Genomic DNA, 139,182 nt, shown 5'->3' with positions numbered 1-139,182 from the left:
AGTTGAGCATCGACCTAGGATCCAGGAGATCGAGGTTCGATTCCCGGTCAGGGCACATGCCCGGGCTGCAGGCTCGATCCCCAATGACTCTCTCATCATTGATGTTTCTGTCTGTCTGTCTCTCCCTCTCCTTTCCTCTCTCTGAGATCAATAAAGATATATTTAAAATAAAATAAAAAAAAAAACAACCAATAAATATGTAAATAAGTGGAACCACAAATTAGTGTTTCTCTCTTTCCCTGCCATCTCTCCCTAAAATCAATTTAAAAAATTTAAACCAGGAGAAAGGCAAATGCAGTTCCAAAGATGACATCTAAAGGGATGTCCCAGAGAGAAGGAAAATGGGTATCTCAAGGAGGGATGCGGCAGAGAAGAAGAGAAAAAGGAGGTGATATATTTTCTAATGGGATTGACCTTGTGGAAAATTAGAAAGTCTGGGTAGATACAAAAGAAATGGACAACAAAGGCAATTATTAACTTCAGTAAAAAATTAAGAAAGAGGCACTGGCCTGTGTGGTTCAGTGGGTTGAGTCTCACCCTGTGCACTGGCAGTTCCCGGTCAGGGCACATGTCTGAGTTTGCTTCCTGCCCTGGGCGGGGAGTGGCAGGTGTGTGGGGAGGCCTCGGACTGAAGGGTCCTGGGTTTGATTCCAGCCAAGGGCATGTGCCTCAGTTGCAGGCTTGATCCCCAGCCTTCGTAGGGGCCCGTGTGGGAGGCAACCAATTGATGTGTCTGTCTCACATCTAAGTCTGTCTGTCTGTCTGTCTCTCTCCCTTCCACTCTCTCTGAAAAGCAATGGAAAAAATATCCTCAGGTGAGGATTAAAAAAAAAGAAAGAATTAAGCCCAGTCAGCGTGACTCAGCGGTTGAGCGTCGACCTAGGATCCAGGAGATCGAGGTTTGATTGCCAATCAGGGCACATGCCCGGGTTGTGGGTTTGATCCCCAGTAGGGGGGGTGCAGGAGGCAGCTGCTCAGTGACTCATCATTGTTGTTTCTATCTCTCTCTCTCCCTCTCCCTTCCTCTCTCTGAAATTTATACAGATATTTTTTAAAAAAGAAAAAAAAAAAGAATGGAAGCCAGAAGACAATGGAACATCTTTAAAGTGCTGAAATGATGATACCTGTTAAACCATAATTCTATACCCAATGAAAATATTCTTCAAGAATTGGGGAGAAATAAGCAATTTCAGATCAATGAAAACTAAGAATTTATTGCCAGTAGGCCTGTAGTACAAGAGAAGCTCATGGAAGGTTTCAGGCTAAAGGTAGATGATCTCAGATGAAATTGCAGATTTCCAGAAAGGAATAAGAAATACTGGAAATGGAAAATATATAGGTAAATATAAAATATTATTTTCCCCTCCTACGTTCTTTTTAAAAAATATATCTTTATTGATTTCAGAGAGAGGAAGAGAGAGGGAGAGAGATAGAAACATCAATGATGAGAGAGAGTCATTGGGTTTGGTTTAAATACATGGGCTGCCTCCTGCATGTCCCCGGCTGGGGATCGAGCCCACAACCTGGGCATGGGCCCTGACTGGGAATTGAACTGTAACTGTGATCTCCTGGATCATACGTTGATGCTCAACCTCTGAGCCATGCTGGCCCGGCTCTTCTTACTTTCTTTAAAATACATGAGCATTTAAAGCCAAACTTATATTGTGGGGTCTTTAACATATGTAGAACCCCTGTGGGGTGGCTCAGTTAGTTGGATCTCTTCCCATACACCAAAAAGGTTTCAGGTTCAATTCCTGGTCAGGGCACATACGTAGGTGGCGGGTTTGGGGTTCAATCCCCGGTATGGGAGCCAGCTAATCCATGTTCTTCTCTCACATCGATGTTTCTCTCTCTCTCTTTCTCTCTCTCTTTCTCTTTCTCTCCCTCTTTCTTCCTCTGTCTCTAAAACCAGTGTACATATTCTTAGGTGAAGATTTAAAAACCTCACAAAAACATATGTAGATATAATATGACAAATAGTAATATAATTGCAAATGTCATACATTTTACATGAATTGATACATTAACTTTAAGTAGATGTGGAAAGTTAATAAATTCCACTTTTTACATTTGTTATTGAGGCAGCGCATGTATTCAAACCAAACTCCCAGTAATCGATATCTTATAAGGAGTCTGATATATTAACTTTTCAGAAGACACCAAACACTCTAGATTTCACTGGTTTGTACACAAATTTTCACCCTGGCTAAAAATTACTTAAAAACTATGTGCCTGCAATTTATCTCAGACTCTGACCCAAGTAAGAGATAAAAGTCCATCAATTTTTAAAAGCTTCTTGATAAGTTAAAGTTGGCCAAGCTGATCCTTGACACTTACTCTCCTAATCAGGGGTGGGTTGGTTAAAAAATTGAGTACAAGGTCCCAGCAAGGCGTGGCTCGGCAGTTGAGCATGGACCTGGGATCCAGGAGATTGTGGTTTGATTCCAGGTCAGGGCACATGCCCGGGGTGTGGGCTGGATCCCCAGTGGGGAGCGCGCAGGAGGCAGCCGATCAATGACCCTTTCATTGTTGATGTTTCTCTCTCTCTCTCCCTCTCCCTTCCTCTCTCTGAAATCAATAAAGATATATTTTTTTAAAAATTGAATGCAAGATATGTTCTGCCTATTTTTCACAGTACTTGTGGTGGTTCTCAGACCATTCTGCCCTTCACCACTGTTTGATATTCAGGTGCTTAAACACTGCCTCAGAACCATTATTCTGAACTGGTATCCAATTAACCACACTGTGTCTAAAAGAAAAAGACCAAAGCCTCATGGTCAGATGTGGTCCCTTAGAGCTTGTTTTGAGGGGGGTGATCAAGAAATTCTAACGAGGAAAGTGATGCACACCTGGATGAACTGAGGAGGTGCTGATGGAAGAGAGGGTTTAGTTCCAGACCACCACAATAAAGGGAGTATAGCAATAAAGAGAGACATAATCTTTCTTCTGGTGGAGGATCCTGACTTCAGCTTGTAAAAAACACAACATCTGCGGGGGGTCTGGTCAAGATGGTGGAGAAAGTAAATGCTGTACTCCCCTCCTCCCACGACCACATCAAAATTATAATTAAACTACTGAATAATTATTGTTGAGGGCTACCTGAAGTCTAGCTAAACAGAAGTCTTATTACTAAGGATATACAGATGAAGCCATGTCAAGGTTGGTAGGAGGGGCAGAGCCAAGGAACGGGCTGGTCCTACACCCACATGTGGTGGTTAAAAATTGGGAGGGATGGCCAGCCGGGCGTGGCTCAGCGGTTGAGCATCGACCTGGGATCCAGGTGATTGGGGTTCGATTCCCGGTCAGGGCACATACCCTGGTTGCGGGCTCGATCAATGACTCTCTCATCATTGATGTTTCTGTCTCTCTCCCTCTCCTTTCCTCTCTCTGAAATCAATAAAGATATATTAAAAAAAAAAAAAAAGTAAAATGAAAGGTGCATTCACATGCTTTAAAAAAAAAAAAAAAATTGGGAGGGATGTCTTGACTGTAGAGGTCCCCCCTGAGGAGCGAGGAGTCCCAGCCCCACACCAGGCTACCCAGCCCAGGGTTCCAGTGCCGGGAAGAGAAGTCCACATTACTTTTAGCTGTAAAAACCAGCCAAGATTGTAGCTGAGTGAGACAGAGGGCTGTTGGAGTTTCAGGCATTCCTTTTAAAGGGCCTGCACACAAACTTTCTGTCTGATGGACTCACTTGCTCTGAACTTTAGCATTGGGACAGCAGCTCGAAAACTGCCAGGGACATATGGGGAGGAACTGAATTGTCTGGCTTGAAGGTGAGGGCCGAAGGGGCAGCTTTCTCCCAGACAGAAGTGTGGGCAGAGGTCACTGTTCCTTTGCTGAGCCCTCCTCCTGCAGTTTGCAGGTGGGCTCCATATCTGAGTCTCCATCAACTTGGCTAACACTGTTAGCTCTGCCCTGGTGACTCCCTGAGAGCCCCACCTATCAAAGTTGTGGGTCCAAGCCATTTCCAGTGGATTTTCCATACAAATGACCTGTCGTGACTCATGCTGCAGAATTTCCTAAAATCTCTCAAAGATTCACAGACCCCAAACAAGCAGCATCTGGCCTCTGCATGACTCATACTTCTTTTTTTTTTTTTTAATGTTTTTATTGATTTTTAGAGAGAGAGAAATGTAGAGGGAGAGAGAGAAACATTGATGTAAGAGAGAAACATCGGTTGGTTGCCTCCTGTATGCACCCTGACCAGGGAACAAACCTGAAATCTGGGTATGTGACATGAAGGGAATCAAGCAAGCAACCTTCCAGTGCATGGGAGGACGCTTGGGCCAGGGCATGCCCCACACTTCTTGCTAAGCAGCTCCAGGCCCAGTACTAGCAGCAGCCAGCCTCAGTTTTCAGCTTGTCCTTTTCCAGGCATCTCCAAGCCCAGCACAAGTAGAATCATCTGCAGATCACTTTGTAGCTCATGCTGAGTGGACTTGGGCAGGTCACAGGTGGCAGCTGACTTTGGCCTGCATCTCCTGGGAGACGCAGAGCCAGCTCATTTGGTGGATATCTTCAGACCATGCTGGAGCACCACCCAACCACCTCCGTGGACAACACACTTAAGGGGTGGACCTGACAGATGCCAGAGACCCACTGGAGCAAGTCCTGCTCTGTGGGGTTAGCTCCCTAGACAGCAGCTTCTCTGCTGTAATCACAGCCGGTCCTCATAGCCAATCGGTCTGGGGGTCAATCCCTTTCACTGATGTGCCAACAGCAATCAAGGCTCAACTACAATAGGAAGGCACACAGCCCACATGAAGGGCACATCTGGAGTGCTCCACTTAGGTGACCAGGGAGGCTATGCCACTGGGACCCACTGGACACTTACTACATAAGGCCACTCTACCAAGGCTAGGAGATGTAGCAGCTCTACTTAATACTTAAATACGAACATGGGGGTGGAGCAACCAAAGTAAGGGACAAAGAAACATGTCTCAAATGAAATAATAGAACAAAACTCCAGAAAAAAGAACTGAACAAAATGGACACAAGCAATCTACCAGATGCAGAGTTCAAAATGCTGGTTATAAAGATGCTCAATAATTTTAGTGAGAACTTCAAGAAAGAGTTAGGAAACTTAAAAATGGAGATAGAAAACATAAAAAAGAACCAGTCAGAAATAAAGAATACAATAACTGAAATAAAGAATACATTAGAGGGAATTAACAGTAGATTAGATAGTAGATGAAGCAGAAGATCAAATCAGCAATTTGGAAGATAAGGTTACAGAAAACACCCAATCACAACAGGGAAAAAAAAAAAAAAAAGAATTAAAAGATGAGAATAGTTTAGGGGCCTCTGAGACAACATCAAATGGAGTTACCAGAAAGAGAAGAGAAAGAACAAGGAATTGAAAACCTTTTTGAAAAAATAATGATGGAAATTTTCCTAACCTGATGAGGGAAATAGACATATAAGCCCAGGAAGCTCAGAGAGTCCCAAACAAGATGAACCTAAAAAGGCCCACACCAAGAAACATAATTAAAATGCCAGAGGTTAAAGACAAAGAAAGAGTCTTAAAAGCAGCAAGAGAAGCCCTGGATGGGTTGCTCAGTGGTTGGAGTATCATCCCATACACCAAAAGGTCATGGGTTTGATTCTCGGTCAGGGTACATACCTAGGTTGTGGGTTTGACCCCTGGTCAGGGCACATACAGGAGGCAACCAATTGCTGTTTCTCTCTCACATTGATGCCCCTCCCACTCTCTCTGTCTCTCCCCCTTCCTCTCTCTCTCAAAACAAATCAATAAAAATATATCCTCAGGCGAGGATTAAAAATATTGAAAAGCAGCAAGAGAAAAGCAGTTAGTTACCTATAAGGGAGCTCCCATTAAACTATCAGCTGACTTCCCCACAGAAACTTAGCAAACCAGAAGGGATTGGCACCAAATATTCAAAGTGATGAAATCAAAGACCTACAACCAAGATTATTCTATTCAGCAAAACTATCATTTAGGCTCGGCTGGTGTCGCTCAGTGGTTGAGCATTGACCTATGAACCAAGATGTCACCAGTTCATATTCCCTATCAGGACACCATCCCAGGTTTCAGGCTTGATCCTCAGTAGGGGGCGTGCAGGGAGCAGCAGATAGGTGGTTCTCTCTCATCGATGTTTCTATTTATCTCTCTCCCTTCCTCTCTCTCTAAAGTCAATAAAAACATATTTAAAACAGAAACAAAAAACCTATAATTTAGAATAGAAGGACAGATAAAGAGCTTCCCAGACAAGAAAAGCTAAAGGAATTTATCACCACCAAACCTATATTACAAGATATGTTAAAGGGACTTTAGGAAGAAGGAAAAAAAGAATAATAAATTGGCAAAAACTACATATCTATCAACCGTTATTTTAAATATAAAAAGTTAAATACTCCAATCAAAAAACATATGGTAGCTAAATGGATAGTATAACAATACCCTTACATATACTGCCTATAAGAGACTCACTTCAGGCAGAAAGACAGACACAGACTGAATGTAAAGGGATGGAAAAATATATTTTATGAAAATAGAAATGAAAAAAAAAAACACCCCAAAACGGGTAGCATTACTTATACCAGACAAAATACACTGTAACACAAAGGCTGTAGCCCTGGCTGGGTAGCTCAGCTGGTTAGAGTGTTGTCCCAATACACCAAGGTTGCAGGCTTGATCCCTGATCAGGGCAAGTACAAGAATCAACCAATTAATGCATAAAAAAGTGAACAACAAATTGATGTTTCTCTCTCTTTCTTCCTCTCTGTAAAAATAGATTAAAAAAAAAAAAAGCTAGGCCTGGCTGGTATTGCTCAGTGGTTAGAGTGTCAGCCCATGCACTGAAGGATCATAGGTTTCATTCCCAGTCAAGGGGACATACCTGGGTTGCAAGTTAGATCACCAGCCCCAGTTGGAGCCCATGCAGAAGGCAACCAATCAATATGTCTCTCACACATAGATGTTTCTCTCTCCCCCCCCCTTCCTTCTACTCTCTCTAGAAATCAATGGAAAAAATATCCTCCAGTGAGGATTAACTAAAAAAATTAAATTAAAATAAAATAAAATAATAAAAAGCTATAACAAGAGACAAAGACGGGCCCAGCAATTTCACTTCTGGGTATTTATCTGAAGAAATCCAAAACACTAATTCAAAAAGACATATGCATCAAGATTACAGTATGGCAGCCAATTAAGTGGAAGCTACACTGACACCTTCCCTTGATCAAACTGGGATTACAACTAAAATGTAGGAAAACCATCCTGAATAATCAACTGAAGACTAGCTGGAGAGAACCCTCATAGCCAAGGACATAAAGCAGAGACCACATAGAGGCTGGTTGGAAGTGGGGAGGTGTGAGAGGGATGGCTGGGCTCCCACTGGCAGTAGCTGAAGTTCTGAAGGGGTACCTCAGCTGTGGGGGATCTCACTGAGAACTCTGGGGTCTAAATCCCAAGCTGGGCTCCCCAGCCCAGAGTATCAGAATTGAGAAAGGTGCCCATATAACATCTGATGGGGTTTCTGTCTGCCACGGAGAGACAGCTGGAAATGCAGGCACTCTCTTAAAGGGCGAAGGAACAAAATTTTCATGTGCAGCCACTAACCTTGGGCTCCAGCAGAGGGAGGGCAGAGTGAATAGTGCTGTGTTAGGAGAATCCAGGGTTGGGGGATCTGGGAGTAGAGCTCAGATTCCTGTGCTGAGTCATTCCCCCAGACAACAGCAGGCAAAGGCAGATCTCTGGGTGCTTTGAGCCTTTGCTTGATCTGCTTATGGACCCAGGGCTAGGGAAAGCAGACCTTGGTGTGCATCTTGGTCCTTTCCAAATGCACCCAGCCTCAGCAGAGGGAGCCACAAGCAGTGGACCACTGAAAACTCCAAACAAGGTATTCAAGGCCAGTCACAAACAGCATCTGATATTGGCCTGCACCAGAGACCATCCAAAAAACCCCCTCAAATTGGGAGTCCTAGAAGATCTATCTAATACATAGAAACAAATCCAAACAGTCAGTCAAAATGAGGAGACAAAAAACAAACTCCAAATGAAAGAACAAGAGAATTTGCCAGAAGAAGATATAAATGAAATGGAGGTAAGTAATCTATCAGATGTAGAGTTCAGAATACTGATCATAAGGATGCTCAGCAGCAGGAGAAAAGATATGGAAACTATGAAGGAAATTAAGAGTGACATAGAAATAAAGAATACATTGGAAGAAACAAACAGCAGATTACAGGAAGCTGAGGATCGGATCAGTGAATTAGAAGACAGAGTACAAAAAAAGTCACTCAATTAGAAAACCAAAAAGAAAAAACAATTAAAAAACAGGACAGTTTAAGGGAGCTGTGGGACAATATGAGATGTAGCAATATTCACATCATAGGAGTACTAGAAAGTGAAGAAAGTGAACAATGGATAGAGAACCTATTTGAAGAAATAATGGCAGAAAACTTCCCTAACCTGGTGAAGGAAAAAGCTACACAAGTTCAGGAGTCACAGAGAGTCCCAAGCAAGAAGAACCCAAAGAGTCCCACACCCAAACACATCAAATTAAAAGGCCAAAAATTGAAGACAATGAGAGAATCTTAAGGGTAGTAAGAGAAAAGCAATTTGTTACCTACGGAGGAGCTCCCATGAGGTTGTCAGCTGATTTCTCATCAGAAACTCTACAGGCCAGAAGGAAATGGCATGAAGTATTCAAGATAATGAAAAGCAAGGATCTGAAACCAAGACTACTCTATCCAGAAAGGCTATCATTCGAAATAGATGGTGAAACAAAGAGCTTCCCAAACAAAACAAAAAAGGCTAAAGGAATTTGTCACCATCAAACCAGCATTGCAAGAAATGCTAAAGGGACTATTGTAATAAGAAGAATGTTTGATAACACTCCCCTATGAAGCTGTCCTGACCAGAGCTTTCCTTTGCTGGGAGATTTTTTATTGCTACTTTGATTCCATCAGTGACTGTTGGCCTATTCAGGTTGTCTAATTCTTCCTGATTTAGTTTTACATGATCTTACTCATATGTGGAATCTAAGGAACAAAATAAACTGATGAACAAAATAGATCCAAAGACACAGAAGCGTGGAACAGACTGATGAATTTCAAAGGGAAGGCAGGGATGGAAGTGTGGATGGGGAGAGATTAATCAAAGAACTTACATGCATATATGCATAACCCATGGTCACAGACAATAGTGTGGTGAAGGCTTGGTGGGAGGGGGGGTTGTGGATGCGAGGTGGAGGGGATCAATGGAGGGAAAAAGGAAACATCTGTAATACTTTCAACAATAAAGATAAAATTAAAAAAAAAGACATATGCCTCCTTATGCTCATTTCGGCATTATTTATAGTAGTCAAGATATGGAAACAACCTAAATGTCCATCAATAGATGAATAGATAAAGAAGAAGTGGTGCATATATACAATAGAATATGACTTGGCATTAAAAAAAAGAATGAAACCTTGCCATCTGCAACAACATGGATGGACCTAGAACTTATTGTGCTGAGTGAAATAAGTCAGACAGAGAAAGACAATTGCCATATGATTTCACTTATATGTGGAATCTAAAACACAAAATAAATGAACAAACAAAATAGAAACAAACTCACAGATACAGAGAACATTTTGATGGTTGCCAGATGGGAGGGGGATGGATGAAAAAGAAGAAAGGATTAAGAAGTACAAATTGGGCCCATGCCAGGTGGCTCAGTTGTTTGGAGCATTGTCCTGTACATCAAAAAATTGCAGATTTGCTTCCTGGTCAGGGCACATACCTAGGTTGTGGGTTTGATTCTGAGTCTGGGTGCATACAGGAGGCAGCCAATAGATGTTTCTTTCTCACATCGATGTTTCTTTCTCTTTCTCTCTCCCTTCCTGTCTCTCTATATCTTTATTGATTTCAAAGAGAGGAAAGGAGAGGGAGAGAGAGAGATAGAAACATCAGTGATGAGAGAGTCATTGATTGGCTAGCCCCCAACCTGGGCATGTGCCCTGACAGGGAATTGAACCCCAATCGCCTGGATCCTAGGTCGACACTCAACCACTGAACCACGCCTGGCCCGGCTCTAAAAATCAATAATAAAAAAAGTACAAATTGGTAGTTAAAAATAATCATAGGGATGTAAAGTATATCACAGGGAATATAAATAATATTGTAATAATTATTCATGGTGTCAGATGGGTACTAGGTTTATCCTGGTGATCACTTCACAAGCTATATAAAAGTCTATATAAAAGTCACTATGTTATACACCTGAAACTAATATAATGTTGTATGTCAACTGTAACTGAAAAATAAAAAAATATTTTATAAAACCTCACATCTGTGAAGCACAATAAAGTGAAGCACAATAAAATGAGGTATGCCTGTATATCATGTCATCTGCATATAGAGACAGTTTTACTTCTTCCTTTCTGATTTGGAGAACTTTTATTTCCTTTTCTTGCCTAATTGCTCTGGCTAGTACTTACAGTACTATGTTCAACAGAAGTGGGCACATTTGTCTTGTTCCTGATCTTAGAGGAACAGCTTTCAGCTTTTTACTGTTGAATACGATGTTAGGTGTGGGCTTATCATGTTGAGAGTTTTTATTATGAAAGAATTTTAAATTATATCAATTGCCTTTTCTGTATCTATTGAGATAATCATATAATTCTTATCCTTCATTCTGTTAATGTGGTGTATCATGTTTATTTATTTGCATATGTTTAATCATCCTTGTATCCCAGGGATAAATTTCACTTGGTCATAGTGTATGACCCTTTCAGTACCCTTGAATTCAGTTTACTAGTATTTTGTTGAGGGTTTTTGCATTTATGTTCATCAGGGAGATTAGCCTGTAATTTTCTTTTCTTATAATGTCCTTATCTGGCTTTGGTTGAGGGTAATGCTAGCCTTGTAAAATGAGTTTGGAAGTGTTGCCTCCTCTTCAATTTTTTGGAAGAGTTTCAGACAGATTCATGTTAATTCTCCTTTAAATGTTTGGTAGAATTTCCCCACGATGCCTTCTGGCACTGGGCTTTTCTTTGTTGGGAGTTATGGGTTTATTTATTACCGCTTCACTCTTCTTGCTAGTCATTCAGATTTTCTATTTCTTTATGATTCAGTCTTGGTATGTTGTTTGTTTCTAGGAATTTACCCATTTCTTCTAGATTATACAATTTGTTGGCATAGTATCTCTTATGATTCTTTGTATTTCAATGGCATCAGTTGTAATGTCTCCCCTTATATTTATAATTTAATTTTTCAAGTACTTTCTCTTTTTGTCTTGGTTAGTCTATCAAAAGGTTTGTAAATTTTATCTTTTCAAAGATAAAAATCTTTGAAATGAAATATTTTATTTGAAATGAGAAAATGATTATCTTTTCTACTGTCTTTCTAGTCTCTACTTAATTTATTTCTAGTCTAACCTATTTATTTCCTTCTGCTAACTTTGGACTTGTTTTTTTCTTCTTTTACCTAATTCCTTGAGGTGTAAAGTTAGAGAAAAGCCTTATTTGTTTGAGATCTTTCTTTTTTCTTAATATTTATTACTCTCAACTTTCCCGTTGGAACTATTTTTACTGCATTCCATAAGTTTTGGTGTGTGTGTTTCCATTTTCATTTGTCTCAAGATACTTTTTGGGTTCCCTCTTGTTCTTCGACTCATTGGTTGTTCAGGAGTTTAATGTTTAGTTTCTACATATTTATAAAATTTTCTCTTATTGTCGATTTCTAATTTCATACCATTGTGGACAGAGAAGATACTTGATATGATTTCAAGCTTGTTAAATTTGTTAAGATTTGTTTTGTGGTCTAACATATTGTCTATCCTGGAGAATGTTCCATGTGCATTGAAAAGAATGTCTTTTCTATTGTTTTTGGATGGAATGCCTTGTATATGTGCGTTAGGTTCCTTTGGTCTAAGGTGTTATTCAAGTCCATTGTTTCCTTACTAATTTTCTGTCTGGATGATCTATTCATTGTTGAAGTTGGAATATTGAAGTCCTGCACTGTAATTGTATTGCTGTCTATTTCTCTCTTTCAGTTTGTTAATATTAACTTTATATATTTAGGTGCTCCAATATTGGGTTCATATACATTTACAGTTGCTATATCGTCTTTATGCATTGACCCCTTTCTCATAATATAGTGACCTGTGTCATGACAGATTTCGACAGAAAGTCTATTCTCTCCTTCTGTACATGACCCTGGAAATGCAGAAACAAAATGCAAACATCATAAAAACTGAAAATTTTACATTTAAAAGTTGTTAAAGGCAGCTTTATTTTTTAAATTTGTCCTATGGATTTTTTTAAAAGAATCTCACAGGACTGATTTTGAATCAAGGCATCCAGCTAGATGAGAAAGTTGGGTAAAATTTCCAAGAGTGAGAGAAAGAAAGAATCTGTGTGTTTGAAGAGAGCTTTGGGCATAAGAGCGGTGTCAACCAGGTATGGAGTCAGGATCTCTCAGCCACACTGGGGAACGGTATTTCTTTCTGGTTGGATCACAGAAAGAAGGTAAGAGATATAGCTGAAAAGTTGAATGTTGCTGCAAACATGGAGCTCACAACTGGAGAATCATAAAGATCATCCTTTGCCCGGCTGGGCGTGGCTCAGCGGTTGAGCATCGACCTAGGATCCACGTGATCGGGGTTCAATTCCTGGTCAGGGCACATGCCCGGGTTGTGGGCTAGGCAGCCGATCAATGACTCTCTCATCATTGATGTCTCTCTCTCTCTCTCTCCCTCTCCCTTCCTCTCTCTGAAATCAATAAAGATATATATACATATATATATATATATATATATATATATATATATATATATATTTTTTTTTTTTTTAAAAAGAACATCCCTCAACCCATTCTGTCAGGACTCAGCCCTCACAGCTGACTATTCCAGCCCAGCCTCAGCAGTGAGAACACCGACCCTTTTCCAGATCCCCCTCCCACCTCCCTCCCTTTAGCCCTTCCATTCCAACCCAGCCTCCTAGGCCCTCCACAAGTCTAGGCCTTTGCCCAGGCAGTGCTCTCAGCCTGGGATCTCCACCATTCTTCTTTTGACAACTTCCTCTGCCTATAAGCCCCACTTGTCTGGGCTGGGTCACAGCCTTGCCTCCTCCATAAAGAATGACTCAGCTTTTACACTTTGACCTGCCTTTTTCAATCCACTTATCACATTCATAGTAATTGTTTACTACCTCTTGCCCCATAAAATTTAACTCCCTGGAGCCATGGACTGTGGCTTACATTAATCTCTGCAGCCCCATCCCTACACAGGTCTGAGGCGCAGTGAGTGCTGAACAGTCTTGAATGGACCGTCTTGAATAGTCTCCTGTTTCTCCTGTTCCTTCCTCTCCTCAGCCTGTCCTGCATACGAGTCTGATTCGCTTCCCAAAGCCAAGTGTGGATTATATCACCCCCAACTCAAACTCCTTCTCTGGCTGACCCTCACCAGGGAAACTTTTAATTGTTGGCATTCAAGGCCTTGCAATGAGGGCTGTTAGGAGAGTTAGAGAGAAGAGGTCAGATGAAAGTCACAGTCAGGGTCAGGGTTAGGCAAGCTGATCTTAAGTAAACTGACAGAGAGCCCTGTTTACACATAATTTCCTCCCTCCCTCCCTTCCTCAAGTGTTTATTGAGCATCATGGTCAGGACCTGTGCAGACGGGAGGGGTGCTTAATAAAGAGGAAACTGATTATATTTTTGTGCTGGCCCATAAAAGATATTGATCTTATTCTCTTATCAGCCCACCCTGACCATGGTCTGACTCAAGCAGTGTGCTGGTGAATGTTTAGCAACCGAGTTTGTGGCAGTGGGGGAGTGATTTCTAGAGTTTGCCAATTTTTATGGCACAAATATTCCCATCGTGGCCCAATGTCAAGCTACAAACATGGTCACTGAATGTGGATTGGAAATAAATACAATAGCAAACCATTATATAGCATTTCCACCATTTAGATATAACAGATACAAACATCTCAAGAATGTAGATAATAGTAAAATGTAGCAAAACAATGAGGAAGTGATGAATTTTGAGTATCTGCTACCTTTGCTTTGAATATAATTTATTTAATTGCAGGCTTACATAATTCGATTTTTAACAATGAATTTAAAAAGCTAGTGCTGGCCAGGCTGTGGAGAAAAGGGACCCTCGTGCCCTGCTGGTGGGAATGCAGGCTGTGCAGCCACTGGGGAAAACAGTATGGAGGTTCCTCAAAAAATTTTAAATGGAGCTGCCTTCTGACCCAGCAATCCCACTTCTGGGAATACATCCTGAGAAACCCGAAACACTTATTTGGAAGAACATATGCACTCCTATGTTCAATGCAGAGTTATTAACAATAGCCAAGATCTGGAAACAGCCCAAGTGCCCATCAGAAGGTGAGTGGATAAAAAAGCTGTGGGACATTTACAAAGTACAACACTTCATAACAAAGGAGGAAGTCTCACCTTTTGCAACAGCATGGATGGACCTGGAGATTATTATGTTAAGTGAGATAAACCAGCCAGAGAAAGATAAATACCGTATGATCTCACTTACATGTGGAATCTAATGAACAAAATAAACTGAAGAACAAAATAGAAACAGAGGCAGAATACATAGAACAGACTGAGGGCTCTCAGAGGGGAGTGGGGTTGGGGGACTGGATGAAAGAATGTGAAGGGATTAACCAAAAAACACATATAGCCTGACTCAAGTGGCTCAGCGGTTGATCCAGGAGATCGTGGTTTGATTCCCAGTCAGGGCACATGCCCAGGTTGTGGCCCGATCCCTAGTCGGGCGTGCAGGAGGCAGCCAATCAATGACTCTCTCATCATTAATGTTTCTGTCTGTCTCTCTCTCCTTCTCCCTTTCTCTCTCTGTAATCAATAAAGATATATATTTTTAAAAACCATATACATAACAGATACAGACAACAGTGTGGTGATAGCCAGAGGGAAGGGGAGTAGGTGGAGGTGGGCAAAAGATTGGGCAATGGGCACGGAAAGAGAGTTTGCTTGGAGTGATGGGCGCATGATGCAGAATGCAGATGTTTTATTGATTGGTACATTTGAAACCTATATGGTTTTGCGAACCAGTGTCACCCCCAATAAATTCAATACAATAAATATAAAAAGATTATGAATGTATTTAACATCCAGCTTGCAAAATTCTGAAAATTTAACCGAGTTCCAGCGACCCGGTACAAGCCCGTCCCAGCGCACTGTTTTCTCCTTGCACGGTTCAGACTTTGCTTCTTGGGAGGGGGCTTTAAGTGCTGCGAAACTCCTGGCCAGGGGGGGAACGGGCCCGGGAGAGCCAAGGCCGGCTCTAGTTCCTCACAACGGCCACGGGGCGGCGACAGACACAGGCTAATGCGCAGCCGGGCCGCAGGCGGCAGCCCCTGGGCTCTGCGGCTCCTCCTTCGCTCTTGCAGACGCCTTTCCTCTCCCCCATTTCGGGGACTGTCGGCCCAGGGGGCGGGGGGCAGGAGTCTCGGGGCGCGGAGGGGCCGTCCCCACGGCGAGTACCGCCCCGGGGACAAGGCTCTGGTCTGGAAAGCCAGGCGCTCAGGCCGCCGGTCCCTCGTGGCGCGCAGCCGGCGGCGCCGAGGCTCAGCCCCCACCCGGCGGCCTCCGGCGGGACCCGGCTGGTCCCTCCGCCTCCCTGGCATCCCTCGCGCGGTGACCACGCTTCCGCTGGCTGGGGATCCAGAGCGAGTCTAGGCCATTAATTGGCTGGAGTTAATTAATCACCGGCAATTAGCTTATGTTTTCCCTGGTCCGGAGCCCGGCTGGATGAGCGCAGGAGGGACGAGGCCCGGGCGGTTCCTCCTGAGTCACCCCGAGGCCGCAGCGCGGGGAGAGCGGGCGGGAGGCTCCGCGGGCCCAGCTGCCGGCGGGCGAGGGCGCACCGCAGGGAAGCCGGGGTTGGGTCCGGAAACCTGCAGCCTCCCCACAGGCCCCTGCCGACTGCTTGCGTGACCTCGGGCGAGGCATTTAACCCTGATGGCCCTTGGTTTCTGCAGCAGACACTGCGTACCCCTTGCTTCCTTGTTGGCGCCCCTCCAGGGACGTCTACCCCGGCCCTGGGCTCAGCCGATGGACTCTGCCCACCGTGTTGGTCCTGGTCCCCTTGCCGAATGCTGGCTCCCTGAGACTGCCATCGGAACAGCCGGTTGCTAAGGCAAAGCTGAGTTGGTTGCTTCTCTTGTTCAGGGAGAGCACCGTCTTGAAAGGGCAGAGCTGAGGTCCTGAGGTTTGGGGACCTGGTTTAAGGTGAGCCTTTTAGATGCAGGAGTTAATTCGGACTGTGAAAGGATCTCGTTATATAGTTTAGGATTGTGGGTCACGGCGGTTTAGGAGTTGTCCTCATGGTGAGGTGAGGATTTCAGAGTCTTGGAGCTTGGACAGTTATTTGATGCTACCTGCTGAAAAGTTGTGTGGTTTTAAATGGATGTTTCTGGAGTGACAGAGTAAGGTTATATGCACATTTCGTCTTCCTGGGCAGGTGTTTCCCACAATGATAAAGTCACACTAACACAGTCACATTATTTTGCTTCAGCAAGTGTGAGTCACAGTCCTTTTTTATTTGCACCCAGAGGAAGCCTGCATGGGGTTTTCTAGTGTGTAGAATGGAGACCAGGTTGAAGGGGAAAGGGGAGGTCGTACTGAGAGCATGCCAGGGCTTCAGCCTATTGTAGCCTTTCAGTACAACACCACAGCAAGGCTTACAAAAGTGACCGAGTCCTGAAAAAGTATTCTTACTCTCAAAGGGGAAGAGGGAGCTGCCCAACTGAAATGAATAGATGTGTATTAAACGTCTCCAAAACATAACTATGTCCACCAACCCACTGCAACTCAGAGCACATGGTTACTGGCCCACTGCATTTACTCTGTAGAGACGGGTGCATGTTCAGGTTTGATGGCAGGTTGTGGGAGTTCCAAAACTAAGAATATTCTAGGCTTATCAAGATCTTGAAATGGCCCTGGGGCATTTGACTCCTGCCCTTCCCACTTGCCCTGTGAACTGGGGTGAGTTCCCTTTGTCTGAGGTCCTGATGATTCTGGAACAGTGTTAGCCTTTACCAGTGTGGGCTGCTCTACAAATTGTAGATCTAGGAAAACAAACTATGAGAGAGTGTGGGCCCACTGGAAGTAAGTCGGGGAGGATTCAAGGTTAATCAGGTTGGGAGAAGGCAGGAGAAATGAAGTTGCTATTAACCACCATCCCAGCTTAGGGAGTCTGGGACTTGTTCAGGTCGGTTCCTGCACTGCTCCCTACCCCTGCCCACCTCCACCCCACCCCCAGGACAAGTGCAGGGACAATATTAAAAAGATTTAACCAGTTCTTTACAGGCAAGAAATAATCAGAACAGGCTTGCTGGAACCCTTGGAGACCCCCTGTTTCAACAGGCATTAATTCTTTAATTGCTAGATTTTGGGGGCAGTCAAGGGGAGGGCTGGGGTCGCTGGTCATTAAGGGGCAATCGGGGGCTTTGGAAAGTGGCTGTTTACCAACCTGTAGTTGTCATTTAGTTTGGCTCTATCAGAGCATCCTGGCTGAAAATCTGGTTGCTTAGGGGAGTGTGGGAGTTTGAGTTCCAGGTGTGGGACAAGTGGACGTTGGCAGTAGAGCTCTGTGCAGGGCAGGCATGGGTAGGGAGCAGATTCTGATCAGGTGAGTCTCTTCTGAGCACTTCCAGGCTCTGGCACTGGAAGGCTGGAGCCTCCCAGTGAAGCCTCAGCTCCCTGCAGCTCCTGAACATTTGAGCAGCACCCTCACATGGAACTTCGCTAGGTTTTCAGATCCTCCTATCTTTCAGATGTGGGAAATCCTCCCCCCTCCTGTGCCTAGCTGAGGCATTTCTTGTCTCCTCTCTCTTCAAACCTGTGCTCTACTCTTTCACAAGATCTTGTTGGCAAATTAAGCCTTGAGGTCGACTCATTAGCAAAAGGAAAGATAGTTTTCCTTTCCTCAAGGGCAAGAAAGACTGAGTCTTCATATCCTGTCAGGATATGAGGGGAAAATGTTTTGCATTTTATTTTTCTATGGTAAACAAAGGGAAGAAATAGAAATCATTATACACCTTTAGAAAAGCTGTTGTTTGTTTTTTTAAGAAAAGAGAGTAGTTTTATAATATATATCAAAAGCTGTAAATACATTTATAACCTTTGACCTAGAATTTCCTGACTAGGAGTGCAACTTGATGAAATGATCAGAGAGAGATGTTTTTCAAAAATTTATGGGCAAGGTTGTTTATTGAAGCATTAGGTACAACAGTAAAAAGAACAGGTGTCCAGTATCAGGGGGCATGGCCTTGAATAAATTATACAACAGCATACTATGATATGATTATAATGTGGTATGATTAATATAATAATTAATAATATTATATGATTAATAATCATGTTATGAGTGAATAGTTCACTGACATAGGAAGATACTAAAATATATTACACGGAATAAACAAAAAATGTAGTACTCTGATTCCTGACAAAGGCCAGCCATCACTTTAAGCAAACAATCAATCAGGAGGGTCTACGGAAGGAGTTAAGGTTTATGGAGGTTCTCCCACTCTACATAGCAGCAAGAACCCTACACATAAGAATACTACAGAAAGAACTCTATAATACAGCTGTATGGTTCTAACTTCCCCTTTCCTTAACTTCCTTTTCCCTTCAATAAATACCCCTTTGTCTTGGCACACAGGCCAGAGTGTGCACGTGGCTTGCCATGTCTGCACGTACTAGGTTGCAACCCTTTCTTTTTTCTGAATAAATCCTTTTTTATGATGATACATCTAGTCATTATTATTGTTCAGTCAACATTCCGATATTATAAAAAGGAAAATATATATAATTTGTAGCGTGTTTCATTAAGTAAAACTTTGTAAGCGGTTTTATTTAATTAATCAATTGATCCAACAAAACTGGGGAAAGGGGGCATTATATGCCAAGCACTGGAGATATAATGGTAAGCTGTTAAAAGTGTAATTTCCAAGTGGGAATTACTATATATTTTTTCAGCATGAAAAAACGGTACCAGAAGGAGAGGAACCTGAGCAAGGAATAGAGAACCTGTTTGAAGAGATAATGACAGAAAACTTCTCTAACCTGGTGAAGGAAGAAGTCACACAAGTTCAGGAAACACAGAGAATCCCAATCAAGATGAAACCAAAAAGATCCATACTAGACACATCATAATTAAAATGGCAAACATTAAAGGCAAAGAAAGAATCTTAAAGGCAGCAAGAGAGAGTTGGAAAGTTACCTACAAGGGAGCTCCCATTAGACTGTCAGCTGATTTCTCAATAGAAACACTTAAAGCCAGAAGAGAATGGCATGAAATACACAAAGTGATGAAAAACAAGGGACTGAATCCAAGACTACTCTATCCAGCATTCAAAATTGAAGGCGAAATAAAGAGCTTCCCAGACAAAAAAAGGCTAAAGGAATTTATCACCACCAAACCAGGATTCCAATAAATGCTAAAGGGACTGCCTTAAGAAGAAAAAAAAGAGAGAGAGAGGAACAAAGGTATAAGGGGGAAAATGGCAACAAATAAGTACCTATCAATACTAGTCTTAAATATAAATGGACTAAATGTTTCAATCAAAGGACATAGGGTAGCTGAATGGATTAGAAAACATGACCCATATATATGCTGTCTACAAAAGACTCATCTTAGAACAAGAGATTCACACAGACTGAAAGCGAAGAAGGGCAAAAATATTCCATGCAAATGAAAACAAAAAACAAACAAACAAAAACCTGGGGTAGCAACACTCATATCTGACAAAATAGACTTCAAAATAAAGGCCACAGCCCTAGCTAGTTTGGCTCAGTGATTAGAGCGTTGGCCCACGGACTGCAGGGTCCTGGGTTCTATTCCAGCCAAGGGCACGTACCTCGGTTACAGGCTTAATCCTCGGCCCAGTCGGAGCACCTGCGGGAGGCAACCAATCAATGTGTCTCTCTCATATATCTCATATAGATGTTTCTCTCTCTCTCCCTCCCTTCCACTCTCTCTGAAAAGCAACGGAAAAAATATCCTCATGTGAGGATTAAATAAAGGCCATAAGAAGAGACAAAGAAGACTACATAATACTAAAGACTACATAATACTAAAGGGATTAATCCAACAAGAAAATATAATCCTTGTTAACATATATGCACCCAATACAGCAGCACCTAAATATATTTTAAAAACTCTTGGTGGACATTAAGGGAGAGGTAGATAGCAATACAGTCATACTCAGGGACTTTAACACCCCACTGACATCACTGGATAGATCTTCCAGACAAAACATCAACAAGGAAACAGCAGCCTTAAATGACACACTAGATCAGAATAGGCATTCTTCTCAAGTGTACATGGATCATCCTCAAGGATAGACCACATGTTAGAACACAAAATAAGCCTCAACAAATTCAAGAGGAGTGAAGTCATATCAAGTATCTTCTCAGATCACAATGGCATGAAACTAGAAATCAACTACAATTAAAAAAATCTTCAAAAATATTCCAGCACATGGAGGCTAAATAGCATGTTATTAAACAATGAATGGATTACCAATGAGATCAAGGAAGAAATAAAAAATTTCCTGGAAACAAATAAAAATGAACACACAACAATCTAAAATTTATGGGGCACAGTGAAAGCAGTTCTAAGAGGGAAGTTCATAGCATTACAGGCCTACCTCAAGAAACAAGAGAAAGCTCAAATAAACAATATAACCTCACAACTGAAAGAATTAGAGAACAAGAAAAGCTCAGAGTAAGTAGAAAGAAGGAAATAATAAAGATTAGAGCAAAAATAAATGACATAGAGACTAAAAAAAAATACAAAAGATTAATGAAACCAAGAGCTGATTCTTTGAAAAGATAAACACGGTTAATGAACCTTTAGCCAGACTCATCATGAAACAAAGAGAGGGGACCCAAATAAATAAAATCAGAAATGAAAGAGTCAAAGTAATGACTGACACCTTAGAAATACAAAGGATTGTAAGAAAATACTATGAACAACTATATGCCAACAAACTGGAGGAAATGGACAAATTCCTGAAAAACATAATCTTCCAACATTTAATCAGGAAGAATCAGAAAATTTGAATAAAGCAATAACAATTGATGAAATTGAAGCAGTAATCAAAAACTCCCAGCACACAAAAGTCCTGGACTAGATGGCTTCACAGGCAAGTTTTACCAAACATTCAAAGAAGAAATAATACCTACCCTCCTCAAACTATTCCCAAAAAATCCAAGAGGAAGGAACACTTCCAAGCTTTTTTTTACGAGGTCAACATCATCCTAATCCCAAAACCAGATAGACACTACAGAGAAAGAAAACTACAGGCCAATATCCCTGATGAACATAGATGCTAAAATTCTCAACAAAATTGGATCCAGCAATACATTAAAAAAATCATACACCACAAACAAGTAGGATTTATTCCAGGGATACAAAGCTGGTACAGTATTTGCAAATCAATAAATGTGATAAATTGCATAAACTGAAGGAGGAAAATCACATGATCATATCAATAGACACAGACAAAGCATTCCACAAAATCCAGCACCCATTTATGACAAAAACTCTCAGTAAAGCAGGAAGAGAGGGATCGTACCTCAACATAATACAGGCCATATATGACAAACCTACAGCCAACATCATACTCAATGGGCAAAAACCAAAAATGTTTTTTCTTAAGAACAGGAATAAGGCAAGGATGCCCTCTTTCACATAGTACTGGATCAGACAAGAAGAGAAAATCGAATGCACTCAAATGGGAAAGGAGGAAGTAAAATTGTCATTTTCGCAGATAACATGATATTGTACATAAAAAACCCTAATGACTCCACCAAAAAACAACTAGATTTAACAAATGAATTCAACAAGGTAACAGGATACAAAATCAACATCCAGGAATCAAAACATTTTTACACACCAATATGAACTCTCAGGAAGAGAAACTAAAATAGCAATCCCATTTACCATTGTAACAAACAAAATAAGATACCTTGGAATAAACTAAACCAAAGAGGTAAAAGACCTGTACTCAGAAAACTATAGGACATTGAAAAAAGAGAAAGAGGAAGATATAAACAAGTGGAAGCATATATTGTGTTCGTGGATTGGAAGAATCAACATCATTAAAATGTCTATACTATCCAAAGCAATCTGTACATTCAATGTAATTTCTATTAAAATATCAATGGCATATTTCACAGATATACTTTTTTTTTTTTTAAATATATCTTTATTGATTTCAGAGAGAGGAAAGGTGAGGGAGAGAGAGACAGAAACATCAATGATGAGAGAGCCATTGATTGAGCCCGCAACCCGGGCATGTGCCCTGACCGGGAATCGAACCCCCATCGCCTGGATCCTAGGTCAACACTCAACCGCTGAGCCATGCCTGGCCGGGCCATATTTCACAAATTTAGAACAAATATTCCCCAAACTTCTATGTAGCCAAAAAAGACCCAGAATAGCTGCAGCAATCTTGAGAATGAAGAACAAAGTTGGAGGGATCAGAATACTGGACATCAAACTATACTACAAAGCCATCATAATAAAAACAGCCTGGTACTGGCACAAGAACAGGCATATAGGTAAATGGAACAGAACAGATACCCCAGAAATCAACCCACATCGTTATGGGGGCAAGAATACACAATGGAGTAAAGACAGTCTCTTCAAGAAATATTGTTGGAAAAATTGGACAGGTACATGAAAAAAAAAAAAAGAAAGAAAGAAACTAGATCACCAACTTACACCATACACAAGAAAAACTCCAAATAGATAAAAGGCTTAAATGTAATTCTTGAAACCATAAAAATTCTACAAGAAAACACAGGCAGCAGAATCTCAGACATCTTATGCAGCAGAATTTTCACCAATACATCTCCTAGAGCAGGAGAAACAAAGGAAAAAATAAGCAAGTGGGACTACATCACACTAAAAAGCTTCCGCACAGCAAAAGAATCCATATCAAAATGAAAAGGGAGCCCACTGTCTAAGAGAACATATTGGCCAATAATACATCTGATAAGGGGGGAGAGATGGCGCGTAGGTCACAGCTGCACCCGCCGCCCCCGCAACCGCATCAAAATTACAACTAAAATACAGAACCACCATCACTCAGAGCCTCCCGAAATCTGGCTGCACAGAAGCCCCACAACCAGGGAGCTGAAGAAGCATCGAGACCGGGAGGAGGGGCGGAGACGCGTCGGATCGGGGCTGAATCGCAGAGACGCGGCGGCCAGCCCACACCCGGTCCCCGGTTTAAACCCGGGAGGGAATCTCGGCGGTGGGGGTTTCCCGGAGGAGCGAGGGGTCCCAGCCTCACAGCAGCCCCCAGCCCAGGGCTCCAGGGCCGGGAAGAGACGTCCCCACAACTCTGGGCTGTGAAACCAGCGGGGACTGTCCCTGAGGGTCGCAGAGGCTGCGGGAGCCCCAGCAGCTCCTCTAAAGGGCCCGGCACAGACTCACTCGGACGCTCCCTCTGAGCCCAGCGCCGGGCAGCGGCCTGAAAGGACCCGGGACACTCGGGGGGGAACTAACCTGCCTGAGATCCGGGCGAGAGCTGGAGGGGCGGCTTCCTCCCAGGCAGAAGGGCTGGCGGAGGCCATGGCTCCTTTGGCGAGTCCTCCCCGCACAGCCGGCAGGCAGGCGCCATGTTTGAATCGCCAGCACCTGACTCACGCCTTTGGCCCCGCCCCGTGATTCCCGGAGGCCCCGCCCCTCCCCACCTGCAGCTCATCCAGGCCATTTCCAGGGGCTTTTCTGTGCAAGCGGCCTCTCGAGCCTCATGCTTAGGACTTTCCTAAAATCTCTCAAACAAGCAGCAGCTGCCCCATACGGCTTGATAAGTGGCCCCAGGCCTGGCACTAGCTGCAGCCTGCATTGGCTCATAGCTTGACCTCTCCTGGACACCTCTAAGCCCAGCACAAGTAGCAGCCAACTACGGTTTGCTGAGTAGCTCATGCTGGGTGGCCCTGGGCAAGGCACTGGCAGAGGCTGACTTTGCACCTCCCGGGAGGCCCCAGAGACAGTGCACCTGGATTACAACCCTACCACATCCACGAGTGACACACTCAAGGGGCACACTTGGTGAACACGAAAGCTCCACTGAAGTAAATCCTGCTCCATAGGGGTGTCTCCAGCACAGCACAGCAGCTCTCTGGCTGTAGTTGCAGCTGGTCCTCACAGCTGATTGGCCTGGGGGTCAGTTCCTCCCAGGGACACCAACAGCAACCAAGGCTCAGCTACAACAGGATAGTGCACACAGCCCACACAGGGGAGCACCTAGAAGGCCCAGCTCAGGTGACTGGGGAGGCTGAGCCACTGGACCCTGCAGGACACCTACTACACAAAGCCACTACAAATTCCAGGAGGCATAGCAGCTCTATCTAATACATAGAAACAGACACCTGGAAGCAGCCAAAATGTGGAGGCAAAGAAACATGTCACAAAGGAAAGAACAGAAGAAATCTCTAGAAGAGGAACTAAATGAAATAGACCAAAGCAAGCTAACAGATACAGAGTTCAGAATTTTGTTTATAAGGATGTTTAAGCAGACTATTAGGGAAATAACTGAGAAAATAGATAACATAATAAAGTACCAATTTGAAATGAGGGCTACAGGAACTGAAATGAAGAATAATTTACATGGAATTAACAGTAGAGTAGAGGATGCTGAGAATCAAATCAGCAATTTAGAACATGAGGAAACAAAAACACCCAACAAGAAGAACAAAAGGAAAAAAGAATCCAGAAATATGAAAATAGTATAAGGAGCCTCTGGGACAACTTCAAGAGGCCCAACATTTGTATTATTGGGGTGCCAGAAGGGGAAGAAAGAGCCCAAGAAATTGAGAACCTATTTGAAAAAATAATTACAGAAAACTTCCCCTATCTAGGGAAAGAAATAGACTTACAAGTCCAGGAAGCACAGAGGGTCCCAAACAAGAGGAACCCAAAGAGGCCCACACCCAGACACATCATAATTAAAATGCCAAAGGTTCAAGACAAAGAGAGAATCTTAAAAGCAGCAGGAGAAAAGCTGTTAGTTACCTACAAGGGAGCACCCATACAACTGTCAGCTGATTTCTCAACAGAAACCTTGCAGGCCAGAAGGGAGTGGCAAGAAATATTCAAAGTGATGAAAAACATGGAACTACAACCAAGATTGCTCTACCCAGCAAAGCTATCATTTAGAATTGAAGGTCAAATAAAGAGCTTCACAGATAAGAAAAAGCTAAAGGAGTTCATCACCACCAGACTAGCACTACAGGAAAAGTTGAAGGGTCTTCTTTAAGAAGAAGCTAATGAACAAAAGAATCTGACGAACTAAATAGATCCAGAGACACTGACGCAGGCAACAGATGATCATATTTCAGAGGAAAGAGGGAAGGGGGTGAAGGGTGGGAAGAGATTAACCAAAGAAGTTATATGCATATATGCATAACCCATAGACACAGTCAATAACAGGGTGAAGGCTTGGGGAGGGAGTGGGAGTAAAGTGGAGGGGGTCAATTGGGGGGGGAAATGGAACACCTGTAATACTCTCAACAATATATATTTAAAAAAAAAAAATAGGCACAGGACCTGAATAGGCACCTCTCCAAAGAGGACATACAGATGGCCAAGAGACACATGAGAAAATGCTCAACGTCGCTAATCATCAGAGATGCAAATTAAAACCACAGTGAGGTGTCACTTCACACCTATCAGAATGGCTCCATCAACAAATCAACAAGCGAAGTGTGCTGGTGAGGGTGTGGAGAAAGGGGAACCCTGGTACACTGCTAATAGGAATGCAGACTGCTGCAGCCACTATGGAAAACAGCATGGAATTTACTCAAAAAATTAAAAATGGAACCGCCTATGACCCAGCGATCCCACTTCTGGGAATATATCCTAAGAATCCTGAAACACTAATCAGAAAGAATATGTGCACCCCTAGGTTCATAGTAGTGTTATTTACAATAGCTAGGATCTGGAAACAGCCCAAGTGCCCATCAGTAGATGAGTGGATAAAAAAGTTGTGGTAGCCCTAGCCAGTTTTGCTCAGTGGTTAGAGTGTTGGCGGGTGGACTGAAGGGTCCCGGGTTCGATTCCAGTCAAGGGCACATACTTCGGTTGGATGCTCCATCCCCAGTCCCAGTCTGGAGCATGCAGGAGGCAACCAATTGATGTGTCTCTCTCACATTTCCCTCCCTCTCTCCCCCCCTTCCACTTTGAGGAACAATGGAAAAAATATCCTCATGTGAGGATTTTTTAAAAATTTAAAGATTGTGGTACATTTACACAATGGAATACTATGCAGCTGTAAAAAAGGATTTCTTACCCTTTGCAACAGTTGGGTGGACCTGGAGAATATTATGCTGAGTGAAATAAGCCAGTCAGGGAAAGACAAATATCACATGATCTCACTTGTAAGGGAATCTAATGAACATAATAAACTGATGAACAAAATAGGCCCAGAGGCATGGAGGCTGACAAATCTCAGAGGTGGTTGGGGGGCAGGGGAAGAGATTAATCAAAGAATTTATATACATGTATGCATAACCAATGGACACAGACAATAGTGTGGTGAAGGCCTGGGGTGGGGCAGGGGCTGGGAGGAGGGGAGTAAAGGTGGGGGGAATTGGGAGACATCTGTAATACTGTCAACAACAAAAATAAAGTACTACATGGGGAAAAAAGTATAATTTCCAAAAAGTAAAAGCATGACTTTCAAATAAATGTAAAATAGGCATGAATCAAAGATTTTTAACTCATTAATTAATGAGGAAGCCAGCAAGATTTTAAAATGGTTTAGCCCTTTTAAAACGGTGGCTCAGTTGGTTGAACACCCTCCCATGCACCAGGAGGTCGCCAGTTCCATTCCTGGTCAGGGCACATGCCCAGGTTTCGGACTCGATCCCCAGTAGGGGGCATGCAGGAGGCAGCTGATCGATGTTTCTCATCAATGTTTCTATCTCTCTCTCCCTCTCCTTTCCTCTCTCTAAAATCAACAAACATATCCTCAGATGAGGATTTTAAAAAAATGGTTTAAAAGGGAACCTGAAGAAAAGATATATATAGGAAATCAAGAATGCTGAAATAAATTTGCTAATGGATGCAAAACTGGTCAGTATCCTGCAGAGCAAGAAAAGGTAATGTCTGGAATAACCTTTTCTGCAAGGTGGAGGGTAAAAATGTATCGTAAAATAACCTAGTTGAAGACAAAGGCACAAAGACCCACAGAGGATCATATAACTCCAAAGGCCTAGGCAAGGCTCAGCGTTCCATTGAAAGGACACCCAATGACTTTCTTTGCCCGTTTCAGAGTCTTCCACAGTTATTCCTAACAAGCAAAGTTCCTATCCTCATAGAACATACAGTTGAGTAAGGCAGGTTAGAAATAAAAACATAACTTTAATGAGAGAAATGTCTAGGGTGCCATTAAAGGATAATTTTCACAAAAAGGTAAAATTATGACTTTTCTGAATTCACCGCGAAGATTTTATTTATCAGTTAAGGAGGGAGCCAGTAGGATTTTACAACCTGTTCAAAAGAGAACTCCAAGTGTCACACATTTATAGTCGGATAAGGACCACCGAAACGAATGTGCCAGCTGATGCAAACTGGCAAAGCTGTCCGTGCTCACAGCGTAATCATCAGTTGCACTGGTGGGATTGATTTGCTTTTCTAGGAGCAGGAATTATTAGCATTACTATCCGGTTTCTGCCAATTCTGTCTCCACAGTTGTGAAACAGCCTAATCAGAGACAAAGCACACAATCCCGATAGAATCAGATAAACCCTGGGGGCTCCAGCACTCCACTGGAAGGATATCCACTAATCTCATTAGCCCATTTCAAACCTCCCACACTTTCAAATCTTCCAAAAGTGTAGAAGACTTGAATTGCGGCTGAGAAAAAGAGTAACAGAGGAGGTATCACTTAAACTAAGACCTAAGAGAAGGAGCCAGCTCTGCAGATGGGAGCAAGACCTTCCAGATAAATGGAACAGCTCGTGCAAAGGCCCTTAGGTGGAAAGGGCTTAGAGGAAATAGAGGCCCAGCCTGGCTGGACAGGAATGAGCTAGGGGGAGAGGTCAGCATGGGGGCAGGTAATGCTAAGCTTGGAGGGAGGAGACCAAGGAGTTTGGATCTCCAAGCACAGCGGGCGCCATTAGAGTTTTAAACTGGGAAGTGCCGTGATCTGGTTTGCGTTTTGTCAAACATCGCTGGTAGCTGTGGGAGAAGGGATTGGCGGGGAATCAGGGGACCCATCGGGAGGCCGTTGCAGTGTCCGGGGAAGAGCAGATAGGTGGGTGCAGATGCAGAGATGGCCTGGATTCTCCTGTTTGTTCTAGGCCGCAAACACCATGACTTGCTAATGGATCGGTGTGAAATAACAAATATTGTTGCATCAGTCTTCTTGTCGCAACAGCAATAGTGATGTCTGAGCACTTGCCCAGGGCCCATACTGCTTGTGGGAGCCTCTGTGAACATGTGGTAGCTGGACTGGCCCTTGTGGTTCTTACCATCTGAAGTGGGGACAGTCTTGTGGGACTCAGTCCTTAACCTGTGGGGTCTGAACACACTCCAGTTCATGTCTGAAATAAGTGGTAAGACACCTGGTGTCCACAGAGAATTGGAGAATTGGGTGGTATGGAAAACCGCACACATCTGATGTTAAAAGTATTCTGTGTGTACAGAGAAGTTGTTTATCTTTTCTCTTGGGTATGGGTGAGGAGGGAAAGAGTGAATAAAGGGTGACTCTCAGTCTTCTCTCGAACACCTGGGTGAGTGTGGTGCCATTTTTTTGAGATGGGGGTGGGCTGGTGGCATCTGGATTCAAGGGAACCTCAAGGTTCCCTGTTCAAGATGCCTGGTGGGAGTTCCAGTCCCCTGCACCCAGACTATGGCTTGAAGGAACAGCTGTGGGGTGGAAGAGGGAATCTTCTATCTCCCCCAGGCTCTCTTGGCCTCATCCTTCCCAGGGCCCCAGCACAGAGAGGTGTCCCAAACCCTGCAGCTGACTGATTCCTCATACACATGGGCCTCTTGCTCCAAAGCTGCCTGTCTTCCTGGCTGGAGAAACCTCCACACTCTGACTTACCCAGGAGCCATTCATTAGCAGTAATTAGCACAGTCATTCATTTCCCTGGAGGGATGAGTGGGGAGAAGGAACGTGGTTGGAGGTGGCCCTCCACCCTGTGGGGGAGGCTGGAGCTGGTTTCTCCATGCTTCCTCTCCACCAGCATGACTGCATGACGTGGCTACCCAGGTCACCCGGGGGGGGGGGGGGGGGGGGCTAGGTCACGGCTCAGCAGGTATCCCCCCCCCGCCCCCCCAAGGCAGGGCCAGGAGGACCTGCAGATCCCAACTCGATTCTAGAACTGAACTGGGGCTTTTCATTCTGCATCTACTCTCAGAGCAGACATGGCTAATCCCTCGCAGTCAGTCACTTGCAGTCAGTCACTTCCTCCCCAGTGAGCTTCTGACCGTGACCTTTGACCCCAGGGCTCTGAGGTTCTGTCCTCTCTCTGAGTCACTGATGTTTCCCACAAATGCTGGAAGAGTACCCAGCTGGTCAACTCACCCAGCTTGCCCATTTCCCTCTGTGCCTCTCAGCTCACCTCTTCCCACTGGCAGTCTGGGCTGAGCCCTTCCCAGTCCGGAGCTCCCTTCTCTGCTTCTTGGTCACAGAGGAAGCACAGTCCTTTCAGGCTGATATCTCAGTGTCGTGGCAAGAATAGCTCTAGTAGGACCTAGGTAGAAGGGAGAGGATTATGCATGACTATCGAAGGGTCTGGCTTTAGAATATGCTGGTCACATGGTGGGTAATACTGAGGGACAGGCCAGTTAATATTTCACAGAGGGCTATCTGGGGGGTGGGAGTGGGAAAGACCTGTTTTGTAGCATTTGCTGACTTCCATTGTGTAAATTATGCATGGCTGATTTCAAGATACTAATATGATGTGAACCACTTGCAATATTTCTGAAAATTTAACAATCAGCTCTTGCTAGCCAGTAGGAGCTCGTGCTAGCACATCCCTTTAATAAACACATTATTTTAAGGGCAGACAAAGCACAGGGGACTTCAAGTTTACCTGTGATCAGTTGAATTAGCCAGGCAAAAGGAGATCATTCTTGTGGAGGTGGTGGCGGAGGCAATAGAAAGGATTTTCCATCAACCAGAGGCAATAGCATGTAGGCTGGGAAGTCAGGAGCGGGGGGAGGGGTTCTGATGCCCAGAGTGGACAGTCAGTGGCATTTCTGTAGGAGGACTGACCGCCTTTCTCCCTAAACACTCTCAGCCCAGGCTGATGGGGTATTTTTCTATAAAAAGAATAGGGGAGCCCAACCGGGTGTGGCTCAGCGGTTGAGCATCGACCTAGGATCCAGGAGATTGGGGTTCGATTCCCCCGGTCTGGGCACATGCCCGGGTTGCGGGCTCGATCTCCAGTTGGGGGCGTGCAGGAGGCAGCTGATCAATGACTCTCTCATCATTGATCTTTCTGTCTCTCTCTCCTTCTCCCTTCCTCTCTCTGAAATCAATAAAGATACATATTTTTAAAAAAAAGAACAGGGGAAATGGGATTAACTCCCAGAGTTCTGGTATACAGGCAAATTTTCTGGAGGAAAAGGTTGTGAACAAAACCAAGGAGAAAACTCTAAGCCGTGAAAGGAAAGCTGGAGGAAGTTGACACAGAGAAAGAGATAAACTAGAGGGGGTTGGAGAAGCAGGTATAATTGCAGCTTTAAAAACAGAAAGCCCGAGGGTCCTAGTAGACCACAAGAACCAACAGTGCTTCATATTCCAGGAAGACATTAGCCAGAATGGAGATGCATGCTGTCACATAATTAACACCTGGACCTTAGAAGTCCAGCTTTTATTTTATTTATTTATTTTTTTTAAAAATAAATCTTATTAATTTCAGAGAGAGGAAGGGAGAGGGAGAGAGAGAAACATCAATGATAAGAGTCATTGATTCGCTGCCTCTTGCACACCCCTGAGAGTAAAGCCTGCAACCCAGGCATGTGCTTCAACTGGGAATCAAACCATGATCTCCTGGATCCTAGGTCAATGCTCAACTGCTGAGCCACGCCCGGCTGGGCTAGAAGTCCAGCTTTTAAAGAATCAGACAGTGGGGAGCTCTGCCTTTGGAAAATATGGGGTCAAGAAAGGGTCTAGAGAAGAGGGATCCCTAAGACTAGAGAATGGAACTGTGGGCAAGGAGTCGGTGCTCACCTTCCATTTTAAAGAAATGTCAAGAGGATAGGTAATGCTATTATACGATGGAAAAAATTTTATCCCGCAGAATGTTAGGTGGGCCTGTGGCGTGTGGAGTGCCTGATTGCACAGCCCAGAGCTGGAGAGCCAGGAGATGGGGAGAGGATTTGATGTGCATGGTATGTGAGGCTGGGTTTCTTGTGGAGGGGAAAAGGGTCAGAGCTTTGGGCCAGGACTGGAATGGGCAAAACTGAGGAGGAGTCTTGGCAGAGACAGAGGAAAATGTGAGGTCTGGGCCATGGGAGCCAGGGGAAGGGCTCTGAGAGGGATATGGGACCTGGGACCTGGGACCTGAGATGGGGTTGGAGCCAAGTTCAACCCAAGTCTTCAAGAGGCAGGGAGTCCCGAGCAATGTCTGATTTCCAGGACAGTTCAGGAGTGTGGTTAGATGGGAGGAAGGACATCCCCATGGGAAGGTGATGAAACACCAGCCAGTGAGCAGCGTCCTCCAATGTCCATGCCACCAGCCAGGCCAGGTTCCTCAAAACCATTAGTGCCCCGAAAAACCTTGTTTGCAGATGAGCACAGCCCAGCCTTGCAAGGACCCCTGCCAGCCCTTCACACCTGAGCAGCCCTTTTTCATGTGGTCATGACAGGCTTGGCAGTGCTGATGGCTTCTCTTCACAGATGGATAAACTGAGGCCCAGATTGGAGGAAGGAGCTACTATTTACCTGGCTCCTTTGGAGGGCTCTCCTCACTCTGGGAGCTTAACCTAAGTCAGTTGAGCGATGGATGGAGAATCTGCTCTGTCCCAGGCCCTGCCCTACAAGAGCAGGAAATGCCCGAGGACCCAGGGCACCAGCCAGCATGGCAGGGTGGCGGTGGGTGGGTGGGGCTGTGCTGCAATCAGGGCTACTCAGCAGTGGAGCCGTGTTGCCACAGCTTCCAATGCCCATGAAAAAGTGGACATTCAGATTTTTTTAGTTTTAGTAAAATGTACGCAAGACTTACCATTTTAAGTGTACGGTTCAGTGGCATTAAGTATATTCACAATGTTGGGCAACCATCACCACCATCCTCTCCAGAACTTTCATCTTCCCAAACTGAAACTCTCTCCCCTTTAAACATTAACTCCCTCTTTCCCTTCCTCCAGCCCCTGATAACGTCTAATCTACTTTCTGTCTTTATGAGTTTGATGACTCTAGGGACCTTCTCATATAAGTGGAATCATACAGTATTTGTCCTTTGTGTCTGGCTTATTTCATTGAGCATAATGTTCTCAAGGTTTGTTGATGTAGCATGTGTCAGTACTTAATTCCTTTTTTCAAAAAAAATTTGTTTTTATTGATTTCAGAGAGAGGAAGGGAGAGGGAGAGAGAGAGAAACATCAATGATGAGAGTCATTGACCGGCTGCCTCCTGCACGCCCCCTGCTGGTGATCGAGCTGCACCCCGGGCATGCGCCCTGACTGGGAATCGAACCCTGACCTCCTGGTTCCTGGGTCCACGCTCAGAGGGTTGAAGCTCAACTACTGAGCCACACTGGCTGGGCGGTACTTCATTCCTTTTTATGGCTGAATAACATTCAGTTGTATGGATGAGCCACATTTTGTTTATCCATTCATCCATTGATGGACACGGGTTGTTCCCCCTTTTTGGCTGTTATGAATAATGTTGCTGTGAACATCGGTATACAAATATCTGGTGTTGGTGTTTTTAACCCTTACCCGAAGATACGTTTTCATTGATTTTTAGAGAGAGAGGAAGGGGGAGAGAGAGAGAGAGAGAAAAACATCCATCAGTTGCCTCTGAGTATGCGCTCCGCCTGGGGATAGAACCCACAATCCCAGTATGTGCCCCGACTGGGGATCGAACCCACAACCTTTCTGGTGTATGGGACGATGCTCTAACCAGCTGAGCCACTTGGCCAAGGCTAAATATCTGTTTGAGCAAGGACTCAGGCAGAGACTTGTACACTCATGTTCACAGCAGCATTAGTCAAAATGCAGATTTAAAAAAATGTGGATTTGCCCAACTTAGGATAACAAACAATACTGCAGGTCTAACAAAACCAACTGGAGGTGTGGATTCCACACCTGGTTTGCAGCCCTGGTCTCAGAACACACTACTAGACCAAGAGGAAGGGGGCTCCTTGAGGCCAGTGACTTCCCTGGAGTTCAGGGTGGGCTCACAACATCATAGAGGACTTGCCATCCCCAAACAGAGCCAGGCCCCGTTAGCCTCTGTGCCTCTCCTTTGCCATGCCGTGAATCCGCCAGTCCCATCCGCCCGAGCTCTTCCTGGGGCTGGAATGGTCAATGATGGCACCCCAGCTCTCACCCCCTCTCCAAGTCTCAGCTCAAAAGTGAGCACTGAGCAGGGCTCCTGGTTTAAGATTGCATCCCCCCATCCCCCCTCCCCACCTCCCATTTCCCCCCCGTTGCTGTCCTAACCGCCTCCCTGTTTTGGTTTTCCCCATGGACCTTATCACCTATCAGACTAAACGACTTACTGTGTTGATTCTGTTCCCTGCCACAAGGGCAGGATCATTTGAGGTTTGTTCATTGCTGGATCTCCAGCTCATAGGGCAGCGCCTGGCACGCGATACGTGCTCAGTAGGTCTTGGTTGATGATGAATGAATACCCCTGTTCATATCTCTGCCCTGACCCCGGTGCCCACGTCTGAAATGCTGCTGGTGAGTCACTTCTCTGGGTTGAGTACTGCCAGCTCCAGCTGCTGTTTCATGTAAGGTCTCTGCATGCTGTCTTGTCATCTACACCTTGTTTTGGATTCATCGATGTCCCTAAGATGACCTGGCAGTGAGTGGTAGGGTGAGCAGCCCATCCATCTCACGTCCAGGTGAAGAGATGCTCAGCCAGGGTGCCTGGTGTGGGTCCAGCATACGGTAGGCACTCAGTCGATGTTTTGCTGAATGACTGTTGAGTCATGCCAGGACCTCCACTTCTTGGGAATCAGACAGCCGGTCTCTGGGGCCCTTGCCCAGGACTTGTGCAAAGAAGTCTTCACTGGATGTTCAGGACTTCCTCTGGCTCCCACCGGGCCCTGATCCTTAAGGTCCTTTTCCTGGCCACCCCATCTCAAGGACAGAAACATCTTCAGTTGCATCCCTGCCTCACCTGGGCAGTGACCTAGATCTCATGAAAGGCAGGAAAAGCTGGAACAGAGAGGAAATGACAGGCAGAAGGCTGGGGCATCAGTCCCTAGTGGAATCCTCCAGACCCTTCCACTCTCATTTATTCATTCAACAAACATCCTTTGAGGCTCGCGTGTACCAGGCACTAACCTAGAATCCGAGGATCCACGGGAGCTTCCTTACACTGCCCCCACAGCACCCAATTTCAGGGTGGCCCTCCAGCGTCCATGCCCACCGCTACTCCTTTCTTGACACTCCCTCCCCAGTCCCATGGCCTCTGTGCCCACCCCCATGACACCTCACTGTCATTACTTTTCACCTGCTTCCCACCCCTGGGGGAGATGTGTGTTGCCTGAGGATAGGACCCATGTCTTACTCATGGGTAAGTGTCCCAGTGCCCGGCACAGGGCCTGGCATACAGCAGGTGCCCAATAAATGCTTATCAAGTGAGCTGGGGAGGCCAACCACCTCATTTTCAAGAAGGGAGTGGGCTGTGGGACTGCGAGGGGCATGCCTAGTCATAGGGTTCAGAGATGGACCCAGGAGAGCGAGCAGGTGAGGAGGGGGGAACCCTCCTCCCACCTAGAAAAGTTCTGCTTGGCTGCTGAGGGGACCCCATAGAAACTGTTCCTAATCTTGGCCACTCTGTGTGGGTGTTTTCCTGCAGTCCCTCCTCCCTCTAGTCCTGGGACAGAAAATAATGCATCAGCTGGGGACTATTCAAGGCTCCTGCACCCTGTCTGTGGCTTGTCTTTGGATGGGGTGGGACAGGGGCTCATCCCTACAGTCTAACCTGAGCTGCCTCCTGCTCCTCAGTCAAAGCAGGGCCAGTAAAACACACCATGATCAGTGGCAGGGTTCCCAGACCCTGCTGTCCATTGCACCATCTTGGAACCCTGCCACCACTGAAACCCTGCCAGCATGAGGTGGCAGCATGGATGCCCACCCCTGGGGCAGGCTCTAGGGGCAGAACATGTTGGCCAAGCTGGAGTGAGCTGAGACTCTGACGTAGCAGCCCCCAGCCCCTTCCCAGCACCCTGTCCATCTGTGTCTCAGCCCCAGAATCACCCAGCACTCACTCCCTCTCTCCTCCAAGCCCTTATGCCCAGCCTGCCCTCTGCTGACCCTCTGCAGGGCCAACTTCAACTTACTCTCCAGGCCTCTGTTTCAAGGTCCTCCTTTTCTGAGCAGCCTGCACTGGCCCCGAGTGGAGTCAGGTGCTTCCTCTGGGCTCCTGAGGCCCCACCCACCCTCATGTATGACCCCTGGTGACAACTGTCCATCCACTGGACTGAGGTTCCTAGGCTCCACTGAGTCTAGTCCAGTAGCCTATCTTCAAGCTCAGGTTTCAAATCCAGGTCCCACCACTCACTAGCTGGGGGGCCTTGGGTAAGTCACTAACCTCTCTAGGTGGCCTCAGTTTCCTCATCAGCAGAATGGGATAATAATAAGGGAATTTGAGGATAAAATGAAGTGATTCCTGGTGCACTAAACACTGTCAACTGTTATTGTTATTTGTCTTCCCCCTCCCTAGATATAGCAAGGGCCCAATTTGAGGTTTGTTGATTAAATGAAAGAAGGGACAAAGATACACGTCTGTTTCAAGGGAGGAAGAAGCCTGCTCCTCCTGCTTGGGGTGGGTGGGGATGTCATGTGTGGGCACTGAGTCAGGGGAGACCTGCCCTCAGGGTAAGGGTCTCGGAATCAGGAAGGCAGGCTCCGAAGGAGTATGGGGGAGCACCTTGGGTCCAACACCTGACCTGAGCTCTTCCAGCAATTGCAGCCCCGTGACCTTTTGACCCCCTGCCGGGAGGAGCTTCCAGGACCTCAGGGGCAGGGCAGAGTGAGGGAGACCCTGTCTCCCAGCCCTTTCCAGGCAGCCACCTGGCTGGCCCCGCCCACCCTTGCTTCCTGGGAGTGCAGGTGAAGGGTGAGTAGTAGGGCTTCTGAGTGACAGGGCCCACAGGAAGGTGGCCCCAGGACTGGCAGCCACTGGGGGCCTGATTCATGGCTTCCCAGTAAGTGGGTTAACGGGATCCCAGAGCCCTGGGCTGGGCCAGGTCTCCAGGCTGAGTCAGGGCAGCAGGGCCCCTGAAGGCAGTAGCCTTACTGAACCTCTGGGCAACCCCCTTGTCTCCCTAAAGCCCTGGGGCCTCTCCAACACCTCATACCTGAGCCTCCCGCTACTGAGGACCCAGGTCCTGGGTTTGAGCACCTGCCCCTCCCTACATGGAGTCCCTCCTTTCAAGCTGGGAGGACCTTGCTCTGCACCCCCCAACTCCTTAGTCAAAGTCAAGGCTATGATACAGTTCCCCTAGTCTGTCCTCCTGAGGCCAGATCCTGGGCCCACAGCCAGAGCTAGTGTCCTGAGCCCCAGATCCAGAGCCTGAGTCCATTGGTCCTGTCCAGAGGCAGGGGTCTCAGCTAGAGCCCCCCCAAGTTCCCGTTAAGGCTCATTTCCTCCTGGCAGCCCCACCCCTTCTGGTGACCTACAGCCCCAAGTGGCAGGGACTGAGACACTCACTGGGGGGACTGGTCCAACAGCATTCCGCCTCCCAGGATAAAACCTGGGGTGACCTGCAGGGAACTCTGCACACTCCTGGTGGCCAGCACAGCACAGCTCTCCAGGCCGTGGACACACCACCCACAGGACATGCTTGTTTCCAGAACCCCCCCAGCCCTGGGTGGGGTGTGTCTCAGGATCTTAACATCCCTGCTGCTTCTGGCTTCTGCTGGTGAGTCCTGAGGACCTGCTGTCCCTCCCTCTCTGCCCCTCCAGGATCACCTCCGCCTCCCTCTCCACTCAGCTACTCCCACCTCCGACTTCCTTCCTGGTCCTGCCGGAACCCAATCTCTTCCTTTGCTCTCCCCCCCTGTCCCCCACCTTCCACCCCCGTCTCTCCCTCCCTCTCCTGTTATTTGACTGCTTCATGCCTCACTTTTCTCCATGGCCTTGAAGATGAAATGAAACACTGCAGGGAGGTACTACTAAGAGGGCTCATATGCTTCATCTCTGGTGGTTATTTTTGATCAAATTCACTGTTGTCACTATCTCCCTCCCTCCTGTTTCTTTATTTTTAATTATTTTTTGTTAATCCTCACCTGAGGATATTTTTTCCATTGATTTTTTTAGAAAGAGTGGAAGGGAGGGAGGGAGAGGAGAAAGAGAAAGAGAAAGAGAGAGAGAAGAGACATCGATGTGAGAAAGACACATCAATTGGTGGCCTCTCGGATGGCATACACCCACCAGCTGGGGATCAAACCCGAGACTCTGCTGTGCTCAGGCGGATGCTCTAACCACTGAACCACACCAGCCAGGGCTCCCTCCCTCTTGTTTCTTTGGTCTTCTGGGGCAGCAGCATCCAGGCCTTGGGGTTGGGGGTGGGGTCGGGGGTTGAAGGGAGTCTCCTGTCACTGACTCAGATCTGAGGGAGGAAGCCTGAGAGGGTCAGGTGTGTGCCCACCCTCCGTGAGAGACATCTCAGGAGGTGGTTCCACACCCCCCAGCGGGTGGGATGGACCCTGGGCATAAGCTGGAGAGAGCTGATGGGATGGGTGATGCTCAGCTCGTAAGGAGAGCATGAGGATTTTGTCCGCCCTACCCAGGCTCCAGGAAATGCCCCACCTGGGAAGGCATGGATGGAGGGGCCTGGGGATGAGAGACTAGAAAGGGTCACTAGGCGTGGGGGAAGGGGACCTCCTCTCCACTGGACACTGGGGGACTTCTCTTCACTGGGCACGGCGGGGATCCTCTCCATTGGGCGCTGGGGGATCTCCTCTCACCTGAGCACTGGGGCCTCTCCACTGGCCTGACCCTTTCCTTCTCTTGTCCGCAGCCATGGTCAATGCTACCAGGACACCTGGTGAGTAGGAACCACCTGAGGGGAGGGGAATAGAGGACGCCTGAAGGGGAGGGCAGTGCCTATGTGTCTGTCTGTGGGGACAGGTCAGGAAGAGGCAGTGGGGCGAGAGTGGGGTTGAGCTAGGGAGCAGGCAAGAAAGGAGGCCCAGAGGGCAGAGCAGAGACTGGGATGTGGAGGAGGGAGGACCAAGGGCAGCTGGGGTCCAGGAGGGTGAATGGCCGAGAAGGTAAAAGGAATAGAGCTGTGGGCAAGTGAGGACCAGGTGGAGGGGAAAGGCCAGCCAGAGGGAGGTCAGAGAAGGGCAGGTCAGGGGAAGAAAGAGCCAAGGGGGTACATGCAGGGCAGAAGGGCAGTGGGAGAGGCGGTGCGGGTGGGTGAAGGGCAGGTGGAAGGGGAAGAGGACCGTGCAGAGGGGATGACAGAAACCTGGACCCTCCTCACCAGCTCCTCCAGCCTGTGGGAAGCCCCAGCAGCTGAACCGGATTGTGGGTGGCGAGGACAGCGCAGACGCCGAGTGGCCCTGGGTTGTGAGCATCCAGAAGAACGGGACCCACCACTGTGCAGGCTCCCTGCTCACCAGGCGCTGGGTGGTCACCGCCGCCCACTGCTTCAAGGGGTATGACAGCCAGCCTCCTCCGCTTGAGTCCCCAGCTTCCTACCCACACCTGGGCTCCTCACACAGCCTGGCGCTGGTCCAGTCTGGGGTCTCTCAGGAGAGACCCTGCCCCTTCCCAGAAGGCTCTTTTGTTTTTGTGGGGACTTTTTGTGTGCACTCTTCCCCAGACACCCCTTCCAGATCCTTCCTGGCCATCCGTGGCTCCTGGCTGACCCCATTCCCGTCCCTCTTCCTTTCAGCACTCTGAACAAGCCATCCCAGTTCTCTGTGCTGCTGGGTGCCTGGCAGCTGGGGAATCCTGGCCCAAGGTCCCAGGAGGTGGGTATTGCGTGGGTGCATGCCCACCCCGTGTATTCCTGGAAGGAGGGCTCCCGCGCAGACATCGCCCTGGTGCGCCTCGAGCACTCCATCCAGTTTTCTGAGCGAATCCTGCCCATCTGCCTGCCTGATTCCTCCATTCATCTCCCGCCGAACACCAACTGCTGGATTGCAGGCTGGGGGAGTGTCCATGATGGAGGTGCGCTTCCTCCCCACCATGCGGTTGGGGGCTGATAAGAACGATAAGGACAGAGGATGGTGAACACTCAAAGACACAGGTGTCATGCAACAAAGCATAGATGCCAGAGACAGACAAAAAGATGGACTACAATCCAGAGATGTGACATCACAGAGGCCTAGGTGGACAGTTTTAGGTCATTTTAAATTAGAAGGTGTCTTTAGCTGTGTTCTAAGGCAACAGCAGCCAGATCACGAAGCTATTAAGTGATCTAGGAATGGCTGAAAGGAGGCATGTGTGGGGCGGAGCCAAATACCATAAATTTGAAAACAGCCTTAAGATTCTAAAGTTTGAAAAGCACCCCTGGTGGCAGCATGCTGTAATTGCAGGCAAAATTCCCAGGAGGAAATAGTCTCTGGAATTGCAACACATAATTGCAAACTAAGTTTGGAGGTTTGGAAAACATCATCTAGAAACACAAAGCAGATTAGATAAAGTAAGAGGCAGTGAAGCAGAAAAAGATAGATGGGAGAGAGGAAGAAAGAAAGAAAGAAAGAAAGAAAGAAAGAAAGAAAGAAAGAAAGAAAGAAAGAAAGAAAGAAAGAAAGAAAGAAAGAAAGAAAGAAAGAAAGAAAGAAAGAAAGAAAGAAAGAAAGAAAGAAAGAAAGAAAGAAGGAAGAAAGGACAAAGTGAAGGTGAAGGAAGGAAGGAAGGAAGGAAAGAAAAGAAAAGAAAAGAAAAGAAAAGAAAAGAAAAGAAAAGAAAAGAAAAGAAAAGAAAAGAAAAGAAAAGAAAGGACAAAGTGTCAGAAAAATGGGACTTTAACCAGATTCCAAAAGAATTAAGAGAAACAACACCATTTCCGTTATTTGGAGATCCCACTGACAGGTTTCAGTTAGCCTCCCCATGGTCCTTAGGGCTTCTGTGAGAACTGGAACTGTGGACTGAGGGGGTGAGGAGAGAGTCTACATTTCCCTCCACCCCTAGGCTGTCGGGAAATTTTCAAGTCCTCGTGACACTCAACACTGAGTGCTCATTTATTGAAAACTTCATCTGTAGCAGTCCCCATGCAGGATAAAGCAGTGCCTTGAGACAGGACAAAACCTGGACCATTGGGCCTAACCATATGTGGGCATCAGAGATCTTGTTAACAATTCAGAGCTTGAAGCTGCATGTTCATGCTCTGATTCAGTAGGTCCAGAGGTGGAGCCCTGGAATTTGGGTTTTCTGCAACCATCTTGGGAGAGCCTGACAGAGGTGATCCATTAGCAGTTGAGAAGCAATGCTAAAGGGAATGGAGGAGGGAACTGAGGAGGCAACCAGGAAAACTTCCCACGCCTGACTCTCTCCTCTTGCCTCCCAGTGCCCCTGCCCCACCCTCAGACCCTACAGAAGCTGAAGGTTCCCATCATTGACTCGGAAATCTGCGGTCGCCTGTACTGGCGGGGAGCTGGGCAAGAAGCCATCACCGAGGACATGCTGTGTGCTGGCTACCTAGAGGGGGAGCGTGATGCCTGCCTGGTGAGCACCCACCTTCTTCCCAGTCTTGCCCCCCTGAGCTTCCTCACTGCTGGCTGGGCATCTCCCGGAATCAGCTGTGACCTGCAGACCCCTAGATGCCTGCGCAACAGGCTTCCATGAGGTTCAGCCACTCACTCATACATCCAACATTATACTGAGCACCTCAGGTGTCCAGACCCCACTCTCAGGGAGCTTGCATTCTCCTGAGGTGGGGGTGCCACATCCTCCGCCACAGCTGTCACTGATGGAGGATGGCAGGATAGTGTTGTGTTCAACACTTGGGCTTGGACATTGTAAGGCCTGGTGGAAATTCCTACTCTGCTACCCATAAGTTGCCAGCTTGGGAAGTCATTTCGTCTTTCTGAGCCTCAGTTTCCCCATCTGTGAAACAAGTAACAATACTCTCTGCCTGACCTGTGAGGGAAGAGGTCTCACGCAGTGTTTGTCACCAGAAGTGAGCCTGGAAGACATGTCCTACCCGGCTCTCTCACCTGGGTGGAATTCCAGTGCCTCCGCCTCCAGGATAGATAAATGACACCCCCCCCCCCCCCCCCCCCCGGGCAAAAAAGGGAACCATCTGCCATCCGCTGTGTGGGATCCTGGGCTGAGCCCACCCGCTGCCTTATGTGGGTCCCTAACCTGCCCTCCTCTCTGTAGGGCGACTCCGGAGGCCCCCTGATGTGCCAGGTCGAGGGCTCCTGGCTGCTGGCCGGCATCATCAGCTGGGGCGAGGGCTGTGCGGAGCGCAACCGGCCCGGTGTCTACATCAGCCTGACCGCCCACCGCTCCTGGGTGCAGAGGATCGTGCAAGGGGTGCAGTTCCGCGGGCAGTCGCAGGGCATCGGGCCGTCTGGATTAGGAATCCGGGGGCGCGGGGCGGCAGCCTAGCCACGTGCAGGTCCCCGCGTTGTAAATAAGCCACCTACCTCCTGCGGGCGCGTCTCTCCCGCTGGGAGACTCCGCCCTCCCGACCCAGGCTCCGCCTCTGGGGCCGACAGAGCTTTGTGTACATACGCTAATGATTTTTACAGTTATTTGTAATCCCGCCCGCATATTTTATTTATTCCCCCAGTTTCAATAAATTATTTATTCCCCAGGTCCTGTTTTTTCCCTCTTGAATGGGGACATTGGGAAGCAGGGGTCCACTTGGAGTTAAAACGAGGGGAGGTAGGGGTCCTGTCCGCCTGGGGTTCAACATCCTGACCCCTGACCTTTGCACTGTCCTTCCACCGAGAGGAGGCTGGAGACCCAGTTCTGCCACGTGAAAGGCCCCCAAGGGCTTGGGGGTTGTGGGCCCTGCCTGTTGGGTTTCCAAAGCAGGACTGGGTGGGAGAAACCACTCCTATGAGAGTGGGGTGTCCCCTCCCCTTCCCCTGCGCCCAGAGGCCTGTCTCCTGGATGTGAGCTGAGGCAGCCATGCCTCTGCACCCCCAGGAGCTGACTCACCAGTGACTCACAGCTGATTCTGTGAATCCTCCCTGTGGAGGAAGGAGCGCAACAATGAGACTGCAAGCTCTAGGCCCTGCCTCACCTTGGGCTTGAGTCACCCGCCTGCACCCACAGGGGTGGGGTGAGAGCAGTGTCCCAAGCCACAGGAGTTGCCTGGCTTCCTGCCCTGCGGGGGACCCAACTAACACTCCTGTTCCCTTAGGACGGCCTTTTCCACCCGCCACTCTTCTGCAGCTAGGCCTCTGGCCCTGCCCTTTTCCTCTCCCCCCACACCCTCACATCTGGAACCTGTCCTAGTCCACCCGGGCTTCCCCGAAATAGTGAATGCAAAAGAGATTCATTCTAAAGCAAAGTCAAGAAAACAACTAAGTCCAGTCATGCTAAAAGAGAGGTGTCTCCAACCAGAACCAGTCGGTGACATGAGTTTTCGAGAAGGCAGTGCAGGTTTTTGTTTGTTTTTTGGTATCGTTTATTGGAAGTACTTTTCTAAAACATTTGTTCATATTGTTTTGATTACCCTTAGGTTATTAGCAGATCACAGTAAATGCTGTGGGGTTGGTTTTACTAAAATAAACAAACAAACGTTGAACTGGTTTCCTGCTCACCTGGGAACCAGCCTGGGGAGTGAGTGGGTGGGTCAGGTGGGAGCTGGATCCCGGGCCCTCCCCTTTGTGACCTAGTCCTCTCTTTTTTGTTTTTGTTTGTTTGTTAATCCTCACTGGAGAATATTTTTTTCCATTGATTTTTCAGAGAGAGTGGAAGGGTGGGGGACAAAGAGAGAGAAAAACATCAGTGTGAGAGGGACACATTGACTGGCTGCCTCCCTCACGCCCTGGCGGAATCAAACCGAGACCCTTCAGGCTGCGGGCTGGCGCTCTAACCACTGAGCCAACGGGCTAGGGCCCCTAGTCCTCTCTTTGCCTGTCACTCTGCCTCTAGTTTCCTTACCCTCCTCCTTTGGCTTCAGTCCCCCTACCTCACTTGCTGCCCCTGCCCCTCCTTCAGTTTCCCCTTCTGTCCTGCAAGCTCTCACCCTGCTCTTCGCTTCCCCACCTTCCACTCCTGAGCCCCCCTTCCCTCATTCCTTCTCCTTCCCCCAGGCCCCCTCCTTCTGTCTTCTCTGCCCCTCAGTTTCTGCCTGTCTCTCACCCCACCCTCTCCTTCCCCTTCAGTAAACAGAGGAGCTCCTTAAAGCGGCATCTTGGCAGAAGCCCTTGAGAAAGGGATGCCTAGAAATATCTGCCAGGGTGGAGAAGTTGCCCCACAAATGGCAAGATCCTCCTGGGTGAAGTGGGTTTTCTCTGAGTTGATCAGCCTCCAGGAAGCCCCTGATCCCGAGGACACCCTTCTGCCCATCTCAAGGAAACTGAGGGACAGGCTAGACCTGGAGTGGGGACCAGGTGCTCCAAAGTTTGACAGGACTTCCAATGACTCCCCCTCCCCAATCAGGGTAGGGGGGTCCAGGAGGTAGAATTATACCAGTCCAGCCCTGGCAGGGTCCACACCAAGATCACAGAGGAGCCCCTTTGCTCCTTGGTTGGAGGCAGGCCCAGGAACATGCCCCAAATCTAGACCATTCTGGGTGGGAAGGCCTCACTGCTTGGGCTCCACAGATACCACCTGCCTTTGGAGGCTGCAGACAAGACCCTTAGGACTGCCCAGCTGTCTCCTCTAGCAGAAGTCTCCTCCATTGGGAATGGGGCCAATATGCCCATCCTGGCAGATGTCTCCACTTACCTTTGACCTCCCACATGGAGCAGCCCTTTATAGAGTCCTCCATACCTTCCCATGGGAAGGGGCAGAGACATCAGACCACAGTGACAAATGTCACGACAGCAGAAACTGCCTTAGCTGCAGGCTGTGAGGTCTGGCTATTGCTCCTTCACAGGCTCCTTCCTCAAATCTTTAACCGCTCAGGAGACTCCCTCCCAAGCCTGGGACCTCCCAACTCTTCTCCACTCTGCATCCAGAACAAATGTGAAAAAACACACATTTAACCCCACAACATTCCCCTAGGTGGCAGGCTTCTCTGGTCGGCTCAGCCAACACCCATTCCAATCCGGGTCCTTCGCTTCCTCCACCTTAGGGACTGGAAAAGCTAAACACTCACTTCCTCAACCTCCCGCAAGGTCACAAGTGCCTAAGGTGGTTTCTTGGGAAGCTCTTTTTTCCTGATAAAAGGGACGTTATCTTTTCCCGCCTCCCTCCTTCTTCTAGTCTTGAATGCAGGGAAGAAGCCAAACTCAAGAGGCTACATACTGTATGATTCCATTCATGTGACACTGTGGAAAAAACAAAACTGTAGGGACAGAGAGCAGATAAGTGGTTGCCAGGGGCTGGGAGGGGGAAAAGACTGAGCACGAAGGGGCATGGGGATTGTTTTGTAGTGATGGAACTGGCTCTTCTCTTGATTTAGGTGGTGGTTACAAAACTGGATTTGTTTATCAAAACTTCTAGAACTATACACTAAAAATGGTGAATTTTACTGTGTGTAAACTACTACTCCATAAACCTGATTTTTTTAAAAACCAACAACACAAAACTGTGGAATCCTCCTTGGCTCCTCTCTTTCTCTCATTCTCTAAATTCAAACCATCAGCAAATCCTACTGGTTCAATTCTATCTTCAAATTATGTCCAAATATGGTCACTTCTCACGCTGGCCCAAGCCACTCTCTTCTTTATCCTGGATTTCTGTTATAGCCTCCTACCTGGTCCCCCTGTTTCTGCTGTTGCTCCTATCAGTCCATTCTCAGCACAGCAGCCAGAGTGGTTCTCTTAAAACCTATCATATCATGTCATTCTTCTATTCAAAACCCTCCGATGGCTCCTTACTTTACTTAGAGGAAATGACATCACCTTTCTGGCCTCCCTTCTTACCTCTCCTCTCCTTGCTCCCAGCGCTCCAGCCTCATTGGCTTCCAGCTGTATTCTGGGACACAATAGGTGTGCTCCTGCCTCAGGGCCTTTGCACTTGCAGTTTCCTCTTCCCCCACATGACTGCATGGCTCACTCCCTCACTTCCTACAGGCCTCTGCTCAAATACGAGGATGTCACCATCGTGTTTATAAAAGCAGTATTCCTGTCCCCCATTGCTTCTTTCCTTTTTCCAGGATATTGATTACCTGTAACATACTATCTGTTTTACTTGTTCCTTGTTTATTGTCCCCTCCCAAACACACACAACTAGTAGATAAGCTTCTGCCCCTGTATTTGTCAGATTCTGTTTTTACTGTTTACTAAACTATCTTACCCAAGAGATATTTTGAGTTTATTAGAATTAGATCTTTATCTTATCCACCTTGGTATAGTCAGTGTCCAGAAAAAGGGCCTGGCAAAATAGCAGATGTGTGTTTCATGAGTCAATGGTAAGGAGTATGATCTATTCATCAGGATGGCGACAATGTAGACATATCTCTTTTGTTTTTATAATGACTCACTCAAGCACCGAATTCTCTCATTAGCAGAAGTTCATGCTCTCTTGAGACTGCCCCAATGTCTGCATGAACTATCCAAGAGTCCTAGGGCTTTACTTGACCCAAAGAGACTAATTCTATGAGAACTGGAAAGTGGCCTTGTCCAAAGGGCCTCAGACACTTGTGTTGACCCTGGATCACTTGCGGTTTACTTCCTGTTAATGGGCCCAGTGGAACTCTCCCAATTTACCAGGGTAATACTAATAACATCAAACCTCACTCAATGTGACTTCCTTGACTGGTCTCCTAACTGTATTAAATTCAACTAGTTTATGTTTTATTCACCATTGGGTTTTACACCCATTACTTGTTTTGTTTCCTCCCGTTGGTAGATTTTGCATTAAATCCTTTTAGTTGCTTTACGTTTCCCATGTGTGAGTAACATCTTTTAAATTCCCTGTTCCGTGATGATATGGGTTCCAGGAAATGCTACTGATATTTACTTGTCATGGCTCTGTTTGTCACCCAGCCTGTGTACCATGCTGTGTAGCCAATAGATACTGCGTTTAACCCACATTCCAGGAAGTGGTAGCCATTTCATTGGGTACCCCATAAAAGGCTAAGAACAGAGTCCCTTTTCTTTATTTACTTATTTTCAGTTTTCTTTCTTTTTTTTTAAATTGTTGACAGTATTACAGATGTCCCCCGTCCCCACCTGTTGGGAGCCGGTGGCGTGTCTGGACATGATCCACGCCACCTGAGGGTCTGAAGCCAAGGACTCAATCCTCCCCAAAAGTTCCCATTAGAAGCCCAGATAAAGGTAGTTACCAAGGTCTGAGCTCATGCAGGAGGCAGGTGTTTACTCTGAAAGAGCACTCATGCGGCCTTGAAGGAACTACTCTGTATTACCCCCACCTCATTATTAATTGTTACTCACTATATAATAAAGGCTTTGAAGCCATTTGGGGCTGCACCTCATTGGAGGGCAGCCCTCCTGATCCCATAACTTTGTCTGTCTCTTTCATTCCCACCGCTCGAACTCAGGTTTGTTCGTCTTTCAGGCTGGTTCCTGACACCCACCCCCTTTGACACCCTCTGCCCAGCCCCTGCCCTACCCCAGGCCTGCACCACACTATTGTCTGTGTCCATGGGCTATGCATATAAGTTCTTTGGTTAATCTCTTCCCAACCCTCCTTCCCTCTGAGATCTGTCAGTCTGTTTCATGCCTCCATGCCTCTGGACCTATTTTGTTCATCAGTATATTTTGTTCATTAGATTCCACATATAAGTGATATTTGTCTTCCTCTGACTTATTTTGCTTAGCACAATAATCTCCAGGTCCATCTATGCTCTTGCAAAGGGTAAAAAAAAACACCCTTCTTTTTTATAGCTGCGTAGTATTCCATTGTGTAAAGGTACCGCAGCTTTTCATCCGCTCATCTACTGATGGGCACTTGGGCTGTTTCCAGATCTTAGCTATTATAAATAACACTACTATGAACCTAGGGGCGCATATAGTCTTTCTAATGGATGTTTCAGGATTGTTAGGATATAGTCCCAGAAGTGGGATCTCTGGGTCAAAAGGCAGCTCCATTTTTAATTTTTTTGAGGAAACTAAACAGTTTTCCATAGTGGCTGCCCCAGTCTGCATTCCCACCAGCAGTGTACCAGGGCTCCCCTTTCTCCACACCCTCTCCAGCACTTGTTGTTTGTTGATTTGTTGATGGAGCCATCCTGGCAGGTGTGAGGTGATACCTCATTGTGGTTTTAATCTGCATCTCTCTGATGATTAGTGATGTTGAGCATTTTTCCATATGTCTCTTGGCCATCTGCATGTCCTCTTTGGAGAAGTGTCTATTCAGGTCCTGTGCCCATTTTTAATCGGATTGTTTGTTTGCCTTTTGTTGAGTTGTATGAGTTCTTTATAGATTTTGGAAATTATCCCCTTTTCAGTTGTATTATTGGCGAATATGTTCTCCCAGACTGTGGATTCCCTTTTCATTTGGAGGATGATTTTCTTTTTTAAAATGTTTTTGTTTTCAGAGAGGAAGGGAAAGGGAGAGAGAGAGAAAGATCAGTGATGAGAGAGAATCATCTATCATCTACCTCCTGCACTTGGATGGAGTGTGCAACCAGGGCAAGTGCCCTGCCTGGGTGTTGAACTGTGACCTCCAGTTTCACGTGTTGACGCTCAACCGCTGAGCCACCCTGGCACGGTGACAATGGTTTCTTTTGCTGTGCAGAAGCTTTTTAGTTTGATGTAGTCCCATTTGTTTATTTTTTCCTTCGTTTCTCTTGCCCTAGGGGATGTATCAGCAAAAATTCTACTACTTGAGATGCCTGAGATTTTACTGCCTATGATTTTCTTCTAGGATTTTTATGGTTTTGTGACTTCCTTTAAGTCTTTTATTTATTTTGAGTTTATTCTTGTGTATGGTGTAAGTTGGTGATCCAGTTTCCTTTTTTTGCATGTACCAAGACAGAGTTCCTTTTAGACTTGCTCCTTGGCCCTATTATCATTTACTTATTCGATCACTCAGATTAGCCTATAAAGGGGTCTCAGGGCAGCTCAGGCCTTAACAGTCCACAAACAAAGGGTCCTATCACCTCTTTTTCCCACCACAGTGGTGCTCACTGGCCTGATGTTAGCACAACTAAAGGGGCTCCTTACATGATTCCACCCCAAATTCAGGTAAAATGAGGTCCTATGGGTGGGCTCTAATCCAATATGCCTGGTGTCCTTTCACGAAGAGGAAATTTGGACACAGACATGCGCTGTGCACAGAGGAAAGGTCATGTATGAATGCAGCAGAAGACGGCCATCTGCAAACCAAGAAGAGAGGCCTCAGAGAAACCAACCCCCTGACACCTTGATCTCAAAACTGAGAAAATAAATTCCGGTGGTTAAGCTGCCCAGCCTGTGGCGTTTGCGACGGCAGCACATGAACCAGTGTAGACTGGGAAACATTAGTTCTTCGCCGCAGACGGTTTAAGAAGCATTGCTCTGGGCAGTGTGACCTGGCGTTTCTTCAGCACGTGTTCACAGTTATGGCATGACATGTCTTCACTTTTGGGGGACAGTCCTGGGTGATCCCTGTCCTGGTGTAATTGCTAACACTCTCACGAGTGTCCAAAAAGCTGGACGATGTTAGTCTCCCCAGTAATGACTTAACTAACCCAAGAGCCCCAGTCCCTAAAACCTTGTGATTTTTGAACTCTTGCTTCCTTGTATGGTCACATGGCCACCAACTGGCCATGTTAGGCCTTCATCTCGCAGCTCTGGCCAGTGGTGAATCTACCACCTCCTACCCTTCCTTCTGGTGACACAGGGCAGTCCACAGGGGCCCTGGGAACTATTACCAACTTGGTGGCCAGCACCCTCTGGCTGTGTCTTAGAAGCAGGGGCAAAGCCATGCCTGTCAGAGCCAGCTCAGCACTTTCTTGAGGAAAGAAACACGGGGAAGTCCTCACAATAAACTCCTTTGTGAGACAAGGTGGTCCTGCTTTTAGTCCAGTTAGCCTAACGAGGGCTGTGTCCCCTCTGCCCCTCTCCTCCCTGGAAAATTTCACTGAGGAGGGCCACTAGGCCTGTCCAGGTTCAAAGCCAAGAGCTCAGGACTGACTGGAATCGTCAGCCCCAGACAGAGGGAGAGGATGACGGGTGGGTGTAGACTTGTCAGCTCTGCAGCTTCTGCCCTTCCAGGGGCCAGACGAGCCCGGGCAGCCTCTGAGTTAAGCCTGAGAGGACCGAGATCAGCCCGCTGCCCCAGAAGGCTTGCTCTCTCTTAGCCACACACCTAGGATGTTCTGGAATGGTCATTCCTTTTCCCCATGGAGTTGCCTTCAGAGCTCTGTCCTCTGCTCTCCCTCCCAATCCCCCTCACCCTGCCTCCTCCCTGCCCTTCTGCCTTCGTTTGGGGGGCTGCCTCCTGATCGGGCCTCACTGGACCCCAAGGAACACCACGAACCGGGTGGAGGTTTCCAGACTTTCTGATTCCTTGTATTATCTGATAACTGCTTCTCACTAATAACTTTCCTGTATTATTTTACTAATGGATTCTCTGGCCCTTTCTTCCTCATAATAACCAGAAAGAAGTGAGGCGGGGGTACAAATGGATTAAAACAAAACCAAAACCCCTCCTTTTTTTTGCATTTGTGCCTAACATTTTGATAACCTCCCTTGCATGAGCCTGAACCACCTCAGAAATCTCAACTCCCCTTCTCCCCAAATGACCAGCTGTCCAGGGCGCCGCACCATGCAGCGCTGTGCTGCTCCCACCCAGGTGCCCCTGTGTGTGTGTGTGTGTGTGTGTGTGTGTGTGTGTGTTCCTCAGAGCCCCCCCACATTTTCCAGCTGTAGACAGCCCAAGCCACCCCACTCACCCCCAGGGATGCCTCCCCAGCTCCCTCTCCCCCTCCCCCGCCCATCCCATTGCTGCCAGTAGTGAGTTAGAAGGAAAGAGCCTGACCCAACGGAAAGAGTTCTTCAGCCTGACCTTGACTGCAATACAAACACAAGCCCCGTTTGTCTTCTCCTTCCAGGGCCTCATCCGCAGGTGGTATTTGTAAAGGATTTAGAAGACTGACAGTTCTTCTTATAAAACTCCACCCCCAGCCCCCGGCTGATTAGAACAGACAAAGAGGGTTCTCTTGGTGCCTGGGTGGGAGGAGTAGGGGTGGGTCCTGGCGCCCGGGAAGCAGGGTGGGGGTGGGGGGGGTGGAGCAGGCGCTGCACCACCTCCAGCAGCTCCTCTCAGCATCTGGCTGCCTGGTCCATCCTGACTGCCCAGTGGGGTGTCTTTCAAAGGCACCCCCAACGGCTGGCAGTTTATGCACCCTGGTGAGCCTCTGGCAGGTCCTGAGATTGGCGACCCAGCTCAGGGGGAGGTTAGTGGCCAGGAGCTGCACCCGGAGGTGCACGGTTCACTGGTGGAAGAAGCCATGCGTGGCGGGCACACAAACGCCCCTTGTAGGGCTGAGCCAGGACATGGATAGGGAAGCGATTATGATTTACTCCCATGTTCCGGGAGGCTGACAGGCTGACTTCTGTCCAAAGGCCAGGCTGTTTGGTCAAGGATGGGGGGCAGGAACCAAACGCAGGATAAACAGTCCCGTCCTCAGCTTGGACTTGGGGCTCAGGCCCTGCCCTGGCCTTATCTCCAAACTTGTAGTTGAGTAACTGAGAAGGAATTCACAGGGACATGGCAGCTCTGCCAAAGGCACTGAGTGGGCCTGGGCCCCTCATTCCCTAGTTCCCAGTAGTGGAAAGAAATCTGCAGGAAACCCTTGTGTTACGGGAGTGCTAAAGTGACTGGGCACTTGGAGTGCATGGACACTCAGGAAAGGACATCTGTCCCCCCATGATGGTGAGCACTGGGCCCATTCTTTTTTTTCTTTTTTAAAAAATATATCTTTATTGATTTCAGAGGGAGGAAAGGAGAGGGAGAGAGAGACAGAAACATCAATGATGAGAGAGTCATTGATCGAGCCCACAACCTGGGCATGTGCCTTGACCGGGAATCGAACCCCGATCGCCTGGATCCCAGGTCGACGCTCAACCACTGAGCCACACCCAGCCGGGCTGGGCCAATTCTTGAGTGAGGGGTGGCAGAGGGATGGTGAGACTTCGGTTTAAATTCCACAACTCACTGGGTAAATTACTATAACTCATCCTGGGTTTCCTCCTCTGTACAAATAGATTAATACCCACCCCACGAGTGTTCGTGAGGAGTAAATGAGGTAACAGCTGTGAAAGCACCTAGCATCAAGCCTGGCCCCAAATAGGTGCATGATGAATGCTAGAGTTCCATCCATCCATCCATCCATCCATCCATCCATCCATCCATCCATCCATCCATCCCCTCAGTGCAGGAAAAAGTTCCAAATCACAGAGTCTTGGTAGCACATATCACAAAACACTTCAGCAGAACCCAGTTTCCAAAACAGCGCTTGGGAGCCAGTCCCTTTCACCACAGAATTTCTCAGTATTGTCTAAGCCTGACTGCTCCTCCCCTCCCCAGACCTCTCAACCCTCAGCTTCAAATGGGGTCATCTGAACACACCAAGATTTGGATTCTCTTGTCTCTTCTTTCTGTTTCAAGTCTCCCTGGGCAGTTTTTCTTTCTGGACACCTCTTCTTGTCCTCAGATAAATTCTCTCTTCCCTAAAGCCAACTTCAATGGCTGGGTGTTCTATTTATTAAACTTAAACACTTTTGAAAGGTTAACAGTCGGTGGTGTGCTGGCAGGCTAAGTAGCCATCTCAGATGGTGAATAAAGAAAAATTAAATTTATTTAAGGAAAAGGGGATGGGGAATGGGGATATCCAAAGAGAAGGGCTACACAGCACTGAGCCAAAGGGTATTGGGTCCATGATGGCAGCAAAAATATACTCAGGACAGTGAAACAAGGAAGGTGCACAGAAGAAGCAACAGGAGAGCTGAGGCTGGGCTGCTCTGGCTCACTGGGAAGTCAGAGAGAAAAGGGGGCCTTGGAGACAGGTTCAGGGGTAAGCCCAGGAGGAGCTGCTGCTGCCCTTTGCTCCCCTGGTTGCAAGTCTCATGGGATCCCTTTGGAGGGAAGAAGGGGGAAGGAATGGCGCTGGCCTGCTCCCCTAGTGGGGAGCACACACTGGGTCCTTTGTCCTGAGCTTACTTATCTCTCTCTTGCAGGTGGAAGTCTTGGGGGAGGTCTCAGAGGAGTGTCTCAATGGAATATTCATCAGCTTTCCAGGTGTTCTCTTTCAGGGTCATGGTCTCCACAGATTGGTGGGTGCCAGGGCAGGGGGTCATTAGCCAATGTAGCTGGTCCTGAGGCAGCCAGGAGGCCACTTGTGTGATTTCACAGCTTATCTGGGCCTGGAGCTGAAATACAACTGAGGCCTAGATGCTATCTTTAGAAAGGAACCGCTTAGGGGTCTAAATCTCATGACTAGCCATATGCTACGGGAAGGACAGATTACCCTGGGGACAAGGTTCTTGTTTTCCCAATTTCACCCCTTGCTAGGCATCCTGGGCTTCCTGCCCTGGTGAGTCTTCCTGCTGTGATGAGTCTCCGTACCCTAGTTTCTGTACCTGGGTTTCTGTACCTGGTCCACTTAACAACTTCTATATGTCTAAATGCATTCTAAAAATACTGGAATTGTTACTGGAGAAAAGCATGGGTGGGAGGGGGATTCTTGGGGCACCACTGGAATAAGCATTTCCGGAGGCCCCCATGGGAGGATGGGATATGGTAAAAAGCTTTATTTCCCTGGAATTACATCCCTGGGTTTCCGAAGTTCCATTTCTCTTAGTCCAGTCATAGAAAAAGTGTTGCTGGGGTTTTAGTAAAGCTAGAAGCAGAGTCATCAGTGTCCAGAGTTTCCTTTCCGTGCTGGAGCTGGGTCCAGTTCAGGATTAGACTAGTTGCAGCCCATTAGTCCATTGTATGTGGGGGTCCATGTGGCTGTGGGCCACAAGGGCGAATGCCAGGAAGCCCAGTGTGAGCCATGAGCCAGGCGTGCCAAGAGGAACCAAGAGCAATCAAAAGAGCGAGCTCCTTTGTTCAGGGGATTAAATATCCCAAATTTTGTGCCCTTGCAGTGGCCATGCCCATTCTAGCCAATGACCTTTGTTCTCAGGTGTGACTGACAACAAGCACCTTCCCTATGTCACCCCAACTTTACTGGGCCTGCCTCTACTCTCCTTCCAGTCCAGCCCTGTCCCCCAGCCATCTGCAGGGAATAGACCTGTGGCTCCCTGGGGAGGGTAAGGCTTTAGCTTCCTGGTGAGGCTGCCCAAATGACATGGCTATAATATCTGGCCTTCCTTTTGTTTCTTTCCCATTATTAACAACTAGGTTAATTACAATAGTATCAGACTGAGATACCTTAAAATGTCAACAGTGAGTACCTCTGGGTAGTGGGACTTCTTTTCAATTTAGCTGCATTTCCTAATTTCTGCAATATACATGTATGACTTTTTAATAGAAAAAAAGACTATTTTAAAAGCACATTTCATAGAAGAGTTGATTTCTCTTTCTCTTTTCTCTCTCCCTGCTGCTGAAATGTCTTTTCCTATTTGCCATTGTATGGTAAATGGGAACATGGGCCCCTTCCCATGTTCCAGCTCCCCCTCCCACCCTGTGAGGTACAGTCAAGCCTATAAGACTGTGAGACCTTGGACACCTGGCCAGCAACCCGGTCCAAAAAAGATCAAAGAGAAACTGCTTCAAGATGTAAACAGCTAGTGTTTGGATCTCACACAGCTTGTACCCGGGCCCATCGCCCTCCCCCTCCCCCTCCATGCCCTGTTTTTCTCTGTTTTCCAGACTCTATAAAACCTTGTGCTGGGAAAGTTTGGGTGGGGGCAAAACAATAGTACTGGCTGTCCCCCCCTCCCCCCCATGTGACCCATCTGCAGGCCAGATGGGACTTAGCAGGACAACTTCACCGGCGGCAGCTGGTGTGGCAGTCAACTTCATGGGTTGCCCGCCACCAGTGCACACGTTAAGTCCTAATAAAGCCATGTCTTTCACAGCTAGTCTTCTGGATTATTTCTTTGGAATCCACAAACAATATGCTGAGGTTTTCTTGGACCTCAGCACTGTGCATAACAATTGATGTATCAACAGGATAGATTCTTGAGAAATTCCTGAGTTAAAGGCTGGTGAAGAGGGAATGAGCCTGGCCGGGCGTGGCTCAGCGGCTGAGCGTCGACCTAGGATCCAGGCGATTGGGCTTCGATTCCCGGTCAGGGCACATGCCCGGGTTGCGGGCTCGATCAATGACTCTCTCATCATTGATGTTTCTCTCTCTCTCTCTCTCTCCCTCTCCTTTCCTCTCTCTGAAATCAATAAAGATATATTAAAAAAAAAAAAAGAGAGAGGCAATGTGTAATGTAGTGGGAGGAACCCCACTTTGGAAAAGGAGCTCCATGTGGTATGAGGTGGCAACCCTGGGGACCACATGAGTTTTCTGGGGACATCCGGGAAATGCCAGCAGGGCTGCTTTCAGTCCTGGTATCAGTGGTGGAAGCACAGCTGGCAAAACGAAAGAAAAATTTAAAAATGAGTCTTTTGAGCACCTGCTGGAGGCTCGGAGGCCGCAGTGGTCCTGGGGATCGTGGGGGAATTGGTGCTGCCCCCGAGCCCTGTGCGAGCTGCAGCAGCAGCATGTGAAGGGGGAAAAACTGGCACTTTCATATTCCAATTGTTACCTTGGAATGTTCCATCTTACAGAAAAGCAAAGTTCTTTGTAAATTGCATTATAATCAAATGTATAACCATGCCATTTTAAGTTTTGTCATTCACAGACGGTCACTGTTTTATTCTGATGCATTTGCAAAGAGCTTCCATCTTAAAGATCCATGGAAAGGACTGTGGAAAGAACTGTGACTTATAAAGGTTTAAGAATAAATTTTCAGATCGCAGCTTCAAATTGGATTTATAGGAATACTGACAGATGATCTGAATTTTAAAAAAATCATATGGCCTTGAATGAACTGAAAATAATTATTGTTTTTATGACTTTGTTAAAAATAATACTAATTTTTAAAACAATGTTTTGTTTTCCAGATATAAGGACACTTGTTTTTTCCTTAGAGCAGTGTGGTATGTTATACCTTTGTGAGAAATACCAAAGCATTTATATTTTTCTCCCTACCTGCTCCCTCTAGAATTTGGAAACTCTTAATGAATGAGTATTATTTAATTTTCATGGCAATATGGTTGTTTGCATGAATTCAATGAGAATCTGTTCTCTTTATAACAGGACACAATTGAAAACTGATTTTATGAACCAAGACTTTGAACGGCCTGTCATGTTTGAGAGAGACATGCATAGACTCTGAATGTCACCAGAAAACTTTAAGGAATTAAAACGGACTTTGATTAAATAAACTTTTGCTTGTATTTAAAAAAAAAAAAAAAAAAAAAGACTTTGAGCCCTGCCAGCGTGGCCCAGTGGTTGAGCATGGACCTATGAACCAGGGGATTGCAGTTCAATTTCTGGTCAGAGCACATGCCTGGGTTTCAGGCTCTGTCCTCAGTCAATCAGTGACTCTCTCTCATCATTGATGTTTGTCTCTCTCTCTCCCTTTCCCTTCTTCCCCCTGAAATCAAGAAAAAACACACAACATATTAAAAATAAATAAATAAATACGACTTCCACTGATTCCAAATCTTGACTATTGTAAATGAAAAAACTCACAAACCCAGACAACAATATGGTGAGTACTAGAAAAAAAAGAGTGGGGGAGATGGAAAAATATCTAGGGGAAATACATAATAATAAAAGGAGACTTGACTTGGAATGGTAAACACAATACAGTGTACAGATAATTTATTGTAGAATTGTGCACCTAAAACCTTTGTAGGCTCTTATAAGGAAAAGGCAACAGTGGGATTGGCGGAAGAAGCACCAGCAGGCTTTTGAGAAAGGGAAAGGAACAGTTAAACAGGTAGAGGCATTTGGTAGCTCTGATCCAGCCCTACCCGGGGAATTGGATGTACTCGTAACCCAAGAGTGAATGTCATGGGGTCCTTGGCAGTGACAGAAGAGGCTCCACGTTAGAATAGGGTTTTAGTCCCAGGTATGGAAAGGGACTGAAGAAAGATACAGCCTAATGAAGAAACAGCTCTATGCCACCTACCACACCCTGCAAGCAACAGAGCCTATAACTGGAAGCTCTTCTGTAATGGTGCAGACCACCTATCCCATCAAGGGGTGGCTGTATGACATGTCTCACACCCCAAAATGTGATGCAGCACAGACACAAACTATAATAAGATGGAGTGTTTTCCTGCAGCAGAAACATGTCCATTCAACATCTCCTCTTAGCCGGGAACTGCAGATACCGTTGGGGCCGGTCACCTTTGTGTCAAAGGAGATGTTGAAAAGGCTCCCAAGGAAGAGCTTACTGGTCCTTTGCCAGGGAAAGCAGGTAAGGGCCCAGTGCTACCTGAAGCATGGTCTACTGATGGCTCATGCAAAAGACAGGCCCTTAAACAGCATACTCAGGGCTGGACTATCAACAAGAGATCCCTGTGGGAACAGACCATGTGGATTGGCATACGGATGGCTGTATGGACTAAGGAGGTGACCCTTTATCATGTCACAGAACATCAACGGTTACAATGTCCAGGGAATGATGAAGCAGATATCCGGGGGATCGTGGTTTAATTCCCGGTCAGGGCACATGCCCGGGTTTCAGGCTCAATCCCCAGTTGAAGGCGTGCAGGAGGCAGTAGATTAATGACTCTCGCATCATTGATGTTTCTATCTCTCTCTCTCTCTCTCTCTCCCTTCCTCTCTCTGAAATCAATAAAGATACATTTAAAAAAATGACTCACATTATTACAACTTGTCAATAGTGTTGTGTATGTGCGGAGCAGCATCTGCGCTGACAACAGGGCATTATATACAAAACTGGGCTAAAAGCCACAACATTGAACAGTGACAGCACCCCCCTTGTAATCCAACAGGAACTGGACTAATAGAACGTTATAATGGACTGTTAAAAAATGCCCTAAAAACTAAAGAAGTGTCATTACAAGGATGGACCACAAAACTCTCTGACATACTACTAACCATGAATAAAAATCCCCAACCAGATAGACCTGCAGCTTCCAGATGCCACAGCAGACACGGGCATCCCCACTGAGTGCAAGTTCAAACAACGGATATTAAAATAAGACCTTGTTGGGGAACGGAAAATAACTTGTTGTTGCCAAGACCCCAAGACATACACCCTGGAGCTAGTATATTAACCTGGCCCTGGGAAACTTAAACTAGTACCTGCTGGTGGGCCCTCTTAGCCCCATGGGGGGAGTCTTGCCCAGGACTTGCTCATAAACCTACCATACTGGTAAGTGACAACTACTATTCCATCTGGCAGATTTGTATCCCTCCTCTCACAGCTAGTTTTCTAGGCCGGAGGGGATGTCAGCGATCAAAAGGTGACATGAGGCCAGGGAGACCACCTGAACAAGCACTATTCTTACAGGATAGAGCAATGGCCTGTATGCACCCACCGGCGCTGAGCTGCCTCTGTTGGTGCCCATGAAACATTTGTCTTACTCTCCTTAGTTCAGTGCAGGCCAACAGCTTTGAGAGATGGGCTGATGGAGTGACTTTCTGGTCCAATGTTTCAGACTGTTGGGTATGTTCAGAAATGTCCCTCTCTGCTACAGCTGGGCTGCCTTGGACAACAAATCCAGTTAGCCTGACAGAATGATCTTATCTCAACATGATTTGAAAAATTTTCTTGGGACTGCAAATCAACTTTGTATACTCTGATACTAATATATATGTCTGTTATTCCTTTACTGTACATTAGATTGTTGCTGTAAAATATAAATGCAATGTCTCACCTACCTTCCTCCTTCCCCAGAATATATGCTGAAAACATAATGGGCAAATTATATAGAAATGGAAAGGGAAGGCACCATGTTGGGGTGAAATATATGATAAATAGGAATATGGGCCCCTTCCTATGCTCCAACTCTCCCTCCCACCCTGTGGTAATATAGGGAGGGCCATCTGTAAGCAAACTTTGAGACCTTGGGAACCTGGCCAGCAAGAAAGGCCAAAAGGAAACTGCTCCTAGATGTGAGCTTGGGTTGTAAACAGCTGGTGTTTCGACCTCACAGAGCTTGCACACAGGTTCCTACTCCTTCTCCTTGCATGCTCTGTTTTTCTGTTTTCTGTGCTCAATAAAACCTGTGTTGGGAAAGTCTGGGTGGCGGCAAAACAACAGCACCGGCTGGCTGCCTCCAGGGTGGCCCATCTGCAGGTCGGATGGGACTTAGAGGGATAACTTTACCGGTTGGCCGCCATTGGTGCACATGTTAAGTCCTAATAAACCCATGTCTTTCACAGTCAGTCCTCCAGATTATTTCTTTGGAATCCATAAACAATATGCTGAGGTTTTCTGGGACCTCAGAACTTTGCATAGCAGCCAACTTTGGGACATGGGAAATGTTTTTAGTTAGTTCATCGAATGGCTTTTATATCAAGGTAACAGGGATATTTCAAACTTCAAACGAGAAAATTAAGGCCTCAGAGAAACTCCATCTTCTGCAGGATAAGAAAAACCCTGCCTCTAGCCACACTGATTTGCATTTCTCTGTGGTCCGTGAGGCCTCTGGGAGAGCCCAGGCAGAAGTAGATGGAGTCAAAGTGGGAAGGAGTCCAGGGCTGTGTTGTCAGTGAGTCTCTAGATTGTCTCTTCACCTGATGCTCCAAAATAACAGCCAGAAGGAAAGAGTTCAATATAAAAAATCAAACATCTGGGCAAAGTTTTGGGGTGAGACTTCGGAAAGGAAGATATGTGAGTGGGCAGTATGCACACAGAAAGATGGTCATCATTAGTTCCAGGATGGCCCAAATGTAACAGATGGACAACGCCAAATGTTGGCAAGGATGTGGAACCACTGGAACACTCATACATTGCTGGTGGGAATGCAACACGGCACTTTGGAAAGTGGTTTCGCAGTTTCTTATCAACTTAAACAGACACTTACCCTATCACTTCCACCCCTAGACATATACTGAAGAGGAATGAAAACTTATGTCTACTCAGAGTCATGCACAAATGTTCATAGACGCTTTATTCATAGTGGCCCAAAACAAACAACGCAAATGCTCATCGGCTGGTAAATGGGTAGATTAAATGAAATGCTACTTAGCAATAAAAAAGGAACACACTACTAAAATACAAATAACATAGGTGAATCTCAAAATCATAACGTTGAATTAAAAAAGCCAGACACAAAAGAATATATAGTATATAATTTCCTTTATATGAAATTTTCAAAAAGGTAAAACTAATTCATAGTGACAAAAAGCAGATAGATTACCTGGAACTGAGTTTGGGAGGGAACTGAGTGCCAAGGGACACCAGGAGATCTTTTTGGAGCGACAAAAGCTGTCTGCATTTTGAGTTACATAGGTGTATACATTTGTCAAAATTCATCAAAATGTACTGTTAACATAGATGCATTTTTATTATATATAAATTATGCTTCAATAAAGCTGATTAAAATACAGGAAAATTCAGGGAGAACACAGTCGAATATCAAAACTCTATAGAGTACCACATGATCTAACTTTAGAAGAAGTAGACAAAACCATGAAGGTTGGTTTGAGTGAATGCTCCATCAGTGGGCATTATTGTGAGCCCTTGGACCTGGCAGCGAAAGTCACCTTTTAATTAGGGAATCTAAAAAGAACTTAAGCAAATTCACCAAAATGAGGAAAGGACAGGGGGCCTGTCTCGAACATTTTCTGTGGCTGACCTTCTGCTCTGGGCAGTTGCTTCTGTGTTTCCAGTCCCTTGGGGGTCATCTTGGGCAGGACCTGCTTTCTTCCTCCTCACATACCCAGGGCTCTGCAAACATCCCTTGGCTTTGAACCATCCCTCGCCTTGGTTGGTCAATGTGACTGTTCTCCTTAACCCTCATTGGCTCTTCCTGTGTCCCATGGGCTTGGTCTGTGCTGTGGGGCTTATTTTTCAGGAGGCCTGTGGATAGGAACACAAACACTGAGCAATCAGCACCCCTCCAGGACACCCCAAATGGAGTCCCTGGCAAGGGCAGAGCGTTCAAGGCCCCACTGGTGGTGGATGTGGCTGGATGGTGCCTGGTCATAAATGGACAGGCTGAAAGGCTCAGACTATACAGAGCAGGTAGGAGGGAGGCTGGGGGCTGGAAGGGAAGGGGGAGGCGAAAGTTGACCCACCTGGAGACTAAATCAGGGAGAAAGGGTGAGCAGAGTCCTCGGGAATCAGAGTCTTTTTCAGGGCTAGCTGCATACTTTGGGGGACCCAATGAAAAATGAAAATGTGAAGCCCTGCCCTGGCCAGGTAGCTCAGTTGGTTGGAGCGTCATCCTGGTGCCCTGGGGTTATGGGTTCAATCCCAGGTCCGGGCACATGCAGGAGTCAACCAATGAGTGCACAAATGGGTGGAACAGCAGGTTGATGTTTTTTTCTCTCTCTCTCTCAAAATCAATCAATCAACAAAAATTAGAAAGAAAATGTGAGGCCCCTTAATCAAAACTTATGAATTTCAGGATGGTGTCAGCAGAGCGTCTGACCAGTTGGGGCCTGTACGAGCCACTGTGCAGGTAGCGCAGTTGTGAAACAGCCCCGGATTCTGTCTTCTCATTAATACCTGAAATCTGTAAGAAAAGAAGGTTCTCCTCAGTTCCCTTTACTCTGCCTCCAGGGACTGCAGGACCCTCACACCTGACCTCTCTTCCCCAGAGCCTCCCCTGATGTTTCCTTGAAGTTAGTCACTCCTGACCCCAAGGTCCAGGTCGTGGGGTGCCACCTCGAAGCCATGCTGTTGTTCCTGGTCCTCTCACTCCTCTCCAGTCCTGCCGTCAGTGCTCAGGGTAAGACTCTGCCCTTTCCTGTCCTTACCTACCCATCATGAAGCCCTGGCCTTCACCCCTGCTGAATGCAGAGCTGGACTAGACATTTGAAGATGAGGTCTGTGGCCCCAGGAACTGTCCTGCCTCCTCACTTTCTGCCCCACTCTCTCTGATATACATCTGCCTGCAGAAATGCAGGGCTGGGGCGGCAGCTCCCACTTCTATGTAAGGGGAGAATAGCAGGGGGAGGGCCCAGGGGGTCTGGATCTTTGTGGGGATGATGGGTCTCCTCAAGGAGTGACTAAGACTCAGGGTTTCCCGGGCTGGCAGCCCAAATGTGCCGACTCTTTGCTGCTTCTCTGAGGACGGTTTCAAACCACTGGAGCCCTAGAGCAGACCCTGCCTTCCCAGCTTGTGCTTCCTAACTATTCCACCCAGCACCACCTTTGTCTCACTTTCTCCCCCTGACCTGAATGCCCCCACGGAGGGCCCGAGTGCTAGAGGGAGAAGGGAATGATTCAGGCTTGAGTGGGGAGAGGCAAGTCCTAAATAAAGCTAGTGAAAGTGCTCAAAGCTTGGAAAGGCTCACGCACACATGTGTCAGAAGGGGAACATCTGAAGGATCCCTTCTCCAGGGATTTCCTGGTGCCTTGGTGGCCTTGGTAGTGAGCAGCAGAAACCTGCTGCATCACGTACAGTTCTGTCTCCCTCATCTGTCCTTTCCTCTGACCTAGAGGGGGGGGTCCCCCCTAACAGACCCAGTCCTGACCGCTCCCACCAGTGCCCTCTCCTCCCACAGCACCCAAAGTGTCTTGGGTTAGGGCTGCCAAAGTCAGCAAATAAAAGTACAGTACACCTTGTTAACTTTAACTTTCAGATACACACAAATAACTTTTTAGTATAAATACGCCTCATGCAGTATTTGGGATATGCTTATACTAAAAAAAACACACAAATCAATGTTTAGGACATAGTTATACTTTTTAGCAATGCAATGTTTGATATACCTATACTTACACTAAAAAAGTATTCGTTGTGTATCTGAAGTTCAAATTTAACTGAGTGACCTGCGCATATCTAGCATTCCTACTTGGGATGCATCTTGGAATGTAAGAACAGGGATAGCTGATTTAGAAAGTCTAGAGCCTGGCTGGAAGACCATTCAGGCCATCTCTCTGTCTTTCTATTTCAGTTTCCAGCCCCTTGGTGGACAGGCTGCCCCACAGGCCCCTATTCACACGTGACACCACCAGGCACAGGCAGAACCCAACTGGCCCATCTCCGGCCCTGAGAATGGCTGGCTCAGCCTGAGTCAAGGCCCACCTGTGGTCCACGGGGCCTAGGTGACGGCTGGGCCAGAGGGCTCGCTCTGGGTGGCTGGGGGAGGGGGCTGCAGGAGGAAGGCCCGACTGGGAAAGCCGCCCGCCCTCTTAGAGAGGCCTCCCCACCGGGGCAGCAGGAGGCCACCGCCCGCAACGCCTGGGCTGCGGCCTCTGCCCCAGCCAGCTTGCCGCTGTCCCCAGGACCCCTCGGACAAGCAGGGATAGACTCAGGGGCAGCCGGGGAACCAAGACCACGGCTGCGGGTCTCATGCCCACACTTGGGGCCAGACTCTCTGGGGACTGAGGATGAGGGATGCGTCCCAAAGGGGCCTCCGAAACTTTTTGGAAGGAGCGGCCACGACAACTTGTCTGGAGGACGGGTGAGCAAAACGCCTGTCCGGGAGAGGGAAGTGCACGCGCGGGACAGGGAGGAGCCCCAGGGGGCGGCCTCGGGGGCCGAGGGTTGTCACGGAGGGTAGAGGGCTGGAGGCCTTCCTAGCCTGGGGGTGCGGAGCTGGGAGGAGGGTGGCGCGCGCGGGGCCAGTGAGTCCTCCTGTTTCCCACAATGCCCCTGAGCCTTGGGCAGGTGCCGAGGCCGCGACGGCCGGGGCGCGGGAATTCCTGTGGGCGGGCGAGTCCCCGCGGGGGCCCGCAGCGCGCGCCCGCACCAGCACCTGCGCGGGAGCTCCAGCAGGGGGCGACAGGCCGTCTTCGGGCGCCCGGCGGGCCGCGGGTCAGCGCGGTCCTCCCGCCGCGGCCCGCAGCTCCCGTCAGCCGGCGGCCGGCACCGCCGCTCCTGCCTCTCCGCGATCGGCGTCAAGTGGCGATCTGCCGGCCCAGGCGCCCCCGCGGGCACCGGAGAGTCGACCACCGCCGCGGGGAAGGGGTCCCAGCGAGGTCGCCCGAGGGTCCTGGGTCCCACCTAACGTAGCCTCCTCGCGGCCTGGCAGGGCCGGGAGACGAGGTGACTCGCGAGCACCAACCGGCATGGCCAGAGAGACCCTGAAGGCCCGTGTTGCATAAAGGTTCTGCACATCCGTGCGCCTGCATGGTCCTTGTCACCAAAGGGAGTGGGCCTGGGCCCCGCCGGGCTCCCACACCCACGGTTCTGGCCCTGGACCCGGGCGCTATGAGAGGATTGCACCCTGATGACCTCCCCGCCCCCACCCCCAGCCTGAGAGCAAGTGGGGCGCCTGAACCAACGCCTGACTCCGTGGTGCCAGGCAGAGCTTGGCAGGAGGACGTGCTGGGTTTGCTGCGGGAACGATGGAGGGATTCCTGAGAAGCGGTGCACAAATAAGGGTTGACTGTGCCACCGACTGTGCTTCGCAATCAGTCTGAACAACAGCCCCTGAGCGGGTGCCATGGTCTGCGCCTCCTCCCCCTCTTCTTCCTGCTCCCCTCCCCCTCTCTCCTCCTGCCTGATCCCCATCACCAGGCGAGGACTGTTAGGGGGTTGGTGCCCTTCCTTTTCGAGTCAACATTGTCCCATTTCTGACCATCCTTGTTGCTACACCAGGAGGTAGTGGGAAGCTGGGTCCCCCCACGCTTTGCAGTTGTCAGCACCAAGAAAGGTGAGCACGGGTGAAAGGGGTCAAGAATCCTTTTAGTACTGAAAACAGATTTCCGTTTCTGCAAGCCAAGGGCAAGACATTAATTATGCAGCAGCAGTGGCCCTGGAGCTGGGAGAGCAGGATGAAGGTGGGACAACAGGTGGCTTCTCCCCCAACGTTGAAAGAAAAGGGGGCCCTGCAAAGCTACCTCAGATACACTTGTGAAAATGTTTCTTATATGTATTCAATAAATTTCTGTGCTTTTATTACTGACACATTAAAAGACAAGTCTGAAAACACCCATACTTTTGAAGTAGTGATGAGTGTATATTTCCAGGTATCTGGGACAACGGTCATGAATATGACAAGGTCACAGGCACTGGTGAGGAGGTGAACAAGGTCACATTCATAATTGAAGGCAGAACAAAATTCCCAGGAGAAGACAATGGAAAAAAGGAGGTAACGTTTTCCCTCACCCAAGTTCATGGGTTCCTTGAATTTTCCCCACAGGCTCTAAGTTAAGAATCCCTAAGTAGCTCTCAACCAGCATTTAAAATGAAAATTAAAGTAGAGAAAAGAAATGGGTCAGCCGTCTCTCTCACAGAAAGATGAGAACCAGTTGGGAAATCTTTGCCTTGGTCTGTGGGTCTGAGCCCAGACTTTGCAGCTGGACCTCTTCAAGTTGAACCTCTTTTTCTACCACATGCTGCTGTGTGACCTAGGCCAAGCCACTGTGCTTTCTGTGCCTCAGTTTTCTCCCTTTGCAAATGGCAACAATGGAAGTCCCGTCCTTAGAGGGCTGCTGTGAGCAGGGAGTTCAGGTGGGATGGGGATTTGGCACGATCACTGTTTGGCTGTTGTGCTTTGATAGGCCCGTGTGTGCTCTGTGTCACAACATAGAATGTGTTTCTTCCTGCGGGTCATGGTCCAAAATGTTTGGAAGCCTCGTCCCGGGAGGATTTTGGGACTCAGACCTTGGCAAGAGCTCATGTGGGATTCCAGGCTTGGGAAAGGGCATGTGAAGAATGCCAAGTCTGGGCTCTGCACTAGTTTTCCGTTGCTCTATAATAATTTACCACACTTCAAGGAGCGCTGTCCTTGGCTCTCTCTGGCTCTCGCCTTTGCCCATGTTGATCCCTCTGTCTGGAAGGACCGCTTCCTCTTGCCTCCACGTGGCCAGTTCTCACTCGGCCTTTAGGACTTAGCTCAGACATTGCCTGCTCCAGGAAAGCTTCCCTGAATCACAGCCCCACCGCCCCACCTCTGGGAAGGTGCCTGTGCACCATGTCCTTCCAATATCCCCATCAACGCAGATGCCACAACCAACTGCCACCATCTGCTTCTGCAATCATCCCCCATGAGATGCCCTTCATGTCTCTTTTTCTTTACACCCCCAGTACCCAGGAGAGCCTGGCATGGGTGAGGTCTTGGCAAATGTGTGCTGAGTGAGTGAATGAGTGAATGAATGAGTGGCTTTCCTGAGGCCCCTTGCACACTCAGAGAAACCTAGAACTGAGCCTGGGCCAGCAGAGGCCAGCTGGCTGGGCTTGGGGTGGGGAGCGGAGGGGACATCTCCTTGAAGCCTGTAATCCTCAACCATTGTGGGATCAGCCCAGGGTTGGTCCTCGCATCCTTGACAGAATCTCGAGGGCCTGGGGTGTCAGACCCACCTCCTGTCTCATCCCACAGCTCCACTCACTGAGCTCAAACCCAGAGGCCAGATCCCCCAAGCTCAGAGGGCTTTGGCCATACCCCAGACCCAGGAACCACGCCTGCACGCACTGTTCCTGAAGAAGATTTATTTACGGGCTTCTGAGCCAGGGCTACCACCAGCCTCGGGGCCTCAGCAGGGTGATCCATGCCCCCTTTCTTGGGGACCTAAGAGCGCTCGTGTTTTGTAGTGTTATTTGGTTGTTCTTTCTCTTTTTAATTTGTATTTATTAATTTGAGGGAGGAGGAGAAAGAGAGAGATTTGTTTTTCCACTTATTATATACTCATTGGGTAATTTTTGCATGTGCCCTGGCCAGGGATCAAGCGGCAACCTTGGCTTATGCGGACGATGCTTAACTCATCTGGGTGGTCTGTGGTTGTTCAGTGACCGGATCTACCAGAGGATAATCCCAATGAAAACCGATGCCCGTGATGCCAAGGGGTCGATGCTGGCCGAAGAGTCCTATGAGCACCTTATCGGGCTGATCAGGGTAGGCGACAAAGCTGCGGCCTTCTTCCTTCCCAAATGTGGCCCAGCGCCCGAGGTTGGTATATATGACCATGTAGCGGAGGTAAATCCTGTGCGAGCCGTACACCCCTATGATGTATTCATCTGGCTGCAGGATGAATTCCTGGGCACGCCCACCTAAGACTCCAAGTCTTTCGCTCCAGGAGGATCCATATTTAAACTGGATACTGGGAGAAAGGGGGAACTTTGAACACTCTGGATCTAGGCTGACTCACCACTCCCCAGGTCCTCTCTCCCCCACACTACCCCTCCCCCCAGCCATCAGCAAGGAGAACATTTCTGTCACTGCAGGTAAGTCCCTGAGCACATGGTTTGGGGTTCCTGAGACAGACATGCTCGTCTCAAACCCTCTGCTCTGCTGCTTTGGGGCTCTGTGGTCCGGGGCTTGTTGCCCAGCCTCTCTGGGCCTCAGTTTCTTCATCTGAAAAGTGGGAGTGATTGCTGGGAGCAGGCACTGAGATCATCCATAAGGAGAGCTCTGCAAAAGGCCCGATCACCATGACCCTCAGGCTGTGCCAGCTGTCATCCTTGCTCTTGGCAGGAAGCTATTCCATGGCCAACCTTGGGTTTCCTGAGACCAAGTCACTCCAACTAGATCAGGTCACAGCCCTGGGAAGCAAGTGACTTCTCACACTCACCTGGGGGAATTCCACTAGCTTTGCTCATCTGAGCTTATCTGTGTCCTTTCTCCCACCTTGGTGCTTATCCCAGAGGCTCCTTCTCCATGGCTCCCTGTCCATACTCTGTCCCCTTTGGTACTGGCTGCTTTGCCCCATTCTCTCTCTCAGGTCCCCAGGACCCCTTAAGTGCAGAGCAAATATTTTCCCCAGGCTTTGAGCAAGGATACCACCCTCACATTAGGGGAATGGCCCAAGGCTTTCGGCCTCTACACGCTTCTGGCGAACTGTATTCAGGCAGTGGTCCACTCTGACCCTCACTTCCTTTCATCTTTGACCCTAACCTTCCCCTGATTTTCCCATCAGGTATTCTCAGACCGAAGGGCTGGTTTTGGTTGAGATGAGTTTGTGTTGAATGGAGAAAGTAGGGAGAAGCATCATCTACCACTGTTTTAGATCAACCCAAGAAGCAGTGTCTGGACCTGCAGTTGGAGGCAGAAAGAAGTGGGACTGGTATGCAGGAGAGGAGGTGACTGAGGAGAAGGGACAAACCAAAAGGTGATAGCTGGTGGCTCTGTGACTCCAAGGACAGAGCTGGCCTCAAAGAGTCAGCAAGAGCCTGGTGAGGATGCTGGAGAAAAGGCAGGTAAGCCCCCCTCCCCAAGTTCCCAAGACTGTGGCATGAGTTGGGACATGGCGATAGGGCTTTGTGCCCTGCTCTTACTCACCTCCTAAATATGCCTATAGGACTTATAAACACCCGAATCCCAGATATATCTTGTGTGTTTTCTGTAGAGCTACTGAAATACGAGCCTCCTCCATTCCCATACATCTCTAGAGGGATGAAAAAACCAGGTGGGGGAGAGAGAGAAAAATCACATGGTAATATATAGGTTATCTTTTTACAGAGCTGGACAAAGCCATCCAGGCAGATGGGATGGTCCTGAGACTAGAGTTAGTCCAGGGTTGGGCCTAAACCTCCTCAGGGTGTCCTCATTGGAGCAGGTGAGGGTGGCCACCAGGGGGGTGGGCGGGAGGGAGACAGACCCAGCCAGACTTACGATCTGCCCAACAAGTGGTGCTCCACAGGAAGGTGAGGGTCAGCCACAGCAGCATGGTTTCTGTCTCGTGAGTCCCAAGGCTCCTGGAGAGAAAGGACAGGCCACCTGACTCTCAAAGAAGAGCTCTGCCTGACCTTGTGGAGCCCCATCCATGGGAGGGGAGCACAACCCTACCTGGCCAGGAAAGTCTTGTCTCCCAGTCCTGGCACTGGGGAGTCTTGCATCTGGGCACCCTTCACCTGGCCTTTTATACCGTCCCAGGCCTTGTGGGCCCCCATCCAGAAGGAGGGAGCAGGAGCCACTCTGGGGACAGAAAGGAGCTGATCGGTGGGGGCTCTTCCTGGGGGAATCCCCAGAGCCATGCTGGGGGAGGCTCCCGGACATGCTGTGTTTGTTGTCTTGCCCCAGGGCCTACACAAACAAAATGGGACTGGGATAGGGATTTTGCTGTCATCTGAGTCTTTCTTCTCAGCACCCGAACTAGGTCTTGACTTCAGAGGTGGGGAGAGGTTTGCTGACAGCCCTTCCTAGGTTGGCCAGACAGATTTCAACCCCAGAAGGGGCTGTAGGTAGAATGTCCACAGAAGTTTTGTGGGGCCCAGGGCTCCTGCCTTGTGCACAATTGTGTCAGGACCTCATTCAGGTCTGGGCAGAGCCCAGTGTCCCTTGGGCTTTCAGGAGTCCAGGTCAAGCACCCCGCTAGCCCTTGGAGAGCCAGAGAAGACTTATCAAGTTCGGTGTGTCTGGTTTGAGGTGGAAGAGATGCCCCAGGCACTGGCCTTCCAGGGTCTGTCACCTGGAAGACGTCTGTGATCTTTCCTCTGTGCCAGGCCTGGGAGTAGCTGGGGATGTGGGGTGACCAGTAGCAAAGGTGTCATGACAAGAGGCACAGAGGATTGGGGACAGGTGAGCCTCCAGGCCAGTTCTTCCAAGGGGGCCTGGGGCCTGACTGAGGAGTCAGACTTTATCTAGAGGTAACAGGGTGCTTCTCAAGGTTCTGGGGACCCAGCTGGTGCAGCAAGCCCAGGCTTTCTGTGAGGGGTTAGAGCTAAGGCTGTCCACAGGGCTTCCCCAACCTTTTGGAAGAGCCACAGGGTCATAGTCATCAAGGTAGGGGCTGATGCCCCGGCCAGTGTGGCTCAGTTGGTTGGGCCTTGCCCCTTGCACCCCAAGGGCTGCTGGTTTGATTCCCCATCAGGGCACATGCCTAGGTTACAGCTCAATCCCCAGTCGGGGGCACGCAAGAGGCAGCCAATTGATGTTTCACTCTCATGTCAATGTTTCTCTCTCTCCCTCTCCCTTCCTCTCTCTTTATAAATCAATGAAAAAGTCTTAAAAAAAAAAAAGATAGGGGCTGATTGTGGGTATGGGTGCTGGAGCCAGATCATATCTAAATCCTGTCCTTTGTACTTACTAGTCATGTGATTTGGGGAGTACGCATCACCTCTGTGTGCCTGGATTCATCTGATATATGTGGATAACAATAGAACCTACTCACAGGATGTATGAGAATTCAATAAGATGCTTCTCCAGCTAAGGGCCTGAACACCAAAGACTTTATGCCATGCAGGCAGGTGTGCAGGTTTTGCTTTGCAGCATCCTTTGAAATCACAGATTAGAAACAGCAGGCTTATAGATCTAGAAGAGACCCATTAAATAAACGATGGTGTCATCTCTGTAGCAGAATAGTACAGGAGTGTGAAGAAGGAATGGAACACTCCTGCTGCACTAACACATTGCTCAAGGACACAGGCCAGTGGAGGCAAGGGTTCAGAATGGCCCCATTTGGTTACACAGAAAAAGAGAATGGCCTCGTGTGTGCACAGACAGACTGCTCCGGGGGTGCTGGCTCACCAGGAACTGAAACACTGGTTTCATCAAGATGGCAATGCTGGGAGGACTGGGAGGTGGGGTGGAGGCCCTGTTTAGCTGGCACCTTTACTACCTAGGTTCCCAGGAACAGGGGTCAGCTGCTGTGGCCTGTAGCCGAATCCAGCCCTCTTCCTGTTTCTGCACAGCCTGTGAGCTAAGAATACTTTTTACATGTTTAAATGGTTAGAAAAAATTCAAAAGAAGAAAAGCGTTTTGTGACACAGGAACAGTCTATGATATTCCAGTGCCATCACCCATCAGTGAAGTGTTATCAGCACACAGAGCCACCCACTCATTTGCATTTGGTCTGGGGCTACTTTCACCTACCGACCGGCAGGGCTGAGTCCTTGTAACAGAGACTTTGAGACTTAGAAAACCCAGAGAGATGTGGCAAAAGGGGAATTCAGAGGGACTTGAAACAGGAGGACTCCACATGCTGTGACTGGCTTTGAAGATGAACAGGGCCAGGGGAACTGGGTGTAGGGCTTCTACACCTGCAAGAAACTGAATTCTGCAAACAACCTGAATGAACGTGGAAGTGGGTTCTTTCCTAGTTGACCTGAGACACCTTGACTTCAGCCATGTGAGACCTTAAGCAGAAGGCCCAGTCACACGGTGCCGGACATCTCACCCACAGAAACTGAGAGATAATAAATGTGTATTGTTTTAAACTGATAAAAATAAAAAAGACTCAGAAACCTAAATGTGGCCCTTCACCCACAAAGTCAACTGACCCCTAGTGATCCCTATTTCCCTACTCTGGACCAGTCACAGCCCTGTCCATGGTACTGGCCACAAGGGGCCAGAGCGCTGTAAAGAGGTTCCATTTAACAACCACCTTTTAGGAAAGACCAGAGCAGAGAGGAGCTCTATCCTGAAAACTGTGCCTTTTCCTCTGGCCCAGAACTGGTCTCCCTGGAGAGGATCTTTGGGGCTCAGGCCCTTCCACCCCAGACCCCAGGAACCTTCTGCCAGAATGAGGCAGAAGAGACCTAGGATCTCACAAGCAAAGCCCTGGGAAGCAGGGGCCAGGAGGCTGCACAAAGGGGCTTGTGTTCCTGCCCCAGCCCAGCCTGAGGGAACTTATGGGAGTTTTGCTGCCAATTCAGGCATCTTCTTCCCAGCTCTAGGTTGGCAGGGTTTGAAGCCCAGAGGAGGGCCTGTCTGGGCCCAGACTCCAGGAAGCACTACCTGGGGTGAGAGTTGGAGGAAGACACAGTTTCTGGCCTGAACAAATAGGGAATGACAGAAGTTGTCCAAAAGTACTCATGAGGTGCATTTTCATAGAGCCAGGAGCATGGTTATAACCAATGCACACGCACACATGTGCTCACACATGGATACACCCTAAACACACACACTTGCCCACTAACCCTATGCACAGGAGCTTGCACACACTCCGCACACACATGCCTACACTTGTGCACACTTGTGTAGGAGGCCCCAGTCCTGGAGGAGACCCGCCCCCTCTTCCACCCTGGCCCAGAGCTGGCCCTGAGACTGAGGGCTCAACACAGGCCCTTTGTCCCTCAGGATCAGGGCTCCCCACCAGGGGATTTACTGGGCATTTACGAGGCCATAATCCCCTTCATGGGCGTGCCCCAGAACTCACTGTGTCAGGAGCCCAGAACAATGGGGCCTTCTCCCAGCAGAGCAAGCCCTGGCCTGGTTTGTTTTTTGAAGGATGGGTCAGGGCTGGCTGCCCTGGTTTCCCTGCCTTCTGGGTGTGGGGCTTGGGCAGCCTGAGGCACAGCAGACAAGAGGGGCTCCATCCCCTACCATCTCAGCTAGTTCAGTCTTCCTGCCACCCTAATGCAGGGGAGTCCCCTTAGAGGCTGGAACCTGTGTCCTTGACTTAAATCTTAGGTCTCATGGGTAAGCCTGGTCTGGCCTGAGCAAAGGTATAGTAAACAGCAACTCCACATGGCCTCAGCTGATTCCTGGGGCCCCAGGAATCAGGGGAAAGAGCCTGCTGGGGAGGGGAGGGAGAATGACTTTTGTGGTCTCTATGGCTTGCCCTTGAATGGCTGCTGCCAAGTTGGAAGGCCCACCCTAAGAGGGGTGATTCAGCTTTGCATTTCCGAATCTCTCAACGCTCCCCCACTCATTTATTCACTCACTCATTCAAATTCTCTATTGGATGCCACGCAGTAAGCTAAGAATTTATGTGCACTTTCCCCCAGAGAAACTCAATACTTTTCTTAGAAAACCAGGGCACCCAACCACACATTTTGTCTAATCCTTTATATAATTAAAATTCCATTAGTGTAAGTGTTGAAAATAAAATGAAACTCTACCCAAGTGTCAAGCTGAGTAGAGCCAGGTTGCAACTCCCCAAGGCTGCCCTGGCACGTGTACTTGTTACCTTGTGTATTAGCTCGAGCTGCTGTAACAAATACTATAAACTGGGGGGCTTAAACAACAGGCTGCACACCATCTGAAGTCCCCAGAACCCCCCAGCTCCATCTGCCTCCCTCCTTTGAGGGGCTCCACTACGTTGCTGAGGCCCAGCACTCTTAGGTAATTATCCCCTTTGTAAATATCTCCTTGCTGTTTTCTAGAGTTTGGAGGTGTCTTGGAGAAGCAGACATGTGGGTCCAGGCCTCCGTCCTGACCCACCCCCCAGCCATCCCTCCATCTGCCTGTTCTCGAATCTGTTTTACCAAACAGATTTCTGGAACAACATTCAAACAGAACTATGGTTATTTCCAGATGATGGGAGTTGGGGCTTTTTTCTCTTTTTTTGGAATTGCTTCTTTTTTTTTTTTTTTTTGATTGTGCCAATTTTACAAAAACAAAGTAATTACTCTTTTAAAAACTGAGGTGCATTTTTTTAACCTACAAGTTCACAAAGGATATAAAAGTGGAAGTCCTCAGTGTCAGGAACACTTGGGAAATGGGGGAGTGTACTGGGGACCTTCTCATGGTTTAAAAACCTTAAAAACAGGAAGCCCATTTGACTAAAGCATTACACCCAGAGAAACATTATCCTGAGGAATGGTTAAGAAGGTGTGCCAAAGTTATAAATAAAGATTTACACGGAGGTATCGTTTTTAATGACATTTGTCAACAACTCAGATGTCCAATACCGAAAGGATTAAATCTTTGGTTCTGGTGATTTTCAAAAGTTTCTTCTTATGCTCCTTTCTAACCAGAATGCATTGATTTTATAATCATCGTAAAGCTATTTTTACTTTGTAAAGAAGTCTGGTTCTGGAGTGATGGGACCATTTCTCCTGTCATCTTAAACAGTTGTCCAGGCAGCAGCGTGATCAGGCTGAGAAAGACAGGGTGTGCAAATAAATTCCTCCTTGATCCGCGATCCACTTCTCACATTAAAAGGAGAACGAGCCTCTTTTGCAGGAGGATGATATGGGTACGTGGCTTTCACCTGGCCGGAGACTCCGAAAGGGAAAGGCCTCCTGGAGGTGGAGGAAAAGGGGGACTCCAGTGAAGAAGGCCTCTGCCGAGGGGGGCTGCTCAGCCTGGAGACTGAGAATGGGGTGATGGCAACAGGGATGCAGGGAGCTGGGGTCATCTCAACACAGATTGGGAATAAGCATTGCTTCGGTCACCTTCAGTTACTCACAGTTTTACATACCTGCTTTATTTAGTAAATATCCAAAGAGAACCCAGGACTCTGCCATTTCCTAACCTGGAGATGAGCGCTTGGGCAGCGACGCCTCAGCTCACCAGTGCCCCCTCCTGTTTTATGAGCCACATGGCAGGGACAGGCCCCGAATGCGCAGGAATCCACCTGAGAAGCTGGAGGATGTCTGATCAGGGCACCCTACAAGAGGGAGGGATCAGGGGAATCCTGAAGATCCAACTTGGCCCTAGAGACCCTGGGCAGCATCTCACAAGTCCCTTATGAAATTCTTCCAAAACCAGGGTTCTGTGGTTAAGTTTGAGGAATTCTGCAAACTATATTTCCTCTTAAAGATTCCTGATATATTTTAGTATATCAAAGTCACTGAAAAATCCTGCAACAAAGAAATTAATTTAACTTTCCCAAACACCTGTGATCATAGAGTCCTTTTACAAACAAAGTCCACCGACATCTCTTGGAAATAACGTTCCGCTGAAACCACTGCTGAAGAGGATCCGAGATGGGGAGGAGGCCTGGGCTGTCCCAGGATCGGTCTGCAGAAGGGGGAGGAAGATGGTCATCTTGGCTCGGCTTTCATGCTGGGGTGTCAGGAGTGGGGAGCTCTCTTCTTCTCAAAGTCCTGCTGGCTGGGCCCAGATGAAGGTGGCAGCAGCCAGCACACGCCTAGTGCTTACTCCGTGCCAGGAATGCTTCTAAGTACATTCACTCATTTCATTCCCACAACAGTCTATAGGGTAGGTACTAATTTTCAGGTATAAAAAACTAAGTTGAACTCTCCTTCATTGCTGGTGGAAACACAGCACCGGTCCTGTGGAAGGCTGCCACTTTGGAAGACTGCTATACAGTCTGGAACATGTCTAAATCCAAATAATGCCCACAGGGCCACCCACGGGGTCTTCTGGTAGCTTGAGGGAGCTGTTTCTTCAGATAAGAGAGGGTCTCCCTAGGGGAAAGGGGATGGACTCACTTGTTTCTGAGGTTCTCCAGAGGCGGATGCTGAGGGGGAGCAGGTGTGAGGGAGGGAGGGCCAGTGCGGGGTGGGGACTAAGGGGGGTTGGCTGCAGCCCGCTTCTCTTTCAAGGGGTGCGGAGCACAATAGAAGGGTCCAAGGAATTCCTCCTGGAGCTGGAGGCAGCCAGGCCAAGGGCAGCACCGTCCTCATTCTCTTTGCATCAAGTGGTGTCTCCTATTCTCACTCTGTCCCCAGGAGCCCATCAGCTTTGATGTGGGGACTTCCTCCCAGGGCCAGGAGGGGGCGCTGTCCAAAACTGTACAGCAGCCTGGTAGGAACAGAGACCTGTGCCCCCACGGGTGTGGGAAACACCCCATACCAGGAGGGTCAGGGAAGATGAGGCCTTCAGAGGTCATCTCAAACTTTGTCCAGATGGGACCCCAGGAATCTCTGTAGGGCCAGAACCAGCCCCCGCGCTGCTCAGCAGAGGGGCCCAGAGGACCCACCCACCCAGGTCATCTCCTCTTTCCCAGTCAAGCCCAGCCTTGCAACCAGCCTGCCCTAGGCACCTGGAGGAAAGGTAAGGTATGAATATTTCTTGGTTTGGTCCATTTATTTGTTGACTGGCCATCCCCCCAATGGGGAGGTGATATTCCTGAGGGCAGGTGGGCAGGCCCAGGTCTGTCTGGGTTACTCGTGAGTCATGAACTCCAGGAAATGGAATTGCACTCCCTACCCCCACTCAACCCCCACCTCCACAGCAAGGCCTACACTGGGCCTGGGCTCCTAGTCTGGGTCCTGTAACCCCTTGGGCCCTGGGTGGCCCAGTTAGCTGTCCTCTTCCCCTCCCCCAGCCGTGTCTTGGGTGCCTACACCCAATGCTGCCACTTGGCTGGGTCTATCTTCCTGGTGTTGACTCAGATGCTCCTGGGCCTGGCCCCTGCTGGCCCCACAGGCTGCCAGCCAGGTCGGGACCCAGGTCCCAGTGCTGTTGCCTAGGAAGGGATCATTGCGGGACTCTCATCCCCTCCTGGATACCAGCGCGCCGAGGGCAGGGCCTGAGCAAACAGGGCTGGTTACATGACTGGATCCTGCTGCACACTTTCCAAGACCTTCCTCTTCCCTCCTGCTTCCTAACCCCAGGGGCTTATTCTGGCCCCATGGGGAGCTTCCTAGTCTCCCCAGGACACTGAGGATCTCTAACACGAACCTCTCCAGCCAGCTGGGAATGAGTGCGGTCACCTGGTATCTCTGCACTAGTCAAGATTCCTATTCTGACACGCCAGGGAGTTGTGCATTGTCAGGTGTATACCACTAAGGGGGCTCCCTCTCTATACCTTTCCCTTGTTTTCGAGTCCCCTCTGAACCCCAAGCCCTCTTCCACTTCCGCCTGTTAGGGACCTGACATGATCTGATGGGACCTTGCTCTCCCAGGCAGAGCTGGGTTGGCCTGGCCATTCCATGGCTAGAAGCTGGAGGACATACTGTTTCATTTTGGACCTTGAGTTTGTTGCATAGTCCTGACTCCTCCACTCCCAGAACTTCTGATTGTCTGTTTTCTGGCAGTTTCGTGTTTGTCCTACTCTCCAACCCACTCCACTTCACAGCCTGAAGCCTGCTGACTTCCTCTTCTGATTGCTTTCCGGCTCTGCCACACTGTCACTTTTGAACCTCTTTTCGGGTCCCACTGGATGGGTTTCGCTGTTTTTGTATTCTGGATCTTCAATTTTCTGCGTTTTCACTCTGGACTTGCAGGAATGCAGGCTACGTCATGAATTACTTTTCTATTGCTGCTGTAACAAATTACCACACACTTAGTGGCCTAAAACAGCATAAGTTTACTGTCGTAAAGTTTGTCGGCTAGAATTCTGACAAGTGTCCCACTGATCTAAAAGCAAGGTGTCAGCAGGGCTGCATTCCCTCCTGGAGACTCTGGAGAACCCACTGCCTCACCTTCTCCAGCTTCTAGAGGCCGCCTCGTCCTTGGCTTGTGGCCCTTGCTGTCTTCAAAGCCAGGAACAGTGGGTTGTGTCCTTTTCATATCACATCAGACTTCCTCTTCTGACTCCTTCGATTTTTTTAAAAAAATGTTTTCATTGATTTTAGAGAGAGAAGGGAAAGGGAGAGGGAGATAGAAACATCGATGAGAGACATTGATCAGCTGCCTCCTGCACGCCCCCTACTGGGGATCGAGCCCGCAACCCCGGCATGTGCCCTGACCAGGACCACTTGGTTCATGGGTCGACGCTCAACCACTGAGCCACACTGCCGGGCTCCTTCTTCCAGCTTTAAGGACACTTATGATTACATGGGGCTCACCTGGATAATCCAGGAAAATCTCCCATCTCATGTCCTTAATTTAATCACATCAGTAGAATCCATGGGAGTCAGGAGAGAAGTGCCCACACCCAGCATCCTGGTCCTCCAGGAGTTTGATGGAGGGGCTTGTGTTCCCTGTGGTTTCTCAGAGGCCCCAGTGGGACTGTGCCTCAGTTGCCCACACAGTAGCCTCCTCTTTCAGGCAAATGTCATTGGGTTCTTCCTTCCCTGCCTCAGTTTCCCCACTCCTCACTGGGGCTTCTTGGTATCACCTCCCAAATAAACTACCTGCACCTCAGTCCTGATTCCAGGTCAGGCTTTGGGCGACCACAGTAAGACCAGGAGCACCTGGCATCTGTGTAAAGGGACCACCGGCATGAGCACTGGGGTGTTTGGGGGCGTTTCCTCCACAGTACCCCCACTCCAGTCTTCTGAGCCCCCAGGGACCCTGGTGCTACTAATGCCCTTCCATAAATTATCTTTCTGATTGAATTAACCTGAGAGGGTTCTGTTGTTTGCAACCCAGACCTGTAATTGGGGAGAGATTTAGGAGTTACGGAGTGGTCTTGGGGTGGACAGGACATGGATGACCATGAGGGAGTCCACAGAATGTTCTGCAAAGCATCAACTAGAACATGCAAATGTGTTTATTAGCAACAGGACAGGAGGGGGCTGGGCCTGACGCAGCAGATGGCCCTGACTCTCAGGGGCTCTGTTGGGCTCAGGCTGGCTGCAGGGCTGGGGCAGCCCAGAGGAGGTGGAGGACCAGCAGCAGCAGCCAGGAGCATGGCCTGTGAATGTTGCTGCGGGCAACCAGCTTCTGCATCCACTTGAAGTGCATACTGACGTTGGTGTAGACACCAGGCCGGTTGGGCCTACCACAGCCCACTCCCCAGCTCACGACTCCAACCTGATACCACAGCCCTTTCTTTTCGCAGGCCAAGGGTCCGCCTGAGTCGCCCTGGGGAGCAGAATGGGTGAGCAGGGCCTGGGGTGGGGCAGGAGGGGTTAACAGAGAAGGTAGGGAGAGCAGGAGGGGCTGTGGAGCTGGGAAGACTGGGTACAAATCCTACTCCTCCCCCCTAGAAGCGGGCAAGTTTCTGCATCTGCAAAGGGGGGCAATGGTCTCAAACCCCTTGGATTGTCATGAGGACCATGGCTCTCAGGTCTGGGGCTGGGCTGGTGAGAGACTAGGACCCAGAAGGCCTGGTTAGGGTGGGTAGGGACACTCACGAAACAGGCGTCCTTGCCACCTTGAGCGAAGCCAGCACAAATCATGTCTCCCCAGATGTTGTGGCTGAAATAAGGCTGTGAGTAAAGGTAGTTACACATAGTGGTGTTTATGACGCCGACCTGCACTTCCTGGAGGGTGTAGGGAGACGGCAGATCTATGTAGGAGTTGAGGGGACAGAGAAAGATAGCATCCTGAGCCACTGCTCTGCCATCTGGTTGGGAGAAATGCATAGGTTACAGGGCAGGGGGGCAGGGTCCCTGGGGTACCGGTGGTGCCTTGATGAGTCCTCTGCTCTAGCCGAGCACCCAGCACATCATGGGTGATGAGCGATATCCCAGAAGGACCCAATGGCAGTACAGGCTGTTAGAGCGCCTCCCTGAGGCTCAGTTTCCCTACAAGCAACATGCAGATGACAGCCCCCGCCAGAGCCAGTAGAGAGACCTTAGCATGCACAGGGGAGAAGACTAATGCAGCTAAGAGGTTTTAGAATTCATACATTTCAAGGCCCGAGCCAAGAGCTTTCCTAGGCACTCCGAGTGCTCCCACAGCACTCCCAGGCTGCAGCGCAATCATGACCCACTTTTAGGTAAGAAAGGTGCACCCGAGAAATGGCAGAGCCTGACGTGAACCCCGGTCTATCCAATACCTAAGTCCTGGCTGGGATCTCTACCTTATCCTGCAGAGGGTTGTGACCACAATAACATCAAAAGTTGACATGTGGCCCCGCCAACGTAGTTCAGCGGTTGAGCATCGACCTAGGATCCAGGAGATCTCGGTTCGATTCCAGGTCAGGGCACATGCCCGGGTTGCAGCTCGATCCCCAGTAGGGGCCATGCAGGAGGCAGCAGATCAATGACTCTCTCATCATTGATGTTTCTCTCTCCCTCTCTCTGCCTCTCTCTGAAGTCAATAAAGATATGTTTTAAAAAAAAAAAAAAAGCTGACGTGTGGGCAGAGCCTCTGGTCTGCAGGGCACTCTGCTAAACCTTATGGATGAACGCTTTTAAACCTCAGAGCCACCCTCTGAGGTGGGAACTATTATTACTCCATTTTACAGGTGAGGAAGTTGAAGCACAGTTAGATGAAGTGCTTACACAAGGTCTTCCAGCTAGCACATGGCAGAGCTAAGGTTTACACCAGGCAGAGGGGCTCCACAAGTCATCTCCACGTGTGAGAATGAGGGTGGAGCCTGGGGCTGGATGTGACTACCTGTCAGCCTTGGGCCAGGGAGGGAGGGAGCAGTCTGCCTGGCTGGGCCTCCTGGCTCACACTCATGCAGCCCTTTGGGGCCAGGGAAGTCTGTAGCAGGGGCACTTTATTCAGTCCTTCCTAGGAGAAAGGAAAGGACCCCAACTCTAGAGGGAGGCAGGTCTAGTGTTCACTTTTCTATCCCCAGTTCTCTCTGTGACAGTACAGAGAGAGCCCTGGCTTCTCCACTGACCCCTTCTGGGGCCTTGGGCAATTTCCATATCCTTGTCAGCTTGCTCATCTGTGAAGTAGGTGTAAAAATGTTTCCAGCCTCATTTGCAAGCAAGGTCCTGAAGGAAAACAGATGGTATCCTGCTACCTCCTGAGTCCCTAGAGCCTAGAACAGTGCCGGGCACAGTGTGCAGGCAAGAGCTTCCTCTGTTATTATTGCTATTTAAGGGTGAGGCAGGGATGGGCGAGGCCAGGGAACAGTGTAAGGGGCAGTCCAGGCAGAAGGCCTGTGCCTCCCCCACCTGAGGGCACCCTGGGGGAAGCTGTGCCCAGCGGTTTCAGGGCATTCATGGTGAAAGATAAGCAGGTGACAGCTCCTACTGGTTCAAGGACTTCCTGTAGAGCCAAGGTTGGACTGTGGCTTGAAATTTTGAGAATAGAGAAATGGGCTCAGCACTCCGGGAGAGTAGGCCACCATGGATAGATAAAGAAGGTATGAGCAAGCCAGCGTGGGGAGGTTTGATGGCTTGGGGGGGTAAGCTCCAGGCTGAGGCCTTTCTGACAGGTCCTCCCACCCCACCCCCAATGCCCTTGCACACTGGGAGTATAGCCTGGGCCAAGCTGGCTGCCTTCTCACTACTAGCTTCTGGCTCATGGTCTCTGGGGGAAAGAGGGAACTGAGTGTTGGTACAGAAAGTCCAGCCCTTGTAGGGGGGAGCACAGCAGGTGGGAAGAGAACACTGAGCAGGCCCACGAAGGGTCCCAGTTGTGTAGGGTGGGGGCTGGTGTAGCTGATGCAGCTGGAACAGAAGGTGGAGGATCATGCCCCTGCTCTCCTGCCCCAGACCCATAGCGTGTCCCCAGCCTCACCTTCACCTTCTTTGATTTCCCCCCAGCCAGTCACCCAGCAGTCAGTCCGGTTCTGGAACTCAGCGGAAGAGGTCAGGACACAGATGGGCTGGATGTACTTAGTGTAGGTGACAGACGAGGTCAGCCTCAACATGGCAATGTCATTGGATACAGCCCCCAGATACCTGGGGCTCATAACAATACGCTCCACCTGGTAACGGTTGCGGTAGGCCTGCAGGTTCCAGATAGCAGGCTCAGAAGACAGCTCACCAAACTGGACTGTCCACACAAAGGGGTCAGTGGACCTGGTAGAGAGGAGAGAGCAGTCAGGAAGCCTTATTGGAGGGTGAGACACCTGAGCACACCTGCTCCCATGGTGGTGAGAGGCCAGAGAGGCTGCAACCAGAGCCCCAGAAACTGGGGACTTGGGGGGTGATGGGGCAGGAGTGATCTGGCTAGTCACTCAACCAGCCTGTCACCTCTCAGAGCCATCCTCAGAAAAGAATGAGCAGATGACAGATGCCAAAGTGAGCCACTCGGCAGGGTGGAGTCAAACCAGCTTCAGGGGCCACTGCTGCCACAGGCCAGGCTCTGCCCAGCACCCGCCCGCCCCGGCTCATTCCCCCCACCTGGGTGCTCCCAGGGCGGGACCAGGAAGGTGAAGGCTAAGGTGCCATTTAGGGAGAAGAGAACAAGGAAGTTTTTAGAAAAGAACAAGACACACAAATGTGCACTGGAACCTTCTGGAAGACCCTTCTGGAAAAAACGGAATAGGGCTCCCTGCAGGGGCACCATCAGAACTCCTAAGGATGTGACCAGCTGCGGTGGGGCCTGCGGCTCAGGAGAACATGAGGGTCATATCCGTGTACAAGCGCGTGGTGCAGACCCAGGGTCCCGCTCAACTGGCCACCCCCACCCCTCCGAGACTCACGATTCAAAGCAGTGCGCCGCCGTGAGCACCCAGCGCCGGTTGAGCAGGCTCGCTCCGCAGGAATGGGAGCCCCAGATGCGCAGGCTGCCCTGCCACGGCCAGCGCCCCAGCTCCGCGTCCTTTCCTCCCACCACACGCGTCCCTATGGCCCGTCGGCCACATGGCCCTGGGATGGACAGACCGACACTGGGCTGAGCTGCAGGAAACAGGCCCGTCTGCCCACCCTCGCCCGCCCAGGAGCGCGAAGGGGAGGGGCTCCCCAGGGCTCATCCTGGGGTCATGCAGCTGAGGTACAAGAGGACGCTGGGGACCCTCCCCCACGGGGTCTGCAGCCGCCCGCCCCTCCCCCCAGGGGCCCATCAGTTACATGTGAGCAACGACGAGTTCTCGAAACCTGGGGCGAGAGAGACGAAAAGATGAGGGGCCCTTTGCACTCTAGCCCAGCTGTGCTGCGCAGGGAAGCGAGCGTCCTGGGCGCCTTACCTGCAAACATCATGTCCTGTTCCGGCCACGCTGGGGGGAGGAGAAAAGGTGAGCTGCCCTCGGTCCCCAGGCGCCCCATCCTCCCCGTCCCCCAAGCTCCTGCCTGAACTCACCCTGCATCTCGAGTTCGACGCGCACCAGCAGCTGCGCCAGCAGCAGCGCCACGACCGGAGCGCCCATGGCTCCTCTCCCGCCGCCTGGCGCCCCCTCGGCTTCTGCCGGCTCCAGGGCCCGGCTGGGGCGCCCCCTGGGGGAGAGGGAACCCTGGCGCCACCTTCTCCAAGCTTGACCTCTCTGGGCCCAAGGCCTTTGGGGTACATGTGACCTCACAGCGCCCCAGCTTTGAGTTTCTCCTGGGGCTGGGTCCCCAGCCACACCCCTTTGCTATGGCCCAGAAACCAATGCACCTAAACAGCCCCTCTCTTGTCTGCAACCCTGGGATCCTGGCTGCCGGGCTTGCTGCCCCCTTTCCTACCCACTCCTTCTAGGAAGGACCAAGGACCTGGCCCACAGCCAGGACTCCCATGAAAGCGCACTAACAAGTCCTCATCGAGGCCCGTTGGGGCTCAGCCTGTTAGGCTGACCCAGGAAGGGGATCCCTCACAAAACTTGCTTTGAGAAATGGTGGCCTTGGGTCTTGTCTCTTCCTGAGGCAGACAGGCTAATCCCTGCCTGCCCAGGCTGCCCCCTGGCCTCAGGCCTCAGCCCCTCTCATCCTCTGGATTAAATCTCAAAAGTTGAAATGATCTTTCAAACACTTACATTCCTGGGGTTCTGGAACTCAGCCTTGGATGGTGGGAGAGAATCAGGGGACACCAGGTCTGTTCCTGTGGGGGGGGGGGGTCCATAGGCTGGCAGGGAGGGTGAGAAGGCAGCTTAGTGTCTATGGGGGAAACATGAGAGGTCTGCAGACGGAGAGGTAGAGGTATTACAATGGAGGGCTTTCTGAGGGGAAGGGGCCAGGGAAGGTCCCAAGAGGACAAAGGATTTGGTGAACGGTGGGGAGAAGTCCCTGTGTGAAGCTGTATTCTGCATTCCTGGCAGGGGGCAGGGAGGGAACATGGGTTTGAAATGTGGGGACTGAGGTCTCAAGGTTGAGCTGCATGGTCAGGCAAGCCCCAGGGAGATGGGGGCGCCCCCCGCGGTCACAGAAACAACAATAAGGCAGTGAGGAAGATCCCAGCAGGGCTTGGAGAGAAGCTCCTGTTGTCTGGGGTTGAGCTCTGGACTGTGCTGAGAATCGATGTGGTGTAGACACTGACGTTGGTGTAAACGCCTGGCCTCTTGGGAAGGCCACAGTCAGACCCCCAGCTCACTACCCCTGCCGGGGTCCAGATGCCATCAATGTCACAGACCAGGGGGCCTCCAGAGTCACCCTGGGGAGAAAGAAGCAGCCCAAAAGTGTAGGGCAGGAGGGCTGGACTGCTTAGGGCAAGTGCCCTCCTGACGCAGGGGGAAAATTGTGGTTCACAGCCCCCACCCCTGTCCCACCAACCTCCCTTCAGTACTGCTGGCCAGGCCTAATGGACAGAGCATCGGTGGCTTGGATGTTTCTGGAAGGCAGGAGGGTTGGCTGGTTTCGGAATTAGGGATGAAATCCCTGGCAGGTGGGACAAGCAATGTGATGGAAACACCCTATTCTCTGCATAAAACTGTGTTTTTCATAGTAGGGGCTCAGAGGAGCACTTCTGTGTTGCTAATGGTACTGTTCGCTTCATTTTGATGAAAAATATCTGAGATAAAACAATACTAAGAGGCAACGGGAGATGAAGTATGTCTTGCTAATAAGAGCAGTGAAGGAAAGACAGGACCAACCCAGTTCAGAAGTAACCTGCTCCTTAGGAAAATTGGCTCACAGCCTCTGAGTGTTATTTTTAGGAAAGCAAAAAGAAAGCAAAGCTTTAGGGAGAGGGGTAGGTCACAGTTTGCTTAAACACACTTGCAGGCATTCCATGTTCTGATAATATTTATATGATATTTGAAAGGGAGGCAAGGTTCAGGAACATATTTTTTCCTTTTGAATTGACCCTTGAATTTAAAAAAATGTTACCGTCATCTGCTTTGGGGCCCCCACTGGCGTGCTTGCTCACTCTGCAGGCGTCCTTCTGGCCACTCTCGAAGCCAGCACACAGCATGTCCTCCAGGATGATGGGCTCCTGGCTGGGGGTGACAGAATTCTCATGGTAGTAGGTGCCGCAGGTATGGGTGTCACTGAGGAGCAGCTGAAGCTCCTTCAGGGTGAAGGGTGGAGGGAGCGCTGGGGTGGGGAGCGGAGAGCAGAGCTCAGAGCAGAGGGGACACTGTGGCCTGCTGGCTCTCGGCTGGCTTGCCTACTCTTTGATGGACTGATGACAAGAAGTCATTTCTGTGTGTCGTTCCTCTGCTCCCCGAGGAACAGGAACCTGCATTTGTGCTCAGGAAACCCAGTGATCATGCCAGGGTGGCAAGGTGAGCCTGTGTTTAACACTCGAAACACCAAGAAGACGTGTTCTGTTCCTCCCCGGAGCAGGGCGTGCAGAGGTGAGGCGGGCCTCAGCCTCCCTCCTGGTGCCGGGCAGGGCAGTGGGGTGGACACAGCAGGGGCCTGGGCGCGAGCTGGGACCTGGTTTCATAGCCCTGCCCGGGGACTGTGGTCAAGTCACTTCCACCAAATGGCCTTACTTTTCTTGGCTTCCCAAGGGTCAGATCAAAAGTGGGTTGAGTAGCACCCCTCAAAGCATCACGTCCACCTGGCACTGCAGAATGTGACCTCGCTTGGAAATAGAGGCTTTGCAGATGTAATTAGTTAGGACGAGCTCAGACTGGATTAGGGTTAGAGTGTCCTCATAACAGACAGAAAAGGAGACACCGTAAGACACACATGGAGATGGCCACATGAAGCAGAGGCAGAGAGAGGAGTGACGGAACCACCAGAAGCTGGAAGGGGGAGGAAGGAGCCTCCCCTAGAGCTTCTGAAGGGAGGGAGGCCCTGTGACACCTTGATTTCAGGTTTCTGGCCTCAAGAGCTGGGAGAGAATGAATTCCTGTTGTTTGAAGCCACCCGGTTTGTGGCATTTGTTACGGTAGCCCCAAGACACTAATCGGAGGTGATATTACAAACATGATGATGATGATGGTAGTTGCTGATAAATACTGAGAACTCACTCTTGCTCGGCCCTGTTGGAAATGCCTAAAATACATCATTCCATGTAACCTTCATGTGCACATGAGGTTGGCAGTCTTGAGAGCTCCACTTCCCAGAGGAGGAAACCACAGCCTGGCAAGGCTGATGGCGGCCACTCAGCCAGGATGGGGCAGCCCGGCTCTGACCCAGCCCCGTGTGGACCGGGTGATGGGTGAATTCTGTGGGTAAACACATAGGTGACACAGGCACTAGCCCATCAGAATGGTCTAGGCCCTGGTTGGGCCGACATCCCAGAGCCCTCTGCTAGGCCTGGCATTAATCCTTTGGTTATTGGATGCTGGGGGGATGGACTGGGGAGCCCAAGGTGGGGTCTGGGGCAGCGGGTCTCAGGTGGGGTCTACATTGGCTGGGGCTGTGCCAGTGAGTGTGGGTTCCATGTCTGGTCTGAGTGAGGGTGGTGGCAGGTGCAGCTGTCCCTAGGGAGCGTGTCAGGACCAGCCTCCACTGAGTCATGACCCCCCACCCCCAGCCCACCCCACCACCAGCTCTGGGTGTTCTTACTTTGATTCATGGGTCTCCGAGTTTGGGGAGGCAAACTGGAAGGATGAGTTCACTGAAGGTGACTGCGGAGGCCAGCTGTGCCAGGGCAATGTCCCCACTGCCGTGCACCTCCATGTAACTCGGGAGGGTGATGACCTGGGCCATGGCCTGGAGTGCCCAGGGCACCCTGGCCGGGGGGTAGGAGAAGATGGTGCCCAGCATCACAAAGTAGGCGGACAGTGGTTGGTTCTAGCAGCCGGAAATCAAGGGGTGTCTTTAGGCTATGTCCGGGTCCCATGGACGAGAGCTAAAGACAATCTTGATTTGAGGGTCCTAACATTACAAAAGGATTTTTGTGTGAGTTGAGCACATGCCAGCAATGACAAGCACCTTGTTTAATCCACAAGCAACTCTGCACGGTGCCAAATTCTTCCTATTTGGGAGATGAAGTCACCTGTCCAAAGGCCGCCCAGTTGATAAGTAGTGGCCTTGAAGCTTTGGATTTTCAAGGGACATCCTAGTGTGGGAGCTTTTGTTTTCTGGAAAATGAATGCTTTCTTGGGAGGGCCAGTGCTGAGTCTGTCTCCTCCCCCACTCTCTCCCCAGTGCCCAGCCTGGGGACTGGGGGAATCCTGAGTGGATAAGCGAGACCCTAGGAGGACACATTCCTGGCCTGTCTCCTGCCCAGGCTCCTGTTCAAATGGGGAAGGGAGGGTGTTGGGGAGGGGTGAAGGGCAGGTCCCAGCTGGCCCTGGCTCAGATCCTCGCCGGCTGAAGCAGTGGGCTGCAGTCAGCACCCAGTCCTCAGTGATCAAGGAGCCCCCACCCACATGCTGTCCATAATCCCTCAGGCTGACCTGCCATGGCCATTGGCCTGATGCAAGTGCGCATTCACACGCTGCAGGGTAAGGCAGTGGCTGGGTTATATGAGGTCCCCTCTGAGCTCTCCTCACCCTGCAGATCTGCCTTTGTTTATCCCTGCCCCTTGTGGACTGACATCTTGTCCCCTTTGATGTAGGACCCTCTCTCTATGGGAGGACTTATGACACTGCGGGGAGCTGCACAGCAGCTGAGTTGGGGAAAGTAGACCTGGGGGCCTGGATTGCTCAGCCCAGCTTAGCGGGGACAAGTAAGGTCAGGCCAGCTTGCGGAGGGTCTGAAAGCAGTGATATAAAATGCGTCTGGCAATGGAGTTTTGGTGGAAGCCAGAGGTGCTGAATCTGGGGGAGTGGATGCTGGCCCCCAACAATTGGGCTTCTTAGAGGACCTGCCCAAGTACAAGGCTATCAGGACAGGGTTGGGATTACATATCTCTCTTTACCTGTCCCCCAAAACTCAGGCCTTCTCTCCTGCACTGCCTGTCTCCTCACCCCGATATTTGTCTTACCTGAGTCCAGTGTCTGGGCCTGTCCTGGGGTGGGGCTGGCACCTCTACTCCATGTCCCCAGGCCTTTGGCCCTTACACTGTTCCTGGGCACAGGGACCCTGTCCTCTTCCACATCCTTGGAAAGACCCTCAGGCCTTCCCTCCCTGCCCTGGCCCTGGCATCACAGTACCAACGTCTCCCACCACCTATGGGGCACTTACGGTGTACCGGCACTCTGCCAACCATGCCACCTGCGTCTGCCTGATTCCCCAGGAGCCTTTACGATCCCCATCTTATAGCAGAGGAATGGAAACTGATGGTTGAAGGACTTGTTGAAAGCCCTTCAGGCACAAAGCCAGATAAATCTACTTGGTGCTGTGTGTGGTGCCCAACACCCCTGGAGGGGGAAGGGGTGGGGGAGTAGAACTGCAAACTCTGGGGCACATCCCACTTTGCACCCTTAAGCATTCATTTTCAACCTGGGGCTCTCGAGGTGGGACCAGAGTGTCTGGGTCTTGAGAAGCGGACCCTTTATTCAAGGAGGTGGAGCAGCTGGAGGAGAGGAGGGATTTTCAACCTGAGAAGAGGACACCCCAGTGATATTCTCCTCTGACCACAAGTAGCAGGCACCTTGACATCCATCGCCCCTGCCCTGGGCTGCAGATGTGACCCTGGCCTCTTGGTCAGAGGCCTTACAGAGGTTGTGTGGGCCAGAAAGGAGAGCTGAGCAGCCTTGGGCACGGGCAGGGAGGGGGCTGTGGGAGACTTCTGATTCCTGTGTTTTTTCTTTGTTTTTTTTGTTTTTTTTCCCCTATGTTTTTTCCACTTGCCAAAAAGTACCCATCCTTCTGATGCCGCCCTCTCCAGGAAGCTCTTCCTCCAAGGGCTTATTACCCCAGGGGGCACAGTGGGTCTCAATAGCCCCAAATGCTTGATCTAGGCCAAAATCACGCTCAGCGAATACTCCAGTGTTATTGCTTTTCCCTTCTACCTGATCTCTTGATTTCTGAGGGAAAAAATGTTGATTTATTTGTTCCTTGAGTATTTAAAACATCTTTTAGCTTTATGTATTTCAAAGCTCTGTTGATGGGGGCATAAAGGCTCATGCCTCTTATATCTTTTCAGTGACTTATAAACTTTATCAATGTAAAACATCTCTGTAGTTCATTGGCTTAGCCTTGGGTTCTGTTGTATCGGAAATTATCTGATCTGTAATAATACCCAGCCACTTTCATACTGTTTGCTATTTCTTTACCAATATATATATTTAAATTAAGACAAAATGAAAAGGAATCATGATGCTGATGCTGGAGGGACAAGTCCCTAGTGGGGACTCGAGCCCCAAGCCCAGAGGGTTCTTCGCTTTGAGGAAAGAATCCAAGATGTGAGCCAGACAAGAGGTTAAAGTAGAAAAGCAGGTTTTATTGAGCAGAGAGGACAAGCAAGAAAAGCCACTTTACAGACGGGATGGCAGACTCTCCGCACGAGGGAAGGAAGAGAGACCCAACCATCTCTAGAAGTTGAGCTTCTATCTGTCTGTAGTTTCTATGAGAAATTGCTGATATGGGGAAATAGTGGGGAAAAAAGGTCGGGATTAACTTTCACCTTTACAAAGTATATTTTGTGGTCTGTCTTCCCCTTATGGTACGGATAAACGATAAGGTTCAGATGGGTAGCTATTGATCAGTTTTTGCAGGGATTGTCTTTGTCCAGACGCTCTTAGTGGTCTGCTAGCCTCTTTGGTCAGCCAAGCTCCGTGCCAGGCAGCACGTAGCAGGCCCCGGACTTAACTTTGCTGGATGTTAGTTGAGTTGTATAGTTCTCACACCCCTTTCCTATATTACTTAGAAATTACAAAAAAATTAAATTTCGTAACCTACTTCCCTTATTGAAATATCCTTGCTAGAATACTTGTAAAGTAGTAAACTAATTCCATTAACAGTATTACCGATTTCTGTGACTACCAAAAAGTTTTTTATGATTCACTGATATCTCATGGGGACGAAGGCACATCCTGCTTGCTTGAGAGGGTGTTTGAGAACTAGATTATCAGAATTATGTAAGAGCCAGTTCATTTCATGATAAACCCGGTTTAAAGACATCACAACAGTACTTACCATAATAATCAGTGAGTTTCTTAGAACTCACACCCATTCAATAATCCTTTTTGTGCTCACAGGTGTCAGGTCACCGGCTAAATGTAATATTGAGGAGGTAAAATATTCACAGTGCAGGTGCTCTGTCTACATGTCTGTGTCTCCCACTCCCCCCAATTCATATGTCAAAACCCTAACCCCCAGAGTGATGTTGCTCAGAGGTGGGGCCTTTGAGAGGTGGTTTGGTCCAGCGACCAGAGTGCCCAGGAATGGGATTAGTGCCCTTATAAAAGAGGCCCCAGAGAGCCCCCTCTCCTCTGCTGCCACCTGAGGACACGGAGAGGAGGCGACAGCTATGAACCAGGAAGAGGGCCCTCCCCAGATACTGAATCTGCTGACACCTTAATCTCAGAATCCCGGCCCAGGATGTGAGAAATAAATGTTTGTGGTCGATAAGCTGCCCGCTTTGTGGTATTTCGTGATAGCAGCCCAAATGTGTTAGGACACCCAGCAAAGCATTTGACTTGGAAATGTTTTTCCTACGTGTGTTCAGTACGTTCTGTTTCTGCTGATGTTACTTTCAGAATATACAAAGTGGAGGAGAAACTTTATTTTCAGATTTACATAATCTGGGATAGTTTACAAGGCTGTAGACTGATACCTGGAGTAGATGAAATCAACACCAAGTGCGTACCTGCCTTTCTAATGATCTGCTGGCGGGGCTTCTAGAGCCTCACCTGGTCTGTTTCTTCCCTCAACCTTTTATTTTATCTAAAACACTTTTTATTATGGACATTTAAAAGTATACACAGATATAGACGAGTACAAAGAACACCTGACATCTGTCACTCAGCTTAAACAATTATCAACATAGAACCAACCTTTGCTTATTGTTAAATTTATTGGGGTGATATCACTTAATAAAATTATATGGATTTCAAGTGTAAAATTCTATAATACATCATCTGTTTATTTCATTGTCTGTTTACAACCCTAAGTCACATCTCCTTCTATCACCATATATTTGCCCCCCCTTACCCTTTCCTACCTCCCACCCCCTTCCCTCTGGTAACCGCCACACTGTTGTCTGTGTCTACAGAACCGATCTTTAGATCCCTCCATGTCTTTATAATTTTCTCTCATGGAATCTGCCCTTTTAAAATTTTTGCTCTAAGTTCTGATCATGTTTCTGTACCATATCTTCAAGTTTGCCAATTTATTCTTTAGCACTGTCCCTTTTATTATTCAGCCCTTTGTCCAAAAGGTTTTACTTCAGCAATATTTTAAATTTTCAAACACTCTTTCTTGTTCTCTGATTACTCTTTTCCCATATGATTCTTGTTGGAGGATTGTAAACACTTCTGGAAGCTTTCTGAGGATACCAGTTAGAATTTTCCAAGTTGTCTGAAGTTCCCTCTGGAGTCAGTTTCATTTTCTCTGGAGTCAGTTCAGTTTATCCAAATAGATCCTTCTGGTGCATGTGTAGATTTTTCTTGAACATTTCTTCATCCTTGGTTGCTGTGTAGTAAAAGGTTAACCGAACAGGCCTAGGGTATTCAAACGTGCACACTCCAAAGAAAGGACTGGCCCTTGACCAGCTCCTAGGAAATGACTTCTGAGTCCTGCCTGAAAAGAGTGTCTTTGTAGACCTGGAGCTTTGTGCCACTCCAGATAGCCTATGCCAACCATGTGATTTATGGTGGAGCCTTGGGTCACATTGTATTGGTTGGACCTCTGGACCACCTAGAGTCTGAGAACTAAGGTCAGTTACATGGGTCCTCCACGCCTATGTGATGGAACCCCAATAAAAACTTCACACACAAAGGCTCAGGCGAGCTTCCCTGGTTGGCAATACTTCATGTGCGTTGTCACAAGTCATTGCTGGCAGAATTCAGCACTGCCCACCTGACTCCACTGAGAGGACGGCTGACAGCTTGCCCCCGGTCTCTCCTGGATTCGGTCCTCTGCCCCTGTTGCATTTGTTGGTGTTCCCTGTATCCAGTCACTGTCATGAACCAGAGCCGTGAGTACAGTAGCTGTTCTAAGCTCTGTGAACCCTTCTCGTGAACCATTGACTCTGAAGATGATCCTGTGGACCCCTCGTGGCTGTCCATTCACATCTATGATTGAAGAGCCAGTTTGTTGACTTTGGTGCCCTGCAGCATTCCCCACAAGAAAGGAAAGCTGCCTGGAGACTTCGTGGAGTTAGTTGGGGCCTGTTGCGGGACAGCAAACAGACAGGGTCAAAAATTAGTGGCCAAATCAGGCCAGCTTTTATTCTGTGGGTACTATAAAGGACCATCACTTTTAACAGAGGTGACACCATGCTAGGGCCCCAATGGGCACTCAATGAGGACTTGTTAGTGTGCTTTTGGGAGTCCTGGCTAAGGGCCACGGCTTTGGTCCTTCCTAGAAGGAGTGCGAAGAAAAAGGGACAGCAAAGAGGGCAGCCAGGATCCCAGAGTTGCAGACAAGAAAGGGATTGTTTGGGTTCACTAATTCATATCAAGGGGTGTAGTTGGGCACCCAGCTCCAGGAGAAACTCAAAGCTGGGGCGCTGTGAGGTCTGATGTTCTCAGCCCTCCGACCCAGGGCGGTCAAGCTGGGAGAAGGTGGCGCCAGGGTTGCTGTTGTTCCCTCTCCCCCAGGGGGCGCCCCAGCGCTGGCCCTGGAGCCGACGAAGCGGAGGGGGCGCCAGGCGGCGGGAGAGGAGCCATGGGCGCTGGCGCTGGGGCGCTGCTGCTGGTGCAGCTGCTGGTGCGAGTCGAACTCCAGATGCAGGGTGAGTTCAGGCAGGAGCTTGGGTGACGGGAGGGATGGGGCGCCTGGGGACCGAGTGGCGCTCACCTTGTCGCCTCACCCCAGGGATGCAGGATCAGAACCAGCTGTTTGCAGGTAAGGCGCCCAAGATGTGTGTTTCCCTGTTCGGGGCACCTAGGCCGGAACGCAGAGGGCGCCAACTCTTTTCATCTCTCTCGCCCCAGGTTTCCAGAACTCCTCGTGGATCACGCGTAACTGACGGGCCCCTGGGGGAGGGGCGGGCGCCTGCAGACCGCGTGGGGGAGGGTCCCCGGCGTCCCCCACTCCTTGGGCTGCAGGACCCCAGTGCGCGCGCTGTTGCCCTGGGCCTGAGGGTGGGCAGCGGGGCCTGTCTCCTGCAGCTCGGCCGCATGTCCGTCTGTCCATCCCAGAGCCATGTGGCCACCAGAAAACCCAGCGGCTCATAGTGGGTGGGAAAGACTCGGTTCGCGGGCGCTGGCCGTGGCAGGTCAGCCTGCGGCGCTTCGTAAAGGCCACGTCTGCGCAGGGAGCCTGCTCAAGGGGCGCTGGGTGCTCTCCGCGGCGCACTGCTTCGAGAAGTAAGTCTGGGGGCTGGGGGCGACGGCCCCACGCCCGGGACCCCCGTCTGCACCGGGCCTGTCTTGCACAGATGTGACCCCCGTGGCCTCTGGAGCCTCAGACCCCACTGCAGCTGGTCACACCTATGAATCCCAAAGGTGCCCCTGCAGGGAACCCTGTTCCGTTTTTTCCAGAAGGGTCTTCCAGAAGGTTCCAGCGCACATTTGTGTGCCTTGTTCTTTTCTAAAAACTTCCTTGTTCTCTTCTCCCTAAATGGCACCTTAGCCTTCACCTTCCTGGTCCCGCCCTGGGAGCACCCAGGTGGGGGGAATGAGCCGGGGCGGGCGGGTGCTGGGCAGAGCCTGGCCTGTGGCAGCAGTGGCCCCTGAAGCTGGTTTGACTCCACCCTGCCCAGTGGTCCACTTTGGCATCTGTCATCTGCTCATTCTTTTCTGAGGATGGCTCTGAGAGGTGACAGGCTGGTTGAGTGACTAGCCAGATCAGACCACAGGAGGAAGCACCCTTCTGCCCTACCCCCAGCCTCCTAAGTCCCTACTTTCTGGGGCTTTGGTTGTGGCCTCTCTGGATTCTCACCATGTCTTCTCTGGACACCTTGTCGCATATGAAGAACCGCTCATGGTGCCCAGGATGAACCCTAGTAGCACTCCGGGCAGTCTCCCCTTAGGGCGGGCCCCAGGTGTGCTCCCCGGGCAGTCTCCCCTTAGACTGGGCCCCTGACTGCTCTCCTCCCCTGCCAGGCACAGGGAACCCTCAAAATGGATGGCCCAGTTTGGTGAGCTGTCTTCCAAGCCATCTCTTTGGAACTTGGGGGCCTTCTACCATCGTTCCACCGTGCAGAGCATTATTATATACCCTCATTTCAAGAGGTCTTCGCTCAACGACATCGCCCTGCTCAGGCTGACCTCCTCGGTCACCTACACTAAGTACATCCGGCCCGTCTGTCTCATGTCCTCCTCCTTCGAGTTCCAGAACCAGACTGACTGCTGGGTGACCGGCTGGGGGCACATCCATGAGAATAAGAGTGAGGCTGGGGACAGGTGGGTGGGAAAGACAGCGCCACTATTCTCCAGCCACACCAGCCCCCACCTTGGTCTGTGGGCCCTTCTGGGCCGATGAGTATTCTCTCCCCACCTGCTGTCCACTCCTCCTGCCCCTGAAAGGGCAGGACTTCCCGTGCCCACACTCAGTTCCCTGTCCTCCCCGAGGCTGAGCCAGGAGCCAGCACTGAGAGGACCTGCTTCCCCCACACTTCACTTCTCAGCCTGCAGGGATCTGGGAGATTTGGGGTGGATTTTTCAGAAAGGCCGTAGGCATTGTTTTTTTTAATAATTGAGATTTAATTCATAAACAACGAAATTCACCATTTCAAAGTATATACAATTCAGTAGGTTTTAGTACATACAGTTTGCAACATCACCACCATCTAATTGTGGAACATTTTCGTATCAAAATGAAACCCTGAAACCATTTAACAGTCATTCCCCATCCCCCCTCCCTCCAGCCCTTAGCACCACTAACCATTTACCTCTATGGGTTTACCTGTTCTGGAAGTTTTATAGAAATGGGATCATACAATATGTGACTGTTTGTGTCTGGCTTCTTTCGCTGAGCATAATCTTTTTTTTTTAATTTATCTTTATTGTTGAGAATATTATAGGTGTCCCATTCCCCCCCCCCCCAATTGACCCCCTCCACTTCGCTCCCACCCCCTCCCCAGGCCTTCACCCCATTATTAACTGTGACCATGGGTTATGCATATATGCATACAACTTCTTTGGTTAATCTCTTCCCACCCTCCACCCCCTTCCCTCTTTCCTCTGAAATATGATCGTCTGTTGCATGCGCCAATGTCTCTGGATCTATTTAGTTCATCAGATTCTTTTGTTCATTAGCTTCTTCTTAAAGAAGACCTTTCAACTTTTCCTGTAGTGCTGGTCTGGTGGTGATGAACTCCTTTAGCTTTTTCTTATCTGTGAAGCTCTTTATTTGACCTTCAATTCTAAATGATAGCTTTGCTGGGTAGAGCAATCTTCATTGTAGTTCCATGTTTTTCATCACTTTGAATATTTCTTACCAATCCCTTCTGGCCTGCAAGGTTTCTGTTGAGAAATCAGCTGACAGTCAGTGGTATGGGTGCTTCCTTGTAGGTAACTAACTGCTTTTCTCTTGCTGCTTTTAAGATTCTCTCTTTGTCCTTAACCTTTGGCATTTTAATTATGATGTGTCTTGCTGTGGGTCTCTTTGGGTTCCTCTTGTTTGGGACTCTCTGTGCTTCCTGGACTTGTAAGTCTATTTCTTTCCCTAGATAGGGGAAGTTTTCTGTAATTATTTTTTCAAATAGGTTTTCAATTTCTTGGGCTCTTTCTTCCCCTTCTGGCACCCCAGTAATACGAGTGTTGGGCTCTAGAAGTTGTCCCAGAGGCTCCTTATACTATCTTCATATTTCTGGATTCTTTTTTCCTTTTGCTCTTCTTGTTGGGTGTTTGTTGTTCCCTCATGTTCCAAATTGCTGATTTGATTCTCAGCATCCTCTACTCTACTGTTGATTCCATGTAAATTATTCTTCATTTCAGTTCCTGTAGCCTTCATTTCAAATTGGTACTTTATTATATTATCTATTTTCTCAGTTATTTCCCTAATAGTCTGCTTAAGCATCCTTATAAACAAAATTCTGAACTCTGTATCTGTTAGCTTGCTTGGATCTATTTCATTTAGTTCCTCTTCTAGAGATTTCTTCTGTTCTTTCCTTTGTGACATGTTTCTTTGCCTCCGCATTTTGGCTGCTTCCAGGTGTTTGTTTCTATGTATTAGGTAGAGTTGCTATGTCTCCTGGAATTTGTAGTGGCTTTGTGTAGTAGGTGTCCTGTAGGGTCCAGTGGCTCAGCCTCCCCATTCACCTGAGCTGGGCCTTCTAGGTGCTCCCCTGTGTGGGCTGTGTGCACTGTCCTGTTGTAGTTGAGCCTTGGTTGCTGTTGGCATCCCTGGGAGGAATTGACCCTCAGGCCAACCAGCCGCGAGGACCAGCTGCCACTACCGCCAAAGAGCTGCTGTGCTGGAGACACCCCTATGGAGCAGGATTTACTTCAGTGGAGCTTTGGTGTTCACCAAGTGAGCCCCTTGAGTGTCACTCGTGGATGTGGTAGGGTTGTAATCCAGCGTGGTCGAGTCTGACCACCAGGTGCACTGTCTCTGGGACCTCCGGGGAGGTGCAAAGTCAGCCTCTGCCTGTGCCTTGCCCAGGGCCACCCAGCATGAGCTACACAGCAAACTGTAGTTGGCTGCTACTTGTGCTGGGCCTGGAGGTGTCCAGGAGAGGCCAAGCTATGAGCCAGTGCAGCTGCCACTAGTGCCAGGCCTGGGGCCACTTATCAAGCTGTATGGGGCAGCTGCTGCTTGTTTGAGAGATTTTAGGAAAGTTCTAAGCATGAGGCTCGAGAGGCCACGTGCATAGAAAAGCCCCTGGAAATGGCTGGGATGAGCTGCAGGTGGGGAGGGGCGGGGCCTCCAGGAATCACGGGGCGGGGCCAAAGGTGTGAGTCAGGTGCTGGCGATTCAAATATGGCGCCTGCCTGCGGGCTCTGTGCGGGGAGGGCTGGTCAAAGGAACAGTGGCCTCTGCCAGCTCTTCTGCCTGGGAGGAAGCCGCACCTCCACCTCTTGTCCCAATTTCAGGCAGGTTAGTTCCTCCCCAAGTGTCCCTGGTCCTTTCAAGCTGCTGCCTGGCGCTAGGCTCAGAGGGAGCGTGTCTGAATCTGTGCGCGGGCCCTTTAAGAGGAAAGCCTGGAGCTCCCGCAGCCTCCGTGACCCTCAGGGACAGTCCCCACTGGTTTTCATGGCCTGAAGTTGTGGGGACATCTCTTCCCGGCCCTGGAGCCCTGGGCTGGGGCCTGCTGTGGGGCTGGGACCCCTCGCTCCTCCGGGAAACCTCCACCGCCGAGATTCCCTCCCGGGTTTCAACGGCGGCACCAGGTGTGGGCCCGCGGCTGCGTCTCCGATTCAGCCCCGATCCGCCTGCGTCTCCGCCTCTCCTCCCGTCCCAGCACTTCTTCAGTTCCCTGGTTGTAGGGCTTCTGCTCAGCCAGGTTTCAGGAGGTTCTGAGTGATGGTGGTTCTGTATTTTAGTTGTAATTTTGATGTGGTTGCGGGGGCGGCGGGTGCAGCTGTGACCTACGCCGCCATCTTGATCCTCTCCTCAAGCATAATCTTTTTAAGGTTCTTCTACGCTGTAGGATGACTGAGAACACCATTTCTTTTTGTGGCTGACTAATATTCCATTGTGTGGATAGACCGTATTTGTGTATTTATCCATTGAAGGACATCTGTGTTGTTTCTTCCTTTTGGGTATTGCAAATAGAGCTGCTATAATCAGTAGCATACAAATTATTCTTTGAATACCTTTTTTCAATTCTTATGCATATATATTTGGCAGTGCAATTTCTGGATCACATGGTAATTCTATGTTTAACTTTTTGAGGAACCAACAATGTTCCACAGCAATTACATCATTTACCATTCCCATCAACAATGAATGAGGGTAATAATTTCTCTCCATTTTCTGCAATACTTGTATTTTCTGAAATTTTTTTTATTTTTGCCATCCTAGTGGGTGTGAAGTGGCATCTCATTGTGGTTTTGATTGCATTTCTTTAATCACTAGTTATGTTGAGCATCTTTTCATGTGTGCGATGGCCACTTGTATATATCTTCCTTGGAGAAAAATTCAAGTCCTTTGCCTATTTTTTTACTGTTTTAATTTATCTTTATTGTTGAAAGTATTACAGATATCCTCCTTTTCCCCCCATTGATCTCCTCCACCCTGCACCCCTCTCCCCAGGCCTTCACCACAATATTGTCTGTGTCCATGGGTTATGCATATATGCATATAAATTCTTAGGTTAATCTCTCCACACCCAGCCCTGCCTTCCCTCTGAGATCCCTCAGTCTGTTCCATGCTTCTAAGTCTCTGGATCTATTTTGTTAATCAGTTTACTTTGTTCATTAGATTCCACATATGAGTGAGATCATGTGACACTTATCTTTCTCTGACTGGCTTATTTCACTTAGCATAATACTCTCCAGGTCCCATCATGCTGTCTCAAATGGTAAGGGATCCTTCTTTTGTACAGCTGCATAGTATTCCATAGTATAAATGTCCATGAAGATGCTTGATATTATTTCAGTCTTCTTGAACTTGTAGAGACTTGTTTTGTGTCCTAACATGGGTCTGTCTTTGAGAATGTTCCATGTGCACTTGAGAAGAATGTATATTCTACAGCTTTGGGGTGAAATGTTCTGTAAATGTCAATTAAATCCATCTGACCTAGTGTGTCCTTTAGAGTCACTGTTTCCTTGTTGATTTTTCTTTCTATCCAGTAAAGTCAGTGGGGTGTTAAAGTCCCCTTTAACTGTACTGCTATTGATCTCTTCTTTAAAGTCCTCCAGAAATTTTTTTTCAACCTGTGTGAGTCTTTTGTTCTGAGGTGGGTTTATTGTTGACAGCATATATTTGGGTCATGTTTTCTTATTCATTCAGCTACCCTATGTCTTTTGATTGGAACATTTAATCCATTTATATGTAAAGTTGTTATTGATAGGTACTTATCTCCTGCCATTTTAATTCTTTATGCCTATATTTCTCTATATATACATTTCTATTTCTAATTACAGCACTCTTTTAAACATTTCTTGCAATGCTGGTTTGATGGTGATAAATTTCTTTAGCCTTTTTTTTTTTTTGGTCTGGAAAGCTCTTTATTTCACCACCTATTTTGAATGATAGCCTTGATGGATAGAGTAGTCTTGGTTTCAGATCCTTGTTTTACATTACCTTGAATACTTCATGCCATTCCCCTCTGGCCTGGAGAGTTTCTGATGAGAAATCAACTGACAGCCTTATGGGAGCTCCTTTGTAGGTAACAGATTTGCTTTTCTCTTGCTCCCTTTAAGATTCTCTCTTTGTCTTCAATTTTTGGCATTTTACTTATGATGTGTCGGGTGTGGGCCTCTTTGGGCTCTTCTTGCTTGGGACTCTCTGTGCCGCCTGAACTTGTGTGACTTTTTCCTTCACCAGGTTAGGGAAGTTTTCTGCCATTATTCCATCAAACAGGTTCTCTAATCCTTGCTTACTTTCTACATCTTCTGGTACTCCTATGATGCTAGTATTGTTATGTTTCATGTTGTCCCAAGCTCCTTTAAACTGTCTTCCTGTTTTTTAATTGTTTTTTCTTTGGCTCTCTGATTGTGTGATTTTTTTCTACCCTGTCTTCTAATTAGCTAATCCAATCCTCAGCTTCCTGTAATCTGCTGTTTATTCCTTCCAATGTATTTTTTACTTCTAGTATGTCATTCTTAATTTCCTTCATAGTTTCCGTATCTTTTCTCATGGTGTTGAGCATCCTTATGATCAGTGTTCTGAACTCTACATCTGATAGATTGCTTATCTCCATCTCATTTATCTCTTCTTCTGGAGAATTCTCTTATTCTTTCATTTAGGGCTGTTTTCCTGTCTCCCCATTTTGGCAGCCTATATGGGTTTGTTTCTATGTATTAGGTAGATCTGCTAGCACTCCCAGTCTTTTGGATGGTCTCTGGTGCAGGCTAATATCAGATACTGTTTGTGACTGGCCTTGAGAACCCTGTTTGAAGCTTTCTGCATTCCACAGCTTGTGGTTCCCTCTGCTGAGGCTGGGTGCATTTGGAAAGGACCAGGATGTGCACCAAGGTCTGCTTTACTAAGCCCTGGGTCCAGAAGCAAATCAGGCAAAGACTCAAAGCACCAAGAGGCTGATTGTTATTTAGTCTCTTAATGAGCCTCCACAGGGTGGGGCGAGAGGTTTTCCAACAGTGTGGGGCAATTGCTTTACCCCCCAGGCAAGAGCTACTTGGATGGTAAATGTCTGCCTGAGAAAGATGTCCTCTGCTGTATGGGGGAATGACTCAGCACAGGAATCCAGATGGCTGTCCTCTGAGCTCTATCCCCAGAGCCAGTACCCCTAGTTTCTCCTCACACAGCTCTAGTCCACTCCACCTTTCCTCTGACAGAGCCCAAGGTGAGTGGCTGCACATGAAACTTTGTGCATTGGCCCTTTAAGAGGGTGCCTGCGTTTCCAGCCATCTCTCTCTGTCAGACAGAAACCCTGCTGCTTTTCATTGCCAGATGTTGTGTAGGCATCTTTCTCAGTTCTGGTGCTCCAGACTAGGAAGCCCACCTTGAGGTTTAGGCCCCAGAGTTTTCAGTGGAAACCCCCCACAGTTGCGATATCCCTCTGGAACTTCAGCTGCTGCCTGTGGGAACTTGGCCAGCCCTCTTGTGCATCTGCACTTCCTACCAGTCTCTATGCAGTCTCTGCTTTATGTCCTTGTTTATAAGTGTGCTCAACAGCTAGTCTTTTTTTTCTTCTTTTTTTTTTAATTTATCTTTATTGATTTCAGAGAAAGGAAAGGAGAGGGAGAGAGAGAGATAGAAACATCAATGATGAGAGAGTCATTGATCGGCCGTGGCCAACAACCCGGGCATGTGCCCTGACCGGGAATCGAACCCTGATCGCCTGGATCCTAGGTCGACACTCAACCGCTGAGCCACGCCCGGCGGGGCTCAACAGCTAGTCTTCAGTTGATTATTCAGGATGGTTTTTCTATATTTTAGTTGTAATTCCAGTTTGTTCCTGGGAGAGTGTCAGTGTAGCTTCCACTCAATCTGCCACCATCTTGGAATCTCCTTTACTTATTTTTAAATCAAGTTGTATTTGTTGTTGAATTGTAATCATTCTTTATATATTCTGGATAATAGATCTTTATCAGGAATATGATTTGCAAACATTTTCTCTCATCTGTAGGTTTCTTTTCACTTTCTTGATAGTGTCTTTTGATGCACAATCTTAAGCATTTTTTTATGAAGTCCAATTTTTATATTTTTCTTTTGTTGCTTGTGCTTTCAAAGTCATATCTAAGAAACTATTGCCAAATACAAAGTCATGAAGGTTTATCCCTGTGTTTTCTTAAAAAGTTTTATTGTTTTAGTGCTTATAGTTATGTCTTTGATCCATTTTGAGTTTATTTTTGCATATGGTATAAGGTAGGGGTCCAACTTCATTCTTTTGCATGTGAATATTCAGTTGTGCAAACACTGTTTGTTAAAGAGACTGTTCTCTCCTTCATTGAGTTGTCTTGGCACCTTTGTCAAAAATGGATTTACCACATTCTTCTCAAGTGCACATGGGACATTGTCAAAGAAAACTACAAAAACCCTTGGCCAATGATTTGATTTATTAGCTACGGAACAGTTTTTATGAACAAAATTAGAACACTAGTAGGGAACCAAATCAGTATCCTGTCTCTTGAACCACATAGAAGTTTAAAAAGCACCAATAAAGAGAAGATTTAATGCCAGAAAAATACAAGCAGATGGGCTTATGCCCAATGAATAGCACCAAATATTTCTCTATAGGCTAAGGGGAAAAAGCTGTGCCAACTTTTATTAGCTTGAATAAAGTAACTACAAAGAATTGAAGACATACTTATAAGAAGAGCAAATGGAGTAGAATTTTGAGAATATAATCTGGCAACTAGAAAGAACTAAATTTCAAAATAAAAGTTATTTTTAAAATATCCTCAGTGGCCCTAACTGGTTTGGCTCTGTGGCTAGAGCACCAGCCTGTGGACTGAAGCATCCCGGGTTAGATTCCAGCCAAAGTCATGTACCTTGGTTGCAGGCTCAATCCCTGGCTCCTGTCAGGGCACTTGTGGGAGGCAACCAATTGATGTCTCTTTCTCAAATCAGTGTTTCCCCCCCCCCCCGAAAAGCAATGAAAAAATATTCTCAAGTAAGGATTAAAAAAAAAAAAATCCTCAATGATCATGAAAAGGGGTTCAGAGACAATGAAAAAATGAAATTGTCAAAATCCATTTTATCTCTGCATTAAAGAGGCACAGCTGGAGGAAAAAAAAAAAAAGAATTTACCATAGATGTACAGGTTTATTTCTAGACTCACAATTCTATTCCATTGGTCTGTATGTTTATCCTTATGCCAGGATCTCATTGTTTGATCCCTGTACCTTTATAATATGTTTTGAAGTTTGTAAGTGTGAGTCCTCCAGCTTTGTTTTGCTTTTGCTTTTTCCTTTTAGTTGGGCAGGATCTTTTTTTAATCCTCACCTGAAAATATGTTCATCGATTTTTAGAGAGAGGGAAAGAGAGAGAGAGAGAGAGAGACCCATATAGGTTGTCTCCCATATGTGCCCCTACTGGGATCAAATCTGAAACCTAGGTATGTGCCCTGACCAGGAATCAAACCCAAGACCTTCTGGTGCACAGGAGGACAATCCAACCAACTGAACCACACCAACCAGGGCTGTTCTGCTTTTTCAGTATTGTTTTGGTTATTTGGGGGTCTCTTAATATTCCATATGAATTTTAGGATCAGCTTGTCAATTTCTGCTAAAAATCCATTGGAATTTGGATAAAGATTACATTGATCTGTAGATTGCTTTGCGGGAGTATTGTCATCTTAATAAGTCTCCAGTCCATGAATATGGGATGTGGTTTCATTTATTTAGGTCTTCAGTTTCTTTCAGCAATGTCATGTAGTTTTTTTGTGCACAACTCTCATCTCCTTAGTTAAATTTATTCCTATTTAATTCTTTCTGATGCTATTATAAATAAAATTTCTTTTTAAATTTCCTTTTGGAATTGTTCATTGGCAATATATAGAAAAACAGCTGACTTTTGTGTCTTATCTTGGATCCTACAAATTTGATGAGTTCATTTATTAACTCTAGTCCTTTTTTGTATATTCTTGATGGTTTTGTATATATTAGACCGTGTCTCTATCCATGAATAGAGATAGTTTTACCTCTTTCTTTCCAGTTTGGGTGTTTCATTTCTTTTTCTTGACTAATTGTCCAGTAAAATGTTAAGTGGCAAAAACGCATCCTTTTCTTGCTCCTGATCGTAGGGCTAAATAGCTTTCAGTTTTTCACCATTTAGTGTAACGTTAACTATGGGTTTTCTGTATATGACTTTTGTCATGGTGAGGAAGTTCCCTCTGTTCCTAGTTTATTTAGTGTTTTTATAATGAAAGTGTGTTAGATTTTGCCAAATGCTTTCCCTGCATCGATTAAGATGATTGTGTGTGTTTTTCCTGTCATTCTGTCAGTGTAGCGTGTAGTATGCTATATTGGTTGATTTTCATATGTTGAACCACCCTTGTATTCATGGGATAAATCTTACTTCATGGTCATGGTGTATAGTTCTTTCAATATGCTCCTGGATTCAGTTTGCTAGTATTTTGTTGGAGATTTTTGCATATATACTCTCAATAAAAAGATATTGATCTATAGTTTCCTTTTCTTTTGATGCCCTTATATGGGCTTTGGTGTCACAGTAATGCTGTTCTCATAGAACAAGTTTGGAAGGTGTTCCTTTCTTATCTATTTTTTGGAAGAGTTCCAGAAGGATTGGTGTTAATTTCTTCAGATGTTTGGTAGAATTCACCATTGAATAGGATTTTCTTCACTGGGAGGTTCTCAACTACTGATTCAATCTCTTTCCTTATTATGGGCCTTTTCAGACTTTCTATTTCTTCTTGAGTCAGCCTTGATAGATTATGTGTTTCCAGGGATTTTTCCATTTCTTCTAGGTTATATAATTTGTTAGCATACAGTTGTTCATAGTATTCCTTTATAGTCCTTAATGTCTGTTCCCACTTTCATTGTTAATTTTGTTGACCTTTCAAAGAGTCAACTTTGGTTTTATTGATTTTCTCTGTTGTTTTTCTGTTCCCCAGTCTGATTTCTCTCCATCCCTCTCTATATCGTTTCCTTCCTTCGCCTCCCTGTGGGTTTAGTTTGCTTTTCTTTTTCTAGTTCTCAAAGGTGTAAGCTGGGCTGTCGATTTGCTTTCTCTCCTCTATTAACGTAGACATCTCCAGCTACAAATTTCCTTCTGAGAACTGTTTGTGCTCCATCTCATAAATTTTGCATGTAGTAGTTTCATTTTCATTCATCTCAAAGTATTTCATAATTTCTTCGTGATTTCTTCTTTAATCTATTGGTTAAGAGTATGTTGTTTGGTTAAGAGTAATTCCACATATTTGTGAATTTTTCAGTTTTCCTTTTGTTATTGATTTCTAGCCTCAGTCCATTATGGTTGGAAAATATGTTTTAAATGATTCCAATCTTTTCTAACTTATTGCAGCTTCTTTTATGGCCTTACATATAATCTCTCCTGGAAAATGTTCCATGTGCACTTGAGAGGGATGCACATTCTGCTTTTGTTTAGGGGGATTATTCTGTATATATCTGTTAGGTCTAGTTAATTTATAGTGTTGCTCAGGTTCTCTATTTTCTAATTGATCTCTATGGTTGTCCCACCCATTATTAAAAGTGAGGTATTGAAGCCTCCAATGGTTATTATAGAACTGTGTATTTCCCCACCAGTTCTGTCACTTTTGCATAATATAATTTGGGGCTTGGTTGTTAGGTGTATAGATGTTTATAATTATTTTATCTTCTTGACACTTTTATCAATATGTAATGTTCTTTGACTCTTGTAACAAGTTTTGACTGAAAGTCTATTTTGTCTGATAATATAGCAGCCTGAGCTCTTTTTGGTTTACTATTTGTATGGAATCTCTTTTTCTTTTTTTAAATCCTCACCCAAGGATATTTTTTCCATTGCTTTTCAGAGAGAGTGGAAGGGAGGGAGAGGGAGAGGGAGAGAGAGAGAAACATGGATGTGAAAGAGACACATCAACTGGTTGACTCCCACACATGACCCGACTGGGGATCGAGCCTGCAACCAAGGTACTTGCGCTTGGCTGGAATCGAACCCCGGACCCTTTGGTCCATGGGCCAGTGCTCTAACCACTGAGCCAAACTGGCTAGGGCTGTTTGTTTTGTTTTGTTAATCCTCACCCAAGGATATTTTTCCATTGATTTTTTTAGAGAGTGGAAGAGAGGAAGGGAGGGAAGGAGTGAGAGAGAGAGGCAGGGAGAGGGAGAGAGAGAGAGAGAGATTGAGATAGAGAAAAAATCAATGTGAGAGAGACACATCGGTTGGATGACTCCCAAGTGTGCCCAGACCATGGCCGGGGATCAAGCCTGCAACTCAGATATCTGCCTTTGGCCAGGAATCAAACCTGAGACCCTTCAGTGTACAGGCTGACACTCTCACCACTGAGCCACACCAGCCAGGCTGTACCAATGTTCTTTATTTCTTCCTATGGGTTTAAGTTACTGGTTAGTGTCCTTTCATTTCAGCCTAAAATGGACTTCCTTTCCTATTTCTCTAAGGATAGATCTACTAGTGGTGAACCCTCTCAGCATTTGTTTATATGGAAATGTCTTAACCTCTTCTTCAATTTTTGAGGGATAGTTTTGCCTGATATAGAATTCTTGGTTAACTGTTTTATTCTTTCAGTGCTTTATATATGTCATTGTAATGTCTCCTGGCCTCCAGGGTGTTTGAAAAGAATTTGGCTGTTAATCTTGTTGAAGATCCCTTATACTTAATGTGTAGTTTCTCTCCTGCTGTGTATAAGATTCTCCCTTTGTCTTTGTCTTTTGATATTTTGATGAAAATGTATCTCTGTGTCAATCTCCTTGTGTTTAGCCTACTTGGAGTTTGTTCAGAGTGTATAGATTCTTGAGTGTATAGACTCAGGTCTTTCATCAAATTTGGGAAGTTTTTTGCCTAGATCCTGGAGCTGTAATATATTAATCAGAAACAATTTCACCTGTGTCAGCCCCCTCCCCTGTGCATGCGAAGGTTTGTCTCCACTGGCTTGGGCAGGGACTGTCATCTGCATGCTACAGATAGGAAAACTGAGTCTCAGGGAGATGCTATAACAGTCTGTCCAGCCACTGGGTCCTTTTGTGATATTGCTTATCACCCATGATGTGCTGGGTGCTGGGCTAGAGCAGAGGACTCATAAAAAACAATGGCCCAGGCATTTTGGGTGTCCCAGGGACCTGCACCTCCATAGCCCGTATAATTCCTCCCAACCGCACGGCAGAGGAAAGGCTCAGGATGCTATCTTTCTCTGTCTCCTCAACTCCTATGCAGAGCTGCCGCCTCCCTACAACCTCCAGGAAGTGCAGGTCTCCATCATAAACAACTCCAGGTGTAATACCCTGTTCCAAAAGCCCAATTTCTTCTATGGAATCGGGGATGACATGATTTGTGCTGGCTCTGAGGATGGTAGCCATGACTCCTGCAAACTGAGTGCCCCACCCCTGCCTCTGCCCCTGCCCCTGCCCCTGCCCCAGCCAGGGCCTTGCTGGAAACAGGCACCATCTGTTTCCTTGGGCCTGAAAGCAACCTCCATGACCAACCTACTTTCAGAATTGATTAATGAGAAAATGATTGCAGCCCTTACTTACCCTGCCTATAAAAGCTTCTCATTTTGCATTAACTGTATCTCCTTTAATCCTCATGTGAATTCTGGTGGGTAGAGATTGTTGCCCCCACTTTGCAGATGCAGAAACTAAGGCTTGGTCACTTCCAGGGGGAGGAGTAGGATTTGCACCCAGTTTTCCCAGCTCCATAGCCCCTCCTACTCTGGGGCCTCTCCACTGGCCCCTCCTTCCCCGCCTCAGGCCAGGCTTAACCATGCTGCTCTCCAGGGTGACTCAGGTGGACCCTTGACCTGTGAAAAGAATGGACTGTGGATTCAGATTGGAATCATGAGCTGGGGAGTAGGCTGTGGTAGGCCCAACCAGCCTGGAATTTACACCAACGTCAGTAGGTACTTCGGCTGGATCCAGAAGCTCACAGCCCACAGCCCACCCAGGCCAGACCCCTTCCCACTGCTGCTGCTCCTCCCTCTGCCCTGGGCTGCCCCACTTGTGCAGCTGGCCTGTGCACAGCTGACCCTGTAAGAATGTAGCAGTTACCCAGCATTGGGCACGTTCACCCAGGGCTGTGGACACCCTAGTGGCAGGACTGTCTGCTGGATCAGGCTCTGGTCCCCTTCTGTCTCTTTTGCTAATAAACACTTGTGCATGTTTTGCTAATAAACATGTGTGCATGCTCTGATTCCTTGTAGAGCATTTTTGTGGACTCAGGTGGCTTCTTGGACACCCTCATGGTCACTGATGTCCCATTCACTCCAAGACCACTCCCTAATTCCTAAATCTTTCTCTGCTTATCTGCACTATACATATTTTGGTTGCAAACAGTAGAACCCTCTCAGGTTAATTCAATCAGGAAGATAATTTATGGAAGGGCATTAGTAGCACCAGGGTCCCTGGAGGCTCTGAAGACTGGAGTGGGGGTACTGTGAAGGAAACGCCCCCAAACACCCCAGTGCTCATGCCGGTGGCCCCATCACACAGATGCCAGGTGCTCCTGGTCTTACTGCGGTCCCCCAAAGGCTGACCTGGAACCAGGACTAGAGGTGCAGGTAGTTTATTTGGGAGCTGATACCAATAAGCCCCAGTGAGGAGTGGGGAAACTGAGGCAGGGAAGGAAGAACCCCATGACCTTTGCCTGAAAGAGGAGGTTATTGTGTGGACAACTGAGGCACAGTCCCTCTGGGAAACCACAGGGAACACAACCCCCTCCATCAGACTCCTGGAAGACAAGGATGCTGGGTGTGGGCACTTCTCTCCTGACTCCCAGAGGTTGAGGGTTCTCCTGGAGGCATGCGTGCTCCAAGGTGAAGCAGGCCCTGGTGAGGAGGCCAGAGCCTAAGGAGCTGCTGCAGCACCATAAGGTGGCCTGGTGGAGGGGGGAAGCATCAAGTGTGTCTGGCTCCTCACTGGTGTCCCAGAACCCAACCTCAGCCTGACAAAAGATCACACCAACAGGACAGATTCAGGTGCACTTTGGAACAGCTCAGGCAGATCTGCCTTTTGACACGATTCCCAAGTGCTGTAAGCTCAAGATGTGTGAGGAGCTATGGTTGGTCTAGACTCCTTCCCTCGGTTCTCCACGCCACAGTTCCCTGCTGTGGAGAGGCAGGTGTGGGAGTCTTCAGAGGGGGGACCTTCCTGGTTTCTGCCCCACACCTGCCGGCAATGCAGGTGTGTAGGGCATCCCACTGAGGCTTCGTGCCCTAGGGCGGCCCTCTGAGGCTGCAACTTCCCTTCCCCCTGGCCACAATGAGCAAACTGATGCTGAGTGAGGTGACAGGACTGCTAGAGTCACCCAGCTCACAAGGGCCCAGGTATAGAGAGCACTTGGTCAGGCCTGGGGTCTGGGCTCCTTGTGGGGCCGGCCAAGCCGCCAAGCCGGAACTTCACGGAACAATAGTATTCAGGTGCCTTAGCCACCAGCACTGTAAGGAGCCAGGAGCCTGGGGCAGATTTGGAGGAGCCCTGCCAAGGATCCTCTGGAGCTTCCTGGCCTGACCGCAGGCCCCCTCCTCTCCTCCCCCACCTCACTGCCCTTGTTCGGTTGGGCCCAGGCTCCTGCCCCCAGTTTTCAGCACCTGGCCCAAACCAGGCTTCTTTTGAGAATTGCAGGCGTCCCTTTCCTGCCACCTCCAAAGTGCTGCTCAAAGCATCTTTGTTTGAGGCTGGACAGGTGAAGCCGCAGCCCCTCCCTGGTCTCCTTAATCACCCCCTGGCCAGAGCCCCACCCCCTCCTGGCCTTTTAAGCCCCCACATACTCCCCAAGCCCAGTCAGCAGGGAGGGCACCAAGCTGTGAGGGTGAGAGCAGGGTCCAGGGGTTGCCAGGGTGGGTGGGGGCAGCAGTTGGACAATGGAAATAAAAGGTGGGGAAGGGGCTTGCCTGGAGGCCTAGGGTGCCCAAGTCTCAAAGGGCATGGGGGCAGGGGTGGTGCCTGGGGCCTGGAAAGCAGACAGAGCCTGGGCCATGGGGATAAGTCTGGGACCAACTAGGGGCTGAGGGAAGGCAGAAGGGCCTCTAGGAGGCTAGTGCTCTAGGCTAGGACCCTCCCTCTCTCTGCAGGCTCCTACCAGAGTCTAAGCCCTGGGCAGTGCCACCTTTACCCAGCCCAGTCCTAAAGACAGAATGAGGGGGACTTCCTGCCTCCAGGTCCTGTTCCTACTGCTGTTGGGTGAGTGTGGGGCAGGGGCAATGGGTGCTGACCACAGGGACCTTGGCTACCAGATGTCCCATCTCACCCCTCTCTGGCCTGGTTCCCATAGAGCATTCCAGGGCATCCTAATCTTGGCTTCAAGGGTTCAAGCTCTCTTTGTCATTGACCTTGGGCTCTCCAAACCCAGATGTGCTCATCTGTGTAATGGGTATAAAATCCCCACCTCACAGTGCTCTGGGGAGAGTTAAATTGGGTAACCTGCTGGACAAAATCCTGGCACCAGGCTAATGCAACAACTATGTTCCACCCTCCTTCCTAATCTGTAGCCTCCCTTCCCCTCACCCCGTTATCTAACACCAAATCCATAATCCAGTGCCTTCCCTACTTCCTCCTCCAGGAGCTGCTGGGACGCTGGAGTCTGCAGGTTAGGAAGCCTCAGGGGCCCCATACCCACCCCTGAGCCGACCCCTCCCTAACCTTGGCTCTGTGTCTCCCGGCCCCCGCTCCCCACGCCTCCAGTCCTTCGCCCACCCTCGCCGTCCCCCTTGTCCTCTCGCAGTCTGCGGGCAGCCTCGTGCGTCCAGCAGGATCGTAGGGGGCCAGGACGCCCGCGCAGGAGAGTGGCCGTGGCAGGCGAGCATCCAGCACCACGGGGTGCATGTGTGTGGGGGCTCGCTCATCGCCCCCCAGTGGGTGCTGACAGCGGCGCACTGCTTCCAGAGGTCAGGCTGGAGCGAGGGGATAAGGGAATGCGGGGAGAGGGGAGCTTCCCGCAAGGCCCAGGGTAATCGGGGCACCACCTAGCGGAGGCGCGGGACGGTGCCGGCTCCAGGGAGCAGCACGGACTTGGGGCGCTACTGGAGGTGGAGGAGGGGTGCTCTAAATAGCCCCGCTCCTGTCACGCAGGAAGGCGCCACTGTCTGAGTACCGCGTGCGCCTCGGGGCGCTTCATCTGGGTCCTGCCTCGGCCCTTGCAGTCTCGGCACCCGTGCAGAGGATGCTGTTGCCCCCCGACTACTCTGAGGACCGGGCCCGTGGCGACCTGGCACTGCTACAGCTGCGCCGCCCGGTGCCCCTGAGCTCCCGAGTCCAGCCCGTCTGCCTGCCGGAGCCCGGGGCCTGCCCGCCTCCCGGTACACTGTGCTGGGTCACTGGCTGGGGCAGCCTCTTCCCAGGAGGTGAGGCAGAGGGCGGGCACTGGGGGAACCCTCCCTCTAACCGGGAATCCCACCCACCACTGCTTCAATCTGGGACCCAGTGCAACCTCCAGGCACCCCAAACTCCTCCCAGTCCTGGCAAGTTAGATTCCCAGGTGAGGCTTCTCCCACCCACCCTCCTACTGCCACGCCCTCTCTCATCTCTCATAAGTCCCCCTTCTTCCCTCCCAGTGCCACTCCCAGAGTGGCGACCTCTTCAAGGAGTAAGAGTGCCATTGTTGGATGCGCACACTTGCGACCACCTCTACCACATAGGCACCAACGTGCCCCATGCTGAGCACATAGTGTTACCAGGGAACCTATGCGCTGGCTACACCCAGGGCCACAAGGATGCCTGCCAGGTGCGTGAAGCTGCCTTGAACCTCTGGAGTCCATGCTCCTGTGCCCAGTACCCTACCTCCCTTGAACCCAGGACCAAGGAGGTGCTACCTCCAGGCTCAGTGTCCTGACTCCCAACCCAGATGCACCACCTGGGGGATGAACCTTAGGACTGCCATCATAGTCTTCAGAGGGCTGGGACCAAAGTTTGCCTTTCTCCTACAGGGTGATTCTGGGGGACCCCTGACCTGCTTGAAGTCTGGGCGCTGGGTCCTGGTGGGCGTCGTGAGCTGGGGCAAGGGCTGTGCCCTGCCCTACCGTCCAGGTGTCTATACCAATGTAGCCATTTATAGCCGCTGGATTCAGGCTTGCCTCAACCACTGATGTGGTGACACTGACCTCGAGTCAGATGCTGGAGTTCCTCAGCTTCTTGGTCCCTCTAGGGACCTGCACATCCCCCAACCCCACCACTTCTGACTTGAGGCTCAGAGGCCTGATAAAACTAAGAAGCCATCCGTCCTTCCATCTCCCCATCCCCTACCTTCCTTGGGGCTCACCAAACCTGAGCTGCCAGCCCTGCTCCAGGAGCCTCCCATGTGTGGGGGTCTCACACTCCTACCTTCAACTTCCTGCTCATTTACCCTCTGCAGCTCCAGCCATGGGTGGGCCTGGGCTCCCAGAGATGGGTAAGTGACATTCTGGTTTGGCCTGTGTGCCCCTCTTTTTCTGGAGGAAGTCAGGGAGATTTGAAGTACAGAGGGATTCAGCACCAAAGAGATGGTTTTCCATTGCTAGCTTTGAAGATGGTGGTGGTGGGTCACATGGCAAGGAACTCCAAGCAGCCTCCAGGAGCTGAGGGCAGCCTTGGCTGACAGCCTTCAGGCAAAGGGAAACTGAGCATGGAGGCAAATTCTTCCCCCAGCCTCCAATGAGAGCCCACCAGGCCAAGCCCTTGATTTTGACCTGGTGAGACCCTACCCAGAGAACCCAGCTGAGCCAAACCAGACTTCTGGCCCACAGAGCTGTGATTTAATAAATTTGTGTTGTTTAAAGCCACTATGTTTGTAGTCATTGGTTACACAATAGGAAATGAACCTAGATTTTGCCCCACCGCAATGAAGGTGCCTTGAGCAGGGTAGGCCTCCACCAGGCTCAGGAGTCCGGGCCTGGAATCATGCCCTCTGCCCAAAAGAGGTTAGGAGCACCCAGGCCAGCCTGGCTGGAGTTTCTGCTGTTGTTGTTTCTGTCATTAACCCATCCATGCCCTGGGGGAGCCTGGGGCTGGGTCCTAGCATTGGCCAGAACCTCCATGCCCAGGACCTCCAACCTCTGTATTTGGAAACTGGCTTAGACCCTTTACAGCTCTCTGCCCACCTTCCTGTGTCTGAGACCTGCCATCTCCTCATTCCCAGGCCAAGGATCACCCATTCCTGTAGATAGAGCTAAGTTTCCAAAGCTGCAGGAAGAGTAAGAAACTTAACAAAACCTGGGAAATCCAAAGCAGCATCTTTGGAGTTGACAGCAGCAGTGGGTAAAGAGGGATCGGGAAGGCCATCATCAGAGATACAGCCAGTGGGGCAGGCCCAAGTGCAGCTGCCCCCACAGAGGCCTAAGCCTGTCTCCCTCCCTTTTCTCCCAGGGGAGAAAATAGCTGCACCAGGTGGTCACTGCTGGGTTGCTGTAGGCCAGGCCAGGCAGTGTGCGTCTATGGACTGGAGCAGCAGGGAATTCCAGGCTGCTCTTTCCCCCAGGCTGAGGGCCATCCATCTGGTGTAGAGCTTGGCTGTTCCTGGGGTGTCATCAGGGACCAGGGTGCCCAGACAGGGTATGGCTATAACAGACCAGCCTGCAAAAGGCTGTGGGCATATCTGTGGTAGGACCCAGAGGGCCCCTGTTGGGTGACCCTGGCCATTCTCCCATTTCTTTCTCAGTCTGAGGCCAGCCAAGGGATGCCTCCCAAAGCACTGAGATGAGAACAAGCCAGGGGCTGGAGCCAAGGTTCCTCAGCCTTAGACTGTGATTTGAGTAATTCAGAGTCGTGTTTCTGAAGCACCACCTGGGGGGGGGGGGGGGTCAGTGAATGAGAAGAAATAAGCTACTCCTGGTCAGGCTCTTAGACACTGTGCAGAGGGCTTTACTGGACCATATCAATGGGTTTTTCACCTGAGGCTCTATGAGGTAGGTTTGTTTTCCCATGTCAGGTGAGAAAACTGAGGGCCAAAGTCATGTAACTGGTAGATAAGAGACTGGGATTTGATGGTCTGATTCCAGAGGGAACTAGGACTGGTAGAGGGTAGATTACCCCCTTTGTTGTCTCTACTTCCACCCTAATAATGTGGCCTCCCAGACCCATTCCTCTTGGCTGGTTCCTGGTGTGGCATCCTGCCCCTGGCTTCACCAGACTGCCTGACCTGCCAGGTGAAGACTGTGCCACCTGGGATGGAAAGGGTGATCCTGGTAACTTCCAAGGACAGGGGATGCTATGCTCCTGTCCAAGGCAGGCATTTCCTAGTTGCCCACCTACTCCCATCTGTGGTGCTGCAATCGGATGGCCTTGTTTCTCCCAAGAATACTGATTCAACCTCATTTCCCCATCCGTAACCTAAACTGGTAACACCTACCTTATCGAGGATGCTGGAAGAGTCAAGTTGACAGCTACGGCAATCACGATTCCGCCCACTGAGAATGTATGCTGTACCAGGCATGGATGGGCTCTCATAAGTGTTTTCACATCCCATGTAAAAAGCGGAAAACAGGCCTTGAGAGGTTAAGTGATATGCCCTAAGGCGCACAGCAGGGAAGAGGTGGAGCCAGAATTGAACATGGAAAACTGACTCAAATTCCACACTGAGTTATATCACTTCCCTCATGGAGATTAGTTAGTTGTAAAACACTACAAATGAGAGGCACATTACTAGTGGTCATTTATAATTATTGTTTATTAATCAATGTCAAAAAAATAGGAAAAGGCCCATCAAGGCCAAGCCCCTACAGGTTTACTTTGGAGGATACCTGTCGTGAATGTTGGGTGGTTGAGGCAAGGGGGCAGAAAGGGCCCAGGCCTTTCTGGGCAGAGAAGCAAGAGCAGCTGACCAGCCAGCTCACCTGCCATCTTGAGATTCCCATTCTGTCGTGGCCTCTAGGTGGAAGTACATACATACACCCAGAAAGATCATAGAGCACAGGGGTTTGAGGGGTGGTCAGCTCCTGCTATCCCCTCAAACCACGCCCCCACCCCATTACCACTGTGTAGGAAATATCATTGCACTGAATGATAGGATGTCTGCATTCACCTCCTGCAACCAGCCCAAGCGGACAGAGACACCTCTCTGAAGGGAAGAACTCACCTCTCCCAGGAAGGGGTCACCTGATACAGCTTTAATCAGACACCTGTCATTACCCAAACCCTGGCATTATGCTCTTTGTGCATTAATTCATTAATACTCCCAAATGTCTTAAGGGGCCCAATTGTGTATTCTCTCTTCATGAATGGAAAAACAGGTGGAGGTTCAGTGCCTTGCCCAAGATCACAGTTAAATAACCTGGGGTTTCAACCAGTTGGTCTGCTGGAGGGTGGGTGGGGACAGGCATGATCCTCAGGGGGATGGGGTGGGGGCTAAGATGGCTGCCCCAACCCCCAGGGTAACTCCTGATGAACATCAGCTGGGGCACCAGCTGGGCCAACCCCAAGTCAGTTGTCTACAGGATGGTCTGCAACAAGTACAACTTCAGAAAGATGTACTCAGGCTGCAGCTGGGCCTGAACATCACAGGTGGAGAAGAGCACCACCCCCCCAACCCCTGGACTGTCTTTATCTGCCTCATTCTGGGAAGTCTACTGGCTGCCTCTGAGAACCTCCTTGGCCCTCACCATTCACACCCCACTTCCCCTTTCCCCTCCATCCTCAGCAACACAGGAACTAAAGCCTCCAACTCTCTGTAAACAAAGATGGTGATATTAAGAAGGAATCTTTCAGGGTGGCCAAGGACTCGCCCCACCAGTTATGTGTCCACCACCTCCTGAGTCAGGGGATGAAGCCCAGGTGGATTTCAGCCTGGGGATGGTGTGCTAACAGGAGCGACTGCTGCCTTGAGGCCCAAGGAGGGAGGACTCACAGGAGAAGGGACTTCAGAGGGTTCCTGAGGAGCAAGCGGGTAGAAGAAATAACTACAGTTAAGTGTTCAGGAAATGTCTATTTAGCACTAACTCTTGGAGAGGCTCTACGAAATTGTAAAAGGGTCAGTTTCCTATCTTGAAGTGAAGGAAAGGACCTTGGTGAGCGAGGTTAGCTGCCTAAAGCTGCACAGTCAGCGTTGGAACAAGGACTTGAATACCAGCTGGTTTGAGCCCAGAGCCTGTGCGGCGAGCACCAGATTGATTCAGGGCCAAGGTAGCAGCATTCTGCCCACTCTCAAGAATTCTCAAATTGCAGCCCCAATAACTGCAGGGCCATCCACTGGCTCCTCTCTCTGGGTGCCACGGCATACAGTCTGATACACGCCAGCAATGACCCAGCTGGGCTCCTCCTCTCCTGGGGAGTGGTTAAGTAAAAGAAAATCCCCTATGCCTCGCTCTAGCATGATTGCAATTGGGGGTGACACAGGACAGTGTCCAACACTGAAGGGCTGAGCTGTCATCGGTAAGGATGCTCCCGTAGAAAGGCAGCTAGCCAGGGAAATAAGCCTGGAGCCCAAGTGCCTAAGGCCCCTGGGGCCAAGGAGTTCCCCTTTGCTCCTCCTAGGCAGCCGAGCACTAACTTCCACTAGGCCTGCTGCTTCTCCCCAGTTAGTTCACCTGGCCCATCCCCTAACACCAACAGCAGCTTCCTGGGGCCTTACAGGCCATAAAGCCTCTCCGAACTAGAGGAAAGACTGGCACCCAAGGCTGGGGTGGGGGAAATGGTGGCAGTCCTCTACGGTGGCTGGAGGTCCAGAATTTAAAACCTCTTCAAAATGGCCGCCAGAGACCTGGAATCATGAGTCAGACCCTCCAGTACGGCAGCTCAGGTCTCACTGAGATGCGAATGTCCTGCCTCCCTGATGGCCAAGAAGCATATCATTCATTCACTCTCCCTGGATGTGGGAGTAACCTACGCTCACGAAGCGAGCCCCCCATATTAACAAAAGAATGCTGGGCCTGTGCCCAGGGCTCCCCCTAACTGATCGAGAAAGGGACCTAGTCTTCTCCACTCCCAAGATGGCGCCACCTCCTCCTCCCCCTCCTCCCACGTCCCTCCCGCGTTCCATCCCCGCCCGGCTCCCACCACCTCTGCCACCCGGCCAACCGACAAAGCCCCGCGCCACGGCGCCAAGATGGCGGCCGGCCATACGGCTGGAACGACCCGCTTTGTGATCACTTAAAATGGCGGCCGAGGGGCGGGTCTTCGGGGGCGGGGCCTCCGGGCGCGGGGGACGCTGGGGGCCAGCGCGCCGGCCGCCGGGAACGGGGCGGAGCGCGGCCGCGCCGGCGCGTCGAGTGGGAGAGGCAGCTGCTGCGATGGTGAGCGGGTGTTGGGGGAGGGGCGCTGGGCCGGGGCTGGGGGCGGCGGGGGCAGCGGACCTCGCGGGGGGGGGGGCCCGGGTTCCGCGTTTATGCCGGTCCGCTGTCCCCAGGACGTGTTTCTTATGATCCGGCGCCACAAAACTACCATCTTCACGGACGCCAAGGAGTCGAGCACCGTGTACGAGCTGAAGCGCATCGTCGAGGGCATCCTCAAGCGGCCGCCGGACGAGCAGAGGCTGTACAAGGTGCGGCCCCGCTGGTTCCGGGTGGGCGGGGGCCTGGCGAGGGCTGGGGCCAGGGGCGCACTCTGCCGGGAACCGCCGCCCCGAGCCTGGCCGTAGGCGCACGGCGGCAGCGTCGTTGAGGTAAACAGTAGTGGGCGCCGCAGTCTGAACCTCCCCCGCGTAGGGCCGTTGTTCGAACTCGGGGAGATGAAGCACCGATAGCGAGCGCTCGCCCCACGGGAGGTCTCGATTAAGGATGGCATTGGGGTCGCTCGCCAGGCCCTGTGCTCAGCGCCTAGGGCCAACTTCGCATCTGATCCCTACAACGGTACCACCCGCAACGTGCGGGCTCTTGGCATCCCTGCTCTGTTGTTAAGGAAACTTGAGGCTCGACGAGGTGGCCACTTAACAGCCCAAGGTCATTGGCAGGGCCAGGATTTGATTCCAGATACCCTTAATCCTCTGCAGGCCCATCAAGAATCACACTGCCCCCCCCAGACACTCCTTAATACTAAGAAATGAAGAGTGTCTGGATGGATGAGTCAGGTCCCACCAGGTCTTCACACAACTGTTTATTACACCCCAACCTTGCTTATACTCTAAAAGCCCCATCCCCACCCCTTCTCTCTTACAACCAACTGGAGTTATTTAGCAAGGATGGCTTGTGGTTTGGGTTTTTCGTTGAACCTGGTGTGTCAGCCCCAGATTCAAGTCTTTGGTAGCATGAGATCCCTCACCTAAGTGTGCTGATCTCATATTGGCTGGAAATGGCTGGGAAACTGTCCTTTCCCTCCAGGCTGAACTTCCACTCCCTTGGCCTTTAAATTTAAAGACTTTTTCTCCCTGATACCTACTGGGGCTTCCCTAATATTACCCTTCCTGCCATCTGTGATAGTTCCACGTTGTAACCCTTCACTCATTGAAACCTGGCTGCCCTCAGTTGGGAATTCCAGTAATTCCCATTTTATAGATAAAGAAATTTCACATCAAAAGGATTACTTTGTCCAGAGTGGCAGAGCTGGGATTCAAACCATGTCTGCATATGACCAGATTGAGTAACTGGCTCCTGGAATTAGATTCACCTGGAGTTTGGGAAAACATTCCAGAGCCCTACTTTGGGAGGTTCCGATTTGGAAAGTCTTTAGTGTAGCCCTGGAAAGTATTTGATAAACTCTGGGGTGGTCCTGGGCCCTATTTGGGGCTGTCTACCCTTTTTGATGCCCACTGTAGTTGCTGACCAGAGAAGTCTTTGGGACTTGACCCGCCTGGGGCCTTTCCTGAAACCCTGCCTGCTTCTCTCCTCAGGATGACCAACTTCTGGATGACGGCAAGACACTGGGCGAGTGTGGCTTCACCAGTCAGACAGCTCGGCCACAGGCTCCAGCCACTGTGGGGCTGGCCTTCCGGGCAGGTGAGCGGAGCAGCCCAGCCAGGCAGGGTGAATAGCCAAAGTTAAGGGGTCGTCAGGAAGCTTGCAATTCTTCCAGGACAGTGTCTTCCCAGTCGACAAACATCAGGCAATATCCCCTTGACTGTGTTTGTTTCCCCACACACAAAAAAGAGAAACAAACAAGATGCTTATAGAAATTGAAGCCTATTTCATGAAATATTCAAATATTCCTATTCATGATACCAGTTTACGTTTACAGAGGACTTTTTTACCCTTTTTTATTCCCATCCGCCTTCCCCCCCACCCCTTTGGCAACCATCAGCTTGTTCTCTGTATCTATGGGTCTGTTTTGTTTCTTTATTCGTTTTGGTTTTTTAGATTCCATATATGAGTGAAATTATAGGTATTTGTAATACTCTCTGAGTCCATTCATGTTGTTGCAAGTGGTAATATTTCATTCTTCTTTAATGCTGAATAATAATGCCATTTTGTATGTATATGTATATACATACATGCACACACACCCTGTCATTTTTATCCATTCATCTACTGATGGACATGGAGGTTACTTCCATATCTTGGCTGTTACTACTAATGCTGCAGTAAACATAGGGATGCATATATCTTTTCAATTTAGTGTTTTTGTTTTCTTTGGATAAATACCCAGAAGTAGAATTGCTGGATCATATGCTAGTCTGTTTTTAATTTTTTGTGGAATCTGCATATTGTTTTCCGTAGTAGCTGTACTAGTTTACAGTCCCACCAACAATGTATGAGGGTTCCCTATTCTTCACTTACCAGCACTTGTTGATTTGTTGATGATAGCCATTCTGACAGGCAAGAGGTGGTATCTTGTGGTTTTAATTTGCATGATTAGTGATGTTAAGCATTTTTTCATGTTTGTTGGCTATCTATATGTCCTCTTGGGAGAAATGCCTATTCAGGTCTTCTGACCATTTTATTTCATTGGATTGTGGGGGGTTTTTGGTATTAAATTGTATGAGTTCCTTATATATTTTGGGTAATTGCTTATTGGTTGTATCATTGGCAGACATCTCTCATTCAGTAGGTTGTCTTTTCATTTTGATCGAATGAAAATGATCAAAACCTTTTTGCTGTTCAAAGCCTTTTTATTATGTGATGTAGTTCTATTTGTTAATTTTTTATTTTGTTTCCCTAGATATGGGAGACAGATCTAGAAAGATATTGCTAACAGCGATTTCAAAAAGTTTCCTGCCTATGTTTTCTACTAGAAGTTTTATGGTTTCAGGTCTTACATTTAAGTCTTTAATCCATTTTGAGCTTATTTTTGTGTACAGTGTAAGAAAGTGTACATCACCTCAGGAAAAAAATTCATTTTTTTAATGTATCTGTCCAGTTTTCCCAGTACCACTTAGTGAAAGACTGTCTTTACCCCATTGTATATCCTTGCCTCCCTTGTTATGGATTTATTTCTGGGCTCTCCATTTTATTCCATTGGTCTATGTGTCTGTTTTGATTATTGTAGCTTTGTAATAATAGTTTGATATCAGGGAGTATGGTACCTCCCACTTTTAAGATTTCTTTTGCTATTCAGGGTCTTTTGTGGTTCCATATAAATTTGAGAATTCAGAGAAGAATGCCGTTGGTATTTTAATAGGGATTTCACTGAATCTACATATTGCTTTAGGTAGTAAGGACATTTAACAATATTTATCCTTCTAATCCATGAGCAAGGTGTATCATACCTTCCATTTATTTGTATCTTTAGAGTACAGGTCTTTCACCTCTTGGTATATTTCAGGTTTTGGGGTTTTTTTTTTAATGTTTTTATTGATTTCAGAGAGGATAGGAGAGGGAGAGAAAGAAACATTAGTGATGAGAATCATTGATTGGCTGCCTCCTGCACGCCCCCTACTGGGGATCGAGCTGCAACCCATGCATGTGCTGACTGGGAATCAGACTGTCACCTCCTGGTTCTTGGGTCCACACTCAACTACTGAGCCATGCCGGCTGTGCAGGTATTTTGTTTTTGATGTAATTGTAAATAGGATTGTTCTCTTTCTTGCCTTTTTTTTGGTTGTTACTCTTCACCCAAGGATATTTTTTCCATTGACTTTGGAGGGGAGGGCAAGAAACATCAATTGGTTGCCTCCTGCATGTGCCCCCAACTGGGGTCAGGGATCGAACCTGCAACCCAGGTACATGCCCTTTATTGTGAATTGAACCCATGACCCTTTGGTTTGTGCGCTGACACTAACCACTGAGCATACTGGCCAGGGTGAGGATTTTCTTAATTTCTCCTGATCGTTATTGGTATATAGAAATGTAACAGCCCGGCTGGGCGTGGCTCAGTGGTTGAGCGTCAACCTAGGATCCAGGCGATCGGGGTTCGATTGCCGGTCAGGGCACATGCCCGGGTTGTGGGCTGCAGCCGATCAATGACTTATCGTTGATGTTTCCATCTCTCTCTCTCTCCCCTCCTCTCTCTGAAATCAATAAAGATTAAAAAAAAAAAAAAAAAAGGACCACATTTCTGTATATTGATTTTGTATCCTGCAAAACTTCACTGAATTAATTTATTAGTTCTACTATTTGTGTGTGTGAAGTCTTTAGGGTTTTCTGCACAGTATCGTGTCATCTGCAAATATTGAGTATTTTACTTCCTCTCTGGTTTTGATGCCTTTTCTTTTTCTTGTCATTGCTGTGACAAGGACTTCCAGTACTATGTTGAATATAAGTGGTGATAGTAAGCATCGTCTTGTTCTGATCTTTAGCTTGTTAGCCTTAAAAAGGGCCTTTGAAAATGAAAGGTAACGAGCATTTATTTGAGATTCAAAAAAAAGGATACCTACTTGGGAAACACTGATTCATGCAGAAGCAAAAATTGATTAGGAGATAAAGGCAGTAGGTATTTATGAGAAAGGGAAACAATTACATCAGTGGAAGGAAGTTATTTCTATTGGTGCAAATAACATGGCAATGTTAATTCTAAAGAATGTTTTAAATTTTTAGTCCAATAGCCTTCAGTTATATTTCCAAACAGTTCTTTAGAGCACAATGTTGATTTGGGTCCACCCCAAAGGTTATTTTGCCTTAACATTCCAAAGATTTGAGGCATAAGACGTGCAAGGCAGTTCCTCAGGTGTGACAGCTCTGGCTCTATCTTACAGTGGCTCCATCTTACAGTGGCTCCATTTATTTTAATTTTTGACAGGCTTTCACCACTGAGTATATTGCCTGTGGGTTTGTCATATGTAGCCTGATTACGTTGAGATACGTTCATTCTATAGTCACTTTTTGTCATAAAAGGGTGTTCAATTTGTCATGCTTTTTCTGCACCCATTGAGGTGATCATATGGTTTTTATTTTGTTAATATGATGTATCACATTTATTTAGGGGTGTTGAACCATCCTTGCATCCCTGAGGTGAATCCCTCTTGGTCATGGTGTATAATTTTTAATGTACTATTGAATCTGTTTTGCTAATTTTTTTTTTTTTAATATCTCTCTATTGATTTCACAGAGAGGAATGGAGAGGGGGAGAGAGAGATAGAAACATCAATGATGAGTGAGTCATTGATTGAACCCGCAACCTGGGCACGTGCCCTGACCGGGAATCGAACCCGGATCGCCTGGATCCTAGGTCGACGCTCAACCGCTGAGCCACACCCGGCCGGGCTGTTTTGCTAATATTTTGAGAATTTTTACATTTATGTTCCAGTGGGCAGAGCAGCTGGTAAAAAAAAAAAAAAAAAGAGGGCCATTTCAGCTAGTTAAGTGCTCCCAAGGCAACGCACAGGGCATTGGGATGCGGAGTGTTTGCTTATATGGAGTGGTTGGGGAATGCCTCTGAGGTGATGTTTGAGTTAAACCCTAAATGTCACTGAATGGCAGACTTAGGGCCAGCAAGTACAAAGGCCCTGAGGCAGAAAGAGCTTGATACTGGAACACGGAGCACACAGGACAGTGATTGGACAGACATGCCAAAAACTTGGTATTTTATCCGGAGTATGTTAGAAACTGTTGGAAGATTTCAAGCTGGAATGGTAGAGTCTGATTTGATTTTTAAAATCACTTCTTGGTAGAGAGGGGTAGTGAAGGGAACAAGATGGGTGCAGAGGGTAAGGGAAAGGGCCCCAGGATGGCTTGACTTAGGGAAGGGAGCAGGGTCAATTAGCCCTGTAGAGGTGGGAGACATTCCAGTAGGGCCACTGAATCCAGGCAGTTGGATGTCGGGAGGTCAGAAACTCAACATTTGCTTGGAGGTCGCCAGAAGCTAGAGGTGGCCATCCTCTCCAGCTCTCTATTCTCCTCTCCAGATGATGCATTTGAGGCCCTGCGCATCGAGCCCTTCTCCAGCCCGCCAGAGCTGCCTGACGTGATGAAGCCGCAGGACTCAGGAAGCAGTGCCAACGAACAAGCCGTTCAGTGAGAGGGCCTGGGGCCCGCTCCCCCCATGCCCCATTCCCCCCCAATAAAAGAGATTTGGGTGTCTGCCTGGTTGCTGCCTCTTTATACGCACCCTCTCCTGACTCCAGGCATCACGGGTGAGGCTTATTCCCTACAAGATGGCTCCTCGGCCTCTCCTCTTGCTTGCCTGGTTGGCCTGCTGGACCACAGGCTCTCTGGGCCCAACAATCCACCCCAGCCACCCCTCAAAGGCCATGGAGAAAGAACTGGGAGGAACCCAGAGCCCCAGGCTAGTTTTTAAGCCTGCTCCTATCTAGGGACAAAAAGGTTTGAGGCTTTGTTCATTCAGTTGTAGTCCACCCCTCATCCCAGGCAGCTGCCTCTGGTCCTGCTCAGAGGCCAGAAGAAAAAGTATAAGCTAGAATCAGTGTGGCTTCAGAGCAGGTTCTACGTGGGACCCACAGTTCCTGGGCTGTAGTCAATAGAAGGGGCAGCTTTTCTCCCTGCCCTTCTCCACCCTCTAATAAAACAGTCTATAGATCCAATTCCTGCATTTCTCATTTTTATTTGACAGAAAAAGTTGCTCTTGCTGTACAGATTTTAAAAAACCAAAATGCCTTTAAGAAACGTGAAGAAAAGTTGGGGGGAAGGGGCCACAATCTCACTGGGGAGCAGTAAGGGCCAACTAATTGTAACTCTTGCCCCTTTCCACAACACTTCACACAAGTTCCCAAGTCCCAAACCATCATCATCTCCCCCTCCCCCAAATTCAGGGGTAAAGGGGGGACTGTGCCTCCCAGACCCTTTTTGACTCCAGTTTGGAGTCCTGAACTGTATCCTCCCCTCGGGCAACTCTCATTCCCACCCACCCCAAACCCCCCAAAACATGTGAACCAGAAAAACTCACAGAGATCAACATTTCACAGGAACAAAGAAAAAAAGGATAGAGAAAGAAGGGAGCCCCCTCAAAATGCTGCCAAGATTCAAGGGGGGGTTACAAGCACCCCCCCCACACACAGCTCTGTTGGGGAGAAAGAGGGCACTCCCTGTGGCTCCAGAACTTGGGGTGTGGTAGGATTTCCCAAAAAACATTCATGGAGACCTGCAACAGAGAAGAATGCCATCAATGCAGAGGTCCTAACCAGAGCTCATAAAAGCTCAGTCCTGGAGTATGATGAAACACACCTGGAGGAGCGGTGCCGCACGGGGCGAGGGCTAGGTGTCTCCCTCCTGCGCTTGTGGCCTGGGGAGCGGCTGTCCCCACGCTGACCTCTCCGGGAACCATGCTCACTGCTGCTGCTGCAACACAGAACAGACATCAGACCACATACACACACAACCACCTCTAGCATCTTTAAGCCTGAAAACGGTTTTTCAGAAAATGGCCAGACTGGGCTGGCCATTGGCAGGAGGCAAAAACACACCACTGGCCCTACCTTTGTTGGTCCCGTGGTGAGGGCTGGGGCGAGGGGCAGTGGCGCTCAGCAGGCGAATAGCTGAGGGACCGAGAGTCCCGGAGGGAGTCTATTGGCTTCCGGGGGCTGCGGGACCTACGGAGCAGAGAAGATCCCCCATAGTGCCACACTCTTCCAAACCCACCAGCCAGCACTCAGGACCACCCCCCCAGGTCTTGACCACCAAACCTCATACCACACGGGGCAGCCTCAGACCCACCTTTGTCTGCTCACTCACCCATCCGCCCGCATACCATCCACCGAGTGCCCCAGTGGGCAGGGCATGGGGAGGGACGGGATGACAGTGGGGGACACAAAGATAAAGACAGTCCCTGCCCTTGGAGGGGCTCAGTCTGGTGATGAAGGAAGGCCAAGGGAGGCACGCTCAGCCTCATGTGTGGGAAGCAGCCCAGCAGGGACTGATATAGGTAGATCTGGGACCCAGGGGAGGGAGATGAAGGGAAGGGGCAGGGTAGTCTTCTCGAAGGTGCTGTTTGAGCGGAGTCTTGCAGAACGAGGAGTTCACCAGGCGGACAAGGGAATTCCAGGCAGAAGGAACAGCATGTCCAAAGGCATGGGGTTCTCCTTAGACTGCAAGGCGCTGGGTGTGGCTGGAGCAGAGGGCATGTGTGGGGGCGGGCAGGAGAGGAGAACACAGGGCAGGCAAGGCCAGTTGGTGTAGAGCCTCACACGCCATTCCCGCAGAGATGGGGCTTTATCCTGCAGGCCACAGGGCGTCCCAGAAGGATTTGTGGAGTGGAGGGAAGTAACCAGATGTGCGTTTTAGAAAGATTCTTCTGGCTACGTGTGGAAGAGAATGGCGTGGAGGCAGGGAGACAGGGAAGAGGCTGTGGACAGAGTCAGGAGAAGATGACGGTGGCCAGACCAGAGCCCTGGCAATAGCAATGGGGAGACTTAAAAGCTAGAGTCCCTGGGACCAGTCTGCATGTCAGGGGCAGGGAGAAGAAGGAACCTATGACTCCCCAATTTTGGCTGGGGCATCCACTTGGATGGTACAGCCCTTCTTGGCCAGAACGGCACAACAGAGTAAGTGGGGAGAAGAGAACCTGACTCCTCCCATACAACCAGACACCAGAGTCCATGTGAGGCACCCAGCAGGGATCTCACACTCCAGGGTCACATCCCCCCCCACCATCTCAAGCAAGGTAGCACTCACCTCCTCTCGCCGGGGGGTGGCTTCTTGGGGCTTGCAGGTTTGGGCAAGGCCTGAGGGTCAGGCTTAGCAGGGGAAGGTGAGGAAGTAGAAGAGGAGGAGGAGGAAGAGGAAGAGGAAGAAGAGGAGGAGGAAGAGGAGGAAGAGGAGGAGGAGGAGGAGGAAGAGGAGGAAGAGGAGGAAGAGCTGGAACTGGAGCTGCTAGTGCGCCTCTTCCGCTTGGCTGGGGTCGGTTCCTGAGGACGTCCCTCTCGTTCAATCTCCTTTGGGGCTGGGGGAGGGCTAGGGACCCTGTGGGAAGAGTGCAATGTCACAAGGAGAGACAAGCTGCCCCAACCCCAACCCTACCTTCCATGACCGGGAGGAAGGGCAATGGGGGAGGGGTGCCTGAAAAAGGCCCTGGGAACTCTCCCAGCCAAAGCCAGAGAGCCAGTGACCCAGTGAGCGTATTCTCTGGAGAGCAGTGGCCCCAAGCTGACCCAACCTCTGCTAACATAAGCAACAGGCTGGGGTCCGCAGCACAAGGGATCAAGGTTAAACCTCAAGAATGTCCCTGATGAAGGAATACGGCCCCTGGGCTCAGGTGTGGGTGCAAAGCTGGGTGGTCTCCTTCCTTGGAGAACCAGCTTGGGTAGGCTCCTGTGTGTGTGTGCGCTGGCTGGGGGAGGAGCCGTCCTGCCTGGAGGCAGGAAGAGGGATGGGATGACCTCTGAAGATCCTTCCAGCCCAGGGAGTTCCTCTTGAGGTCTAACTGCCATCCCTCCTGCTGTAAAATTAAGTCCATTTCCTCTAGTTCTGTCCTCTGTAGAGATGGAAAACTTATCATTATCCTCTAGAGAATTAACCTTTGGAGACTTTTCTGTCCCATTCCACCCCCAATCACCCCCACCCCAGCATTCTCTTCTACTCCCAGCTTAATGGTTAAGGTCCCCATACCACCTCAATGAGCCAAGAACCTCTGAATAGGGTGTTCCCTTCCCCATCCCGACCCATCCACAAAACCTGCCCCTTGGAAAAGATCTAAAAGTCAAGTCCCCTTACCTCTTCAGTGCTACCTCAGGTTGAATGGGAAGGCTAGAGCCCTCCGAGTCACTAGAGCTGGAGCCGGAGGAGGAGGAAGAGGACGATGACGATGATGACGACGAGGAGGAGGAGCTAGATGAGGAGGAGGAGGAGGAACTCCGCCGCTCCTTTGCTGGCTGCAGGGCCCCCGCGGAGGCAGGTGGTTCCCCACCCTCAGGGTGGGACACCCCAGGGACAGGAACAGAGAGCATGCCATTGTGGTCACCAGCAGAGGATGTGGTCTTTGCTACTGACCCAGAGGAGAGGGACTGAGATCCTGCTACAGGGGTGGTTGGGGCAAGCAAAGATCGGGATTGGTCAGAAAAAGATGGCACAGGAGACCTAGGCCGATCCTGAGCTGGAGGGAGAACAGACTGTGAGGGAGGAGCCTGAACCATTCTAGAGACAGGAGAGGGAGCCCGCTCAGAGGTCATTCTAGACTGGCTTGGGGCAGCTGGTGGGGTTCTGGAGCCTGGGCCTCCCGGTGGGGTTCTGGACCTGGCTCGGTCAAGGAGCGGTGGGGAGGTTCTGCCACTAATGCGCTCATAGGCAGAAAGGGGCACCCTGGGGCTGGTGAGGTTTGCACCAGACAAAGCTGGAGCCATCCTAGCACTGGTGAGACTTGCAGGGGCCAAGGCTGGAGGGGTTCTTGAGCTGGCAATATTCACAGGAGCTGTGGCATGTGCAGATCTAGGACCCACTAGGTTTGCAGGGGCTGGTGCCTGGGGTGTTCTGGAGCTGGAGGGATAGTTTGCAGCGTTTGGGGGTGTACCAGAGCCTGAGAGACTCAAAGCTGCCAAAGCTGCTGGGGTTCTGGCTCCTGCTAGGTTCACAGCTGGGGCTGTAGGGGTGCGAGGGTCAGCAAGGTTCACAGCGGAAGGTGCCACTGCTGTTCTAGGGCTGGCCAAGTTCATGGCTGCTGCTGCAGCTGGTGTTCTTGAGTCAGCCAGGTTCACTGGTGTTGGTATGGCAGGTGTCCTGCCACTGGCCAGGTTCATGGCCGCTGCAGAGGCTGCAGGAATCCTACTGGCAAGGCTGGCAGCTGGGGCCGTTCTGAGACTCATGAGAGGCACTGGAGCAGGAACCTGGGACATTCTTGCAGCAAGGCCTGCGGCAGACATGGATGGAGGAGGACGAGCAGTGCCAAGACTGATGGCTGTCAAGGCAAGTGCAATTCTAGACTGAGCATGATTTTCTGGCACAGATGTTCTAGGGTGATCAGGAATTCGGGGACCTGGACCATCCATCATGGAGCCACCAGCTTGCTGCAGGACAGACATGGGTGTTCTAGAGCTGCCAAGAGGTTCAAGCATTCCAGGTGATCTACAGCGGTCAAGAGGAGTTGGTGACATGCTAGGACGACTGAAGCAACTCATTCTGGAGCTATTGAGTGCCACTGGAGGGGTCCGAGAACCAGAATGATTTCTTGTTGCTGGAGGAGTAGCAGAACGTGAACGATCAGAGCTACTCCCAGATACAGAACGCCTGCGGATTGCTGGAGGAGATCTTGTTAAGGATCTTTTGCCCCGAGTCATTCGTGGAGTACGAGATCTAGAACGTCGGCGGACAACAAGTGATGAGCGACTTCGAGAGCGCTTGCGTGGCAGAAGTGGGGTTCGAGACCTAGAGCGACGCCGAATAGCTAGAGGTGTTCGAGACCTAGATCGGCGGCGTGTCACTGGAGAGGTTCGAGAGCGGGACCTCCTTCGAGTTACTGGAGTCGTGCGAGATCGAGATCTCCTACGAGTGACTGGGGATGTTCTGGATCTCGATCTTCTGCGAGTGATAGGTGAGGTTCTGCTTCGAGATCGCCTCCTCACTACTGGTGGAGTCCTAGATCTAGACCTTCTGCGAGTTACCGGTGGTGTTCTAGAACGGGAGCGCCGGCGAGCTGGTGTTCTGGACCTTGAACGACGGCGAGTTACTGGTGGTGTTCTGGACCTGGATCGCCTTCGACTCACCGGGGATGCTCTTGAGCGCGATCGTCTTCGAGTCACTGATGTCCTAGACCTTGATCGTCTCCGACTGACTGGTGAAGTACGTGATCTGGACCTACGTCGGCTGACCAGGGGTGTTCTGGACCTGGATCGCCGATGAGTGGCTGGAGAGGCCCGAGACCGGGAACGTTTCCACGGGGCTGGTGATGTGCGTGAGTGGGAACGCTTCCGACTGGCTGGGGGTGTCCTAGAGCGACCTCTTCGACGTCGAGAGGAGGTTCGTGAACTTTCCTGCCGAGCAGGAGACCTTGAATGGTAACCAGAGCCTCCTCTCCGCCTACGAGTAACCCGAGACCTTGACCGACTCCGCTGTCTCCTTCGAGAGGTTGACTGAGAAGATCCAGACCTATCTCGACGTCGGGTTGTCCTGGTTTTCTCCCTCCTTGAACGGGAACGAGACCTCTGAAGCCCACGAGGCTTTGGTGAAGGAGAACGACCTCTCCTTGAAGTTGTCTTAGTACGGGGAGATGAAGCTGAACGCCGCCGGCGTGAGGATCTTGACTTTTCAGCTGGCTCTGGAGAAGACACTGAGGGACTTCTTCGGCGTCGTGGGGGAGTTCTAGAACGGGTCTCTGGTGAGGACGATGCAGAACGGCTTCTACGGGAGAGTCTGGTCTTCCTAGTCCTCTCAGATGATCGAGAGCTGCGACGCCGAAGTGGAGTACGAGACTTAGTCTTGGGCTCTGGTGATGACCGAGAGCTTCTTCTAGCCATTCTGGACTTGGGTGGGTGTTCTGGAGAAGACTCAGAACTGCTGCTTCCTTCAGGAGAAGGGCCTCTGCCTTTGCTCGATGAACCTGATCTGCTTCGTCTGGGAAGGGCCCGAGGAGCAGGAGCCTTGGGTTCAGGAGAGGAATCAGAACCACTCTGTGCCCTGGATGCTGCTCTTGGCTTATCTTTAACTTCAGGGGATGAGCCAGACCTACTGAGCTGAGGAGAAAGTCGGGATTTGCTATCAGCCTCTGGAGATGATCCAGAATGACTCCTTTGTCTAAGTGGCATTCGTGCCTTAACTTTAGAATCTGGAGAAGAGTCTGATTCACTTCTTTCCTGAGGGGATGCACTGGGTTTCTCATCAAGTTCTTGAGAAGATCCAGATCGACTTCGCTGCCCAAGAGGAGTCCCAGCCAAAGTCTTCTGTTCAACTGATGATTCTGACCCACTTCTTTCTCTCTGGGGGGTAAGACACTTGTTGAGTTCTGGGGATGATGGAGAATGACTCCTTGGCCTAGGAGTCTGAGGCAAAACTTTTGGTTCTGGAGAAGAATCACATTCACTTCTCCCCCTGGATGGTGTTCTGGGTATATCTTTCATTCCAGGAGAAGATCCAGATAAACTGTGCCTTGAGGGAGTCCCAGACCCATCTCTAAGTCCTGGGGAAGAACCAGACCTGCTTCTCCTTGAAGGGGTTCTGGGTAAACCATCTTTCAGTTCAGGAGAAGATGCAGAACTACTTCTTTCCCTTGAGGGTGTTCTAGGTATGGCATCAAGTACTGGTGAAGAAAGACTCTGATTTGAAGACATTCCTGCTTTTTCCACCACATCTGGGGATAACTCAGAACTGCTGCGTCTGGAGGACCTCAATTGTTCTTTCATGTCTAGAGATGAATCTGTCTCCAGCTGATTGGGAAAAGGTTCATTCAAACCTCCTTTAACCTCAGCAGAAAATCCAGTCTTTATTTCTGAAAGAGGGCCTGAGTTTCTAAATTCTAAAGGTGACTCATAGCTATTGCCCCTGGGAGGGGAATCAGACAGTTCTTTATGTTCTGGAGAAAAAGGTGGCCCACTCCAAGCTGAGGCCACTGCAGGGACTTCTGCTTCCAAAGCCTGCAAAGACTGGCTTTGGTCAAGAGTCAAAGACATAACAGGCCTTTCTCCTATTTCAGATGAATCAAAGTTACTTCCCACCATTTCCTTAAGTTCTGGAGACACATGGGACAGAACCTGGTTTGAGGACTCTTCAGATTTCTCTACCACCTCCATTAATTCCTCATCTTGGCTTGCTTTAGTTAATGGACTACTTTGGTCTCTTGTATCTGGAGATGACCCAACACCACCTCTTTCCTTTGATGAGTTTCTAGATGTGTCTTTGAGTACTGCTGAGGACTCAGGTCTATTCTGTACTGGAGGAGGATTCAATTTGTCACTTAGTATAGACGATGTAGTAATATCCTCCTGAAGGAGTAAGCCTGTTTTCGTTTTTGATTCAGGAGAAGGCTCCAATCTACTCTGTCCCAGAAGAGATTTACAGTCCATTGCAGAATATGGGGAAGAGTCAGACTGAGATCTATTCTGCTCAGGAGACATTCCAGGTTTTAGACTAGGACTTACTGACAATTTGCTTCTATCTTGTGCTGGAGATCTGGATGCAGGTTCAGTGACAGGAGAAGAGGACCTGGACTGGCCACCCTTAGGTGGTGTTTGAGATTTGCTCTGCAGAGACAGGGAGTCATAGTGACCTGGTCTCATTTCTGGACTTGAAGTATCAGATCTGGAATCTAGCAAAGTGTGAGGCTGTCCTTCCTGTGGCAGAGATAAGGTACCAAAATAGCTTTCTCCTGGTGGTGTGCTGGACTTTACTCCTGAACAGAGTGGGAAGGATCCAGAACTTGGTGCTGGTGAGTCCTTAGACATCTCCTGGGAACATGGTGACTTTGATCCAAAAAGACTGTGACCTGGTGGAATTTGAGGCTTTACTTTGGGGCACGGGGAAGTAGACCCTGAGTGACTTTGTCTTGGTGGTGTTCTAGGTTTCACTTTGGTATCTGGTGAGGATGACCTAGAATGGCTGTGTCTTTGCAATAATCTAGATTCCACCTTGGAGCAAGGAGACTCTGGTCTGGTTTGCCTTGGTGGTGTTTTGCCAGGACTTGGAGATGAGCCAGAATGGCTCTGGATTGGTGATGTTACTGCCTTCACTTTGGGTTGTGGAGATGACGACCCAGACCGGCTCCGTCTTGGAGGTGTGCTAGATTTCACTGCAGGAGGAGAGGATCCAGAGCAGCTATGTCTCAAAGGGGTCCTAGACTTCACCTCAGGTTCAGGTGATGTTTCAGAACAGCTCTGTCTTTGTGGCGTTGCAGACTGTTCATTTGCCCGGGGACTTGTTGCAGACCCTTGCCTTGGTGGTGTTCCAGATTTCACTATAGGTTGAGATGAACTAGAATGACTTTGTCTTAATGGTGTTTTAGATTTCTGGTTGGAAGGTGAAGAGCCCGAGCGACTTCGCCTTGGGGGTGTTTGAGATTTAGCTTTAGATTGGGATGATCCAGAGCGGCTACGCCTGGGTGGTGTCTGAGATTTTTGTTTAGGACACGGAGAGGACCCAGAAAGGCTTCGCCTCAAAGACAAGCGAGATTTTACTTTAGATCGTGGAGATGAGAGAGACCTGCTCCGCCTTGAAGAAACACGAAATTTTTTCATTTCTGGGCTTGAGTTGGACCTGCTCCTTCTCTGTGATGTTCTGGACTTGTTCTTCCGCTCTGATGATGAGCCAGATCTCCCTCTCCTTTGTGGTGTTCTAGAGTGAGATCTTCCCCGTCTAACTATACTTCTACTACGGGATCTTCGTCTTGCTGGTGTCCTAGACCTAGATCTCCCTCGTCTCGCTGGTGTCCTAGACCTAGATCTCCCTCGTCTTGCTGGTGTCCTAGACCGAGATTTCCCTCTCCTGCCCGGGGTTCTAGAGCGCGACCTGCCCCGCCTCCCTGGGGTTCTAGAGCGGGACCTGCCACTTCTCCTGGCTGGTGATCTACTACGAGACCTCCGTCGTACTGAACGGGTCCTAGATCTGCGTCTAGCAGGTGATCTAGACCGAGACCTGCCTCTCCTGGCTGGTGTTCTAGACCGGGATCTACGCCTGGCAGGCGTTCTGGATCGTGATCTACGCCTGGCAGGTGTTCTAGAGCGAGACCTGCCCCGCCGGGCTGGGGTTCTAGAGCGAGACCTGCCCCTAGTGGCTGGGGATCTAGAGTGTGACCTTCCTCGCCTTGCTGACCTCGACCTGCCTCTCCTCTGAGTATTTCTGCTCCTGGACCAGCCTGGTCGCTGGGGAGACCTAGAGCGGCCACGTCGCTGGGGGCTTCTAGATCGCCCCCACCGCTGTACAGATCGGGACCTATGCCACTGAGGGGAATGGGACCGAGAATGACCTCGCTTAGTAGGGGTTCGAGACCGCGATCGCCCCCTCTTAGTGGTGGTAGGACTACGGGACCTCCCCGCCCTACGAGGTGTATGAGAATGTGACTTATCCCGCTTAGCTCGGCCATGTGAGCGACTCTTGGATGTGGGAGAAGAAGAAATCTCTCGGTGGGACCCTGGAGCTGGTGTGGGTTTAGGACTTTCAGGGGAAGAGCTCGCATGCCGAGAAACTTTGGTAGGTTGAGGGGATGGTGGGCAACTCTCTGAAGATGATTGGGGAGGTTTCTCAGGAGACTTAGGTGGTAAACGACCCCGGGTTGGGGAAGCCTCAGATGTGGGGTTCATTGGCTCCTGACTTAAGGGGGTTGCTGCAAGGGGTTGTGGGGAGCTGCCATGTTGCTCGGCAAGGAGCGGAGTGGGAGCAGATGGTTCTGGGCCTGTGCTGCTCCTTTCCGGAGAAGAGCTAGGTCGAACTGCAGATTTCTAAGAGCGGGAAAAAAAAGTAGGAATAGGGATATGTAAGCACTAAAACTTTTTATCACTCTTAAGATTCCAACACCCGTTTCAATGGAATTTCTCTGCAAGGCCCATTACACCAACTGGTCATTTTCCTCATGTCATGACCAACCATCACGTTCATTCAATAACAAGAGGCGATTTAACATAAAAAACACTGGGGGAAATTTGAAGATATGGACAGTCTGTGACCTCAATAGTCGTGTAAGAGACAGAATGCAAACAAACAGCACACGTTAAAACAAATAACCATTATAAAATGCTGTAAAAAGCAATTCACTAAAGTGGGTGAACTCTTACTTTATCCTTGAAAAGTAACTGTATTAAAATAAAAGGGAAAGGCAAAGGTTTGAGGACTTGTGTAAATAAAAAAGACTAGGATGGAGCACAGGAAAAGACAGGAAAATGGATAGAAGAGCTAAGAACTTAGTAAACAGCAATTAAAATATACTGTAATAGTTGAAACTACAAAACATTAGGGTTTGAATTAGAATAGCAAGTGTAAAAGAATAAGTGCTGAACAGACCATTCCAGAGTAGTATTTTCAGAATGCAATCCAGTGGGTTGAAACATTTTAGCCACACCAGCATTTAATGAAATAAAAATATTAGAAGAATCTAAGTAGTAAGGCCAAGTATAAAGGAATTTCCTTGAGTTCTATATACACATATAAACAGGACGACAATGCAAAACCTATATCCAGGGTAGTCTGAAAACTACAATTCTAAAGAATTTGCAGATGTAGAAGAAAATCTGATTAAAAAAACAAGAAAGGAATACAGGAAAAAAAAAACCACCCCAAATTCATTTATCTTTATAAACTCTTATTTCTTTTTCACTTCAAATACCTATCCTAAGTCCATAACCCTGCAGCCCAACAAACATCCATTAACTTAGGAACATACCTCCTTTTTGTCTTTTTCTTCATAAGGGCTACTAGGCTGTTTTGCAGAAAGCTCTGGGCTGCTGGGATGCCCTGTGTTGGTGGTACCTGGTTCTCTGGAAGGTGCATCTCCCTCCCCTCTACGCCCTGAAGCAGGGGAAAGACTTTGCCCCGTCAAGGCAGTTGAATGGGTTTTTGTTGCAGCACTTCGAGACCTGAGGGAGGTAATTGAGGATGGGGGAGAGGAAGAAAATCAGCTCAGGGGAGGACAGAAAACCCCCTCCCCAGCTCCCATCCACCTTCCCTGACTGTACACAACCCTCTTCCAAGAAGCCTTCTCTTATTCACAAGACTCCAATCACTCACTGAAATTCAAGTCCAATTCACTTTGGTTGGTCCTTCTCTTCCCAACATGATCCCCAAAAATGTTCTCCCTCTACCCCTTTGTTGACCTCCCCCAAACCTCCCAAAACCCTCCACCCAGCCATTCCCTACCCACTTCATTCACAACTCACCTCTGAGCCCACCTCCTTCAGGAAGCCTTCCCCGATTAAGGAAGCCAGGGTAAGGATTCCTTCCTCCCCCAGACACCACGAACAAACCACCCCCCCCTATTCTGGCAGTCCATATACATCAGAACAAAACAAGAAATAACAAAATAAATAAAAAAAAAAAAAAAAAAAAAAAGAGAAGGGGAAATGTATATGTCTGTCCATCCTGTTGCTTTAGCCTGTCAGCTCCTAGAGGGCAGGGACCGTGTCTTCCGAATGGTCTGTGCAGCGCCTAGCACACCGTGGGCGCTCAATAAATATTAAATTAATTAACCCACAAGTCCCTCTCCCTCCCTTCCTCCTGGACCACCCCTTACCGACTGCGGGAAGTATCAGAAGAGGAAGCAGAGTCAGCAGAAGTTGAATGGTGGGCCCGGCGGCTCTTGGGGGCTGGTGTTGTACTTCGAGACCTGAAGGAAGACCACAACCCACAACTCAGGTGTTGTCACATTTGTACTGGATTACCCTCATCCACCCCGCAACCCTTTATCAGTCAGGTAACATGACATATTCTACCCTATTCCCCTAGATGGCATTCATCTACTTGCTAAGCACATTTTCCTACAATCCACACAAACACTCACCGCTTCCGCTTCTTGTCCTTAGATTTGCGTTTGCTCTTTGGAGTGGGAGACCTAAGAAATAAGTTAAAATTATTAAAAGTAATAATCACTTTTAAAAAAATGAAATAAATATTAGAGTTGACAGATCAAGAAACTGAGCTTTACTTCAAGAAAAAGAGACACCCCCCCACAGAGAGCAAGCAAGGTCATTAAACAATGGCTACAGCTCTGCATGCCACTATGTCCTCAATTCCCCAAAGAGCTCTTACCTATGCTTCCGTTTCTTGGATTCAGACTCTGACCTGTTGGGGGGGAAAAAAGACAAAACATAAACCAATACCTATGCCTGGATTCATTAAACCTCTCTAACCACACTATGTACTCCCACCTCATACCTGTGCTTCTTCTTCTTAGAGCTCTTCTTCCTCTCTCGTCGAGGAGAGCTGCTCTCTGACCTGCTAAAGATGAGTTCAGTAACAAGGTCATACTGCTTGGCTCCTTCCCTGGCCCTCCCACTTATAACCACCCCCACCTCCAGCCCCCACCCCGCCCAAAGGCTTCTAAAGCACCGAACAACTCCAACAGCATTAATGTGCCAGACCTAAGCCGAGAACTTACTCTCTAAAAATCATGGGTATGCTCCCTCCTTTTATCAACAAACATCAAAATGAAAATCTCAGAAATCCAAAATGCTGTTGGCCAGTCCTCAATTGACAGAGCTGCAGAATCAACCCTTCCCACTGAAGCAGCATACACATTCCCTCCTCCCAGCTTAAACCTGAATAGTAACTCCCTCCTCCCTGAGTTTTCTGACAACTCTCTCCTGCTTCCTAGAAGCAAGAATTCTCGAGAGAGAGACAGAGACAGAGAGAGATTGATTGGGGAGAGAAAATACATGACAGGATTAATCCTCTGGCTTACTACAGTAACTTTCCAACTAACTTACCGTCCTCTATCTTTCTTCTTCTTCTTCTTCTTCTGCTTTGGTGTTGGTGAGCGAGAACTGCTGGACTCCCGGACAAGGCTGGGGAAAAGATGAAAAGAATGGATAGTAAGCCAAATTTTCTCAGACATTTCAATTTCAGAAGAACAAAATCTAAAGAATCTGGGAAGAAACAGCCCACCAAAATAAATAAATTAGAGCAGAGTGCTTAGAATGAGGAACAGAAACTGACACTGGTTTCTTGGTCTTGTGTACCTGTAAGGTTTGGGAGGCTCGGGAGCTGGTTGTTTGGCTTCTCGAGCACGACGCTGAGGATCAAAAGAGCTGCCATCCACATAGGAATCACTGATGCCAAAGGCAGCACGGAGTCGCTCATTCTTCTTCTCATTCAATTCTGCCAACTGGTGAGTCTCAGTTACCCTAGAGAAAAAAAATAGCAAAGATGTGAAGGACACTGAGAGCAAAGCATAGTCATTTTTACACAATTATATACAGGAGCCAGAGAGGATTGGGAAAAGGAAGACAGAACAGAAAGTACAAGATAAGAAGAGAGGACAACAGGAGTATATAGTCCAGAGGAAATCAAAGAAGAGTGAAACACTCACACTGGCCTCTGCCCTGGGGTCTCCTCCTTGCCCCCAGGGTTCACATCCTTCTCCAGCAACATGAGTCGAAAGGTCGCCACTTTTTCCTGAATTTGCTGTTCCTCGTACCTGGAGAACAAATCCCTTCAGGGTTAAAGCTTGATTAGACACTTTCCCCAGTCCCAGGTTTACAGTTTCCTCATTCCCAACAAGGTCCCTTTCCTCTCCATGCACACATAGAACTTTTCACTCACTGTCACCCAAAGCACCCTTTTCTTAAATCCATCTGACCTTTTCCCTGTCATCTTATTTCCTTCAACTTACTACACCCTCTAGAACAGTGGATTTTAAACGGGCCAAGAGAACAAAAGTTAAACAGGCAGAGTTCCAGGTGCTCCTCCCCAAACTTCAATAAGAACAGGTCTTTCATTTCCTAGGATTTCAAAATAAGGTGCATTGTATAAAAGGGGCGCCACTGCTGAAGTTTGAAAACCACTGCTCTAAAAAGGTTTTTTCCCTGAATGTGCTCCTTTTCCAAAATTTCACTTCCTATCCAACCCAGGATCCTCTTATCCAGCCAAGTGTTCTTCCAGTTCCTGATTTCCTGCCTTTGCTACCTTCCAAGGTCTCAATCCTTAAATCCATTTACCTTCCTATCTCTATCAATAACAACACCTGTCAGCTTACCTAGATCATCTCTTGCCTGGTCTCTGCTTTCCCACCTCTTCCTTAAAGCACATTTTTGTCTCTCAATGGCCCCCTTTCCCCATATGCCTGTCTAAATAATTCAGACTTCCTCAGACTCCCTTGTATGTCCCAGACATGGTTTCCTCATCTCCCACTCTGAACTGTCCCTTAATTCCTTTCAATATGCTAGTTCCTTTTCCTCCGCCCCTTCTACAACTCCTCTCCAGGCCTCTTTCAACAAGCCCTAAGCTTCTTACACCCCACCTAACTCCCCCAGCTCTGCACTCATTCAGTGCTTGGCTCTCCCCGAGCCGAGCCCTCCCCTCACCCCTGCTCTTCCATCATCTCCTCCAGCTCGAGGCATCGCAGCTCCACTCGCCGCTTGCGCTCGTGGTCCAGGATGTCAGGATTAGGCCGCTTCACCAGGGCAGCCTCCAGGCGCCGCAGTTCCTCCTCTCCCTTGTAGTCAGGCCGCTCACCCCGGCGGCCCCGAACCAGGGACAGGTTGCGCTGGACGTAGCCGTTGGTGCCGCTGCCCCGGGGCGTCGGCAGCCCGATCCCGTTGTACATGGCCCCGTGCCCGGGGGGGAGGGGGGCACCACCGCTCCTGAGGGGGAGCGGGGAAACACGGGTCAGGCCCCTGGCCCCAAGCTAACCACTTACCACCACCCAAATCCCTGCTCTCCTCCATTCCTATTACAACATGTATCTCCACGCTAAACAACCTTCAGCTACATAATCTTCCTGGTCCCCTAACAAAACCTTCTTCATCCTTCCCACACTTTCTTTCCACCAACTCATAGCCCAGCTCTTACAGCCTTTTGAAAACTTCCATGTGCAAGAGCCATTCCTACTTGCACCTAGGTTTTCTTCTTTATTCCACCCTAAGCAAACAAAGATCCTTTCTCAAATTTCTCCATACTGTCCCTTTATCCTCCTTTGGCCCCAATACACACAAGTGCTGTCTCCACCAACTAACCTCTGGTAACTGACTGAGGTCTCCAAACTGGGCACAACAAACACCCAAGGGCCCACAGTTCAAGTCCAAGGACTCTTCCAAGAACTGACCTAAGGATTTCAGACTACCCTGTTATGAATGCAAAATGAACTAAGCAGTCCCTGGATATCTAAACAGGTAGACCAACTGGTTCTTAAGATAAACCAAAGGAATCCCATGCAGCCTCACACCCAGACTAAAGGCCAACATGCACATCAGAAACTAATGAACCTTGGAAACAATCCTCTTAAACTTTATTTCCCAGGGACCAGTTCCTTGATTCCAAATATTTATAGCTCCTATCAACTACTCTGATACCTTAGTCCTTCAATTTCCTTCCTATAGGATTTCTCTCATGATTTGCAGCTCACCCAAGTCTCCCTAACACCTGTTAAATATTACCTGTTTTCAGTTCAATGCTCTAAATATATCAAACCAGCCTCCTGTTCCACTGTTCCCATACCATCTCTACATTCCTCCTCTTATATGAAAACACCCACTCTTTATACCTCATTTTCACTATGTCAAACTGTCAGCTTTCCCTACTAGTCTCCTGAATCTCACTTCCTAGTTTTTCTCTTCCAGCCCTGCCTTCTTATCCCTTTCACACTGTTATCTCCATGCCTCCCACCAGGTTCTATCCTCTCAACCTGTCCCAACCCCAGACTCTGAAGAGCCCTCAAGCTCTTTTTTCTTGTTAGATTTCTTGGCTACGCAGTCTACTCCTTTCTCATGTTGTATGTACTCTATTTCTTTCTCCAACTTATCCTGGTCAAGATAAAGCATAAATGTGTGAGGAAAACTACCCAAGGAACAAAGTGGCTAGGTTAGTGAAAGTAAAGGGAAGAGACATTGAATTGGGTAAAAGGGAAGGCTACTTTCTTTAAAATCCCAGGATAAAGCAGCATTATACAAACGCCTGGAAAAATGTACTAAAGCAAAACAAAAAGGGTATGACAAGATGTTGAATGGAAGGGAGACAGCCCAACTCTAGACCAGTTTGGACAACCCCTGCCCCACTCTAAGGCTGGGTCCCTGCCCATCCCAGTAGCAGATTCAACAGGAAATTGAAAACAAAAGATAACCATGCTGGGGTAAAGGGAGTGATGGATAAGACTAAGGCTAGAAAAGGCAAGTGATAATGAAAAAGAAATAAAAAACTACAGCACAAGAAATCAGTTTTTCTACCTTCCAAACCTCACTTTCACTTTCTCAAATACCAATCCTCCCCATTCTAAACCTAGATCCCTCTTTGCCTCTCTATACCCCACCTAATTTTTCCCTTGCAGAATGCTTCTGACCTGCAATTAATTCTTCAGTTTAACCATTCACCCACACTTCCATACCACCTCACACAATAATCCTCCCACTCCCTAAGGAGGTTAAACCAGTAGCTGCTAAGCAAAGGGTATTAAGTCACAACGAACTGGAGAACTTGTAGGGAATGAGCCAAAAAAGGAAAAGAAAAAAAACAAACCACAGCATCCAAGGCAGTGCTCATTAAAAGGAAGGACCAGGGGCATATCAACAACACATAAATCACCAAAACTGGATGGCTTTATAAAATAGGAATTCTTTAACTGGGGTCCATGGACTGCGGGTATGCAAAAGTTACCCAAGCTAAAGGCAAAAAATAAAAGCTGCAAAGGAATACAAAAGAGAATTTTTTCTATTGGGAAATTATCACGATGCTGAACTAATGAGATAGAAGGCAATTTTGAAATTCAGTATTAAGGTATCCAAAAAACGAAGAGGCACCAAACGGGATGGAAGAGAGAATGGAAATATGTAAGCAAAGCAAGCTCAGCACCGGAGGACTGTGTAGCTGGGTTGACACCATGAAACCCAGAATGCTTAAAATATTAGCTCAAGCAAAGACCTAAGCCTACACACTTAAGATGGTAGACGAAACAGACTCTCTTCGAATTTTTGATCCAAAAGATATCTTAAGATAAGCCAGACTAGAAACCAAGGCTTCTTCAGAAGCGTTGTATGTCAAATAACGCCTGAAAGAGTCCAGCGTTTTATTCCCAAAGGAAGGTTCCAACAGCCTCCTCCCTAACTTTAATACAACTTTTGGAAAGATGATAAAAAGTAAAAATTAAAATTTTAAAAAGCATATGGTCTGCCTTTACATACTCAGCTTGAATTTTCTTCCCTAAAGGTTTGGGGCTTTTCTCTCCTTAATATATTCAGGGCAAACAGTAACGAGTTCGAACGGTCTAAACCTTCGGGGCATCTAGTTCAAGGCCTTCTCTGCACTGACTGGGAAGCCAAGGCTTATTTTCGGACTTGAGGAATGGGGGAGGGGGCTGCGTGGCGCCCCAAAGTCTGGGAGGCTCCCAGCCGGACCACAAGCCCCCAGGAAGGGTGCGGAAGCAGGAATGGCGCGGGGGAAAGGATCCCGGGGCAGGCCCCCGTTGCCGCCGCCCCCTCCCCGCCAAGAAGGGGCACCTACAGAAAGACCTCCTCGGCCGCACGCGTGGGGGAGACGAGAAGCCGAGTAGAGCGCTCGCGCGCTCTCCTTCTCTCCCAGAGCGCGCACGAGCTTCAGTGCAATCGGCGGCGCGCGCCGTTGCCA

At 48.9% G+C, this 139,182-nt stretch overlaps 9 protein-coding genes across 12 annotated transcripts; 4 read left to right on the top strand and 5 right to left on the bottom strand.

The window, feature by feature from the left end:
- Positions 1-36,995: 36,995 nt before the first annotated feature.
- Positions 36,996-41,726, top strand: PRSS22 (serine protease 22). The gene is made up of 6 exons (XM_016211414.2): positions 36,996-37,077; positions 38,179-38,205; positions 38,650-38,821; positions 39,061-39,338; positions 40,681-40,838; positions 41,496-41,726. The coding sequence occupies exons 1-6, from the start codon at positions 36,996-36,998 to the stop codon at positions 41,724-41,726; spliced, it is 948 nt and encodes a 315-aa protein (XP_016066900.2).
- A 24,268-nt stretch (positions 41,727-65,994) lies between these two features.
- ZG16B (zymogen granule protein 16B) lies at positions 65,995-68,126 on the bottom strand. The gene is made up of 4 exons (XM_016211413.2): positions 68,023-68,126; positions 67,849-67,931; positions 67,516-67,621; positions 65,995-66,337 (listed from the first exon to the last, which is right to left on the bottom strand). Exons 1-4 carry the CDS (start codon positions 68,124-68,126, stop codon positions 65,995-65,997), a joined length of 636 nt encoding a protein of 211 aa, XP_016066899.2.
- Positions 68,127-77,322: 9,196 nt separating this feature from the next.
- LOC107535838 (testisin-like) lies at positions 77,323-81,697 on the bottom strand. The gene is made up of 7 exons (XM_087815219.1): positions 81,631-81,697; positions 81,518-81,547; positions 81,402-81,428; positions 81,035-81,200; positions 80,125-80,408; positions 77,835-77,989; positions 77,323-77,589 (listed from the first exon to the last, which is right to left on the bottom strand). The coding sequence occupies exons 1-7, from the start codon at positions 81,695-81,697 to the stop codon at positions 77,323-77,325; spliced, it is 996 nt and encodes a 331-aa protein (XP_087671345.1).
- Positions 81,698-82,662: 965 nt separating this feature from the next.
- On the bottom strand, positions 82,663-86,793 carry LOC107535836 (serine protease 27-like). The gene is given in 6 exon segments (XM_087815218.1): positions 82,663-82,893; positions 83,608-83,799; positions 85,137-85,430; positions 85,846-85,873; positions 85,950-86,079; positions 86,769-86,793. Coding segments are annotated over 6 exon segments (900 nt in total).
- A 3,860-nt stretch (positions 86,794-90,653) lies between these two features.
- On the top strand, positions 90,654-105,880 carry LOC107535835 (serine protease 41-like). The gene is given in 11 exon segments (XM_087815217.1): positions 90,654-90,666; positions 91,236-91,256; positions 91,259-91,354; positions 91,357-91,425; positions 91,509-91,538; positions 91,628-91,654; positions 91,835-91,923; positions 91,926-92,002; positions 92,741-93,024; positions 105,066-105,226; positions 105,626-105,880. Coding segments are annotated over 11 exon segments (1,122 nt in total).
- A 2,099-nt stretch (positions 105,881-107,979) lies between these two features.
- On the top strand, positions 107,980-109,926 carry PRSS33 (serine protease 33). The gene is made up of 6 exons (XM_016211408.2): positions 107,980-108,025; positions 108,405-108,431; positions 108,567-108,729; positions 108,914-109,185; positions 109,396-109,565; positions 109,768-109,926. Exons 1-6 carry the CDS (start codon positions 107,980-107,982, stop codon positions 109,924-109,926), a joined length of 837 nt encoding a protein of 278 aa, XP_016066894.1.
- Positions 109,927-114,980: 5,054 nt separating this feature from the next.
- Positions 114,981-121,134, top strand: ELOB (elongin B). 2 transcript variants are annotated; one of them, XM_087815700.1, is made up of 4 exons: positions 114,981-115,041; positions 115,155-115,289; positions 116,574-116,679; positions 120,960-121,134. In XM_087815700.1, exons 1-4 carry the CDS (start codon positions 115,039-115,041, stop codon positions 121,070-121,072), a joined length of 357 nt encoding a protein of 118 aa, XP_087671826.1. In that variant the 5' UTR covers positions 114,981-115,038; the 3' UTR covers positions 121,073-121,134. The 2 variants fall into 2 exon arrangements, with proteins under 2 accessions (XP_087671826.1, XP_016066887.1); XM_016211401.2 differs by lacking the exon at positions 114,981-115,041 and having other exon boundaries at positions 115,134-115,289.
- A 461-nt stretch (positions 121,135-121,595) lies between these two features.
- LOC148093563 (uncharacterized) lies at positions 121,596-124,174 on the bottom strand. Its single transcript, XM_087815216.1, has 4 exons — positions 124,163-124,174; positions 123,682-124,022; positions 122,487-122,600; positions 121,596-122,349 (listed from the first exon to the last, which is right to left on the bottom strand). The coding sequence occupies exons 1-4, from the start codon at positions 124,172-124,174 to the stop codon at positions 122,199-122,201; spliced, it is 618 nt and encodes a 205-aa protein (XP_087671342.1). The 3' UTR covers positions 121,596-122,198.
- On the bottom strand, positions 123,994-136,211 carry SRRM2 (serine/arginine repetitive matrix 2). Of its 3 annotated transcripts, XM_016211399.2 has the most exons (11): positions 135,933-136,203; positions 134,939-135,046; positions 134,589-134,753; positions 134,337-134,414; positions 133,786-133,848; positions 133,660-133,692; positions 133,412-133,462; positions 133,145-133,237; positions 132,299-132,491; positions 124,720-131,360; positions 123,994-124,480 (listed from the first exon to the last, which is right to left on the bottom strand). In XM_016211399.2, the coding sequence occupies exons 1-11, from the start codon at positions 136,172-136,174 to the stop codon at positions 124,468-124,470; spliced, it is 7,680 nt and encodes a 2,559-aa protein (XP_016066885.2). In that variant the 5' UTR covers positions 136,175-136,203; the 3' UTR covers positions 123,994-124,467. The 3 variants fall into 3 exon arrangements, with proteins under 3 accessions (XP_016066885.2, XP_087671825.1, XP_016066886.1); XM_087815699.1 differs by lacking the exons at positions 123,994-124,480; positions 124,720-131,360 and having other exon boundaries at positions 131,374-132,491; positions 135,933-136,211; XM_016211400.2 differs by lacking the exons at positions 123,994-124,480; positions 124,720-131,360; positions 132,299-132,491 and adding an exon at positions 132,499-133,059 and having other exon boundaries at positions 135,933-136,211.
- Positions 136,212-139,182: the final 2,971 nt, after the last annotated feature.

The sequence above is a fragment of the Miniopterus natalensis genome, chromosome 3 (genome assembly GCF_054644295.1).
Source record: "Miniopterus natalensis isolate mMinNat1 chromosome 3, mMinNat1.hap1, whole genome shotgun sequence".
Classification (NCBI taxonomy): domain Eukaryota; kingdom Metazoa; phylum Chordata; class Mammalia; order Chiroptera; family Miniopteridae; genus Miniopterus; species Miniopterus natalensis.
This window is presented reverse-complemented; position numbering and strand designations above follow the sequence as displayed.

What these genes read in the sequence shown, in the direction of transcription:
- PRSS22 (XM_016211414.2), top strand. Translation starts at nt 36,996, where the DNA reads ATGCTTGTTTCCAGAACCCCCCCAGCCCTGGGTGGGGTGTGTCTCAGG. An exon ending in CAATGCTACCAGGACACCTG is followed by an intron (nt 38,206 to 38,649) that starts GTGAGTAGGAAC and finishes CCTCCTCACCAG; the next exon opens with CTCCTCCAGCCTGTGGGAAG. An exon ending in GGGGAGTGTCCATGATGGAG is followed by an intron (nt 39,339 to 40,680) that starts GTGCGCTTCCTC and finishes CTTGCCTCCCAG; the next exon opens with TGCCCCTGCCCCACCCTCAG.
- ZG16B (XM_016211413.2), bottom strand. Translation starts at nt 68,126, where the DNA reads ATGGGGGCCCACAAGGCCTGGGACGGTATAAAAGGCCAGGTGAAGGGT. An exon ending in GACAAGACTTTCCTGGCCAG is followed by an intron (nt 67,932 to 68,022) that starts GTAGGGTTGTGC and finishes CTTTCTCTCCAG; the next exon opens with GAGCCTTGGGACTCACGAGA. An exon ending in CCTATAGGCATATTTAGGAG is followed by an intron (nt 66,338 to 67,515) that starts GTGAGTAAGAGC and finishes CCTTTCTCCCAG; the next exon opens with TATCCAGTTTAAATATGGAT.
- LOC107535838 (XM_087815219.1), bottom strand. Translation starts at nt 81,697, where the DNA reads ATGGGCGCTCCGGTCGTGGCGCTGCTGCTGGCGCAGCTGCTGGTGCGC. An exon ending in CGTCGAACTCGAGATGCAGG is followed by an intron (nt 81,548 to 81,630) that starts GTGAGTTCAGGC and finishes TCCTCCCCCCAG; the next exon opens with CGTGGCCGGAACAGGACATG. An exon ending in ACAGGACATGATGTTTGCAG is followed by an intron (nt 81,429 to 81,517) that starts GTAAGGCGCCCA and finishes CTCTCGCCCCAG; the next exon opens with GTTTCGAGAACTCGTCGTTG.
- PRSS33 (XM_016211408.2), top strand. Translation starts at nt 107,980, where the DNA reads ATGAGGGGGACTTCCTGCCTCCAGGTCCTGTTCCTACTGCTGTTGG. An exon ending in CCTGTTCCTACTGCTGTTGG is followed by an intron (nt 108,026 to 108,404) that starts GTGAGTGTGGGG and finishes TTCCTCCTCCAG; the next exon opens with GAGCTGCTGGGACGCTGGAG. An exon ending in GCGGCGCACTGCTTCCAGAG is followed by an intron (nt 108,730 to 108,913) that starts GTCAGGCTGGAG and finishes CCTGTCACGCAG; the next exon opens with GAAGGCGCCACTGTCTGAGT.
- ELOB (XM_016211401.2), top strand. Translation starts at nt 115,134, where the DNA reads ATGCCGGTCCGCTGTCCCCAGGACGTGTTTCTTATGATCCGGCGCCAC. An exon ending in ACGAGCAGAGGCTGTACAAG is followed by an intron (nt 115,290 to 116,573) that starts GTGCGGCCCCGC and finishes TTCTCTCCTCAG; the next exon opens with GATGACCAACTTCTGGATGA. An exon ending in GGGGCTGGCCTTCCGGGCAG is followed by an intron (nt 116,680 to 120,959) that starts GTGAGCGGAGCA and finishes TCTCCTCTCCAG; the next exon opens with ATGATGCATTTGAGGCCCTG.
- LOC148093563 (XM_087815216.1), bottom strand. An exon ending in CCACCCCCCGGCGAGAGGAG is followed by an intron (nt 122,601 to 123,681) that starts GTGAGTGCTACC and finishes TCTGCTCCGTAG; the next exon opens with GTCCCGCAGCCCCCGGAAGC. An exon ending in TCACCACGGGACCAACAAAG is followed by an intron (nt 122,350 to 122,486) that starts GTAGGGCCAGTG and finishes TCTGTGTTGCAG; the next exon opens with CAGCAGCAGTGAGCATGGTT.
- SRRM2 (XM_016211399.2), bottom strand. Translation starts at nt 136,174, where the DNA reads ATGTACAACGGGATCGGGCTGCCGACGCCCCGGGGCAGCGGCACCAAC. An exon ending in TCTAAGAAGAAGAAGCACAG is followed by an intron (nt 133,693 to 133,785) that starts GTATGAGGTGGG and finishes CCCCCCCAACAG; the next exon opens with GTCAGAGTCTGAATCCAAGA. An exon ending in AAGGACAAGAAGCGGAAGCG is followed by an intron (nt 133,238 to 133,411) that starts GTGAGTGTTTGT and finishes GTCTTCCTTCAG; the next exon opens with GTCTCGAAGTACAACACCAG.